The following is a 144,179-nucleotide window of genomic DNA, read 5'->3' on the forward strand; positions in this document are numbered from 1 at the left end:
TATTTATTGTGGGGATTTTGTAAAGTGTATTGTCTAATAAATCTCACACTGTCTTCTTCATGAAGATATCAAGGAGAAATTCCTCACAGAGTTTAGGGACGGGAAAAGCTATGTTCTCCAGAGAATTGATGCTATTTCTCCTTTATAGACACTGAATCTTGTGACTGGCAGATTTTCTGCCTGCCTGGCCCCAGTGAAGCAAGAAGTTGGATTTAAAGTTAGAATAAGACCTTCAGGTTGCACTTGTGTTTAATACTTTTGTTGATGGCTTAATTTTGCCATCCTATCCTTATTTCAATTTTAGCTTTATGTCTTTAATATGTATATCCTTTAATATGTAATTTATTTTGCAATGAGTACTATAGAAACAGGAAGTATTTTCTTTGTCTTTTTTTGGACAGAATCTCAGGATCTTATGTATTCCAAGCTAGCCTCAAAATCTATGAGTATCTGAGGATGACCTTGAACTCCTGATGCCTCTTATATTTTCTTTAAAGTAGTGAATTGTTATTTAGTCACACGATATGGTGGTTATAAAGGAAACTTTCTTTGATTTTAAAGAGATGCACATGAAAGCATAGATGGAAATATAATGGCATGGGGCTATGATCTGCTTTAAATATCTCCTGAATGACAAGCAAGTCAAGTATCGTTGGAAAGACGTATGGAACTACAGAATTTCAGTGGGTTTTATTTTACTGTTTCACTAATTCATACACGCACTTGAATTTTAATTAGTGAGTGTCTCCCTTCTTGAATTCCGCTTTTGAGGTAGGAGGATGTTTCTTAACCTGACGATTCAGTTCCCATCAGGAAATACTTTATTTGCTAGTTGCTAGTGTGTTCTTCTGAAAGTGGTTTGGCTGTTGGGTCTTTCTATCCTTGCCTTCTTAGTAGACATGTCTGGTCAGGAACTCTCGGACAGAATGAAAGCAGCAGCTTTGCAACTGGAAGGCTGGGCGAGGCCCACAAGCTGCAGGCAGAGGTACTCGCCGGCCCTCCAAAATACGGCCCTCCAAAACACCGCTGTCCACCTCCACCACCAGTCACTTCTGCGCCTCCGTGGCTCTCCGTGGGAGCTGGACGTGGGAATTCAGGACTGATCTCTTTAAACTTGCACACTTGTAGATGTGCATCATAGTTACACTCCTCATAGGCCACTGATCCTCCTGAGTTGGGTCACTCTCTCTGACTCCATGTGTTTCTAACGATTTGGCTCACTCTGTGTAAGACTTGCAATTTGAATTGAGGATTGGAATTTGAGTGCTTAAAAAAAAAAAGAACGAATCTTGGTAAAATTAGAGAGTTTGAAGAGTCTGTTGTGGGCACTAAGCTGTCTGCTATGAGAAACAGTTTTGGAGTATTGTCTGACAACTGGTGGAAACAGAGGTAATAAAATAACATCTGCGCTCTCCCCATCGCACACTGATAAAATGGCTGAATAAGTGCACTTTGCTTATGGCCATGAAGAGCACAGGGCATTTCATGTTTCCAAGTGATGTCATGAAATGCTTGATTCTTCTGGTCCTGGTATTTTACTTCTGCACACTCGCTGGATTGAGAAGTGTCTGCAAGGATTGTTTTTCAGAACTGTCTTTAAAAAATTCTGACTGTGAACCTTAACTGTGGTGTGAACCCTTAGGCTACTGAAAACGATCCTGTTGTTTTCAGTGTTATCCAAGACCTTATCCTTTCCATTTCCACAGTCCACATTCTGGGTGTAATGTTGAAGGACACTCGGAATGAACTGTTCTGACTGTGGCCCCGAAGGTAGTGTATCCCTTACAACTGGTGGTGTGGCTGGGAGTCACAGTGCATTGGCAGTACCAGCAGTTTACACACTACAGCTTTATCGGGTGTCGTGGTGCTGACACAGGTTTTGTTGTTGTTGTTGTTTTCTTTTTATATATAAATCACTTTGTTATAATAAATTCACCAGTAAAGCATCACACAGCTAATTTAACATAGCCATTCAAAGAAACATTTGCCCAGCATCAAACTACATCCCAGTCAATTTCTATGTGGTTAGAACAGCCATTCTGAGGCTGGGACGCTTCTCTTGGGAGTTTACCCTTTCGCTATCAATTGCGTTTTTCTATATTCACACCTCTCCATAAGTCATGAAAGAGTTGAAGCTGGAAAACCCTCTTTCTATTTCCTTTCATGACTCAAAAGTGCTTTCCCAACGTGGTGTCCTTCCTCACCTTGAGTTTTGGTCATTTGTTTTGGAGTTTATTTATTTCTCTCAGTATAATTTTGGCTATTTAGAGCCTTTGTGGTTTCATAGGACTTAGAGGATTTTTTTTCTTATTATGAAAGTAATTTTTGCTTACCTGTTTGTTTAAATGCACTATTATTTATGTGTGTATGTGCCATATGTGTGAAAACACACGTGCTCTTAACTGCAGAGCCATCACGCCAGAGCCAGGCATATTTATTTTGATGGGAATTGCATTGAATCTCCATACTTCTTTGAGTAGTGTGGTCATTTTTACAACACATTTAAAAGTTTTATTATTTTCATTTTATGTGTGTGTGTGGGCCTGAGTACATGCATACACACTATGTATGTGCCCAAGGAGGCCAGAAAAGGGTGGTAAGTCCTTTGAAACTGGTGGTTGTGAGCTGGCTGATGTGGGTACTGGGAACCCAGTCTGGGTCTTCTGCAGGAGCAGTAAGTACACAGCAGTGCTGGACCATCTTTCCAGCAGTATTCCACAATTTTGATTCTTCTGATCCACAAACATCTAACATCTTTCCATTTTTATGTCCTTCATAATTTCTTTCATCCATGTTCCATAATTTTCACTGTAGACAAATATTGCCTCGGCTATTGCTATTCTTGTAGCTATTGAGAGTGGGATTGCTTTCTTAACTTCTTTTTGAGTAATTTTACTATTAACGTAAAAATGTTACTATTTTGTGTGTGTTGTATTTTGCTCAAATTAACATCTTCCTTTTCAATTTAGAATCACTTTGTTTATTTTTTTTCTTTCCCTTAATTGTTTCTGCTAAGACTCCAGTACTATCTTAAACAAGAGCGGTGAAAATGGACATCCTTTCCTCATTTCTAATCTGGGGGGAAGCTGAAAACCTATACCTAGTCAGTAGGAGGCTGGCTTTTTTTGTTTGTTTGTTTAAATTCGACATCAATATTTTGAAATATGCTCCTTGTATGCTTCAGTTGTAGAGTACAGGGATTTTTTTCATCACAGGAAATCCAATCATCACGTGCTTTTCTCTATCTATTGAAATGATTATGTGGGGTATTGCTTAATTTTTTTGATGTCTCATGCTTTCTTTTGGTTTCTACTAAGCCGTCCTAAATCCCTGGTTAGTTCCTGTCAACTAGACACAAACCTAGACATACCTGGGAATCTCAAAGGAGAGAATCAGGCACGAGTTTTATCTCAGAGAATTGGATTTTGAACTAAAAAAAAAAAAAAAAGCTTAATAAACTTTAATCATAATAAATTTATATCATTGGATCTCGCCATCTTTTTACAACGTTCTTTGACCTTCTGGTCCTGTTCTCATTTGTCTATATTATCAGTCCTTTACATTAGGACAAACTCTTCATGTAAAAACACTCCTCATCCGAAAGCATTACCCTTTTCTTTAATCTTTATTCAAAATATACTGTAGATGTATTTATATCTCTTATCTTACTTGACAGTTCCTTTCTGCCTTATTTTTTTTAGAAAATGTTGTTTTCTATATAAAACAAATATATTTTAGATCAACCCCAAGACACTGCACCTGAAACACAGAAAAAAATGTATGTAATATTTTAAATATCAAACAGCTATCAATATTGGCAAAAACACGTTAATAGGGCCATATTTTCTTAACAAATTTAAGTTAACTATTTGCTCAAGATTTAAGACTTCTTCTAATAAACACTTGGGAATTGTATTTTTTTAAAAAACATTCTCATTTGGGTCCAGAAGTCAACCAAAGGCAGGCTACAAATCAGGCGTTGTAATTGTTTTGTTGTTCTTCGTTCATTTTACCTTTTGAATCACCTACTTACCTTCACGGTAGCATGCTAGTTGTTTAACAACTATTTGCCTGGATTATGCTACCTTTCTCTAAAGCTGTGAAAGCACAGAGATGAGTTGTTTCCCCAAATGCACTGTAAAAGATAAATTACGGCTAGGCTGAAATGAAACACACTAAGATCATCAGTAAACCTCAAGATGCCTTTGTGAGCCTTTAAACTGGTATAACAGAAGAGAACATTTTTTTTCCTTTTTAACTCCAAATTTTTAGGGTTGAATTTTGTCTCAGCTTGGTTAAAATAAGGAACTTGAAAAACTCGTTTTTCCAAAAGTGGCTGTAGTCATCAAAAATATCCTTAAAACCCTTATATTCACACACGTGTGCACAAATTCATATACAGATACACATTATACATTATACATATTCATATGCATACATCTTAAAGTTAGGCATAGTACTAAAGAACGTTTTCAAAGCTACATAAGTAAAGTGGTCACAGATTTTTGTTAGTTCTTTCTTAGAACACGAGACGACAAATAGAATATGATGGACATGGAAACAATTAGCACAAACAGACACAGAGCAGTTAGAATAGAGTGCATATGACAGAGAGAGAGAGGCAGAGACACAGACACACAGACAGAGGCAGAGAGACCAAGAAAGGAAAACAGAGAGAAAGGAAGGAAGAGAGAAAAGGAAAGGAAGGAAATACTGTATGATGTATCTTTGGACAGTTTGTAATGTAAAGTCAGCCTGATATGATAAAGCTGTTTCTGCTCACGTTTGATTTCCATTTGTGTGACTTTTTCCATCCTTTCAGCCCGTGCATCTTGAAGTTCTATCAAGTTGATGATGGAGATGCCATTATAATGAAGTTAGCTGTCACCCTAGTTTTCTGTGCTGGTTCCAACTGGTTTGAGGTGGTTTTGCAGTAATGTAATGTAGTGGTATTTGCAGTAATATAATGTAGTGGTATTTGCTCTGCCCATGAGGAGGCGGTGCTTCTTGCTGACCTCTTAAGAGGAAAGGGAGAAGGGTCAGGAGCCCCTTCTCCCTGCTGACTGCTTCCTGATCTGATCTCCTGATCTGATCGGACCTACAGGTGGATTCGCTCCCAGTTAGAACAGAGGACTTCAGCTGTTTACTCAGTTCTGTATTCGTGACTGTATTTTCTCAATTTATATCTTAATAAATCCCTATTACCCATTAAATAGACTCACGTGGGTTGATCTTAACAATATAGCTCTTTGGTTACACCAACCTCTAGCTGTTTGCATCTTGTTTTTCCTTTGCCTCTCTCACCTACATCAACTCTACAGAAAAATGAGACACAGCAGAGGTCAGAGTCAGAACCAGGCTGACCTCACATAGACACTCAGCTCTTTGCTTTAAATTACAGTGTCCTTGAAAGTTCGAGGCACTGACCTTTTGACCTGAGTTACACATTTCAACACCTCATTCCTTTTTTTTTAATGTCTAGTTTAGTGATATTAATTCAAAAAGGACCACCTGGGAAAAACTTTTTTTTTCTGTTTCATGTAGCTTCTTTGCAGACAAGCAGAAATGCTAATATTTAAGCAAAAATATTTTTATTGTGATGCTGCAATATTTTGGATGAGGAGCATAGTTGTGCTGTCTACTTTTGTTCCCAGAAGCAGAGTGCTCTGTGCTCATTAGGATCTTTACTAGAAAGCAATTTAAAATTTGCCTCAAATCAATACAAATGCCTTTCTTCGAGATAGCACAAAAAAAACAACCTTTTATAAGATTATATGGTTTCTAAAATATTTTAGATCAAGAAAGTCTCAGAAGCTAGGTTTGGTAGATGACACCTATAAATCCTATACCTGGGAGACTGAGACAGGAGGATTACTGAGAGTTTGAGGTCAATCTGGGTTTCAGAGGGAAACTCTGTGTCTAGTCAAACAAACAAAAAGTGCAATTGTAGCTGGTCAAGGTGGTCCACAGCTGTAGGGCCAGCAGCTAAGAAATGGACGGGGAGGGCCAGACGTTCAAGGCAGATACAGACATAGCAAGGTCCAGGCATTCTTGAACTCCATCAGACCCTGTCTCAACAGCAACACACCAAACTCCATAAAGCAAGAACAAACCAGAAAAGGCAAAGAAAGAAAATATTAACTCAGGAAGATTTTTGAAAGTAATACTAGAAAATGAATAAGATTGGCTTGACGAAATTGGGTAAGCCCTGTTACTGAACACCTGGATTTAATAAATCTTAAAACATTCAAGTGTGCAAAAAGGCATGAAGAGATGAAGTAAGACATGGGAATTTGAATTCTCATCCAATTAAAATTCTCTAGACAGAAGTCATGCGAACTATTCCTGGCTTCCAGGGTGGAAATGAACGCATCAGTGTGGCACACACTACTCACATGGATAACCATCTAAAGGGTGTGTTAGCAGTTAGAAGACAATGAGGAATGGCATTGTTCAAACTGGGGTCTGTGTACGTTAATGGACAGGCAGCCCTGTCCTGAAAGACCCAGAATGAATACCTTTAAGGTTTCTTACACCCATGATGTTTTGATTGTCAATTTGACAGGGTGTACAGTCATCAGGAGATAAACCTCTGGACATGTATGTGAGGAGCTTTCTAGATTCGGTTAATTAAAATGGGAAGACCAACCCTAACTGTGAGTGATAAGAAGGAAAAATAAGGACCAACATTCATCTCTCTCTGATGTTTGACTCTGGGTTCAGTATGACCAGATGCCTCCTCATATTCCTGATGCCATGCCTTCTCCACTGTGAAGGACCATACCTTTAAAAAAAAATTGATTTATTCTGTGTCTTTTACATCATGTATCTTGATCCCATTCATTTCCCAGTCCCTTTGCATCCACCTCCAGCCCCTATATACGCCCTCAAATAAAACAAAATTTAAGAGAAAAAAGAAAAGAAAATTTAAAAAGGGCAAAACTTAAAAATCTTGTCATGGAAGCTGCAGTGTGACACAGTGAGTCACATCACGAACCCCTTTGTCCATTCATCTTTACTTGCAAGTGTTCACTGCAGAGTCATTGACCTCTGGTTTCTACTACACTATCAATGTTGGGCCCTTGCTAGGGCTCCTCCTGGATATCCTGTTGTTGTCCTGTGTTATGGAGATCCTGCAGCTTTGGGTCTGCAGGCTAGGTCCCTTCATGTGCTCCAGCAGATCATAGATGGGGAGAATGATGAGGCAGGCCAAGTCATATCCCTGAGTCTGGGCATGGGCAGCTGTAGGGTTGGCCTACCAGACGTGAAATGGGGACAGCTCTCTTATGTTTACAATTTTGGAGATGGCTCACCCACACCTGCACTAATAGGGCTGCCTCTATTGTGCTGCCCTGGTGAGGTACAGGGCCTGCTCTACCAAATGTGGCAGCTGATGGAGGTTGGGGATGGGTCTCCCACACTTAAGACCACAGGGTCAGCTCACCTATCTCCTCAGGCATTGATGGGAAGCAGGGGTAGGGGGAGGCTCATTCCCCTACCCATGCTGCCACAAGACAGATGAGAAATGAGGAGAGCTTTCCCATGCTCACAGCCTCAGGGCTGGCTCACCCACACCTCCGCTGACAGGTTGGCTCTATTGTGCTGCTGTGGTAAGGTGCAGGGCCTGCTCTCCTGAGTGTTGCGGCTGGTGTGGGTCAGGGATAGCTCTCTTGCTCTTATGACCACAGGGTCTACCAGCTGCCCCAGATATTGGTTTGTGTTTGTCCATTCATGCATTTTACATTGCTGCACGATACTATTCCACCAAGCTCCACTCTCATTAATTCCCTTTTGTAAGCCCTTGCAATGGTTAAGGGCTGGGTGTCTGCTCTTCTCTGCTGTTACTCCACAACAAAACCCCACACTTTTCAAAATACATCTCCTTAGCTGTGAGTATCTGACAAAATGTACTCACGATGAAATCTAGGGTATAATATCCTAAAATTTAGAAATCATCCCTTTTAAATTAATATTAGTTTCTTTTCTCAGCTGTTTATATTTTAACACTGTCAAATGTGTAATCATAAACTTAATAATTTTCAAGCATGAAATGAAATTGCTAAGCAATCCATATGTGATGATCCTTAAGTGTCTGTCTGTAAAGCCATCTGCCATATCTTTTCAAGGCCTTTTAAGTCAAGCTTCAATATTGACACTGGCATTAAATGGGTCTTTGTTCATGGATGTCGGGGAGTAGTTCTTGAAATTTGCAGCTTATAAGTAGTTTTCAAACCAGATCAATTAAGGTACTTCTGTGAGAAAGATGACAGGTATAATGAACTGCTACTTAATTTGCAATCTCTCTCTCTCTGCATGTGTGTATATGTACACATGTGTGCACATGCATGCATTTGTGTGTGTGAATGAGAGCATGGAGTTGCTATAGAGCATACTATCACCTTCTACATTGTTTGAGACAAGGTCTCTTGTTTATTTGTACTTCATATACCCGCCGGGCTAACTAACCCACAAACTTCTAGGGGTCCTCTTTCTGTCTCCCATCTGTCCGTGAGAGTGCTGGGATTGCCGATACATGCTATAAAATCCAGCTTTAGGTAGGTTCTGGGTATTTAAATTTATGCTTGCGCAGCAAGCAGTTCACTCACTCAGCCATCTCGTAGCCCCTTTGTTGTTGGTGTTAAGACTGGATCTCACTATGTAGCCTTGACTGGCTCGGAACTTACTATGTGGACCAGGCTGGGCTTGAACTTGTGGCACACCCACAAGTTCTATTTTTACTGCCTTTACTTTCTGTCTCTACTTCTAAATGCAAGTTCCACAATGCCAAGAACTGAGAGTTTTCCTTTATTTTTGAACACACACACACACACACACACACACGCATGCACGCACGCACGCACGCACGCACACACACACTTGATTATAGTCATTTCTCACTTCCCTTTGATAGCCTTTTATAGCCTCCTTCCTTTCTTTCCCTCGGAACCCCGCTTCTTCCCATAGTCCTCCTGTGACTGCACCATCTACACCATTAGAGAATGTGGCAGCTCTCCTCCAGAAACCTGAACAGCTGTTAGCTCCTCAGGAAGAGATGGATCCTCATGGGTACTTCTTCCATCCATGGTGGAAAGTCGGGAGGACCAACTCGTGCAGGTGTCCCTAGCTGCTGTGTGTTTATGGTTGACATGGCAAGGTCTTATCCAGAGGGGAGCATCTCAGGACACTCCTCCCCATCCTCAGGTCCTAGTTCTTTCCATCCTCTCTTCTGTGGCATTCTCTGGGTCTTGATGGGTGGGGTGGGGTGGGAATGGAGTCCCAGTTGAGGCTGAGCGCTCATCAGTCATTTTTTTTTTTCTTAGCACTTTGACTGGATATGAGTTTCTATATTAACTGTCACCCTCTGAGAAGAGGAGCCTTTTCCCACCCCAGGCTGACAGCTGAGCTAGTAGTCTATGGGTATAAACACAACAACTTAAAGGCAGTTTGGCAATATGTTCATTTCATTTAAGGAAACAAGAGTAATGTGTCCCTCCCTTGGGTCCTTTCTCTCCCCAGCCATAGGCTTTTGACCAGGTTTATAATAACATCAGGTATGCATTTCTTCTCATGGAGTGAGCCTCAAATACAATCACAAAGTAGTTTATTATCCCCAGTAGACTCATGCCACTATTGTACCAGTGGGTATATGTCTGTTGGGTCAGCATTGTAGCACACATGGTCTACAGCTGGGAGAGACCACTGATAAATTTTCTCACTCACTAGCATATATGTCTATCAATTAAATAGACATTGAAAATGTGTCACATAAAATGGTGAGATTCTATTCCGTTAATAAAGAAAGAATGAAACGATGAAATTTTGGGGAAGGTGCAAAGCCTCCAGGCACTATGAATGCTAGTTAGAAAGCAGGGATTTTCCAGCTCAGTTCCATTCTTGACTTTTCTATGTCCTGTAACCAAAATGTGTGATGTCTCCAGCCAGAGAGTCTTATCATCTAGTTCTGGCGTGCAACCAAAGGCAATGGCGAAAGCCTGCATACTGTGGAGACTTCTGAGAACTTTCTGGCCAGCAACTCTTAGGGAGATATCTCCCCGGCACTGACTGGTTTCTTGTTTCAAAGCCCATGATTTGGAAGAGCAGCTTTCTCTGTTCATGAGTGGTACCTCCCTTTCAAACTCTCTTTTTTTAATTTTAAGCATAATTTTAAAAAATTACATATTTTGGTTTCTATATGGCTTTTTAAATACATCATCAATTTTTGTTAGTCATTTTCCTCCCCCTACCCTTCTGCATTTCCCCACCTCAACCCTGCCTAAGACTTCATTCATAGGATCCTTGCTACTCCAAGGACATCCTTTACTATCTCCAATTTATAAGGCTTCTTTATTGGTTCCTGGCTTCAACAGACCCTCCCTCAGTTTAAATACAGGAATCTAAAAATTCAAAGCTAGAATATATATATATATATATATATATATATATATATATATATATATGAGAACATATGAACATATGGTGTTTGTCTTTCTGGGTCTGAGTTGCCTCACTCAGTATAATACTTCCCAGTACCATCCATTTTCTTGAAGATCTCACATTCTCACTCTTTAACAATGAAGTAGAATTCTACACTACATATGGACCACATTTTCAATATTCATTCATCAGTTTGTGGACAAGATCTAGGCTGATTCCATTTCCTGCCTCTATTGTGTCTAGAGCTGTAATGTGCATGAATGTGCAGGTGTCACTGTTTCCCTGGAAATATATACATACAAGTAAAATTATATGATTGAGCGGGTTATATTTACATATTTAGAAATATATAAATATATATGTAATAGCAATTAAAAAAAAGAGATCATGAATTTGAAAGAGTATAAGGAGGGGTATGCATTGGAAGGTTTGGAGGGAGGAAAGGGGGAGGGGGAAATGATATATTATAATCTCAAAAGATTGAGAAAAATTCAAAGCTAAGAATAGGACTTCCATATGCTCTAGCTGTACCATTCTTAGACATATTCTCAAAGGACTCTAACCTATAACAGAGATCCTGTTCACAATGACCCATGAGCATTAACTGCAGGCATTGCATTGTAGATATAACAGTTGGAACTGAGCTCCACGACTCTGCATTTTTTCATTGGCTGTAGCTTTCTAGAATGGTCTCCATCTGTTTCAGAGAGAAGTATCCTCAATGAGGAGCGAAGATGGCACTTATCTGTGGGTATAAGGACAAATACTTAGAGTTAGTTAAGGATTCTTTTGGTTTAGTAAAGTGGTGGTTTTTTTTTTTTTTTTGGTTTTTCGAGACAGGGTTTCTCTGTGTAGCTTTGCGCCTTTCCTGGAACTCACTTGGTAGTCCAGGCTGGCCTCGAACTCACAGAGATCCACCTGGCTCTGCCTCCTGAGTGCTGTGTTTAAAGGCGTGCGCCACCACCGCCCAGCCAAAGTGGTGGTTTTAAATTGTCCTTCAAGGTCTATGACTTGACTAGCCTTGGGCGGTTGACTAGGTTTCCAATACCAGGCACGATTTTCCTTTGGTTGAATGTATCTTAACTCAAATCAGGGGGATGTTGATTACCACCGAGGTATACCTGCCACTACTTCACCCCTGAGGTTACTGTGCCAGGCTAGTGGTTGCTGGAGTTCATAGGCCTCCCAGCTACATGGGACTGTTGGTGCCTTCCTTCCTTTGGAAGCTTGCATGGTGCCTTCAGGTACCATGGAAGCTAGTCCTCAAGGAGGAAGTTTTCAGGACAGATCAAACTCAGGAGTCTCAGGGCCCTGATGAGCACACATGCACATCTATTGCAGCTCGGATTATTTTCCTCATTTCTTTCTCCATATGCTTGCCATTGGTTTACAGGAAGTCTATTGAGTTTTGAATGTTAATTTTGTATCCTGCCACTTGGTTGAAGGTTTTTATCAGCTGTGAGAGTTTTCAGGTAGAGTCTTTAGGGTTACTTACCTATAGAATCATATCATTGCAAATAAAGATATTTTTTCATCTTCCTTTCCTCTTTGCATCCCTTTTTATTTTATTTTCCTGTTTTGTTATTCTAGCTAAAACTTCAAGCAATATATTGAATAGGAGTGGAAGAGTGGACTTCCTTGTCCTATGTTTGATTTTAGTGGAGATGTTTCCCCGTTTATCATGGTGTTACCTACAGCCTTGTTATATACAGTCTTCATTATATTGAGACATGTTCCATCTGTCCTTGTCTCACTAAGGCTTTTATCATGAAAGGATATTAGATTTTTGTTGCAGCCCCCCCACCACCACTTTTTGCATCTGTTGAGATGATGATGTGATTTCTGTCCTTTAGTTCATTTATGTGGTGGATTACATTCATTGATTTGCATGTTTGAACCATCTTTGCATTTCTGGAATGAAGTCAACTTGGTTATGGTGGATGATCTTTTGGATGTGTTCTAGAATTTAGTTTGCTAATAGTCTATTGAGAACTTTGACGTTTGTGTTCATCAAGGAGATTGCTCTGTAGGGCTTTTTTGTTGTATTTTTAGTTGGCTTGGGCATTGGGATGATGGAAGCACTCCTTCCTCTTCTATTTCATGGACTAATTTGAGGAGTATCGGTTTTGGTTCTTCTTTAAAGGTCAGGTAGAACTCAACAGTGAATTCATCTGGACCTGGGCTTTTTTAGTCTGGAAGTTCTTGATGTTTGTTTTTGTGTGTTGTTGTTACTGTGACAATCTCATAGCTGTCTGTGGATCTATGTCTTTTTGGTTTAGCTTTGATAGGTCATAGGTATTTAGAAATCCATCCTTTAGTTTAGATTTTATTATTAAGGATATAGGTTTTTGAGGTATGACCTTATGATCCTCCGGATTTCATCACTCTTTTGCAACATCTTCCTTTTTGACAATAATCTCATTAATTTGGGAATTGAAAGTATGTATGGTTCACCACATGCATGTAGCTGCCTCAGGAGGTTAGAAGAGGGTGTGATATCCCTTGGAATTCGAGTTACAGGTAGTAGTGAGCTGTCTGATGTGGGTGATGGGAGCTGAACCGGAGTCCCTGGGAAACGAACCTGGTTCCTCTGGAAGAGTCACAAGTGCTCTTAAAAACCATCTCTCCAGCCCTTCTAAGAGACATGCAGGCTGCTGAAGAAAAGTCTGTGTGAAGAAAGGAGCCTGAGGGTCAGCACACAGCCTTTCAAAAGCTAGACTGCGTGAGGTGCAGAATCTCTCCAGGAACTCCACACCATGGGCCTCTGCTATGAGAAAATACTTCTCTGTTATTTTAACCACCAGGTATGTAGTAGTTATACTCATCACAGAAAACTGGTGCAGAAATTCTGAAGTGAATCTAATATGTTATGCCTACATTATTTTAATGTTCAGCTAGTCACTATCAAAAGGCTTTAAAATGTTTATATTACTACAAATAAATCAAATACATTAATAACTTTTTAGAAAATAATTACTCTGAAAATTATTTTTTAACTGAATAGTTTTATAGGTGGATAAATACAGGAAAGATAATCTTAATTTTATAATATTTTGAAGGCTATGAGATCCCTCTACAGATGTTTGATCAGATGTTCACAGCACAAATACGTTCACAGCCTAATATGCTGCTTTCTGTGGTGATACATGCAAACATCACACACACACACACACACACACACACACACACACATACACACACGTGCACACGTACACACACACACTCACTTATTCCAATATATCTATCCTATCTCTGCCATGTCCAACATTGTAGCCACTAAGTAAGTGTGAACAGCGAGCACTTGAAATATGGTTTATGTGGCTGAAGAACTAAATTTTAAATTGTATTTCATTTCAATATATTTAAATTTAGTTCCAGCACTCATGGTGTCCTGAGTTCAGTGCCTAGCACTGAAAAAAAAAAAAAAAAGATAACTCTAATGAAATGTGACTAGTGGCTACCATATTGGTAAGGGCAGCCTTAATCATTTTTTTTTCCAAGTTAGGTGGCATGTAACCTTTACATTTGGGGAGCTGAAAAAGAACACAATCTCCAATGGGTGGAGTAGACTGAGTCAGTCATGGTTGACCATATATCCTCATGGGGCAGAAAACACGTGGCATTCTCACATTGAGTTATTAGACCAAAGGAGTTGCAGTGATTGGATTGTTTGTAAATATGAACAGGACATAAAGAAACCATGATAATGGTGAACATCCAGTGGTGGTAGCAGAAAGTTGTTATCTGTGTGATAAGTCTTGGGCCTCCTTGAAGGACGCAGCAAACCGAATCAGACCGAATTGGGAAGCCCACGTTTAATGGGTAAAGCGCTCCCAGGCAATCCCCCGGCCTGCAGAGAGGAGACAGGGACAGAGACCAGAAGAACCACGTGTCTGTTTTTGGGGATGGCGCTTATATATCCCCTGTGGGAGTGGTCTTAAGCCTCTCTCAGGGAGGAGCTGTGTTTGGTGGGCTTTGAAGTAGCAGGTTTAGGGAAAGAGATGGGGAGGGGAGTTGAGGTGGATCTTCCACCAGACTCCTTCCAAACATTCCAAACTCTTCGGGTATAGGGATGCCAGGGTGCCAGGGGTTGAGGTGGAGCTTCCACCCAAACATTCCAGACTCTTTGGGTATAGGGACACGGGTTCAAGTCTGACTACTTCCTGTGGGCATGGGGTGATGTGAGGAAGAGGAGTCGGGAATTAGTGAGCTCACATTCAGCAAAAGGTGTGAGTGGAGGAGCATCCAGTTAATTGTCATCCTCAAGACCTCAGGCGTCTGTTTCTTGAGGAAGCAAAGAAGGCACGTTTCTAGGAAAAAATAGATCATTAACATCTGCCCTAGTTGTACTGTACAGAGCAGAAGAGCAAACAGGCCCTTTATTGGGACATCTTGGAAAACTGGAGGGTGGAGAGTCCCAGCTGCTGGACAGGCCGTGTATCCTGAATAGGTGCCCACTTGATCCTGGAGAGATGGTACTAGCATGGATGTCCCAGGAGTCTGGCAGCCAAGAGGGTGGGGAGGATCACAGTATGGACGGAGAAGGGACCTCAGAAGGGAGAGGTAGGGGAGGTACCTGGCCAGTGGAGGAGTTTGGGCTGGGAGGTGGTGATTGAGGATGAAGGGCCCTCTGTAAAGGAGCTCGAAAGGGCTCAAACCTGTAGGAGAGCATGGAGTGGTCTGGAGGCGGGTAAGCATTTTGAATATGAATATGAATCATTTGAATATGATTTTCTCTGCTCTTCTTTTGACCAGCCAGCCATGGGTACTGTCTGGGCAATTTTTGCTGCAGCTACTAAAGATAAATAACTTGGAACTGCTCAGGCTGGCTGAGTGATTCGCTGTGCTCCTGGGCAGATGAGACACATCCAAGGGAATTCAGTCTCTCCACACCCCCTTTCGCTGTATGTCTTATAGTCCAAAGCCAGCAAAGGTGTAATCTCACATTTTTCTGTTTCCTGGTGAGAAAAGTAAGGAAAACCATTCTGATAGATAAATGAGAGACTGATGAATTACACCTCGGCAGACAACCTAGATGTGTAAGCCTTAACAGTCATTCACTAGTTTCCCTTCCTGGAATAGTCCATTCAGCTTGCAAGACTTTCAGTAACTGTTTTTAAAATTTATTTGTATCCATGTGCATGCATGTGTGGCCACACATCTATACGAGCAGTATGTGCATGCAGTAACCTCAGAGGTTAGAAGAGGACACTGGAGTCCCTAGAACTGGAGTTACAGGTGGTGATGAGCCACTTGATGTAGGTGCTGGGAACTGAGCTTAGGTCCTCTGCAAGAACAGCAAGTGTTCTAACCACTGAGCAATCTCTCCAATTCAAGCTTTAAGGGATCTTTTTTATAACAAAGTAAATAAAATTAGCACTTTGTAAAAAAAAAAAAATCTCACATTTTTATAAATAGTCTTTGAACTTATCTCGTGAAATCAAGAAATGAATATGTAGGAATGGTGGAGTGTTCCAGTCAGGCAGCAAAAAATCCTTTCTCACCAGTGTGCAATGTGCAGGGGATGCGGTTGTTTGTTTCTAGAAAGACATCGCTGATTGACTGTGACTGGATGTAAATTGCACTTGAACTGTTGACAGCTGTCCTTGTTAATTGAGGTTTAAATATTTTATATGATGGTTATATTTCCTTAGAATGAGTGAGCAATAACCTAGCCCCAGAGATGGAAGAGCTGCTCTCTTGGGGAGTGCTAGCTCCTGAAGTCCTTATAAAATGACAGTGCCCCTTGACCTTATGTTTGACCTCCCAGGGTGAAGGTGCTTGTGAACACAGCTACCATGCATCATGATGCTTCCTTAGAATCCCTACAAGGAGAGAAAACCATCATGGACAGAACATGTTGTTCTAAGTGAACAACAACAACAACAACAAAAGCAATAGAAAAACGTTTAAGGTGTGTGATTCCCATTGATATGGGAATAAATTGTAAGGAAATACTCCTGAATGTTTATAGAGGGACTTGGTGTGATTGCTCCTCTCTGATGTCATCCTGACTGTACACACCACCGTGGACTTCACAGTGGACCACCACAGTTAACCAAGTGGGAATTCAATTAATTTTAACAAAATGTGTCTATAAGGTTACAAAATAGATACATTCTGTTTTTTTACATACTATTTTCTTATCATCGCTGCTTAAGCAATACAGTGTAAGGTCTCTCACCCAGCATTTACATTGTATTCAGCACTATAAGTCATCTAAAGAGGAGGCAAATACGGCAGCATGTACTTAGAAAATATGCAAGTATTATACCAACTTCCGTAAGGGACTTGAGGATGTGTTGATCAGAGGGAGGTCTTAGCCTCACAGACACCAAGGGACGACTACATTACTTCTATAATCTGGACCTTTCCTAAAAACCACATGTCAGCTTTCTTCTTCCCCTCAATTCTTGAAATAGACTATGAAAGAAATAACATTTTATACCTCAGTATGGTGGAAAATAATAACCTCAGTGTCACACAAAGGAGCACATGAACATAGTGAAAGTAACTTGGCAAGGTAATTCCTTTTTGGAAGAAGGGTGTGTGCAGAACCCAGATTGGGCTAGTGAACATACTCAGTTAAGACAGCATCTGTGTTTTATACTTGATATAGGCAGTGACTGTGTCTCACCCCATTGGCGGAAATGACTTTACAATCAGAAGTGGTTGGCTAATCGGGGCAAAGGGTAAGGGGGAGGTTCAGAGAATATGGGCCCTTGTTGGGCTAATTACCTTTGATAGAAAAAACAAAAACAAAAAACAAAACTATCCCTCACAAAAAAAATAAAGCACAAAAGATGCTTTTCAAAATATCTATCCCTTATCATCTTTTCTCTTTATTCTCTTTTTCTTCATCTCAATCAATGTCATGATGATACAGTAGATACTTTGTTTGGTGAGGAGTCCAGAACAAAGAATTTAATGAAGTTATGTAGATAGCAGCAAGCCAAGTCAGAGACTGTATTAAGAGAGTGCCCATTTCCAAGGGGGGAAGCCTGCTGACCAGACAGGCGAGCAGCTTCAAAGGGGCCATCTTAAACTGTCACCCATGGTCACTTTAGCGTTATGATGAGCCAAGGGCTACTCTAGGACACTGGAGTGACTACACGCACCGGTGGCTGGATTTTACAGAGACGTTTGAAAGTTCTTCATCAATTTTTTTTTCGTGTGTTAATTTAGTAAGGCTTGGCGCAAGGTCTTCTGGACCTTGCTTTCTATTTTCCTGCTTCAGAAATGTCTACCACTGATTGTAACAGCAGAAACACTGGAATCTTTTGCGTGTGTTCTTCACCAGGATCCTCAGTTCTAGCATTCAGCACTGACTGCTACCATGCGGCTCCCTTGCGCCCCTGCAAACCAACTCAGGAGCGGCCCTGCTGGGTTTGCTCTTCTCAAACTGTCTGTTGCTGCCGATGAGAAAGAGCTACCTGGGGGTCATCTTTACCGTCCCTGGTCTTTCTCAAGCAATTGTCCCCATTCTCCATCTTAACAGGAATTGCTCTGTTCCAGTGGCTGACAACAGCCTTCCTACACCCTTCACTTAGACAATGGCAACCCACTTCCTAATCTCTTCACTGGCCCTGGCTTAGGTCTTCACAACAGTCCTGTGGAGCATGCGGTCTTCTTGCTATCTCTTTAACAGTGACTTGCCCTCTCCCCGGATCTGAGCTCCTGCAGGGAGCTGAGATTTCACCACAGGAAGAGGACAGCCCCAAATCTCCTGTATAACTTCCTGCAACACAAGCCCTAGATGAGTAATGACAGCAATCACTTCTCCTTAGTTCTCACCACAGCCCTGGGGAAGAAGTAGGTTTGTCTCCATCTCTGGGTTTCTCTAGAAACCAAAACTCGAGAGTTGTTTTTTTTTTTTTTTTTTTTTTTGCCAGCTTCGTCTCCCCACTTTCATCAGATTAATCTCAGCACATCAGCCAATTATCTCCTTGAAAGGAAGAGAAAAAGGGAAGAAAGGAAGGAAGTTAGGAGGGAGGGAGGGAGAGAGGGAGGGAGGGAGGATGGAAGGAGAGAGGAAGGATGGAGGGAGGGAGGAAGGATGGAAGGAATGAGGGTGGGAGGGAGGGAGGATGGAAGGAAAGAGGGAGGGAGGGAGGTAGGATGGAAGGAAGGAGGGAGAGGATGGAGGGAGGAAGGATAGAAGGAAGGAGGGTGGGAGGGAGGGAGGATGGAAGGAGAGAGGAAGGATGGAGGGAGGGAGGAAGGATGGAAGGAATGAGGGTGGGAGGGAGAAAGGATGGAAGGAAGGAGGGTGGGAGGGAGGTAGGATGGAAGGAAGGAGGGAGAGGATGGAGGGAGGAAGGATGGAAGGAATGAGGGTGGGAGGGAGGGAGGATGGAAGGAGAGAGGAAGGATGGAGGGAGGGAGGGAGGATGGAAGGAAGGAGGGAGGGAGGGAGGATGGAAGGAAGGAGGGAGGGAGGGAGGGAGGAAGGATGGAAGGAGGGAGGAAGAAAAGGCAGGCAGGCCAATGTTTCTTTTTGCTCAAGGAACAAAAGTTGTTCAACTGGGCGCGCAGGGTCTCTCGATCGATGCCTGGTGGCTTTCCAGTGGGATCCATCCTCTCTCCTCCCTCAGCCTAGCCTCCTGGCACCACTCCCTCAGGCCCACAGGTCCCGCCTCTACTCGTTTAAGACCCAATGTCTCTTTTCACTCCTCACCCAACTGCCCTGTGTCCACTCCCTCACACGGGCAGGGACTTTCAGATTTTTCACTGGAGTCACCCATAGGCCAGCTGTACCCCAAAGGCTTCTCTGTCGTCACACAGACCCTGGAGAAATAAAAACCATTCAGTTCTTCTGAAGTGCCAAGAGTAAGCTTGAGAAAACCATCTTGTTACGTCTCCTGCAGTGATGTCCCATGGTGAACACTGTCAGCTCAACAACATATATAAAGTAATAAAATTTTAAAAAGGACGATTATTAGTGAGCAGAGTGGAGGCCGGGGGCAGGCTTCATGACATTTAGCTATTAACCCTAAGAGTGATGGCGAGGCTAGTCCCTGCACAGAGACCTCCTGTGCCCAGAAGACCTTTTACATTGCTTTGCTGCTAGAATCTAGCTTTAACTCCCACTCTGCCTATTCGTCTTCTGTGCCTCCTCCTCCTCCTCTTCCTCTTCTCCTTATTCTCAAACCCTCTCATCAAAGCAAGTCGTGCTGGGATGATCAGTGTGAACAACATATTTGAACCAGCTGCTCTGCTGGCAGTGGGGGGGTGGGGGTGGGGTCTCCTGTCCCCTGCTTGCTTCATTCCTGCTCTGTGCCTCAGAAATCTGAACAGACCAGTTTGAAGGTCCCAGTGGGTGGTGTGTGCACGTGTGGGCATGCATCCCTGTTTAGAGGTGGGATGGAGAAAAAGGTAATTTTATTGTTCTTCTTTTTTAATGAAACGTGCTCAAAGCTCCTCCCCACTTTCTCTCTAAACCTCTGACTTTGTGTTCTGGGCTTCCTAGAACTGGGGTTGAATTGTAAGCCAACAAACACTTGTGGTGCTTGCCAAGACGCTTTCCTGCTGGGAACTCACAGCAGCCGCTGTCCCAAGAAAGCTGCAACTGACTGACTGTTGTTGTCCGGAGAGGGACTGCGAACTTGCAGGTTTTCATCTGATGACTTGCCTGAACTTCAACACAAATACTTCACTTCCTGCTTGTCTCTTGGAGGAGGCTTGCTATTATCCCATTCTTATCCAAACTCCACACAGCCACACCTGAAAGCATGCCCTTTTGCAGCTGCATCTGGATAATGCTCTTTCTGCATTATACCTGGAAGCATGCCCTTTTGCAGCTGCACCTGGATGCATACCCTTTCTGCAGCTTCACTTTGAAGCATGCCCTTTTGCAGCTGCACTTGGATGCATGCCTTTTCTGCATTGTACCTGGAAGCTTGCCCTTTCTGCAGCTGCACCTGGATGTATGCCCTTTCCGCAGCTTCACTTTGAAGCATGCCCTTTTGCAGCTGCACTTGGATGCATGCCCTTTCTGCATTATACCTGGAAGCGTGTCCTTTCTGCAGCTGCACCTGGAAGCATGTCCTTTTGTAGCCGAGCTCTTTCTCTGTCCCACCAGCCAGCTCCCAAGTAATGACATGGAGACTTCTTTGGGCTGCCAACCAGTGCCCAAATAAAATTCCAACTACACTCTTTCTTCAGCTGCACCTGAATGAATGCCATTTCTGCAGCTTCACTTGGACGCATGCTCTTTCTGTATTATATCTGGAAGCACGCTCTTTTTGCATTATACCTGAAAGCATTCCTTTTCTGCATTGCACCTGGAAGCAAGCGCTTTCTGTAAATGCACCTGGATGCATGCCCTTTCTGCATTATACCTGGATTCTTGCCCTTTCTGCAGCTGCACCTGGATGCGGGCCCTTTCTGAGACAGCTTGAGTTTGTAACATCAACACAGAACTGTTTGGTAAAAGAGGAACAGTGGTACTCAGCAGAGACCACCAAGTGACAAGAGCTGTATAAACAGTTGTGGGTGGCGCAGAGCTCTATGAATTATTTGAAGCTCATCACTAAGGAAGGAAGCTGAGGCCCCTCCTGAAATGAGCACATGCTTGTTGTTATCCCAGATGCTTCTCCCATTGTGGCCTCCTCCATTAATGTGATCCCTAAAAGAAGTGTTTTATAGGAAGTAGCCTTTAATTGTAAGTCAACATCTACATGTAACGTTCAACCAAATTTAAAAAAAAAAAAAGTAGTCTATTCCAAAGATGGAAGAAGACACAGACCTTGATGGCTGTACTGAAATAAGAAACCACATATAGAAAATTGTATTTACCACAACTCCTGGTTAATGACTGTGATTTCTGAGGGTGATTTTGAGCTCATTGTATCTTCTTTAAAAACAAGTCCTGTGCAAATGGCTCTGTTGTGCTTGGCTTTGTCGTAGGGGACACAGAGGATGCAGGCAGCAGCTTGTTGCTCTGTTAGGAAAGCTTTGAACTGGCTCTGGGGGAGGGGGGATGCTTTCCTTCGATTTCAGACATGGGCTGGGCCAGCGGCAGCCCTCACAGGGAGCTTACACTGAATGTCCTCCAAGGTTCTTTCCAACTAAGCATTTTTTGAGTATATGAATATAAGTTCATTTGGAGGTCAGGGAGGGGAGAAACTAAGATTAGAAGGAGTTTTAGCAGGGACTTTCAGAATGGAGGAAGTTAGAAGGGCTTGCTTCAAAAGGAAGGGCTGCCAGGCTTTGGAGATTCAGGGAGACAGTGCATCATTCCAGGTGGAAATCTATCTGTCACAAGTGTGGAAGAGGCTGGGTGGGAGCAAGCATATGAAGGGGACAGTGAATGCTGATGGAAGAATAAGAAATAGAGTCGAAAAGCACTCCAGAAAGACGGAAATTGAACTGTGTTGGAGGCAAGGGTGAGCTGAGCAAAAGCCTGACAGGTATTCATGCATTATCTGATAAACCTGACAGTTGCCTAAGGACATGTGAACTTCAGAGCTCTCAGAAGCACAGGGAAGTGGCAGAGCTGTGCACCAAGTGCCAGTTTCTTCCCGCAGAGGGGCCGGGCTTTCCTAACTAAGTATAGGGGCGTGGCTGAGGATCTGAACTGTCTGTGGATGCAGGGCAGAGCTGTCTTCCTGTTTGAGCCCTCTCTCTTGTCTGTATGGAGATGAAAGGGCATCATGGAAAAATCTGTAAACATACTCTCCAGGCCAGGAACATGGGAGTCTCAGAACTTCCATCTCACCACAGAGCTTATGGGGGACTTTAAAAATATCAGAATGATCCTTTGTGAGTGGACAAGTTAGAATGGCTGGAAGACCATTAATAAGAAATTGTAACACCAGAATATGGCCAGATGTGGAGCTGTTTCCCAAGGACTGAAACTCATTATCTATTTTGTAACTCCACCTTATAATTACACAGTAACGTAAATTCTACTAATACACACTGTTATAGGAAGACCTGGAGAAGGTGCAGTGTGATGGTGTGCCTTCTGGATTGTGAAGGACTGAATCCTTATGTCACAGACCCCAGGTAAGCTGATCCTGGGGATGGAGCTGTGGACAGTAGAGCAGGAAGGAGGAATCAGTGTCCCTGAAAGCTGTATTCATTCTAGGTAGTTTTACCTTTTTATGTTACAGCATTATGGATTTAGAACTGTATACATTTGTATTTTCATTTCTAAAAAAACATGCCACCAAAAGAAAAAAAAAAACCAAAAATGCATGTGAAAAGCTGGTACTAGACTTTGGACCACAAGACATCAGATCCGTTTGACCCACAGACTGCCCTGTGTGGATGCCTGGTCAAGTTTCTACCTCATTTCCTACTGTGTAGTCGCCACCTCTCTGGAGAGCCTCCTGTCTTATAATTGACCTTGTCATACCCCCCTCCCCCATCCCTTTCTCTGTCTCTCTGGCTCTGAGCCAGGCCAGAACACATGGCTTCTTGTGGACTCAGGTTGAGTATGGTTAAGGAGGAATCTTTGAGCAGGACAATCTTATAGTGACATCACATGGGCACAAGCACGCACAAACACACAGTTTTTCTTTGTTCTTTTCTCCTTCTTCCTTTCCGTTCAGCACTTTCCTCAACTATTTCAAGGTACAAAACTGTCTATGCCCAGAAGACCTAGTCTCAGCCACTGCCGAGTCACACTGAGTCCAGAGTGACCAGCTCGCCTGATTGTCAGAGTTATTGCTTGCATCTGGACAGACTCCACAGAGCAGACTGGGAAGCCTCCTGGACCAGATGATGCTGTGGATGAGGATGACTTCACCTGAGACTTAAAAAGAATAAATTAAGTGCAGTCCACCCTAAAGGCCAAAGGCTGAAAGTCTGATTTCCATGGCAGGAGAGAGATTGCCCCATCCTCTGAAAATGGAAGGTGATGAGAATTTATTCTGGGTTGGGCGATCTATTGTCAAGTAACAAGGCTCCCAAAAGCCTCGTGTTATCCCAAAGCCATAGGTGACTGAGGCGCAGCTCCTAATGAAAGTCTTTGCCCAGGTCCTTGGAACATTCTGCCGGGTGGCTTTGTGCTGCGCATGAGAGTAAGCGCTTGGTCACCCTGTTCCCTTGAGCAGACACTTTGGCAGAGAAGCCATCCAGATAACGGAAGAGAGTGTATTCCTGGACACTTGCCATCTTGAGTCAGAGCTCACCTTCAGTCTTCTTTGATTGACCATTTCTATAATTATTTCAATAATTTCTATAAGCATCCCCTGTCTTAAGATTAAGAAACAAAAAACGAACAAACAAAAAGCAGCTTTTTAGAAAAAGCAGACTGGACCCAGCATTAGGTTTTTATGCCTGCGTTCTAAAGGGCTTTATTTACAAATAAAACCTTTGTACACACTTTTGTCTGACCAAATCATAGGTTACAAAAGTAAAAGGGTTTGAATTGATGAGATCGATAATTATTTGTGAAGGGAAACCATTTCAGATGTGTTCAAAGCCACCCCCCATCCATTCCTGTGATCTTTGCTTTCAAAGGTTTCTTCATTCAGGTGTTTAGCTTTTAGTGCATTTATCTCAGAATTGGGAAATGAAATATACAAACAGCATTATTTTAAAATAGTGTATTTTTATCTAGTGCAGTACTCTTAGTTATTATGTAGAACTATAATTTGAAATACCTCATATATCCTGTCTACATTTTCAAAAGTCACTGCTATATTATGTATTGTTACTAGCATTGCTTACACTACTATGCTTGTGTTCTGCTTCACATATTTAATTAAATGTTTTATATTTTTTACTTGTACACTGAGGCATTTTTTAATACGAAGGGGTGTAATTTTATAATGGAAAAAATACCCAACCTAACACATAAAATGTTGGGTTCGTTGCTGCATAGACATTTAAAAACCAGACCTTCTGCCTCAAAATGTTTCCAAACTAAGGAAAATAGATGCTTTTAAAATGTTAGGAATAAATTTAAACCATGTGTGGTGGCTCATGCTCGTAACCTGAGCATTTACTTGAAAGACTAGTGATTGCTATAGGCGCAAAGCTAGCTTGGACTACATAGTGAATTCCAGGCCAGCCTGGACTACATAGTGAATTCCAGGCCAGCCTGAACTACAGAGTGAATTCCAGGCCAGCCTGGACTACAGAGTGAGACTCCGTCTCAAAAACAAAGCCAAACAAACAACAAAAAAACCCCAAAAGAGCAAGTTAGTTTTTTTTTTTTTAATTTGCTTTATTTTGTTTTGTTTGATAGTTTCATCAGTCTGTTTTTCTGGATAATGAGGTCATTTTTGTTGACGTTACAGTATGAAGGTTTACGGCAGGATTATTTGTAGTCATTAAAACAGTGGAGGCAGGGCCAGTAACATGGCTCAGTGGGAAAAGGTGCTTACCACCAACTCTGATATCCTGAGTTCCATTCCTAGGATCCACAGATGGGAGAATAAAACCAACTCTTGAAAGTTGTCCTGTGAATTCCACATGCATACACACACACACACACACACACACACGTAAAAAAAAAAAAAAAAGGAACACTGGAGACAGTGTGTCTCAAAATAGGAAGCTAGAGAATCTATGCCATATGGCCTATAAAAAATATAAAAATTTTTTAATGATAAAGAAAATGTCTTCTGCTTTACATGAGAAAGTCATATTCAATATGACATACAAAGATACTAAGAACAATTATGTAGTCTGAATATTATGTAGTCTGAATAAATAACATGTAAATTTGTTTGAAAAATACTGAAAAGCTATTTATACCAGATTACTAGTGGTTTTCTTTACATCTGTTAATAGATTTCAAAGTACATCAATCATTAATTCTTAGATTTGAAGGACTTTTGAGATCACTTGATTCAGCTGCTCATTAATTCACCAGATAATGCATTCCGTTTATAGATTGATCCAAATATTTGGGAGTTCTTTCTTAAATGGAATTTTCCTGCCCCTTCTGGTTTTGAATAGTTTGCATTACTCCTGAGAGACAGGAGTAATACCTAATTCCTTTTTTCTATTAACATTTTTTTCTTTATTTTATATAACGATCACAGTCTCCCCCACCTCCTCCTGCTGTTTCCTCCCCCTGCCTCCCATCCACCCGCCTCCCCATCCACCCACTCCTCCTCCAACTCCATTGAGAAAGGGGCAGGCCTCCCATGGGCTTGAACAAGGCATGGCACATCAAGTTGAGGTAGGACCAAGCTCCTCATCTTTATAAAGGTTGGGCAGTGTACTAGCATGGGGAACAAGTTTCCAAAAGCCAGCTAAATGCCAGGGACAGGTCCTGATCTCACTGCTAGTGGCCTTACAAACACACCAAGCTACACAACTATCACACACATACAGATGGCCTAGGTGGGTCCCTAACTGTTGGTCCGGAGTCCATGTGTTCCCATGAGCTCAGGTCAGCTGTCTCTGTGGGTTCCTCCAGCATGACCTTGACTCCCTGGCTCATACAATCCCTCCTCCCTTTCTTCAGGAGGACACCCAGAGCTCGGCCCAGTGCTTGGCTGTGGATCTCTGCATCTGCTTCCATCAGTGACTGAATAAAGGCTCTGTGAAGACAGTTAGGGTAGTCAACAATCTGATTACAGTAGATGGCCAGTTCAGGCACCCTCTCCACTATTGCTACGGGTCTTAGCTGGGGTCATCCTTGTGGATTCCTGGGAGTTTCCCTGGCAGTAGGTTTCTTCCTAGCCCTCTGTCCCACCCCCAAACTGCCTCCTGCACCCAGCCTACCCAACCTGCTCTCTCAAGTTCCCATCTCCTCATCTCCTCCTCAACCCTGCACCCAGTTACAGCCAGCCCTTCATATCTTTGAGTTCTAAAGCCATAGATTCAAGCAAACTCAGATCAAAATCTTTTCCAAAAAATTATAACCACACTGAACATGTCCAGACCTTTGCCACAGTTCCTGAAACACTGCGGTGTGACACCATTTACATAGCATAGCATTTACATTGCATTGGCTGTTATAAGTAATCTAGAGATGAAGACAGACACAGCAGAGGGTGTGTAAGTCATGGGTAAATACTGTCATGCTGTGTAATGGATCTGAGCAAAAAGACATTGCTTCCACTGCTTAAAGAAAATGCCCAGTTCTTCCAAACGTTTTCTTTTCCTCTCTGTGACCCTCAGCTTCTTCAATCTCTCCACTCCTCCTGTAGTCTTGCCACACTTCCCAGAGGTTCTGGAGGAGTTTGTATCCTTGTAAACTGAGGCATGCACTGCAGAACATGCCCTAAAGCTGTGCTCAGGTTGGCCCAAATCCCAGGTGACCATTCGCTCCCTCAGTCTCTATACAGCGGAGGTTGAGCCTGAAATCGAGTGAAATTCCCCTAGAAACCTCACAGAGGAGCCGCTGCTTAGGACTGTCTGTGCCTATCTGAGTTTCTTCTATTAATTCTTAGGTCACAGCACAGGGTGTACAACAGTCTGTGATTGGGCATCTGGCCTTTCTATTACTAAGCCATATCATGTCATCTTACCTCACATCCCAGTCTGTCAAACTCATTTGGGACCACGACTCTATCCAGCAATACGCTGCATTTTCTGTTTTCTCTTCCCTGTACTGATTAAGGCTTCTCTAGACTTACTCACCTCAGAACACCATGTGAAGGTCAAGAGTTAGACATCGGTCTCCTGTCCCTGATGTCCCAAACTTGTCTTTTCATAGAAGACTTGATCACAAGGTGTTTCACTGGATCCCACCACTCATTCCCATCTCTGTGAGGTGACCGTGTAAGTGCTTTTGAGGAGAGACAAGAGGAAAGGAACTCAAGGAATCTCTGTGCCTGAGTTCTAGCCCGTATCCTAGTGAACGGTAGGAAGAAGGCCGAGGGGAGAAGACACACAGAAAAAGAGGAGGTGTCTCCAAGAAAAGAGGTCTGAGGGAAAAAGTCTCTGGCATCAGTCAGTGGCTCCACAGAACGGACAAGCTGGAAGTAAGCAGGGCGGCAAGCTGGGTTCCAACTTAGTGACCCCTGTAAATGTCACCCATGCATGACCCATTTCCTTGGAATGTGGCTTCCAGAAAATTCTGGGACGAGAGAGCCAAGTTCCTGTGGAAATTGGGCAGCTATGTGTTTTGGAGACCCTGCTTGTTGTTATTACAGAGTTTTCCACCTGGCCTCAGGTCCACACCTACAGCCTAAGGGGGTTTAACTGGTGACAGTAGCCATATCCTGACGTCAACAGTTGACATGAGAAGCTGATGCATTGCTTAGAGCTGTTTGCAATGCGTTTCACACCAAACCATGACACATAGAATCGATCATTTCAGAACCCCCGTCCTGCTCAATGCTTCCTTCATTGATGACAAATCATACTTACTTTGCCCACACTCCTCAGACACCCCTTTACCCATCCCACATTCTCTGAGCTTCTACATGCTCCATGCTATTATGGGAACATCGCTGCAGTCTAACATGATGGCACAATTCCTGTGGATTTCTATTCTGGAACTGTGTTCTGTGCTACTCACTTAAAATACAGTGGGAATCATGCTTCCTGAAGACACTCAGCTTGTAAAGTTGGGCTTGGAAAGTGGTGTCAGGCCTTGGAAGTAAAGACAGTCATCACCACAAAAGGCACCAGGTGTTATCCCATCATGCAGTGTCCCCTCCTGCTGCGCCTTTGAGCTCATCTCTTCCTGTGGGGCTGACTCTGTCCACGTATTCTTTTTCTTGAATTGGCAATGGTTCTTCTTCAGGTTGCTTAAGTATATTCATTCTTCTCCATCCAAATTAAAACAAACAAACAAACAAACAAACAAACAGAAAAAATGAAGTTGCAATTAAAAAAAAAAAATCAAATCTCCCCCAAACTCATTACTCTATCAAGCTATACCAGCTCTTGTAATCACAATCACTGACAGTGCACCTCCCCTTCCCAAGGGATGTTTCTCTGCGAATGAAGTTAAGTGCTGTTTGCCCGTCCATCTGACTTCTCCAATCACCACATCCTTCTCTTTGGAATGCTATTCTTCTCGTCTGTCATTTAGTTAGCGTACATTGTCCATGTACCTACTACACACTTGATGGGTGCTGAGAACACAAACATTAATAGCTTTCAGATCAGATCTTCATGAATGGTACAAAGATCAGCAGCAAAGAAACAAAAAGAAATGTTTTTTTAAAGGAGTTTGTCAAGGAAAGTATCAAAAGCATATGGACCAGCAGGGTGTGATTGGGGAGCACATGTGAACTGGTCTGTTCAGGAAAGGGGTGGTTGAGAGTCAGGAGAGTCTCAAGATGCCATGTTTAAGAAGGTAAGAGGTGGTCAATTAAGAGTTTTGACAGTATGATATCCTGGGAAGCCACTGAAAAATTCTGAGCCATTCAGTGGCATGATCAGGTTAATAGTTTAGGAAGAATATTCTGGTAGGACAGTGAAGAAGGAATAAATAGTGCCCAGAAGGTAGAGGACCAGAGGAAGCAACTAAATAATCCAAATAAAGATAAAGAGAGGTCTGAGTTATACACATGGTTGTGGGTACAAAGAAGGCCCAACAAATTTAAACAATATGTAGGAAATAAAAATGTATAAAAAAATATTGGGGGGCTGGAGAGATGGCTCAGCGGTTAAGAGCACTGGCTGCTCTTCCAAAGGTCCTGAGTTCAATTCCCAGCAACCACATGGTGGCTCACAGCCATCTATAATGAGATCTGGTGCCCTCTTCTGGCCTGTAGGCATACATGTAGGCAGAACACTGTATACATAATAAATAAATCTTTAAAAAAAAAATATTGGACTAGTTTTTTAAAAAAATGGTGAAATGGAGGGGAGGAGAAACTCAGTTGTGACAGATACAGCAGAAAGGCTGGTCACAAAGAGGACACAGAGCAACCTGCTTTCTCCTTCCCGGAGTGGCTGGTTCTCACTCTTGGACCCCCAGGGATGAAGCTGAGAAGACTTCTCTGTACTGTCCCTTCACGATGTCCTGGATCTCCTACATTCAACAGTCCCAGAAAGGTCACAATCTGCATAAATGGCCTGGATTTTGTCTCAAATTCCAGCACCAGTTTTCAGCGAGTGCCCAGCATCTCTTCTTGGAGGCCATCTACACACCTCTAAGTAGGAACCACAATCCTCTCAGGACACTTGTTTCTTCTTTGTTTCCAAATCTGTTGAAGAAAGAGCTATATCAGGTATCTGCTCTGCATACCTGCCATTCCAGCTGGGTGCCCTGCATGCCTGCCATTCCAGCTGGGTGCCCTGCATGCCTTGACCTTTGCGTCATCAGCAATCAGCTCACCCATTCACCAAATTACCAAATTATTGAGCACCTAAAATCTATCTTAAACTAGGGTCAGGATGGTGACCTAAACAAAGTGATTTTTCATACACAACTTCATTCAAGTGAGAAACTACTAGACATATTAAAGTGAACATAACAATTTAAAATAAAACATGATAAAGAGCATACATGTTCCAGAGTGCTTGCTTTCCATGTTCAGCTATGTACTAAATCCCTCTCTCTCTCTCTCTCTCTCTCTCTCTCTCTCTCTCTCTCTCTCTCTCTCTCTCTCTCTCTCTCAGACATAGCCTTACTGTGTAATCCAAGCTGGCCTCAAACTCTTTGTCATTCTACTATGTCATAGTCTCTTGAGTTATGGATACACAATGCACCAATAATCCTAGCTCCTTTCACTTTGTTTTTTTCATATACGGTGTGTGTTTGTGGTGTGTGTGTGTGTGTGTGTGTGTGTGTGTGTGTGTGTGTGTGGTGTGTGTGTGTAGTATGTATGTGAGAAAAAGAGTGTGTGTTCTCATGTGTGTGGATGCACAGTTGGGCCTGTAAATGTACATGCTTGTGTGTGGAGGCCTAAGATTAATATTGGGAATCTTTCTGCAGTTCTCTTTCACCTAATAAGGTGAAATACATTGAGTCTGGGTCTCTTAATCAAACCCATCTCTTAATCAAACCCAGAGCTCTCAGATATGGCTAGTCTCACCAGCAAACTTTCTCTAGGGAATCCCCTGTCTCTAAAGTTAAAATTACAGGCAGGCTTTATCTAAGCTTCCTGGGCCAAAGGCTAGGATAGGATGCCTGTAGTTTACATGGGTTCAGGAAATCCAAATTCTCATCCTCTACCTTGCCTAGAAAACACTTAATTGCTGAGAAATCTCTCCATTAATCACTTTTATATATTGGGAGATTTTTGTTCTTCTGGACATTTCATAGGTTGTGTTGACCTGTGTATCCTATTGTACTAACAACGTATCAGAAACAATCCTCCACTCTGTGTTTGGTACCCTTAATTGAACTTATTTCTTTCTCCTTTGCCCATCTGCCCCACCCTCTAGTGGAATTCATTCCATTCTTCTGAAAAGTTCTCATCTTACACTTCACTAGTGATTAAGAACATGTGGTGTTTGTCCTTTGAGTCTGGCTTTCTTCACTTAACATAATGACATCCAGTTCTATCCATGTCTCTGCATGTGACAGGACTTGGTTAATTTTTATGGCTGAATAAAATAGGCCATGCTTTCTTTGCAGTTTCATCTTCTGAAGGGCTTCTGGCCTGTGGCTAGCCCTGCAGTGAAAATGGGAGTGCATGAACCCTTTTGGTAAAATTATCTCATCTCCTTTGGATGTAAAGGAATGCTGGCTTGAACGATAGATCGGCCTTTAGTTTGGGGGTGGGGAGGGACCTCTATACTGATCTCCATAATGATTGCACTAATTTATATTTCCACCAGAAGTTGCATAAGTCTCCCCGTTTCTCTGTGTCTTCACCGATGGTTGTTATTTTTGTCTTTGGGAAGATAGCCATTCTAAATGAAAGTAAGATGACATCTCATTATAGTCTGGTTTACATTCCACTGATGTTTAACCAACTGAGCATGACGTGAAACTGAAGACCAGTTATTAAAGATATTGACTTTCCATACTGCCTCAGCCTCCCAAGCCTGTCCATGTTTATATTACAGTCATAAATCACCAAAGAAGAAGAAGAGGAGGAGGTGGAGGAAATCATCAAAAAATTAATTATTCAAGTTATTTTTTGAAGGAAAACTTACCTTCAGGACAAATGCATAGCCCTCTCAAGCCTCATATAGTTATAGGTTTGGGTAAAAAAATGGCTTCTCCATTGTATGGCCCAGTGGCAGGGTGAAAGCCCATATCATGCTCTGTGATGGAGGGCAGCAGCCAGCACTATCTTATGAGAGGCTCTATTGTTAAAAGAAGAGTTAACTTGGGGCCTGGGAATATGGAACAACCACAGGTCAGGGAGCTTAGGTGGCTTGCCATAGCCCCTGAGCAATGAGAGGCCTTGAAAGACAGTTGTAGTGAGCATGGAAAAAAAAAAAAAAAACAAACCAAAAACAAAACAGGCGAGGCCTAGGGGTTCAGAGCTAGAGGCTGGGCTCAGGCTGAGAAATGCAGACAAAGACAGCCCTGCCTTCCACAACTGGTAGCGAGGGACAGATATCATCCCCTGAGAATAGCCTGTAGTTTGATAACTCTGAGCCTAAGACCAGTGGATAGATAAAATTCTGTATCCATCTTTCAGTGTTATAGTGCCTGAGAACTCTGAAATTCCAAGGGTATACCTGATACCCAATGCAACATCCCTCCAGCAGGGTGATTCAATGGCAAAGGCCATCCTCTGAGTATATTGATCTCAGTGTCATTACTGCTTTCTAACCTCCTACTCACTTAGGAGACAGCCCTTTCTTCCAGCTAAAAAGGGCCCAGGATGTGATTTGGGAAGTCTCTGGAAGATGATGGGGTCTGAGCAGTCCACAGAATGTGGGGTACGTCCAATAGAGGCTCCTGAGGAAGACAGCACTGGTGGACATCAGATTCTTGTCCAATACAGATTCAACCATGGCAAAACCATAAGAGAGTTCGGTCCACAAGATCATCTAGCCTCTCCATCCGTTGATATAACTACCTCCCTATGCATCCATGTAATAAGCAGTCTCCAGTTCTGCAGGACCCAGGAAGAACAGCTCTAACACCTCAGCCTTTTCTTTTCTTTTTCTTCCCATGTGTTTACCTTCCTCCTATGTATTTAGCATGTTTTTAATATCATTGCATTAATTTTTGTGTGTTTGCATTTATTACTTTCCTCTAAATATTTATCTAATTCTGTTTATGCATTCTCTTTTGATTTGGGGCAATATTGTTTCCTTACTTTCTTTTTGTTTTTTTTTCTTTCTCCCCACCCCCAGCCCTTGTGTTTCCTTCTTTCCTCCTCTCTCTACATTTAGTAGCATTTGACTTCACCTAGCTTTAAAAAAAGAAACATTCTTTTTTCAATATTTTAAAGTACCCTTCTTAAATTTATCTAATTTTTTAATTTTAATTTTTTTATTTTAATTTTCTCATTATTGGGAAATAATTTTTCTTTTTCCCCCTGTTCCTTTTAATTGTTTTCTAATCTCTTGCTTTCTCCTCCATGATATTATTTTCCACTTCCCTTCTTTCTCCATTTGTTTAACCTTGTGTCTCTTTTATTTCTCCCCTTCCCTTGTCTCTTTCCTTTAGCTCACTCAGTTATTCTTTTAATACCTGCCTGAAGTTATTTCTGACTTTATAGCACGTTCTTCAGTAGTTCTGCCATTTCACTTTTATAATCATTGACAATATGTGGCCATAATTGATCTTGTGTATTCCTGGATCTTGTGTGGTTTGATGTTGTCACTCTTACAGGAGTTTGTTTCTTGCTTTCTGGAGCTGTAGATCAAGCCTTCAAGAGTAGACTGCTCAAGAACTACTACACTGCTAGAAACATCTCCCCTCAAAAAACTGAGAGGAGACTGTCTTAGTTGGGATTACTATTGCTGCGATGAAACACCATGACCAAAAGCAAGTTGGGAAGGGGTTTATTTGGCTTCCACATCATTGTTCATCACTGAAGGAAGTCAAGTCAGGAACTCTACCAGGGCAGACATGAGCCTGGAGGCAGGAGCTGATGAAGAGGCCATAGAGAAGTGTTGTTTATTGGCTTGTACCTATGGCTTGCTCAGCCTACTTTCTTATAGACTCCAGCACCAATAACCAGGGTAGCTCCCACTGACACTGGGCTGGGCCATCCCACATCAATCACTAACTAAGAAAATGTCCTACAGTCTTGCCTGTAACATGATCTTATGGAGGCATTTTCTCAATTGAGGCTCTTTGTTCTTCAATGACTCTAGTTTGTGTCAACTTGACATAAAACTAGCCAGCATCCAAACATAGATGTAGCAGGAATCTTAAAGAGTCTTATTAATAAAATCAAACCCAATGCCAGGTATTGGGGTGAAGCTGGAAGATCAGAGAGACAGAACAAGCCACAGCTAACCTCACCTGACCAACTTCTCAGCTGGTCTTGTTTCCTCAGACTGGAAGCTTCTGAGTCCTCATCCAAATGGGTCTCAGCTGAACTGCTGCTAGAAGCCTGAAAGCTTAACCAGCCAAATGCTTAACCAGGACAAATGCTTCTAGTTTCTGGTCCTCATGCCTTTCTGCTTTCTACCATCACTCCCTGGGATTAAAGGCTTGCTTTCTGGGATTAAAGGCATGAGTCACCATGGCTGTATCCTTGAACACATGGATTTCTGCCTCTGGAATGCTAGGATTAAAGGCATGTGCTACCACTGCTTATCCTCATGTTTAATATTGTGGCTGCTCTGTCTCTGACCCCAGATAAATTTATTAGCATGCACAATATTTGGGGGAATACAATACCACACATAGATGTGCAAATCACAGCATAGAAATGCAGAAGACATGAAAACTCAAGGCAACAATTTTCCAAAAATCAGTTTTTAAACTACTGAACTCAAAGATAATATGTAAGATGCCAGATGGACTCTAAAGCTTTTCTGATAAAAATGATCAATTACTTAAAAGAAGACACAAATGACCAGATGAATTCAATCTAGAATCCAGCAGGGAAAATCAGCAACATAGAGAACAAAATCAATAAAATAGATGATAATATCAAGAATATAAATACAAGGAAATTGAGATTTTTTTAGAAAAAAATTCTACTCAATAAGTAGAAACTCTAGAAATTAGTCAACATTTAACAATTAAATGACTCAAACAACACAATCCAGTGAAGAGCATTAAAATCAACCAAATGACCACGCAGAAGAAAGAATATCAGAATATTAGAGATGAACAAGGTTGACAAAACACTACATTAAGACAGCAGTGAGGGCCGGGTGGTGGTGGTGCACACCTTTTATCCCAGCATTTGGGAGACAGAGGCAGAGGCAAGCAGATCTCTGTAAGTTCAAGGCCAGCCTCGTCTACAGAGTGAGTCCCAGGACAGCCAGCACTGTTACACAGAGAAACTCTGTCTTGAAGGAAAAAAAAAGACAACAGTGAGGAAAAAGAAGTGTATATGACAACAATATCCAAGAACTCTAGTAAATAATCAAGAGACCAAACCTAAAGAATCCACAGGGTGGAAGAGGAGCTGAGATTACACATATAAGGAATTTATTTAATGAAATTATAGGAGAAAATTATCCAATCTAGCAAAAGAAATAGATATCTAAAAATGAGTCATTTAAAGCTCCAAGTACACATGATCAGAGAAGTTTTATTTAGATTTCAAAAGCATAAACCAAAGTAACAATATTAAAGTCTGAAAGGAAAAATGCCAATATATCTAAAAAGGCAGAAATATCAGAAGACCATCAGATCCCTTATCAGTAAAGAACAAAGAAAACAAGGAATTTCAAGTTCTGAAAGCAAATAATTGCCAACCAAGACTGGAAAATCATCTAAGATTGCTGATGAAATAAGGAAATGTCAAGACATGCACAGACTAAGACAGCTCATGGTCACCGAGCTAGCATTGCAGAAGGCACTTAGAGAAACAATATACGCAGACAATGGAGTAAAGGTCTCAACCATGAAACCATAGGAAAGAAAAATTGTATGGAGTAGTTGAATGAAGAAAGCAAGAAGGAATCCTTCATGCCCAATGCAGTAAATCATCAAACACCTGATATGAATTGGGGTAAGATTTATATGAACAGGGGAGAAATGAAAGAATAAGCATTAGTCCAATAAGGGAAAAAAATGAGAAAGTTACAGGAATGAGTAAATATCTCTCAATAGTAACATTAAATGCAAGTGGCCCCCATTCACCAATAAAGAATTACAGATTGGCTGACTTGATTAAAAAGCTAGATCTAATTGGCTATTTTTTCTAAGAAACATACCTCACTGGTAAAGAACCTTGCATACTGAGAGTAAAGGGGTGTAAGATCATTTATCAAGTGAACAGAAACCAAAACCAAGCTGGAACAGATAATCTGATATCTGATAAATAAGACTCAAACCAAAATTAGTCAGATGAGATAAAGAAAACCATTCTGTACTAAGCATGACAATTCAGTTAATTAAAAGACAAAACAATTGTAAATATATATGTACAAATGTTCAGGCTTCAAATTTCATAAAGCAGTCACTAGCGGACACAAAAAGTCTGATATGTCATGATATAAGAACAATAGTTGATTTCAATACCCCACTCTCATTTTTAAATGGGTTATAAAAAAAAGTTGGAGTGGTGCCTGTGCAAGAATGACATGAAAATTTGTAAAGCATTTGTATTTAAAAAAGATCAGAAAGATCTTAGGTAAATAACATAAAAGAGCACCTCAAGTTCTTATAAGAAACAAGACCATCAGGCTAGAGAGATGGTTCAATGGTTAAGAGCACAAGTAGCTCTTCCAGAGGTCCTGAGTTCAATTCCCAGCAACCACATGATGGTCCACTACCATCTATAATGAGATCTGATACCTTCTTCTGGTGTGCAGGGACACATGCAGGCAGAACACTGTATACATAATAAGTAAATAAATCTTTCCAAAAAAAAAAAAAAAAGACTATTCCAAACCCCAAAGCAGTAGACAGCAAGAAATGATAATTGAAGCAGAAATAAATGAAACAGAGACTAAAAGAACTGGACTCTATCAAAGATCAGTTTCTTCGAAGAGATAAAGGACTGATAATACTCAAGCCAAAAGAGAACAAGAACCATGATGAATAGAATTGGAAATGAAAACAGGAATGTTACTATAGATTCCAGTGAAATCCAGAGAATCATTAGGGGCTACTTTGAAAAATCACATTCCACACGACTAGAAAATAGAGAAGAAGTTGACAAAAGGCTGTGTCTTGGCCAGTTGTATGCCAACTTTGATATGTTAGAGTTATCTAGGAAGAGGAGCATCATCTGAGAAAATGTCTCCACCAGATTGCATGTAGTCAAGTTCTAGGGCATTTTCTTGATTAATGATTGATGTAGGAAGGCCCATCCCACTGGGAGTGCTGCCATCCCTGGGTAGGTGGTCCTGAGTTGTATAAGAATATCTGGCAAAGCCATGAGGATCAAGCCACTAAACAGCAATCCTCTGTGGCTTCTGCTTCAGTTTCTGCCTCCCACTTCCTGCCTTGAGTTCCTGCCGTTGACTTCATTCAATGATGAACTGTGATTTGGAAGTGTGAGCCAAATAGACTCTTTCCTCTCCAAGCTGCTCTTGACCATGGTCTTTAAAACAGCAATAGAAATGTAACTAACACATCCTGGAAACACATCGTCTACCAAAATTAATTCAGGGAGATGAACAACTGCAAAAATCTAGATCAGTAATACTGAAGCAGTACTAAGAAGTATTACAACAAAGAAAACCCAGGGCCGTATGGATTCACTCCCAAATTCTACCTAACATTTAGAGAACGACTAACATCAGTGTTCCAAAGGGAGGGATCATTACTAATCTCATTTTATGAAGTCAGCTTTATCCTGGTTTCAAACCAGGATAAGGACACAAGAAAAAACAAACAAACAAACAAACAAAAAACCAAAAACCAAAAACAAACAAAAAATGGAGACCAAGTTCCCTGATGAACATATGTGCAAGAATTGCTAATAAAATTCTTGCAAACCAAATTTAAGAACACCTTAGAAATATCATATACCACAACCAAATTCGTTTCATTCTAGTGATGAAAAGTTGGTTCAATATACACAAATGAATAAGTGTAATTCAGCAATAAGTAGACATATGTCCAGGAATCACAAACATCTCATTTGATGCAGAAAGGCTCTTGGAAGAATACAGTATCTTGCCGGGCGGTGGTGGCGCACGCCTTTAATCCCAGCACTCGGGAGGCAGAGCCAGGCGGATCTCTGTGAGTTCAAGGCCAGCCTGGGCTACCAAGTGAGTTCCAGGAAAGGCACAAAGCTACACAGAGAAACCCTGTCTTGAAAAACCAAAAAAAAAAAAAAAAAAAAAAAAAAAAAAAGAAAAGAATACAGTATCTTTTCATGATAAAAGCCCCATAGAAACCTGGAAGAAAAGCAACATACTTCAACATAGTAATGCCCGTATATGACAAATCTACAGCCAGCATTATACCAGTGGCAAAAAAAAAAAAAAAAAAAAAGAATTTTAGAGCATTATTTAGAATTGTCATTAGTTTTCTTTTTCGACTGTAGCTTTATCTGGTTTTGGCTTTAGGCTACAGCTGGCTTCTTTAAAAGAGTTTGAAGGACTTTCATTTTCATTTTTTTTCAGTATTGTAAAAATAATTGGAGCTAATTTTTATTAAAATGTTTTATAAAATTTAGCAGTAAAGCCATCAGATACTGAACTTCTATAAGATGAAAAATTTTAAATTATTGCTTCAATTTTATTACTCATTATTGGATTTTTTACATTTAAATTCTCTTCTTCTTTTCTATTAGGTTATATGTTTCCAGAAAACTATCCACTTCCAAGACGTATTTTTAGCTTATTGTTTATTCAGGTTAGTGTCTTTAAGATTTTGTATTTCTGTGTTATCAGGGGCAATGTGCCCTTTTTCATCTTTTATTTTACTTATTTGCATAGTTTTTCTTAGTCTAGCTAAAGGTTTGTTAATTTTTTTCTTTCAAAGTACTAATTCTTTGTTACTTTGTTATTTTGTGTTGCTTTCCTTTTTATTTTAATTTAATTTATTTATATTTTGATTTTTATTACATTTTCTTCTACATTGTATTTGGTTGGTTCTTGCTTTTTACATTTTTTGAAGTGCATGATTAGGCTGTCTATTTGAGATCTATTTTTATGTATATATCTATTAGTGTAAACTTCCTTGCTTGTACTACCTTTATCTGTATGCCATACATTTTTTTTTGTGTGTGTGCGGTATGTAGCCATTTGCTTCTAGAAAAAAAAAATTCCTTTTATAGTTTTTAATGATAGCCCGTTCATTTAGAAGCATGATATTCAATTTCCATGTGTTTTGTGCTTTCCATGTATTTTCTTTTTATTTGTAGTTTTACTAAGTTATGATCTGATAAAATATTTTATATAATTTCAGTTCTTTAAAATATATTGAGACTTGGTCTGTGGCCAAAGATATAACCTATCCTGGAATCATGTTCCATGTCCTGAAGAAATGAGTGTATTCTCTGCTACTTTGGATAGAATGTTCTACAGGTGTGTATTAGTTCCATTTGCAGTATAGTATGGTTCACCTGAGATGTGTATTTGATTTTTCTGCCTCGATGATTGGTCCATTAAGGAAAATTAGGGTCTTTATTATCTCACTACTATTGTGTCAGATATATATTATAGCTTATGTATCTAATATATTTTTAGGCCTAATAATGTTTGCTTTAAATACGTGAGTGGTCCCTTGTTGAATACACACATATTTACAACTGTTAAATCTTCTTGCTAGTTTATTTTTTTATCAATATGTAATTACTTTCTGCCTTTCAATAGTTTTGATTTAAAGTCTACTTTATCTGAGTATAGTTACTCCTCCTCACTTTGAATTTCTATTTTCATGATATGCTTTTCCCCCCAACTTTTCACACATACTTCAAATAAACTTTACTAGTGAGGTGTGTTTCTTGTTTGCAGCAAACAGTTGGGTCTTGTGTTTTGGTGTGTGTGTGCCGGGGGTGCTGTCTATGTCTTTTATTTGGTACATTTAATCTATAATTTCCATCCAATACTATTATTGATAAATAATATCAATAATTTGTTTTTGTTCATTGTGTTCTGCTTGTTTTGTGTATTTTTCTTTCTTTTCACCTCTTTTACTATACCTGTTATTTAATGGTTTTCGTTGTGCTAAAGTTTGTTCTTCTACTGAGTTTTGGGTAATTTATGTTCTGTGATAAGTTATCTTTTTGTTTCTAATGTAAGATTCTTTTAAGTATTCTTTTACAAAATATTTTATTATTGTGTGTGTATATAATATGTATATAGGGGCATGCATGCATCACAGTATACATGTGGATTCCAAAGGACAACTTTCAGAATTTGTTTTTTTTCCTTTTGCTTTAAGTTCTTTGAATAAAATTCATTCCATTAGTTTTGCATGCCTGCCTCGAGTATCTATTATAAAGCTGAATTGGTGGTAATTCCCTTAGTTTATCTTAATCTGAGAAAGACAATTTCACTTTCAGCTTTTAAGGATAATTTTGCTGGACATAGTATGCTTTTTTTTTTTTAATTTGTGGGAAAACACTGTGTGTTAGTGTGAACATATATGGAAGATAAAGTGGGGTATCAGAAATTACAAGCATTTTAGGGACATCTAACTTGTTACATGGTGCTGGAATCAAAATTATGGTCCTTGTGATGTATGTACCAAGTACCCTTAACCAATGAGGAATCTCTCTAGCCTTCATACAGTAAGCTTTTTTTTTTTTTCCTAGCAAGATCTGCTGTATGGCTAATGAGCCTTCTCTTAAGTGTGACTTGACACCCCTTGCTGTTTTTAGGGGCTTCTGCTAAAACTTTTGACATTTTGACTATAATGTGCTTTGCTGAAGGTTTGTTTGGGTCTAACTGGAGGCTTTTGAGATACTTAACTCTATTTACCTGTGTCTCTTAGAATTTCAGAAGTTTATGAAACACTTCAGATTTTCATTACCTATTGGAATTTCATAGTATAAATGAATATTTGCTGAATTATATTCCAAAGTTTTTATAAACTTTATTCATGTTTCTTATAAAATTTTGCTTTACTATTTTTCCTAGTCATTTTTGCCTTAATACATCTATTCAACTAGTTGTATTTCTTTAAGAAGAAAAAAATGTAATAGGGAACTTCCATAACAACTAAGGTTCAGAAATTATTTCTTCTGCTTTTGCTAGTTTTTTTTTATGGAAGTTCTCTATTATATTGTTCATCTTAAAGGTTGTATTATTCTTTCATTAATTTTGTGTATTCGAGTTTTGCCTGCATGTGCATGTGTGCTGTGTGTATGCAGTGCCTACAGAGACCAGAAGAAGGCATCAGATTCCTTTGGACCTGGAGTTTATAGATGGTTATAAGCTACCTTGTGGAAACTGGGAATTGAACTTGGACCTTCTGGAAGAACAAGTACTCATTTTTTTATATATATATATATTTTTTTGAACAAGTACTCTTAAATGGTAAATTATCTTTCCAAATTCCCTATTATGTGTTTCATTTAATTGATTGAAGTATTTTAGTTCCAAGACATCATATTGGATTTTTTTCTTGTAGTTTCTATTTATTTGGTGGGTTTTTCCATTATTTTAATTTCCTATTGTAATTATTCTGTGTTCTCTTGCATCTCACTGAAATTCCTTAGAATCACTAATTTTAAATTATTTTTCAGGCATTTCATAGGCTGCCTTCAATTTTATGTCTATTTTTGAAGAGTTGCTGTACTCCTGAAGTATGCCTTTAAGCTTCATGGGTTTGATCCCTGATGCCACTTGTTCTTTTGGAGGTATCTGCTACATCTTTATGGTGTGGGGTATGTAAAGGGCTGTCCTCAGAGCCCTTAGGGCAAGCACAGTTGGTGCCCAGGGTTTGGGCACCAGCAGACACAGTTCTGGCAGCACAGGATATGAAGAAGATCTTGTCCAGGTTGCTCAGGATGAATGTGGGCATCATGTCTGAGTATTTGCCGTCATCAGAAAGTCCTTGCATCACAAGATAGAATAAGGGCTTTTCTCAGATCCTGCCAGATAGGCACATTTGGTTCTGCAGTCTATGGCACTAGCAATATTGGATTTAAGGTGTTTAGACACAAAGGATACTTTCTTTAAGTTCCGTGGGAGGATTGAGATTGGTTCCAGGAGTTGTCTAGCTGTCAATTTTTTCCACTGAACTAGGAAATCCAGATGATTCCTTCTCCTGGTTTCAGGGAACAAATAAAAGAGGTTCTAGGGTATTGGGCACCAACAGCTGTGGTCTGAAATTCACAGGTCTCTGAGATATTCCCTAGGTTATTCATAGCATGGACAGGTAGGTAGTATTTTGAATAATAGAAGTAGCATCTATACTTCTTGTGATATAAAATATGGTGAAGACCTTCACTAGGTCTGTGGGCTGATCACAAAGAGTTCTGAAGCTTTTGGTTTTAGTATATGTGGTCTTGAGCCAGTGGGACATGGATAGGAATGTCCCATAAGTTAGGGTAGGGGAAGATCTGCCAACGATGAGTCTTATGGCATTGGTAGTCACAATCCAGGGTATGAATGATATAGATGAGCTCTTTCTTTAGTATCCAAGGAGAAGGTTGAGTGCTGTCAAGACTTTTGTACCAGCAGGCATAGTCCCTACGCCATTAATCAGTAAGGAGACCTTGCCTACGCTTCATGAGTTAAATGCGGGTGTTGATCGGTGTCGAAGCCACTGAAAAATCTTGGAAGGATGATTATAGTTTCAATGGCTTGGACTAGGAAGGAGACTTTCCCTAGATACTTCCAGGTGAGTGCAGATGTTGGTGAGGCTTGGAGCCAAACTGCATCCATGTTCCTGGTGTTGTGAAGCTAGGCAGAAGCTTTTCTGTCTTGGGATACACAAGTTCGGTGTACTTGACATCTTCCAACAAGTACCTCCAGTTCCAAGGCAATGAGCATTGCCTGGGAGGTCCAGAGAGAACTTCCTTGAGTTAGCAGTATTCAAAATGCTGAAAAGATGCATGTCTATGCTTATGTTTCTGGGGATAAGTGCCTGACAATACTGGAGGGCAGCCTTTTCTGGAAGCTTAGATGACTGGTAGAGGAATCTGAGGCTAAGAAGGTAGACACTGGGCATTCTATGAAGAGTTTCGGGGGCTGACCTGAGGAATTAATATTGACCTCATTAGATAATGGAAATGTATTGTTTTGTTAGATCTTTGGACATAACGGCATTTTCATTTGATTGTTTATAAACATCTGCAAGATTATTGCCTTTTATTGATATAGATCATTGGCAATTTGGTAAGAAGTTACTGTACAGGACACATGTTGGATCAATAGTCTGTGACAGAAAAGTGAGACAAACCTCTATGAATGATAGTATGGGAGCATTTGCTTCCACAATATTGTGCTTTTGAACACTGGAATATTTGGGACTTCCCTTTATTTAAAGTTAGACTAAAAACCGCAGCGAACAAATCTATCAGTATGTTTCTGTTAACTTAGATGAAAAAAAAAAGGAAAATATTCTTTGTCATTTATCAAAATTCAACAAATTAGAAGATTCTATAAGGCACAACAAATTCAAAGACACAATTTTATACACTATCTGTAGATAGTCTTAATGAATTTCTGAATGATAATACTACAAATATGGTGTCTCCCAAACACGTTACCTATTTCTAGAATGAGATGATAGAGCCTAAGGATGTGGTTGTTTATGCTTCTAAATAAAAAATATTGGATTATTGAATTTAAATTTTATATCAAGTTACAAAAGCAAATTCTCATTTGAAGAATTTTTAAAGGCAAATAAACCCATTGGTGTCACCAAATACAGAATTGTGTGTCTTGTTTTGATGATTTGTCTTAACAGTTAACATCCTGAATTAGCTTCTGTCCTTCTCTGTTAATGGACAATGTATTCCAACTACTGGACTGGCAATTCATGCTAACTTGAGGAAGTTAAGTAGATTTGAAACCCAGTAAGATTTCAAGTTTGGCCAACCTTACCAGGGGAAGTGAAGAAAGGTTGCAATGGTTTTGAAGAATCAATAGTGCCCTCTAAAGGAAATTCACATGATGTACATTCAATATCCAGAGTTAAATCAGCCACAATGCTGCTTAGTTGTAATTTCTGACATGGATTTAAAATTATGAAGGGAATTCAAGACAACTCTTATCATGGATATCAAGGAGCTGTCAATGCCAACCTTGGATCGCACAGTAGAGCCGTTTTAACTATACTCACTTCTGTCAGTGTGAACTATCCCATCTTTGTGGAAAGTTCCCGGAGATGGGGGAAAATGGCTTCTGAGTAGAAAATTAGACATCCCAATTGATGAACCATGAGAATCAGCAAGTCCCCACACATATCTTAGGAAAATGTGCTTCTTTGAAGGGTAAATGTGTAGAATCAAGTGCTGAGAAGGCCTTGTCAGCTTTTGCCAAGGGCAAACTGAACAGCCGTGTCCTGGGAAAATCGTCAAAAATGCTGAATTAGAAGGGGGCAGTACAGACCTGAGACTAAACGTGAAAACTGAAAGATAAAAGAGATGTGAAACATTCATGGACTTGTTCATCTGTCTAATGTTGTGGTTTATTCTTGTATTTCCCCATTCATCTGTCTATACAGAGGACTATTTAAAACTTGCTTGATAATGTTGTAAGAAATATTAGGTAAAACTTTCCAGGGAACATGCCTGGGAGTAGTAATGTCTTGGACACATAGGTCAATGAATGCAGCTGTTAGTGCTAGAAATAAATGGCTGGAGCAGTTAGTGTCACAGTGAGATGGAAAGGAATAAAAATCATTTTGTTTCTTCTGTATCAAATCCATACTTACAGAACATTATGAACATTCTTAAGATTTTTCCTTGAAGTTCAAGTCCAGGGTCTTGGAAGGTGGCTCAGAGGGAAAAGCATTTCTGCTTAAGTCCAAGAACCTGAGTTTAGATCCCCAGAGTTCGTGTAAAGCTGGGCACCCAAGCACACATCTCTAATCCAAACACTCTTGCATGAGATGGGAGATGGAGACACAGGGGAGTCCTTGGAAGCTCACAGCCCAGCTAGCCTAGCCTATGCAGCAATAAACAAGATAATCTGTCTCAAATAAGGGAGCAGATGAGCACCAATATACTATGACATGCATGTACCTGCATTCACTCATACAAACATGTACACACGTGTACACACATAGACATTTTTAAAAACATGCACATAGACATTTAAAAAAGTAATTGACACCCAGGCTTACTAGGCAATTGAAAGAAGTTAGATTGATACTTGGCGCACACACTTCTATTATGCTCAGCATCTTTCTCTGCACAGTTCCATGTGGGGTCGCCAGATCAACTTCTAACAGCAGAGAAAGAAAAAAAAAACTTCACTTGGAGCCCGAGTAGGATTATGTGGGAAGATTAATTTCCCAGTCATCATCTTCTTATCGACTGTAGGAATGTTAAATCACTCAGAGCTATATTAGGTTAAATATTAATGGAAACAAAAATCTTGTTCCCCAGATTTGGGGACAATCAAGGTTATAAGGCACATCTCAGCAGAAGCAGCTGCCGTGGGTAAAGCAAACTGGTCACTGCATCCCCTTAATTAGATGTATTAGACGTCGTTCTGAAGAAATCCAAGAGTTAAGGCAAAGGGGGTCATTTTCAACGGCCTCCTCAAAACAAGACCAAAGCTAAAAGGCATGTCAACAGAACAGCAGAGATGGGGGAGCTGCTAAGAGTGGAGGGCTCTGACACCCCACGAACTCACATCAATCACGAGCCTTCTAGGATGCATTTTGAAAACCACAAGCTAGAATTAAAGGGGACTTTAAATATTCATTTAGGTTTTCCTTCCATCTGTTCATCCAAAAGACAGATCCCAGACAGCACACAATTCTTAAATCTCCTGAGTGACATGTGACACTAAGCTCATCCTCCTATCATCTAGGCTTTTTAAGTAAGAGACTACTTGAAATAGATGCCAAAGATATGCTTCTGAGGAGTCCATCACGTCTGTAACCAGTCACGTAGCTACTTGGTCAGGGGTTGTAATATACCTTAGTTCTCCCCATGAGTAGTGGGACATACGCAGCTTTCCATTAGTAATAGAGTTATTGAGACTGTATTAAATGAACATAAATCTTTTTCTGAACCAAAGTCCTGCTCAGAAAAAAACAATAATGGGTCTTGATGGAATTTGCAGTACACAGAGCACTCTAGAGTTCACAAGCAAATAGCCTGGGCAATATAGGACCTCAGTATAACTGAGTGTCAGAGAAGGCATCTCAGGGTTTTGTCGTTTACAATATGTGCACCTTCACAGTGGCTCTGTGCTCCTGTGGATTCTCAGAAGGGGCACTACTGTCACAGTCCAGTTCTGCCTGTCCTATGAGGTATGCATACATGGCACTGTCTGTCATTTGTGTGAGAGCACACACATGGCAGTGTAGGTATCTCTATGGGGCTGGCTGGGAAGTTTCAGGAGCCTCACTTGGCTGGTAGGGAAGGGAAGGGAAAGGTAAACACTGGGCCAGAGGGCACTCCACTAGCTGAAGGTCCCAGTCTTTCTTTGCATCACTTATCCTTATGGTCCTTTAGTTCTTACGGCCCTTTGTCATGTATCAAGGGGAGAGTCTGATAAAATAATGCACCAGGCTGGCACTTGAAAGTGCTTCCTTTTTGGTATCTTTTTTCGAAAGGTCTTCCTGGAGATAATATCTTCAGGTGGCCACTGTCTTGGTAAAAGTTTTAGGCGAGCAAGGAAAGAATCATCTTGTGGCTTTTAGGGATGTCGTGAAGTAGTGGGTAAATGTGCACCTTTTGAAGCCTCTTCAGTCCATGGCTACATCATCCTGGATGTGTTGGGTCCTCCTACAGCTTATCCAGAAATATCCCCAGAGAATAATTTTGCCATGTGAGAAAACTGCCCAAGATTCTCTGCTCCCTGGTGAGGACAGAAGTAGAGGAATTGAGTCTTGGTTACTATATAAATCAGCTAAAGAAAAGTACTTATGGAAAACGCCCTGGTAGATCTTTCAATTATTCAGCTATGGAGTCATCTAGGTATCTCTTGTGAACAAAGGAGCAAGTAGTCTTACAAATTTTACTTCTAGATTTTGGGAATCAGAACAGGAGGAACCATGGAGAGGGTTGGAAGTACTGTGAGATAAGACAAATAGAAAAGAGTCAACAGTCTGGGAGATGGCTTTATCGGTAAAGGGACTGCCACATATGCCTGAGGAGCTGAGTTTGGATTCCCCAGCACCCAGATAAAACAGGGTAGGACAATGCTGGCTTATAATTCCAGCACTGCAGGGAAGGAGGGTCTTCAGAGCTCCATGGCCCTAATCTAGCCCAACAGTGAACTTTGGAATCGGTGAGACATCTTGTCTCAACAAAAAAGGTGGAAGCAAACAGAAGCTGGATGGGTGGGAAGGGGGGAAGGTAGGGAGGCTCTGGGAGGAGACGGAGGAACAGAAACTGTGATCAGACTATATTGTGTAAGTTTTCAATTAAAAATAGTAAAAATAAAGGTGGACTGTGTTAATACAAAGGAGAAGAGTAGTGGTTGGTCTGGAAAGGAAGCAGACACAGATTCCTTTTGTGGAAAGTGGGGTTTATTATAGTGGAAGTGTCCCAGGCCTCATCATAGGCCTGAGCTTGGGCATTAGACAGAAACAATACAATCTGTGGAGATGTGAACATGATGGAGCCTTAAAAGACAGGAGGGGCTTCCTTTAAAACCCGAGGAGAAGCTTAAGCGTGAGAAGGGGAAGGTGAGAGAGAAACAACTACCTGAGGATGGAAGAGGGAGGTCAGAGGGGCCTCTGCAGAGAGCGGCCTTCAGAGCATCTCTCTGAGCAAATCCCCCAAACAAAGGCCAGAACTGGCTTCGTACAACCTTTTAAGGGTGGCAGGAAGTTGCCCATCTGGTGATTTAGTTCAGAAGAGTGTATTTGATCAAGTCCATGGAGGAGCCAGGCATCACACATTGAGAGCTTTGGGTCACTGAATAGGCTGTTTCCTAGCTCTCTGCTGGGGGCGAGGAGTGATTCAGGCTGTGAGATCTGGCCTAAGAGTGCAGGCCAATGTTCTAACAGAGGATGATAAAGGACGACATCCAACATTGACCTCCAGCCCCTACGTACACATGGTGCACCAGTATGATGATGCACACACACAAACACACATATACACATACCCCCTCACACACACGGAGAATCAATAGAGTCAATAAGATTCTACTGAAATGAGCCTTTTTATTGAGCATCCATGGTTAAGGACAGTTTACCAGATCTTCTGATAACCAGAGAGAAACCAAATCCTGAGGATTATTTCTAGTCTCACCCATTTCAGCATCAGTCTCTGGGGGCCAAGAAACAACCCGAATGCAATGAGCTCACTCTTTGGTGGGTGCAAAGCTCACAGGCACAACTAGAAAATAACAGGGCAGGGAAAACTCCATTGCTTTCAGCAAGTAAAGAGACCGCAGGATATAATCCCAAAGCAGTGCACATGCCTGGGCAGAGAAGACAAGGGTCTGTTACAAGGCACAGTCACAGACATTCATGTAGGAAGTCCCATCACCACACACACATTCAGCCTCATTCTTCACCATGCTGTTTGAGGTCACACATTCCATGTTCAAAGAATTGGCAGCTTTGAATGTCTAGGGGGTATAGAATTTAATGTTTTAATGAACAAAGAACATTCTAGGTCACCTAAGAAGAGGGATTTGGGCTGGCCCCTTGTACAATTCTTTAGAGAGCCTTATTGAAAGAAAAAGAAAACTTCAGAACCTGCTGGCAGTCATTCGTAAAGGACAGCAGCTGAGGACTTGAGTGGCGGTTGATGCCACCTTGTCTCCAGCTGCTTCTGCTGGCTGTGAACTGTCACTACTACGCTTGTGGAAAGTGTCGAGGAAGGAAACGTGGATGATGACCCCTGCGAGAAGGTTTGAACATCCTGGATTCTGATGGATGACAAACTCTAGACCCCTGAGAGATGCTCAGAGGAGTCACCCCCACAAACTGCGTGTCCACCCAGGAGACCACGTGACATCCTGAGCACAGAAGGCTAGAAACCTGAGACTGATATTTGGACAGAGAATTCGTTTTGACCTAGGGATCTAGAGGACATCTTCCTTCCATTTGGGATTCTTTCATACTGAGGACCAAAATTGTAGAGAACCCCAAATACAGTTTCTGGCTAGCTGCTAGGTGGACAACTCCTGTGTTCCACATTTGGACTGGCAGTGACTTTCTAACTGGGCTTTGTGTTTCCTGCATTACAGCTGTGGTAATGTGTTCATGGAGTCAGGTGGCCTCCTGAGTTGGCAGCGTGGTGGGGGTGGGGGCCAGTGTGTGTGGAGGTTCAGCCCTCCAGTGTTCTGGGAACCATTTCTATAAGCCCACTCTACAGAGTCCTCCAGTTATGTCTTCACAAGCTCCAGGGTTCCTTTATCACATTCTTTCTGTGTAAAGCATCAAGAGTGGATTCCCTTTCACACACCAAACTCCATCTGAAACAGAGTACCAAGACAAATAAGAGGCCTGTCGTAAACAAATCCCATAGATGCTTTCATTTCCCTCACAAATGAAGTCTAGGCAAACAAACAAGTTACTTAAGGAGGGAAATGTGAGTGCAATCGTTCTCTGTAACACTAAATGACAAGAGAATTGGATTGGTTCAAGTTTGGGAAGTGATGCATGTTTCTAAGATCCATAATCCGTAATTACAAAATACAGACCCACAGACGCTTGCAATAAAGAAGTGTGTTTAGTGCTGTTTACCCTACAGTTTGCCAAATTGTTTCAGCATAGCAGTCAGTATTTGACAAATGTTAGTCTATTTAGTTTTGAGGAGGAAAGTATACTGTCTATATAACTTGCTAAGAAAATAATGAGACACTGAAGCAAACTATCAAAATCTTAAAAGAGAAGAAATATAGAATAAAATTCTATAAGCAATAAAACCAATACAGTTCAGCCTAAGTCTAGTTGTTAGTATAGTTATTAGACTCATGAATATTAAGCAAAAGTCTTGGAAGATAAAATACAGTAAACATTAATTTAAAATTCTGTAATATACTGGGCTGGGGGGAAGGCTTGGTAAAGTGCTTGGATTGCAAGCATGAGAACCTGATCCCCAGAACCCACGTAAAAATATCAGGCAAGGCAATGTGTACTTGAAGTCCTGGCACTGGGGATGTGGAGACAGGAGGAAGCCTAGAGTTTGCTGTCCAGCCTTGCCTCACTGGAGAGGTGAAGGAGGTGGACAGTACTTCTGAAGGTGCCGCCATAGCTTGCCTTCCAGCTCCAAATGCTTGACATACACATGGACATGCACACATACACATGGACATGCACACATACACATGGACATGGACTCTGCACACACTTGTACACACACACACAAATGAAAAAAGTATCAAATTAATAGTTTCCAAGTCATGAGCAAGAAGAAAACCCAAACAGCAATTACAATAAATTGAAAAACTAATGGCTATTGTTCAACAAAAGCCAGGAGTGAAAACTGTGAAAAACAAGAACACTTACACTGGATTATTTATTTGTTTGTTTGTTTGCTTGTCTGTCTGTCTATCTATTTACTGAGACAGAGTTTCTCAGAATAGGCTGACCTCAGCCGGGCGGTAGTGGCGCACACCTTTAATCCCAGCACTCGGGAGGCAGAGCCAGGCAGATCTCTGTGAGTACGAGGCCAGCCTGGGCTACAGAGTGAGATCCAGGACAGGCACCAAAGCTACATGAGAAACCCTGTCTCGAAAAACCAAAAAAAAAAAAAAAAAAAAAAAGAATAGGCTGGCCTCAAACTCAGAGATCTGCCCCCAAGTGCTGGGATTAAAGGCATGCACCACCATTACCCGGCCACTGGATTTTGAAAGAATACAAGCATATGCTCTTTATAGAAGTCTACCACAAATAAAAAAAATCTTACATAAAGTATAAATCAAGGGATGCACAAAAATAGAAGAGAAATGCAGACCAGCCAAGCGGGGACCTGTTGGCTAGCACTAAAGCAAATGGGAAGTTTTCATGTTGGTACAAAATTCGTCACGGCAAGGCAGACACCTCCACCGGAAGCTCCCAGCACAGCCTGCAGAACAGTTGTGTTTGCTTTCACGGCCATGCCTTTCCTCAAGATCAGTGAGCAGCCAAGCACTGTTGCACCGTCATGGACTGAACCCTTTGCCACACTCTTGGAGCAACCTACCAGAAAAGAACACAAGCTCTATGTGGAAGCACCGGCATTTCACCAAGTGCCTGTGGAATTAGTGCCTGGGTTTGAAGGAAGCCCTTGCTACCCACACAACTGGGTATTCTACCATGACTGGTAGAATAGCATGCGATGGCTCTGGCTCCAGCCTATCTTCTCTAGCACACGCTTCCCATCTTCTCTTCAGAAATCCAGGGGCCAGGGCATCTACCCATCCAGTTGTTCTATTCATGATGAGTTAATGTGGGTGAACAGTAGAAAGTCTGTCTTAACTAAAAATCCAGATGGTATCTTTTAATCAAGTTTTGCATGCAGTGACTCTGATATCTCATCCCAGTGTGATAGCTGAGTATCTTTCTCAAACAGTGTATGAGCTGAAAAGGAAAAAGTGTAAGTAACACTCTCCAGACTCCAAAATAGGAGACACTAACTTTAGTGAAAATACATCAAAGCAATATGTAAGAAGAAATTGACAAAAATCACATTATAAAAGAGAGACTTGCCAGAGGTGGTGGTGCATGTCTTTGATCACAGCACTCAGGAGGCAGAGGCAGTTGGATCTCTGTGAGTTTGAGGCAGCCTGGCTTATGTCAGCAGTTATCAACCTGTGGGTCAGAACCCCCTTGGAGGTTGAAGGACACTTTCACAGAAGTCGCCTAAGACCATTGGAAAACACAAATACTTACATTATGATTCGAAACAGTAACTAAATTGCAGTTATGAAGTAGCATATTCATGAAGTTATGAAAATAATTTTATGGTTGGGGTCACCACAACATGAGGAACTGTGTAAAAGGGTCTTAGCATTAGGAAGGTTGAGAACCACAGGTTTATGTAGTAAGTTTCGGCCAGAGCTACATACAAAGAAAAGAACTTAATATAGAGGATTTGAAGAAACAATAATTTAAATGACAATACATTGAAATTTGTGCTCTACAAATAAAACACATGTATTTATGGAAAACCTACAATATTTGAGGATATGTTAATGCTGTGGAACAATCTTTTTGTACAACTATAAATATGTATTACTCTTATTGGCTAATAAAAAGCTGATTGGCCGGTAGCTAGGCAGGAAGTGTAGGTGGAATAGCCAAATCAAGGATGCTGGGATGAAGAAGGGTGGAGTCAGAGGAGTCACTAGGAGATGCATAGAAGCAAGATGGGCATGCCGTACTGAGAAAAGATTCTCATGTGGCAAAGCATAGATTAAAAAAAATAGGTTAATTTAAGTGTAAGAGTTAACTAGGAACAAGCCTGAGCTATCTGCTGAGCATTTATAATTAATGTAAGCCTTAGTGTGTTTATTTGAGAGTGGCTGTGGAAAAGGAAAACTCCACCTACATGCTAAACCTTAAAATAGAATCTCTATAAATTCTTCAAAGTGACAATTCTGTCATATATAGGACAATAAAAATAAAATAGAAAATTAACAATGTACAATAGCAGTAAACTAAAAGTTAAAAACAATCAGAAATATCAAAAACTCTAACCCTCTAGTCAAAGAATTTCAGGGAGTTACACTGTATCTGATACTTCTTGTATACCATCTCACATCCCCTTCCTTTTACATGACCCCAGCCGCCTTCTCTGTGGCATGTCCTTCCCTGTAGACTACAGTCTGTTTCTTCAGGCAGCAGCTCGCCTGAGTGGTGAATTGTACTCTATGCTCACACATCCTCAACCTAGAAGAGTGAGAAAGCTAACTCCTTCAACCAATCAGGATGATAATCAGTGGAGAGAATACATCCCTTTGTCAATTCCAATAAACATTTAATACAGTCTTTAGAATATCCCCGTGACACCAAGAACCATTTAATCCCAACGAATATCAATTCACTAACACACGAATGTGTTGGAGCTCTTTTCTTCCATTTATTCTCCATGGTCTCTCATCCCTACTCGCTGGAAGCCCTTCCACGAGGTCTTGTGTCAGGCTCACTTTTCCTATGTCCCGGAAGCATAAATTAAGTCAATATAGCCCTAGAAAGCTGACCCTCTGCATTCTATCCAGAGCCTAATCCAGGAGTCAGACGGCAATGAGGACCCCAGTGTGGGGAAATGAACCTCCTCCAGCAACTGAGGGAGGAAAGTTGACGTAGCTGCAAGACAGCTTCTGAATGAGAAAATATTTACCAGAAGAGCAGCGCCAACACAGAACAAGGTGTCAGAAGAGAATGCAAATGTTTTTATGCCCTGATACCACAGACATTATAAACTGAAAAAAGTTGGGAAGAGAAGAAATTCACAGCCTTTTTTTTTTTTTTTTTTTTTGGTTTTTCGAGACAGGGTTTCTCTGTGTAGCTTTGCGCCTTTCCTGGAACTTACTTGGTAGTCCAGGCTGGCCTCGAACTCACAGAGATCCGCCTGGCTCTGCCTCCCAAGTGCTGGGATTAAAGGCGTGCGCCACCACCGCCGGGCGAAATTCACAGCCTTATCTATAATGTTTAAAGCTCAAAGACATCATTTAAAGTTGATGAGCCAAGTAGCAGAAACATAATAATATTTAATAATACAAAGAATAAGGTAGATAGTGTCAACCTAAATCTTTTGTTGGTGAAGAGCACACAGGGAAAAGAGTTGTGGTAATTGTTAACACCCTGGTTATAGAACTATACAGACACTACCCAAAAGAATAGAGGGAAAAGGGGATTAGACACCAAAAAAAAATCTTTCTTAATATCAAAAGGTACACATATAGACAAAGAAAATTCCACATAATGGAAATATTTTTAAACTGCTGATACAAAAGTACATAGAATAACAGTGTAAAACAAAAATCAAACTTATCTGAATAGCAATAAATGTCAGGTAATTTATACATTGAAAGTGGTTTTAAGGCTGAATCACCAAACAAGGCTAAAAATAAACAGATGCAAATATACTTCACAATAAAAACAGGATCAAGATCTTAATAGGAAAGGTGAAATTCAACCCTCAAAGCATAAATGTTCCATAAAAAAAAGATGTTCTTAAAGCTAATGGCCCAATTCACAGCAGGGATGTAATTATAAATCTTTTATGCATCAAATAACACTTCAGCATATTGTATAAAGTAAAAACTACAGTGGCTACAATAGAAATAGAAACATCTCTTATTAATACAATCCACCACATTAGGCCTGCATGAACAAGTACATAACTGTATTGTTAGCCACAAAAAGAAAAGCACTTGAAAAACAACTGGACAACTGCTCTTGATTAAAAGTCTTAAGTAAAATGAGAAAATATATGTATTTATTTAACACGAAGAAAACTAAATCTATCTCAGCCTCAAAGTTAGAGGCACGTTTAAAGAGAAAACAATGAATGCATCCCTAAACTATGCACGATTCAGTTATAGACAGCATTGTAGCAAGTGGCTGGAGGAAGAAGATAATGAGGTCACCAAGGAAAGTAAAAGTGATGCCATATGGGAAGGAGGAGTTAAAATGATCATTATCAAAATGTTTATACACCCCCAAACCTCAAAAATTAGTTTTTACATATATAAACAGTAGGCATGTAAAAGATACTATGAAAGAAAATGATGTATTTCAGTAGCAATGAAAAGAAAAATGGTCCTGGGAATATAGCTCAGCGGGAGAGCACTCAGTATTCAAAAGGCCCTGGGACCCATCCTCAGCAGCACTGAGAATAAACTTACCAAGAAATATGTAAGGACTATGAGAAAACAATCCAACAAAACCTTAAATCATTATTGAAGTTTATAGGGCTAAACAGAACACAGATCATGTTCTCAGATACATAAGGTAACATTACAGAAGTATCAATATTGTTTTAATAAAAATATCCCAGGGGCTGGAAAGATGGCTGAGCAGTTAAGAGCACTGGCTGCTCTTCCAGATGATCTGGGTTCCATTTGCAGCACCTACATGATGGCTCACAGTCCACGCAACTCCAGTCCCAGGGGATCTGACACCCTCTTCTGGCCTCCATGGACACTGCACTCATGTGGTGCACAGACATAATATGAAGATAAAACATCTCCCCACTCACACACAATTTTAACTAAAATTTAAAAATATTTCAAAGTTGTTTTTTAAGCTAAACATTTTTTTCTAAGCCTGGGATGTAACTTAGTTTGATTGTCTGCCTAGCACATACAAGGCCTAAGTTTGAGCCCTAGCTGATGGGGTGAAAAGCATAAATGCTTGCCAGGCATGGAGATGCATACCTGTAATAACAGCACTCGGGAGATGGAGGGATTGGGATTACAAGTTCTAGACCAGCCTGAGCTCCATGTAAAGACTGTTTCAAAAACCAAAACAAAACTTCTAAAGTCTGTAAAGCACAGAATGTTTGTGTAAACACTGAAAGATTCACTAAAATAAATTAATAAATTTCATGGTTTCCAATAAAAACAGGGTAATAATTGGCACATGAATAGGCATGTAAGGAGAACCAGAATCTGAAATAGGTCCTATTGTGTATAATAATTTAGTATTGTGTATAATAATTTAGTATGCTATAAAGATGGACTTTCAAAATGCAATGTATGAAATTCTCAAATAACTAATTCTCAAATATAACTAATATTATATTTAAGAAGTTAGAATTTCAAATCCAACTCCTAAATTTGATCTTGTTGTTGTTAAGGTAGGAATTGAACCTAGAGCCTACAGCAAGCCAAACCTTTAAATGGACTTTAAAGAATTAGTGTCAGAACAGTATGATAGCCATTTAGAAAAAAAAATCAGTTAAAGGTATATCATCTCAGTATATAATGTGAGTATAACTTCTGTAGAAAGTGAAACAGAATTCTTTTGATTCTAGAATGATTACAAATAAATTACAGATAAAACTTTTAAAAGTATACAATGTGGGGGAAAGGCAAAATCAAAAGATGAGACTAAATAGAGGGATTTACTTTGAATTTCATTTACATTGATTTATACATTGGGTTTTGTGTTTTTTATGTCATGAGTGTTTTCCCAGCATGCTTGTTTGTGCTCCTCCAGCCTGCAGTGCCTGCAGAGGCCAGAAGAAGGAATCGGATGCCGTGAACTGGTCACAGCTGGATGCATGCCCTCCAATGTGGGTGCTGGTTCTCTGTGATCACAGCACAGTTCTTACTTCTGAACCATCTTTCCAGCCTCAAATTGGAGGGTGGGGGTCCCCTAAGGCATATCACAAAGGAGAGATCAATAACCTGATCACAGAAAGGATTGGAACAGGCAGTTAGGAAACGAATGGTGCTTAAACATCATCTCAGTTGGTGTGAGGAAAATACAAGTTTCCTCCACAGTTCTGAAATGTTCGTTAGAAGGACAGCGTAGGCTGGTGATTGTGTAAACTCGATACAGTCCTGGAGCACAGTATTGTTGTTAATCAGTGATGTCCCTGGGCCCAACTATTCCACTCCTGGAATCTGACCCACAGACAGGTGTAGCCATGTGCAGCTGGTGCACATAACCAAGTACTGAAGCATTATCCATAATAGCAGCACAATGTCCCTAAGAGAGGACTGGCATTAGCTCTGGTGTATACATATACATGCAATGCCATGGTGTTCTTTTTTTTTTTTTTTTTTTAGATGAAGATGATATCTGTGTAATTATAGGAAAGGCTCGCCAGATTGGTTTCCTGGGGCTACCTCAGCAAACTGCTGTAACCGAGGTGGCTTTAGGACAACAGAAATGTATGTCCTTATAGTTGAGGAGATTAGAAGTTTTAATCAAGGGTTGGCATGGTCATGTGCTTTCCAGGGGCTGTGGAAAGGATCTGGTTGGGCTCCTATCTTGCTCGTGGTGGTCCTGGCAGTTTTCAGCATCCCTTGGCTTGTGGACATAAGAATAGTCTTTCTCTATCTTCACAGGGCATCCTCCATCACATCGGGGAAAAAGTGCTTAAGGGTGGGGCGTGGTCAGCAGAGAGCTTGAAAAGGAAGGAAGAGGGGATCAAAACGAATTATATGCATGGATGAAATTCTCAAACAATAATTTTTTAAAAGAGGAAATCAGCGTTTGGTTAAATAAATGAGTCAGTCAGTTAGGACATGAGCCAACCACCACAGTGAGGAAGAAACTGAAAATAAGCCTAGGTATATCATAATGTACAAAATGTGCTATCTTTTATTTACTAAAGACAAAAATCCGTAAGGCTTCCATTTGCATATGTTATGGGAGGCTTCTTAGGAAATCAACAGGAAGACTTTAGTTATGGATAGGGGCATTTGTGACTCAGATTGGGGACTCTGGAGAAGAACAAGACAGTACTGTATGTCTTTCCATGTCATCTTAACGTGGACCATAGGCTACACTACCTTGACAAATAAGATTTTTTAAGAGTGTGAAATAGTGCTGTCTATGGTGTTGACATGGGGAAAAGAGGATCATCGGAGCAAGTCACGAAGTCAGGAAATAAACAGACATGGACCCTCAGAACAGTTCTGCAAATGGGCTGGTAGAACTAAAAGTTGACGTCATCCTATTTGCCTATTTGCCAATGGCTGGCTTCTGCAGTAGCTACAGGGAAACCATGTCAGATGTCTTCAATCCCATTTGGAAAATTTAACAGAGGCAAGCAATTAGGGATCGAAGTCTTTTCAGAATAAAAGAATGCCTTTTCTTCCTAAAAATCTTCAAAAATCAAGCACCTCTCCTATTAATAAATGGGAAGATGAAGGGGGTGGGACTTAACTGCATAATTCAGATATTTTTGAAACTTCGAGTAAGAACGAGAAATTCTTTTTAAGGAAACCATTTTAAAGGCAGAAGCTAATGGACAGAATGATTCCAGTGTTATTACAATCCCGTTTCATGTGTTTTGCACACTAAATAACTTGGTGCAGATCCCCGACTATAAATGCCATCCGTGTGTAACAAAGCCCTAAATCAACATCTCTGCTGTAGACTTGCCTTCTGGCCGCTGCTCTCGTGTGTCTGTGTCTGTGTGCACATTTGAGGACTCAACACATTTAAGAAAGAGTCGGAAGCCAGGCAGAGCGGCGCACGCCTATAATCTCAGCACAAAAAGAGTCAGAGGAGGAGGGTCAAGAGCTCAAAGCCAGCTCCAGCCACATGAAAGATCTGGACTTAAACAAAATGGACAAAAAAGGTGAATTAAAGTGAAGCTACTTGTCACTTCCTCTCAAGTCTGTTCTTATAGTCCTCACAGCAGCTCCTGCCTCTGTCACCTCCTTAGTTACTGCAGGCTTCCTCCTCCCCATTCAATTGATCACTGAGAGCTGTCAATGCTGTCTCATAAATAACTCTACTGTTCATTTAAGCACTGGATTCCCACTGACTCTTTCATTACATCTTATCTGCAATTCCTGAGTTGTGCAATCCGTCTTTCTGCATTAGTATGGAACTGATGTTTCCAAAATGAAAATCGATGTCATAGTGACATTTAAAATTCTTCTTATGGTTTCTAGCAATTGCATTATATACAATAGAAACCCTGAAAGCACTTGTTAAATGAATAAACAAATTAATAAGTGCATCATAGACAGGGGGTAGACACAGATACTGACGTTTTCATATTTATTAGTCACAAAATAATTGTTAGAACACCACCCAAATAAAGCTATTTGCCAGTCCTTAACCTCAAAAAAACCACAACTGCCCATATGAAATCAATTATAATAGATGAATTTCTATTTTTCTTTTTAAGCTTCTTGATTTTATTTTACTAAATCAGCCAGGGACCATGATTGCAATTTGTATGAAATTTTGGAATCAAATACACCAGTAAATAATAACAATCATAATAACCACAGTGGGATTTCTGCAGAGCTACACTCACAATGGAGATGGAGTCTCCCAGTGGTGATTTACATTTAGAATTCTTTCAGCTTCAAATCTGTGGACACTGAGCTCTCCCTGAAATAGATGACTAATTCTGAGCCACTAAATTATTATTCCAAACACATTCTTTGTGTGCATACCTAAATACATTTCTGTGATGCTAAAAGCATTCAGAGTAGGGTAGCACTCATCTTGCTATAAATTTAAATGCAACCTGACCTGTATTTCTATGAATGATAAAAATGCTACTTGTGCAGTTAATCAAGAGGATTGTGTCTTTAAGAGTGTCCTAGCAACGTGCCTGCAGCTAAGGAACACCCACCCGACACCACTGCTCATGGATTTCATTATGCCGCTGGACTCCATGAAACTTTCCAGTTCATCAAAAGGATACTTAAAAACAGAAACAGAAATTAAGCTGCAGCTGAAATGAGAATGGCCGGGGAAGAGAAGGAGGAAGAGAGGAGGAGACCCGCAGAAGTCAACGAGGTCGCTAGAGCGCGTTTCGGAGCTGACAGCACAGTGAGAGAGGTGAACAAGGTTCTGAGTCCAGTGGAGGGACCGGAACCAATGCATTAGTTACGTAAGAGATTGCTAGTCCCCAGGCGTTAAACTGGGGTAATCACAGTTTAGAAGCATGTTCAAGCCCGGCGGTGGTGGCACACGTGCACCTTCAATCCCAGCACTCGGGAGGCAGAGGCAGGTGGATCTCTGTGAGTTCGAGGTCAGCCTGGTCTACAGAGTGAGTTCTAGGACAGGCTCCAAAGTTACACAGAGAAACCCTGTCTTGAAAAACACTGAAAACCAAAAAAAAAAAAAAAAAAAAAAAAAAAGAAAGAAAGAAATGTGTTCAAAACTTGTAACTGTATTACAGTGTCACTAGCCTGCTCACTATACATCTTCTGGAGCCTGTGCCTGGGAGAGACGATGTGGGACACATCAGGAATCACCAGGAATAGTCGTCTCCACCATCAGGAGTACCTCGTCTCCATTGTCAGTAGTTTCTTTGTTTGTTTGTTTTACATAGCTCCATATTTGGTACAATAACAAACCCCATGTAAACAAATTTCACAAAAACAGGTCTGTTGAAGATGAAATGGTTTGTTGGTTTGGCTTTGTAGTAAGCTAGGAAGCCAATGAAAGATGTGGAGATTTGCATTGCGAACAAGATCCTAACTCATAAAATCCTGATGGACGCTGGCCATAACTGACACACGTATCCCCAGGTGCTGAGGCACACACGAGTCAAGTACTTAGCTCTATTTTACACTTGCTTAAACCACCTCCTACACGCAGACTAGTCCTTCAGATCATTTTAGTATTTCTTAAGCCTCATTCACAAGTTTTTGGTTGGATCGTTAAAAACATACACACATACCCAAACACACACATGCACACACACATGAGCGCGCGCATGTGCGCGCACACACACACGTTTTCTAAACTTTCAAAAACTTAAAATTTTAAGAGACCAGTTGCTAAAGTAATTGTATGTTCACACAGAATGTCAAACTTAAGCCATTAATTAGTCCCTTTTTGAGGGAATACTATGCATTTTCAAGTTATTTCTTTTCTGGACATCTGGGGATCATAGGACATAACAGAAATGCCATATGAACTGCCCAGTTATTCTGATATTGGTTGTTTTAATATAATCTTTTTCTCTTTGATTTGTTTTTTTAACTAGTTCAAATTTTCTGACATACTTGCCAGAAAACTGACAGTAACAGACCACAGCTAATTTTAGCCATAAAAATATAATAATCTCTGGGCTGGAAAGGTGGCGCATCAGGTAAAAGCACTTGCTATACAAGTGATCTGAGTTTGGATCTCCAGAACCCACATCAAATCTGGATGCAGTAATGCGAGTGTCTGTAATCCCAGAGTCCTACATGGGGACAGAGACAGGAATCTCCAGAAGCTACCAGTCCAGCTAGCCTGGCTAACTACAGAAAAGATGCTATGTTTAAAGTAGAAAAGCCAGGGCCATCACCCTAAGTAGATTAGCATGTGTGTACCCTTATCTACACCCATGAACATCACCTTAAGACACACACACAGACACACACACACACACACACACACACACACACACACACGAGTGCACACACACACACACACACACACACGACTTCAAGATACTTTCTAGGGAACATGCAGTATGAGGTGCAGAATCCACATGTCCGTCTGTACACTGGGATTACAAGCCCCAAGCACTGGATTTGAGTTTACAAAACACTACGGTCGTTCCTGTACACTAAAGAACACTCCTTTCCCTTTTGCTTTTCCTGTAAAGTGGTTCTCAAATTCCAGTTGTATCAGGATGCCCTGGAGGGCTCACATAACACAGATGAGCTCTGATGCTGTCTCTACACAGAGGGTTTGTAACGTATCAACAGGCATCTTTACCTAGCTTCCAAGTGCGGCAGCAGTTCGGGGGAGGGCATCCTTTGAAAATTACTGCCTGAAGCATAAGGCAGATCTATTTAAATGCTGCTCAGTTTGTTCAAGAGGAGAACAGTGGTCCTGTCCAGAGGAATGATGTCCTGCCTAGGATGAGGTATGCACTGTACCTACAGTAAATGAGACTTGAGGCTCATGGACCTCACTGTTCTACACAATGCCCTGGTCAGAACACCACTGTTTTCTAGGTGGTTGCTTTTTGAGTCTATTGATTCTACATCTCTTTTGGAAATTATTTACTTTAACTGAAATGTGGGTTTGTACTCATTATTTGAAGGAGACTCCCTCCCCCTGTCCCAACTGCTTAGGAGAGTAAATATTACCCATACCACATAGATTAGAGGCTCATAATGAAGCTAATTAAGAGTTTTAGAAGAAATTCTAAAGAAGGAAAAACAAACAAAAGAATGTTTCTAGGCAAAGCAGCATCCATGACTGTCTGTGTATGAACTTCGATTCTCTGTATCAGGATAAAAATCAGACATTAACAATGTCTTGTTTATATTATATGAAAAGTGTACCTAGCCAGAATCAATTCCTACTGCACAAGAAGTATTGGTGAAGACACACAGTTCTCTTCAGCCCTGGAATTCAGGGGATCCCCAACACTGCTGTCTGGGTGGCTTTCTCTGGAAACTTTGTACTCTGAGGGCATAGAGTCTTGGCTCCTGGTTTCTCCATGAGTACAGCAGTGAAGTAAAGCTCTGTGCAAACTCGCTTCTTCCACAGCCACAGACTGCTTCTTTACAGAAACAGCATGCCTTCTATGAAGGACTGCAGCCTCTGCATGAGTCGAGAAAGAGTCATTTCAGTTGAAGATGGCCAAGAACGTGTCTAGCTCTTTAAATGTTATTGACAAATCCCTACTGTTTAAAAATTATCTGGATGGAGGTAAATGGTATTTTTTTGTGTGTATGTGTGTGTATGAGTGTAGTGTATACATACATTCATGTTTACTGTGCACCTACATGTGCAAACATGTGTGTGTGTGTGTGTGTGTGTGTGTGTGTAAGCCAGAGGTTGACATAAGGTGTCTTCCTTGACCATTCTCTGTTGTAACTACTGAAGCAAGATCTTTTGCCAACCCTGAGCTCATCCATTTGACTTGGTCCTAGCTAGCTTGCCCCAAGGTCCCTTCTCTCCACCTGAGCACAGAGGTGACAGGCAGACAACCTCTTTGCTGTATCCCTTTAGTCTCTCTACAGCCCAAGCATTCATCTCTTAAGTCCAGAGCTGACAGCACCACCCCTCTTATGGTACGCTTGATCCTACTATTTTCTTCTCCTAGAAATACACCACTTCAGTTGATTCTCACAAGCATGTAAAGATGTGATCAGTCCCATTTCACATGAGGAACTTAAAGAGAAATTATTTAATGAAAACTGCAATTTGTAAGTACTCAAGTCTAATCTATTTCCTGACCTCAAAGTCAAATGTTTTTCTATCCTGTTTTGACTTATTTCTAATTTTTATTTTGGGTTAGGAACAGGCTGACTATATTCACAAATGTAGAGGCACATGTCAGAAAGAAATTAAAATTTTTAAATAAAAAGGTTTATTTATTTATTTATTTATTCTTTGAGAATTTAATACACACCATGTATTTGGATCACATTCGCCTTTCCACCCCCTCAGGACTCCTCTCAGATCCATTTCCTCCCAACTTCATGTCTTTAAAAAACATCAGCTCCAGCCCACATACTCACGGGTGTTGGGTCGGGCCAACCACTGGATCAGAATCAACCTACCAGAGGCCACACTCTTAAAACAAAACAAAAAGCACCTCTCTCCCCGCAGCCAGTCTAAAATCCCTCCATCAGTGGAACCATGCCTTCTCCATTCCACAGAAACCCTGAACTTTTCTGACCAGAGTAAGAGCAGGGAGTCCACCCCTCCCTGCACAAGGCAACCAGCACAGAGGGTGGGCACATCACAGCATAACCTGGGCCAGTGACACGTCCGCCAGTTTGTAGGAATTTTAGGGAGACAGCGTCAGCTTGAGGGGATCGTGTAGGCTTGAAGCTACCAACTTAACATTCGTACCGAAAGATTAGCGGAAAACATGAGACAGTGAAAATCGTCTATTTTGTGTAAACTCTTTTTGTAGAGTACTGATGCACTGATGCACAACTGTTTTTGTTTGGGTTGGTTTGGTTTCTTACATTGTGAGTATTGAGTGTACTATTCTTCCTTTGAAATATGCTGTAACATGTGTTATAGTTGCCTCGATTCTAAAAACAAAGGACAATGATTGATAAAGTACCAGCTACTTAGGAAAAAGCTCTGTGAGGAATAAGTAAGCCAAAAAACACAAAAGCAGTAACTGCCATCTCTGATATTTAAAAAGTATGCCCTCCCCTTTTCTTAATTCCTTTTCCATAACAACAACAAAGTAGGGAAGATTTGAGTGCCTCTGACTGCACGGTTTTGGGTGTATCAACCCAGTGAACATATGCAAGTCCCACAAGGTAGACTCAACAGCACAGATTTGCAGAGACAAAGGAAATGCAGAGGTTTCCTAGCTTATCCAGACATACACTGTGCAGAAGTGGGGTGTGAATTATATCATGCAACCGTAGACTAGTGTGTTGCCCAATGTGTGTGTGTGTGTGTGTGTGTGTGTGTGTGTGTGTATGCCCATGTCCGTGAGCCCCTGAATCTTTGTTCCACTTTTTCAATTATTCCATGAAACTCATAATTAGCTTTGATAACAGCAGCTCTTTATCAAGTGCTTTTAATGTGCTGGGCATTGGCAGAGCATCAACCCCAGGATTTTACTTACTTATACTCACCATAAGGACCACAGAGGACCATTAGGAGCTGAGGAAGCCATAGTCCACAGACACAAGGAGCCACGCTCTCGACCCACCTAATCCAGGCAGGGTGCCCTCAATGAGAGAAGAGCACTTTCAATTGATTTTTTTTTTTTTTAAACAGACATTCATGTGAGAAGGGTATGTATTGTGAAGCTGAGAGAAAAGGTTTTACAGGTATTCTCTGTTGCCAAGTTACAGTGACTTACTTCTAAAGCATCCACATCATTATCAGGGTGTACATCTCCCTTCCCTGTGTTCCAAGCAGCCAGGGACACCAGCTCAGAATATGAAGTGAAGATGATCAGGAAACATGGTTCAGCCGGGAAACAGGCCCGTGTTTACAATTCAATTCAAGCCCCCCTGCCTGCACCCCCTCTTTATGACCATGTGAAATACGTGTCATTACAATAGCTATTAAGATAGAAAAGATTAATTGGAAGTATAATTATCTGATAAGACTGCCACAATGTCTATCCTGAGTTAGTACCAATTTCTGTGCTTCAACTAAAACTACTGAACAATACATAGGTGAATGATGAGGTAAAAATCTTCCAGATCCTGCTTCCACTGGACATCTCCTAAATATAAAGTATCATTCAAATAAAGAGTCATAGTGTGTTTAAAATTTTTATTAGTAAGAGGTCTGAGTACAAATAAATTTAACTTGACATTTAGAAAAAAACTGATTTGTTCTCTAAGTTCCGTACATTTTAATATCCAATTCTAATACTAAACATCATAATGCTTTTAAGCTTTTAACTTAATTTGTTTTAATTTTAATAATTCTTTGCTCATTGGGTTAAATAGACTTCCAGGTAGAAAAAAGGCATAAATCCAATTAAAGTAATGAATAAAAATTTTTCTGAAAAAGTTTGAAAACATTAAAATTAGAATACTTTGGTAGAAAACTTGCAGCCAGGAACAAAATTAACATTACATAATGTTTTTATCAAGAACTGTATCACAAATAACATGTTTACATATATTACAATGATTTGCAATATAGTAAATGCTTATCACAGAAGATCTAAAATCCTCTTTGAGAAAAGTTTTAAATATTATTTAGCACTTTAAGGAGTCTGTTCCCAATAAGTGACAAGAAGCCGATCCAGGAGGTGGCAGGCTGTGCAGCTGGGAATGAGAGACCTAACCAGGTAATGTCTTATCAGAATTTAGAGGAACCCCAGATACCACAGGAACTCCTGCCCCCAGTCAGTGTGAATGCCTAGCTAGCGTAAGACCCACACCATGAACAGATGGTCACATGCTCAGGTTATGCCACTGCATACAGTGTTACTCCTTGGCTGATATGTCCAGAGGACCAGTCCTATTTAGCAAATGCCTCTGCATCTGGCTTGAACTAAGTGGAAGGAAACTGTGCCATTCAACAGAAAACTATTGCGTCTACTCAGCACAGTAGGTGTCCCGATTCTAAACATTTCTAACCACGGTTGCTTCAACATCAGTCCTGTAAACCCAAGAGTATCACACTTCTGTCTCCTGGGTTTGGGCACAAGTTCAAATCTTAAAATTATGTATTAAAACTTCCAAAAATAGGGCTCTGGAAACATAATTGAGCTGAAAATCATTCTGTGTTGAGCTGACATTTCTTCTACTTCCTGTATTTGGTAGGGAATCTTCCACCAGTCACCAGAATACAGAGTGTACAAAAGGAGGGCATGACACTGTGCCCAAGCCTCCTGGAGCCACATAGAGGGGCACCGTAGAGGGAAAAAATGTCTCCCGTGACCCACCTAAGTGGCCAGCAGGGCAGCAGTGAGTAATTCCAGGACTGTAACTGAGAAGTACCGATTGCTCCTCAGGAGTAATACCTCATTACATACTGTGGTAAACACCCCAAACACCTGGGGGGGGGGATATTTCCAGAGGAAGAGGAAGTCCCAATATTGTTGCCACCAACACTCAGGAGTGGTTTGACTGTCACCTCAGACAAGGGCACAGCTCCTAAGTCCCACTACTCTCTGCTACCTGGGGTTTTCACCGGAGACCTTTAACTTCCATCTAACCATAAGTGGGAAGGCAATACTTAGGCTCAGTGAGATCTGACCAAAAATAAACAGAGGTAAAAGTAGGAAATAAAGACTCTAGTGAGGCTAAACTTCCCACAGGGACCAGCTCACTGAGTGAGACCAGCTGTAAAAACAGAAAAAAGGAAGCAACAACTCTCCTTTTGGGTCATTTCAAAACAAAAAAAAGCATTCTTAGCAACCTGGCTATGTGGTACAGCACTATCTGTTGAATTGTGCCACATTAAGCTGCTAAGAATTATTCCCTAATAAGACTATTTTACCATTAAAAGTTAAAATGTTTGTAATAAATACTGTATTAAAATTCTTTAATATTTACAATTTAAAATATATACACATATATATACTGCGGGCTCCAGGCAGTCATCGGAGTGTGACCTCTTCAATGTCCTCATCAACAGGGTCAGCAGCTTTGACTGCTGGCTTGTTGCTTGTGTGTTTCAGCCGCGGCCTGTTGGGATTAAAACTTCTTCCCTCGCTGTGGAAAAAGTCTTCATCTTCACCATCAGGCTCCCGAACTCGGCTGCTTTTATCCCCAGAGGGGAAATTAAGAGGGTCCAAGTCTCCTCTGCTGGCAGCCAGAATGTTTGGGTCACCACCGCTCTTGGAGGACACGGTGGTGGCGCCGGCCCCGGCACCGAACAGCTCCTCCATCAGGTTCGCCTTTTTCTCTTTCCTCAAAATGAAATTTACATTGTCTTTCCTCGGGCTTTCCAAACTGTTGTTTTGGAAATCTAAAAGGCTACTTTTTTGGCTCAGTGGATTGGACTTCCCTGACATTTTTGCAAACGAAGGCACATAGCTACCAAATGCAAACTCATCTGGAGGGCCTGGGCTTCGAACTGGTCCTGGGCTCCGGCCTTCTCCTCTGGGAGTTAAAAAACTCATGTCTGACAAATGATGTCCGTTAAATCTGTCTGAAGACTCGGAGAATGTGTATGATTTGGGGCTTCTGTCTGGAGAAAGCAGTTTTGATTCAAAGTTGGGGAGCAAGGGCAAAGGGGGCCGGTTGAGGTTCTGCGGATCCTGGAGTTCTTGGTTGATTTCGTCCAGTTTGGCAAGAAGCATTTCTGTCTTTAGTCTTTCTGCCTCGTCTTCGAGTTTATCAGCATTCTGAGTTTGAGACGTTTCCATCTGGAACCTTCCAGTGTCCAGTGCTGGCTTCTCTGCTCTTCCTAGCAAAGATGACTTACTCTTCACTTTATCAAGTTCTTCTCTTTCCCATTCTGTATAAAATGAAATTTAAAAAGAGGAATTTTATAGAGTAAGTATTTCTAAATAGGAAAACTCAGCAAAAAGTCTTTTACTCTATATTTGACATTAGAAGATAGGTAGAATGGACATCATATTTTGTTTCCACGTTTGACAGTCTGGATTAGAAAGTAATTAACATGGATTACATTTAAGAGCCACACCCACACTCTGATCTTCAGTGTAGCAGTAGGAAGGTTCTCCATGTAGTGCTGTACAATTCATGGTGTGCAGTGAGACAGAAAGAACAAGGGATTTAAACAAATTCTTGGCTGAGAAAGCATCCCTTACTCCGAACTCCAACAGCAAGTGCACTTACTCAAGTTAGGAGAGAATCTCAGTTACATCTCAAATGAAGAGCATCCTAATTTTTTAAAAAAGGTATGTACTTATCAAAAATAATAATTGCATAGACTAAAAAAAACATAAGCAAAAATACTCCACAGTAAAAATGACTCTAGAGGTGAGAATTAAACACAATTTGTGATCAAGTTCTGAGAGAAGAAAATGCTTCCAGTAACAATCCTGTGTTTACCAACAAAATCACAATATGGACAACAGACTAAGTGTGACAGAGTTAAAGCTCCAGAAGTGTGGGAACTGTGATGGAGAACTGTGAGAAAAGGTCTGTGCCTGGGGAAAGGGCACAGACATGATGTGCAGAATTCATTTGAAAGGCTTTGTTTTGTTTTGCCCATTCTTGGCAGTTTCCTCTAATTTTGAAATCATTTTTTTAAGTGAAAGAATTAAAAATATTGAAATATCATAAATATTTTATATTTAAAATAAAATATCAGTAAATGGTATACATTCTGATATCATTCTGATATCAGATCACCCCATAACAGGGGGTGAGGAGACAGCCTAAGAGACCAAGCCATGGTCTTCTGTTATTTTATTCCTTTTCTTGTTCCCTAAAATGAACTGACCATAACAATCTTCCATCCTGTGGCTTAACACATGAAAGCACCTTGCTCAGCCTCTGGCCAAAAGTGATATGAGTATCATTTCACACCCAATAAGCATGTTAACATTCCCATCCAATATGCATGCTAACAACTTCGATTGGATCACAAATTTCTGTTCCATGAATTTCAGCTTAAAACAAACAAACTCGAAAGATTTCTCTGTATACAACTACCACAGAACTAATGGGATACGAAAGTTAGTCCGGGACTCCCGGTGCCCACACCTCTAGCACATTCTATCCAGATGGAAACTATGCGAATGTTCTCTGAACTTATAAGCAATGCTATTAAAGATTTACAAATTAAAGTAAAACAATTCTAGGAATATTCAGGGCCTTGTAGATCACTGACTTTTTGTATTTCAGCTACTCCATGACCTAGAGAACAAGGCCAACACAAGAAAGGGCTCTCTTGGTTAATTCTTCATTTAGTTCCAGGAATAGTTTCCCTCTGTGATTAAACATTGCTCCATCTAAATTCTCTGGAGTTTATTCATTCATAATCCCCAAGCCCCAACGGCGACTTCAGTCTTCCTTGTCTTTCCTTTGTAACTCCATTCAATTGTTCTGACTCCAGGGTACCGCCCGCCGCTGCTGTCTCCGCCTCTTCCGGTTCCCTGCTCACTTACAGCTCACCAACTGCTTAGACAAACTCTTACCCCTCTCAGGCTTCCCAGAAGCCTCCTGCTTGCCAGAGCCTCCCTCCCGATCTTCACTGCGCGTTTCTTCGTTTTCCAAAGCTGGATGTAGAATCTCTGCTCCACGCTCCTTTTGCTCTTGGTATTCCAGGTACTATTATGCATTTCAAAAATGCAAATTCATATAGAAAGGGGGAAAACAGTCTTTCAACATGGTGGATCATCCATTAAGCATGACTACCAAGTTAGAAATTAAATCAAATCTTCACTTAATAAGTCCAGTTATCATGTTTTGAAAGATGCTTCAAAAGGGATTATTTCTTAATTGAGCTAAATTTTTAAAGAAAAATATTATAAGATATATCAGAACCAATCAATATAATGAAAATAAAACCAACAACCTATATAAAATTGTGATGAGGTAAGCTGTAAAAGTAGCTTTGGTTTGTGTACTTTTATAACAAAATCTGATTAATCCACCTAACCAGAAATGGCTATTATCCAGCTGTGGTAGCCAACTAAGATAGTGTTGAATTATAGAACACAGGCATTGAAAGCCACACTGAATCTTTCAGATCTACATTACGTCTAAATCTCTAATTAATAATTATATAGCATTTAAATCCTATAATGTTATAAACTTATTTGCTAGCCCCCAAGATGGGCAATCTTCACTGTCAGCTTAGAGTCAGTTGTCTAGGAGGAGATACACATCTAAGTGTGTCTCTGAGAACTGAGGAGGATGCTGCAGAGATAGCTCAGTGCTTAAGAGCACTGGCTGTTCTTCCAGAGGTCCTGAGCTCAATTCCCAGCAGCCACGTGGTGGCTCACCATCATCTATAAGTGGGGGTCTGATGCCCTCTTCTGGCATAAAGGTGTACATGCAGATAAAGTACTCATATACATAAAATAAATAAATAAATCTTAAAGGAAAAAAAAAACTGAGGAGGAGACCCCCGATGAATGTGTCTGGACATACCCTAAAGGCTGGGCATTGAAAGGGAAAAAGGAGAGAGCTGGCTGAGCATCCACATTCATCTCTGCTTCCTGACTAGGTAATGTGACCAGCTGTCTCACACTCCCCACCATAGTGGATGACATCCCCTTCAAACCAACAGCCAGAAAGAGCCGATTCTTTCTTGGGCTGCATCTTAGGAGATATTTGGTCACAGAAACAAGAAAGATAACTAGCACACTTCCCCAGAGGGCACAGACCAGTGAGAGGTGGGAAGTATGCATGGAACTTGTGACCACACTTGTGAAAACAGATTTCCTGGAGTTTGGCTCTAGGCATCGTTGGGAACTCACCGAAGAAAGATACTGTGTTTCATTCCATTTGTTTTCGTAACACAGAACTGTCTGTGGTGTAATGGGAAACTCTTCCAGCTCAAAGTCTTCAGTGGTCTGCACGCCCTTTGAGCACAGGTCTGTAAAGTCACTCTGGCATGATACTACCAAGAAAGTCAGAGACAAGTGTTCTAACCCCACTCAATAATGTTGACACATATTCAATTGGCAATATTCATCTAAATGAGAGCACACACTTTGTTCATGAAGGATTAACTAGCAATTATGTGATTTGAAGACAATTATACTACAAATGCTAATAATCTTTTGCAAAATTAACGCTTTAAAATTTCTCTAGTTCATAGGAGAATTATAGTTTTGTTTAAGAAAAGTAAAACTGCACAATAATACAAAGAGTAAGTGAAGTGAAATAATATCTGGGATTCGATTTAAAATACACTAGAAAATGGAAGGAATGGATAGAATAGCAGCAGTAAAGAAGCTAGCTAGGTGCTTAATACTCAGGAGTAATTATATATTTATGTTATCAAATTGCAATAAGAAGGTTTTTAACCTTTTATTAAAACTAAGTTTATTTAATGATAACAGAAAAGCTGTACATAACACAACATTGTGGGATGCTTCAACACAGGAACATATGGGCATTTTTAAAAGGCTGCATAAAACGTATTTTTTTTTTTAGTTTTGCAAATTCTATTTTTTTTTTTTAAATTTATGTGCATGGGTTGTCTCTGTGTCTGTGTGTCATGCACGTGTGTGTGATCAAGAAGCCCAGAAGAGGGCATCAGATCCCCTGGAGCTGGAGTAGCAAGCAGGTCACCATGAGCCACCTTGCACGAGTGCTCTGGAAGATCATAAAGTGCTCTTAACCACTCTACACACTCCCCAGCTATCTCTCCATCCCCCCAAAACATGATTTTAATGACTTCTCCTTAAGAAAGACAAAAGTAGAAAGACTGATTACTAGCAACGCTGATTTGCAAAAATCAAACCAAATCTATTCCAAGGGGCTCTTCTCCTTCACTTTCTTTACTTAGAATCCATTTATTACTAACAGCCCCAATTTCAGCAGTAATGCTACTGTACCGTGTTTTCTTGCAATAACTTCTTTTTCTTTCTTTGGAGAGGACTTTGGCAGACGATTAGCGTATATGTTTTTTATATCCAATTCTCTCTCCTTTTCCTGAAATCAAACCCAATACAAGAAAGGCAGATAATCAGTTTGAAATTAAACACTCTCAGTATGATAACCAATATCTTCTTTATTAAATTGGAATATTTCTAGGTCAGCTCTCCATTGTAACTATCAAACTAGAGGAAGAAAAATCTCCTAGGAAGGGAAAGAGAAGGAGGAGGAGGATGGGGAAGTGGGGGGGGGGGGAGAGGAGGAAGGGAAGGAGGGGGGCAGAGAGAAGGGGGAGGGAATGGGAGAAGGGGGAGGGAAGAAAATACCACAAGCTCCACTCCTCCCCCCACAGGGCTAGTAATGGCTCTCTGATCCAGGCTTAGCCACAGAGACAAAAGTAGAGTCTCTCTTAAGCATGTGTTTGGGCTATTAATGACTTAAAAATCAAGAGCATGTTTTTCAACCCAAGAGATCTTCACAATATGGGAATAATGCCTTTTTCTGAGAACTTGAACATCAAAGAGAAAACTATATAAGGTTATGCATAATTTTGTAGAATTCTGAACAAAATTCCAACCTATCAATGACCTCCATAAAATGAAAACATGCTTAATACAATTAACTAATGTGAATTGGTTTCCTCTAAACAAAATGAAGGGGGCTTCAACTTTAAAAGCAGGCAGTCCTGGGGTCATGTGAAGAAGAATACTGGATCACTGAGGAGTGTGAGGCACATGCTCATTCCCATGGTTCTCTTCCAGAATTTTGTAAAATTTATTTCATTTACATTGTTGCGATTGGCATATACGGTACTTTACTTTGTTACAGCAATTATGGTAACAATGCTTTTCTAAGAGACAGATACAGTACTAGAATTTTGTGAATTACATAGTAACAAATATGAACAGTTTTTCCGAGGTTTTCATGTAATTTATATGACAGGAGAAATAATGTGCTCTAAACGAACATGCTCACCTTTAACTTGTGATAGAGCCGCTGTAGCTCCTTTTGGAGAACTTTGTTCTCATCATAGGCCTCAAATGCCCTTTTCCGTTCAGCAAGCAACTGCCGCTGGAAACTGTTAGTGCTCAGCTCGAGGTTTTTTGATAGCTCCTTTGTGTAGCAACAACAAAACCAACAGTCAAACACAGGGCTTAGACATGCCAGGCGACATCTTGGTAGCACTGACAAGACTTAAAAACCAGGCTAAGTTTAGTGTTCACGAGCGTAACACAAGCCAGGAAACAGGCTCCCTATCCATTAGTAAGATGTCTAGTGTGTTGATCCTTCCTTGCTTTTCCTGATGATGGGTGATAAATCCTTACACATTTGCCTACAGCACACAGTCACTTGAGGGACCAAAAGGCAGAACTTGTAACAGAGGAGCTTCCAGAAATCAGTGCTGGGACGTAAATACCAAGGTAGCTAAGAGCAAACAGTACAGATGCAGTGTGTGCCCTGGAACACCCACTCGGGAAACTGGCGGCTGTTCCCATGGTCTCTGAACACGCATCATCGAGGTTATGAAGAAGTGAAATTAGAACACTCTTTTTCCCCAAATAAGTAGTTATTTGCCTACCTTCTAGACAAAAAAAGTCTTCTGAACAAAACATAAAATCCCATAGAAAACGGGGAAATATAAGGTAGCTATAATCGTACTTCTCAGGAATTATCATTGTCAACATCTCAGTGTACAACCTGACTTCCATGAGCCTTTCCTGCCTCACTATGATAAAAACCTAAAGCAAGAGACTTGGCACTAAATCCTTTAAAATGGAATCATTTCGTAGATTAGCATAATTTATTTAAGTAGATTCTGCTGTCCCAGTTTTTCTGTACTTCCAGCTTTTCCCAGAGTGAATATCCTAGAATAAATAACTTCAAACATAAATTGATTATTTCCCCAGGGCAATGTTAAGAAATGAAGTGTCTTGGATCTTACTGAAATTAAGAACTCCAGTCTTTGAAATAAACAAAGTGAATAAAAAGCCATTTTGAGGGAAATAACTTATCTGATTTATATCAATCACTATAACAACACACATACATGATATCTATATCTATCTATCTATCTATACACACACATATATATATATGTATATATATATATACATACACACACACACACACACACACACACACACACACACACACAAAATTCAAAGAAACCAAACAGCTCAGTAAAAAGTAGAGGAAATATTTGAACAGGCGATTCACCAAAGAAGGCAGAGACAAATAAGCACCAAGCATGAGGCTCCAGTATCATTTTCTATGAAGAAAATGCAACCTAAAGCCACAATGAAGTGATATTACCTGTCTGTTAGAATGCCTAAGACTAGGAAATCTAATTGACAATGGTTCAGGGGATGAATAGCTAGCAACACTCATGTACTCTGAGTGGGAACATACCATGTGCAATGTACCCACAGTTTTCAGGGCAAGCTACTGGCTTGGCTTGGCGACTTCCCTCAATATGTCAATTAAGGAGTTAAGGGTGAAAAGCAGAGAAAACCGATTTGTTCAGCATGACCACACTAGGAGGAACAGCTGGCCACACAGACATCACAAGCCCCCAGAATGATCTAAGAAGGAAATGTTTTCACCTACTCAATATTGTACCGACAGTGGCTAAACTTGGTTTAGTAACAATGACGCATCGGAGATCACTGTTAAATGCAACGTTATGGATACTCTAACCAGAACCTAGTAGTGGAGTCCTGTAATCTCAGATATGGGAAGGCGGAAGTAGTAGGAGCCTAGATAGAAGTCAGCCTGGGTTAAATGGTAAGATTCTCTCTCAAAAAAATCCAAACTATAACATAGTACTAGGTTAAAATGTTCTGTGTAAAAGGCTAGAGACCTACACAGGTCAGCAGCAGACTTCCTGCAGATTGGATCCTGTGTTTCAGGAGGAAACTACTATAAAAGACATTATGTCAACAGGGAAAAAACCCACTAGGGACAGTGGAATAAAAGAAATTACTGTATACATGTAAATCACAATACTGATATATTTAGGGTCAATGGGTATTATATATGTAACTTCCCCTCAGAAAGTTAATCTGTGTGTCTGCATGGGACAGAGAAAGAACATGGGATCCCATGACTGCATGTTAATATAAATATTAATAAAAATCAAGCATGTTAATATTTACAATAGGTGAGTTGGTAAACTATTTAGTTTAGTATTCATTGTAGCATTTTAGATTCACAACTCTACAGAAGCTTGAAATATTTCTACAAAACAGGTAGTAAGAAAACTGTTCCTCTAAGTATACTGAAGCCGATTAGTAAGTCATTAAACTACAGAGAAGAAATGCAGCACAGGTAAATGGGATGTAATGTGCTCAAGTTCCAAATGAAAGCACTGTCCAGAAAGAACCTAAATGAGAGCCAAGAAAAGGAACACTGCAGAGTCAAGACAAAAGATTTTCAGGAAAGATGAAAAGGTTTGCAACTCAGAAGTCTTACTAAGAGAAAATATACTTCAGTAGGAAAGAATGTGAACCCCGAGAGAAAGAGCCAATACTGAGCAATGGTAACAAGCATAGAACAATGGTAAACCTAGAAAATGTCAGGAGTCACCTTAGAATGGGACCCATTGTCTGAAATTGTATACTTGGGAGTCTGGAGCCCTTGCCCACCTCAATTTCTGTGACCCTACAGACATTTGCTGCCCTGGATCAATGAACCTTTCAGCCAAGGAAAGCAGAAGAAACTGTGTCTGAAAAAAAAAGCAAGTAAACAAACAAACAATAAAAAAAACCCCAAACCAACCAAACAAAAAGGCCTCCACATTCTACCTCCCAAAGGAACAGGTTGTAACCTCACCTCACATATGTATAGGAGATACTTAAGTGGAAAACACAAGCCCCAGTGAAGAGGGAAGCTGCAGCCAGACTATGGGGCAAACAGAGACCAGCCGTGCTGAAGAGGAGCAGGGCTTCCAGGCCAGACTACTGAGGGCTGGCCACACGGGATCACCAGAGCCTGTGCCCCTTGCCTGATGATCAGGAATTTCTTTTCTGATAATCAGGATGTAGACTCCACTGGCCACAATGTTTCCAAGCTGTAGGACATGATCAAGGAACCAAACCTGAGAATCCACAGGCAGAAGGGGCTGGAATACAAACTATAGGCACTGAAAACATAGTCACTGAAATTATAGTGGAAAAAAAAAAGTGGTCTCCAAATCAAGGGGGAATAACAGACATTTAAGTATAAGAGGCATTTAGAATTCTAAACAGACATGACCATAAAAACATGCATCCAAGGCACATTATACGAAAAATGCCAACAAAGAACAACACAGAAAGCCACAAAAGAAAACTTCAAGTAACGTACAAGGCAGACTCATCCACGCAACATCAGACCTCTCTGCAGAAAGCCCAAACGCCAGGAAAACACAGAGAAGAGTGAACAACTGCTTGTTAAGATTACCATACAGACCAAAGTTATCCTTTAAGATAAAGGAGATGTTTTCAAGATGAGCACAAACTAAAGCAATTCATGACTACTAAACTAGCATTACAGAAGATATTTTATAACAGGGAAGAATAAGCAAAGAATCAAGCATATTTAACTCAGTATTTGGCAAATCCCTAAAATAAATAAGAAAGAGAGAAAAGAACAAAAAGTGTACAAATAAACCAAGAAAAAAATCCAAGAAAATTACAGTAGCAAATAACTGTCATTATTGACCCTGAACCTAAGTAAGAGGTTGTTAGCTCTCCAACTAAAAACTGCAGACTAGCGTATGAGATGACAAACGAAATCCAACCTCACTGGCAAAGACACACACTGAAATGGAAAGGCTGGAAAGGGATTTCCCCAGCGTGAAGAAGCTGTGAACAAGCAGGAACAGGTGGATTGGTGGGTGATTAAAACAGACTTCAAGCCAGAATTAGAGGGATAAAGAAGAGCCGTCCACAACCAAATAACAATCCAGCAAGAGGATACAAGTGTTGTAAATATATATGTTCCACACATCGTTACATCCAATTTCCTAAACCACATGCTCCAGGTCCAGATAAAACAACGGTGATCTCGATACACACCAACTCTCACCAGTAAACAAGTTATCAAGACAGAGAAGCTTCAAAGTTAAGCTGGAACACAGGGAACAGACTTAACAGACATCTGTAGAGCACGCAGCTGTGAAGATACTTTCTTCTCAACAGTTCATGGCACTATCTCCAAAATAGATCAATTTTAAGCCATAAAAGAAACCTTACAAATATTTAAAAACTGAAATTTTTTTTATATCTTCTATCATAATGGACTAAAATTAGAAATCAATAGAAAACCACAAAAAGAAAAAAAAAGAAAATATTGAAACATAAGCTGAAGGATTTGGAGGAATGGGGTGGGAAGTCGATATGATCAAGATGCATTGTATACATGCATGAAATTTTCAAAGAATAAATTGAAAACACATCTAAACAGGTAAAAAGAAAAATATGCAAACACTTGGAGATTGACCAATAAACTATTAAATGATCATTGAGTCACTGAAGAAAACAGGGGAAATTGCTTAGAATCAAATGAAAGTAAAAACACAACCTACCAGGTAGTTCTGGGGGCAGGGATGTTTACTGCGATCGTACCTACATTAAAAGAACCACAGACATCTCAAATAAGTAACCTACTGATATATATCAAGGTCTTAGAAAAGCAAAAGCAATCCAAACCCAAAATGAGTAGATGGAAAGAAATAATGAAGATCAGGAGAAAAAAAATTAATGAGTCACTAAAGCAACATTATACTGAAGAAATCAGTAAAACAAAGTTAGCTGTCTAAAAAGATAAACATTCTCAAGAATACAGAGAAACTCTTAGCCAAGGTGCATAGGAAGGGAGCAGAGAGGAGGAGAAAGAGGTAGAGGAGGAAAAGAAGAGCAAGAGAGAACATGATAACCCAAATTAATAAAATTAGACATGAAAAGGGACACAATAACCGACACCAGTGAAATCCAAAGGACCTTCAGTTGATAGTTTGAAAACTTCTGTTCTGGGAAGTTGGAAGCTTGAAGAAACAGTTCAATGTCTAGACTCCTAAGATCTGCTGTAACTGAATGAAGGTGATACACACAACAGATCCAGAAGAAGCAGTGAGACAGGATACGGAGAAACCAGCGTTAATGTAGTCACTGTTACATCCTCGTGACAACAGGCCTGAGAAAGACAACAGAGGGAGGGTGTAACTCACAGTTCAAGGGGGAAGCCAGGAATCATGACGGGCACATAACAGCCGGTCACATGCACCCATGACAGAGACAGCAAAGCTGCTGTGCCATTATTTCTCCTGTTTTTTTCAGTCTGGGACTCCAGACCATAGAAAGGATCTTCCCTGAGATGGGAAGTTAAAATCAGTTAACTTGATCTAGAAACTAGATACTCCCAGAGCTTCATTTCGTAAGTGACAGCCAATCCTGTCAAGCTGACAATCAGTATTAATATGACAAAATATAAATTAGTCCAGCCACTATGGGAAATGGAAGGTCCTAAAGAAACTAAAAATAGAACTACCATGTGATCCAGCTATTGCTGACTTTGAGTGTATATCCTAAAGAAATGAAGTCAGCACACCAAACAGATACCTGCTGCCCATGTGTACAATGGCACTATTCCTAACAGTAGGAATCAGCCTAGGTGCTCAACAGATAAAAATATAAAGGAAACAACACACATACTCACATACCATATACACACATACACACACACCATATATATATACATACATGTATACCATATACACACACCACACCATATACACACATACACCACACCATATACACACATACACACATACCATATACACACATACACCACACCATATACACACAAACACACCATATACACACATACACCACACCATATACACACATACACACATACCATATACACACATACACCACACCATATACACACATATACACATACCATATACACACATACACACATACCATAAATACACATATACCACACCATATACACACATACACACATACCATATACACACATACACCACACCATATACACACAAACACGCCATATACACACATACACCATACCATATACACATATATACATACCATATATACACATACACACATACCATAAATACACATATACCACACCATATACACACATACACACACACACATACCATATATACACATACACATATACCATACACACACATACACACATACCATATACACACATACACACATACATGTATACCATATACATACATACCACATACATATATACATGCATACCATATACATACACACACCATATACACATGTATATGCATATAATATATGTACATACACATACTATATACACATGAACACATACCTGCAGCAGTAAGTTTCTCTGGTCCCACCTGGCCCACAGTCCCACAGCCGCTTATAAAATAATTACTCAGAGGCTTAATATTAATTGCAAATTATATAGCCTATGGCTTAGGCTTCTTGCTAGCTAGCTCTTATAACTTCAACTCATCCCATAACTATTAATCTATGTATTGCTATGTGTTCCATGGCTTTACCTGCGTCCCATTACATGTTGCTACTTGGATGGCAATTTGGTGTCTCCCCCCACTCTCCTTTCCCTCTTACTCTCTCTCTTGGATTTTCCCACCTGGCTCCATCCTGTCCTGCCATAGGCCAATGCAGGTTTATTTATCAACCAATCAGAGCAACATATATTCACAGCATACAGAAAGATATCCCACAGCAATACCATATACATACATACATGCATACCATATACATACATACACACATACCACAGAATATTATTTAGCTGAGAAGAATGAGGTCTTGTCATTTTCAGAAAATTCAATGGAATTGGAAGTCATCATAGTGAGCATAATAAGTCGGACACAGGAAGACAAGCATCACACACTCTTTCCCATAAGTAAAAACAGAATAGTGATGACCAGGGCCTGGGAAGGCTATGGATGCCGGAGAGAGCGGAAGAAGGGTAGATGGCTATAGCATCCATGTTATGTGCCCATATGGGAACACCACAGTGAATCCCATTAACATGTACACTTACGGGTACTAATAAAAATAGATATTTACTTCATGATGAAAATATAAAACTTGAGATGAAATAAACAAATAGAAATGACTTCAGGGCACTAAAGCTGGAACACAAGCCAGGAGTCTGTAAGAATTAAGAAAATGCATAATCAGGAAAAACAAAAGACCAATACAAACTTAGAAATAAGCATGCAATCCAGAGGCTTGAGAGGTGAAATGTAAACAGTAAAAGGAGAGAATACCTTTCACATCATTCTAGAAGAGAATTTTATAATCTTGAGTTTTATAAGCTGCACGAGGGCCACTTAGAATAAAATAAAATTCTGTGTGAACATTGATGTAAACCCCCCAGTATTAGCATAAAGAACCAAGCAATACATAAAACTGCATCAAGCAAAGTAGCATTAACCCCTAATGTATCTAAATAAGTCTAAGTGCATCACACTAATGAAACAAGAATGCATTAATCTGTCCCATAGATACAGCAAAGGCAGGCATCCGAGCATCTGATGAGATTCAGTTCATTACTGAAAGCAAAGCTCAGCAACATGTTTCCTATTATGCACGATTTTCCCTCACAGAGAAAGATCCAGAAGGGTGCTAAAAGCTGTGATCTCTGGGTGGTAAGAATATTTAGTTTTCATTGTTTTTTCCTCTTTTTAAAAATGAACAAGGAAAAAAAGCATTAAAAATTTAAAAGGCCAACTCTAAAGATGTGTTTGAAAAGAACGTGTCTGGGAAGAAGACGCTCCTAATGGCTTCGGCACAGCTAGTCCTGAGGAGGCAGCCACGGGGCCTTTATTAACAATGTCTTCTTTTTCAGAATCAGACCAAAGGCAAAGTAGAAATCAAGTAAGAGCATGAATGTTTTTAGATAGTCTCATATGTTGTACATTATTACATAAGGAAAACCTGTCTTCAAAAATTGACGAAATTAAATGGAAAAACAACTTAGGAATAGTATCTTTGCCGTGGTAGGACTAGGGAGACTTTCCTCACTACTTAAATAATTTTTGAAATGTCTTTAAAGAAGCATTTTAATGAAACAGAAACGCTTAACTTTTCCCGAAGTGAAGTATGTCAGAATGCTAACAAAGGGCGGCCACAGCTTAACAGCTGTGCAAACACACCCAATACGGCTGGTGTCTTTCCACTTATTTCTTCTTCCTAGCAAAGAGGACTCTCGGTAAACACCAACTGGGTTTGTTTAAATGGCTCCGTTCACGGTATCTTAACCACCATTCAGTGTCACTGCAGCTCTGTTCTCAAGACCTGGGCCTTGTGATGCTCACCTCGCCAGCCCACCTTAAAGTCGTGCCAGTTTGGGGGTTCCTGGCAGATGAACTCAGCCTCTAGTCAAATCCTTCCAGGGACAGAAAGCTCAGCAATCACAAGGTACTGAGTCCATGGCAGGCCATTCAGTGATTAGGAAGTTCTTTACAAGTGAGTAGAAACCAGTTTCTATGTAATGTATGGCTCCAAGAACACCAAAAAATGGTATTTTTCCCCTTCCATGCCACAGCCCTTTGAATAATGAAGTGACATTTTTCCCTCAGTCTGATCCACGCCTCCATATTTATTCCATTTATTTTAAAAACATTTCATTACACTGTCTGTGTACACGTGCGTGTGTGTGTGTATACATGCACTTGTGCCACAGAGCACATGTGGAGGTCAGAGGACAACTTGAGGGAGTCAGTGCTCTCTTTCCACTAAGTGGGTCCCTGGGATTGAACTCAGGTCCTCAGACTTGGTTGCAAGCACCTTTACCTGCTGAGCCATCTCAGCAGGTAAAGTTTGCTGTGACTTCCTAGCTATCCTGTTTGCTCTCTTCATGTCAGCTTGTGACTACTTCGTTCATGTTATTATATGTAATCCCAGCAGTAAAATTAGAGTTAGCAATAGATCCTACCCCATGGTGTTACCTTCTCTGAATAACTCTTTCCCCACGGTGGCACTTAAGCAGCAATACAGACTTAACAATTAAAAATACGTTCTTTTTTAGAACACGGACTATTCAGCCAGAGGTTCCACAATAGATACGTACAAAGTCAACTTAAAAAAGAAAAGTTAAGCTCAATCAAATTTTATGAGCTTGTTTGGAGGCAAATTCTGAGCCTAGGGGGATTGATTCCATTTTGATCTTGTCATCATCAAACCAGCCATCCCCCACATTTGTGGGCCCGTCACAAATGCCTCATGAACCCATCATTCACTCATTCTTTCAAGAAACAAATTCTGGTCCAGACATCGTATCAGTACTGAGAGCACAAAACCAAATTAGGCTGGTTCCTGACCTTTAGGAACCCGGTCAGTTGAAAGTTAAAGGGGATGAGGCTTACCATGACATCCAAATCACCACCTGGAAACGTCTCCATGTTCACGGCAGCTTGTCTGCATCCAGCTTGGGTGCAGTCACAGATCCACTTGTAAAGTGTTCTAACATGATTTCCACTTAGTTCAAGTTTCTTCAATGAAACAACAAATGTGATGGGGTGGGGAAATGGCTCACTCTGTACAGTGCTTGCTGCATAAGCACAAGGACCCGAGTTTGAATCCCCAGCACCCAAAATACACTTTTCAGTGAAAAAGTAATGTACTAAACAATTTCTATGGTGCACTCCTGTCTGTGGGAAGAGGGTATAGAATGACCCTGATGACAAGAATTCAATTTCTGGGGTTCCCGTGGAAGGAGAAGAGAACTCAAACCCACAAGTTGTTCTCTGATTTCCACTAGCATGCCATGAACATGCAAATCACTGCACAGATAAAAACATAGACAGAGACAAGTATGTATGCATGCACACATGCACACTTGTGTGCATACATATACATATATATATATATATATATATATATATATATATAGAGAGAGAGAGAGAGAGAGACAGACAGACAGACAGACAGACAGATAGATAAGGTGATAATAAAAATTTTAAGTGTGACTTAGACCCATCAGATTTCAGAGGTTAAAGGCACCTCTGGAGTTCAGGGTTTTAATTCCTCGGACGTGCCAGCTGAAGCTGAGGGATTAACACAGTGTCACAAAGCATGAGGACAAGAACAGAGATCTGTTGATCTGACGTCCATTATCGTCTCAATTTGCCTCTTGTGTTAGAAATAGCAGAGAAGGAGCTGAGGCAATGACACAGCTTCTGGACTTGGGTTCAGAAGACAGAAAAGCTCTGAGAGCAGAGTCTAGCCATCAGAGGAAGGTGCGGCGGGGAGAGAAATGGGCCTATCCAGCCAGGGAGAAAAGGGAGACTATGCTCAATTAACGCTTGCTTCTAATGACTGCTTACTTGAGACACACTGCTATTTTAACAAGAAGAAGCATGCCCCTGCTTGAGGGCAGTCCGGAAGTACAGGAAACTGAGTAATGGTCTCTTACAGGAAAATCTACCAAAAGAAAAATATCCAGACTTTCTTCTACAGCGATATATACTTAGCTCCACAATAGCAAACTGCTTCCTGAATTTTCATCAACTGCTAATAAAGAGTCTCAATAGTTTCATCGTGTTTTCTTGACAAAGTAACATATTCTGTGCCAATATGATGTCACAAGAAGGTGGATTTTCATACACTAAATGCACACCTACAGATTGCTGTAGTTCTTTAAAAAGACAACTTATGTACCTGTACAGTAATTACATTTTTATCTTTTCATAAAGGCTGCAAGGCAATTTTTTGTTTGATGACTGTGAACTCCTATTATGGTCACAATCCCTGACATTTGCTTCAGGACACACTGCTATGATTAACCTGCTACTGCATCCTTGGTCAGGAAGGCACCCAACGTCTGGAGAACACAATGTAAGCTTTAGAATAATATGAAAGAATATCTACTTGCTTAATGTGCTATTTAAATATGCCTCTGTTTTCTAATTACTGTAAACATCTGTGTGAGGTTGAATTGTCTGCAGATTTATCAATCACAACAACATACTGCAACAGATTGAGTGCAGAAGTAGATATGAGGACCCAGCTGTCCTTTACTGAGTCAGACATTAAAGATATTTACAAATATCTAAAACAAACCGCTTTCATCCTGATTGGCTTCAAGTTCAGAAAAAATATTATTAAGACTTTTAAAAAAAATATTTATTTTTATTTTATGTGTCTAAGTGCTTGCCTGCACATATGCATTGTGCCTCATACATGTTCCTGGTCCCTGTAGAGGCCAGAATAAGACACTGAAACTGGAGTTACAGATGGTTGTGAGCTGTCACATGGGTTCTGAGAACTGAAACCCAGTCAGTCCTCTGCAAGAGCAGTGCTCTGAACCACTCAGCTATCATTTGTACTGAAATATTTTATAATGCAATGTAACCAGCTATTTACCACTGTTTAAATGAGTTAAGGAATATTTTTAAATGTTCTCAACTTTTTAAATTCCTAATGTGGCGAACATCAGTAGACAATCACCAACAAAAGTTTTGTTGGGGAAGGGCTGTTGATAATTTTTAGAAGTTTGAAAGTCTTTGCAGCCTATAACTAAAGGATGCTTCTCTCTACTTTCAAAATCAGGTTTTAAGTACTAAAATTTGTATTAATCTATTAAAGAACATATATTAAAATAGGACTGCTATTTTGAGAAGACTATTCAATAAATTGCTAACATGTGCTGTTATACAGTACAGTGACTAAAAAAGCCGACAAAGAGCTGTCATGCAGAAAGGTGGTCACAGACAACAGTGTGCTAGTCCTCTGAAGGGTGGTCACAGACAACAGTGTGCTAGTCCTCTGAAGGTTGGTCACAGACAACAGTGTGCTAGTCCTCTGAAGGGTGGTCACAGACAACAGTGTGCTAGTCCTCTGAAGGGTGGTCACAGACAACAGTGTGCTAGTCCTCTGAAGGGTGGTCACAGACAACAGTGTGCTAGTCCTCTGAAGGGTGGTCACAGACAACAGTGTGCTAGTCCTCTGAAGGGTGGTCACAGACAACAGTGTGCTAGTCCTCTGAAGGGTGGTCACAGACAACAGTGTGCTAGTCCTCTGAAGGTTGGTCACAGACAACAGTGTGCTAGTCCTCTGAAGGGTGGTCACAGACAACTGTGTGCTAGTCCTCTGAAGGGTGGTCACAGACACCTGTGTGCTAAGCATCTGAAGGGTGGTCACAGACAACAGTGTGCTTGTCCTCTGAAGGGTGGTCACAGACAGACAACAGTGTGCTTATCCTCTGAAGGGTGGTCACAGACAGACAACTGTGTGCTTATCCTCTGAAGGGTGGTCACAGACAACAGTGTGCTAAGCATCTGAAAAATTTTTTGTAAGTTTCCTATAAGAAAGAATTTTGAAAGTTTCCATGAAATATATACACATACCAGAACCCAAAATAAAAGTGTACAGTAATTCTAAATGAAGGTTAAACATGTGGTCTGATTTAGGTGCCGGCCCTTTGCACAGTGTTTAGCAAGACTAACTCCATCAAGCAGTTCACCCTGGTACACCCTGGGACTGGAGCAGGCACTACTAAAGGGAGAGGGCATCTGTCAGGGCAGTTGACTCCACGGAAATCTTTCACTATTTACCTCTTTAACCACATATCCATTTTTAAACTACCGATTGCACTCCTAAACTACTGGGCTCCCATGCACCCTGAAACTCACATCAAATAACAAAACAAACCAGCAGCCAAATTATAGGCTGATGTACATGGGAAACGGCTGTTGATATTCAACTAATTAAACTTAATGTTGTAGGCCGGGCGGTGGTGGCACACGCCTTTAATCCCAGCACTCGGGTGGTAGGGCCAGGCAGATCTCTGTGAGTTCAAGGCCAGCCTGGTCTACAGAGTGAGTTCCAGGACAGACTCCAAAACTACAGAGAGAAACCCTGTCTCGAAAAAACAAAAAGCAAACCTTAACATTGTAAGAACGCCCCCCCCCACTCCTCTCAGTAAGCGCATGTGAGGAGAGAAGTAAGGCTGTGACCTAACAGCCTAATAAACATAAAGCTGCTTTCTCCAAGTTCCAGCCTCAAAACTGAATGCTAAAATTGAAAACAATCTACACCAAAATAAAAGAAAACTAAAACACCACACAAATGAAAATAATACCCTGAAGTTCATACAGAACCACAGAAGACCCGGAAAGTCAAAGCAATCCTGAGAAAAAGTTCAATGCTGGAGGTCCAAACTATGTTACAGAGCTACAGTGCTAAAAATGGCATAGCACTGGCACAAACACAGACATGGGGATCAATGGAACAAAACAGGAGACCCAGTATGAGTACATGTAACTACAGCCATCTCTTATTTGACGCTAAAAACACACACTGGATAAAGATACTGTCTTCAACAATCTGATGTCCATATGTAGAAGAATGAAACTAGACCCATATAATCCTGCATAAAAATTAACTCCAAATAGATCAAAGACCTCAATGTGAAACTTTATAGCATCTAGGTCTAAGAAAAGACTTTCTGAATAGAACTCCATTTGCTCAGGAATAAGGCCAACTATTGCCAAGTGGGATCTATAAAATTAAAAGGCTTCTATACAGGAAAGGAATCAATCAACCTAGTGAAAGGGAAGCCCACAGAGTGGGAGAGAATCTTTGTCATCTAAATATCTGATAGGGAATTAGTATTTAGAATATTTAAAGAAACAAAAAACAAAATCAAGAAAACAAAAGACCCAATTTAAAAATGGACTAAGGATCCAAACACAGAGTTCCCAAAAGAAGAAATAAAACTATCATAATTATTCCTGGAAATCAGAGAAATGCAAACTAAATCAACTTTGAGATTCCAACCCAGCCCAGTCAGAATGTCTAAGATCAACAAAACAGATGACAGCCAGTGCTGGAGAGAATGTGGGGAAAGGGACCCCTCACTCATTGCTGTTGCTTTTGCAAACTGGTCCAGTCATTCTGGAAATCAGTGTGAAAACCTAAAACAGCTAAAACTAAATCTACCATGTGGCCCGGCTATCCCACCCCTCAGCATATGCCCAAAGGGCCTGACATCCTTCTCCACAGATACTTGCTCAGCCATGTTCGTTGCTACTCTATTCCCAATAGCTAGGAAACGGAGACAACCTAAGCATCCTTCACCTGAAGAACGGATAATGAAAGTGTGGCGCATACACACTATGGAATATTATTCAGCTGTAAAGAAAATAAAAATCATGCAATTTGCAGGCAAATGAATGGAAATAGAAGGTATTACACTAAGCAGGGAACCCGGATGAAGAAAGACAAATGGCACATGTTCTTATTTGTGGATCCTGGCTCTGAATCTTTAGATGTGAATCTACAATCTGGAGTCCGTGCAGAAACCAGGGATGGAGTAAGGAACTGGGGGTCAGAGCAGGGAGGAATTCTAAAAAGGAGGTAGTAAGACATGGGTGCTATGGAGGGGGAAACAGGAAGGACAGTGAGGGGGGACTTTATCTGGGGAGAAAGAAAGCAGGGTAATATTGAGGAGTAGGTGGGCAGAGGGATAAAGAACACCAAGGATGACTGAAAAAGTCACAGGGAAAGACATGTTATATTTACTTAAAAGATACATATAATACATATTAAATAACAAACAAAATTATGCCACTCAGGTGATAATCCCCACCCCTCAAAGAAGCCATAGGTTGACAAAAACTCCAGTACCAAGAGAGTTGCTGTTGCCCCGATTATCTTCTAGAACTTGAAGGTAAGATCCTACTAATGAAGACAACACACTTGTGAGAAATCAAGCTGGAACTGATCTGGAAGCCTCCTTGAGGACTAGCTCTCATAGTCTCTCAAAGTGTTATACAAGTTACTAAGAAAAACAATTAATAGTCCTACCCACTGTACAGCCTACACTTCCCAACAAAGACCAGCATGGCAAAACAACCCAAGAATCTAACAGTAACACTTATATCTTGGACTTAAAGTCTGATCAACAGGGAATTCACGTCTAGAACTGCAAACCTAGCCAAGTGACTGGTGAGGTCATGGACCCTAGAGAAACTACTACTGTCACGTTAAATCAGTATAACTCTAACTACTCAGCCTTCTACACATGGTGAGGTGCAGCTCTCACCCCTCATCAAAGAGCCTTCTTTTTTGAGCAGATGGAGACAATTACAGAAACCCACACCTGGTCAAAAATTCAGGAAGCAACTGCAGGTACCAAACCTCAACAGATCCATCTACAACACAAGCCCTATAATTAAGGCTCAGGGAACACCGTGGAGGAGGAGGCAGACAGACTGTAAAAGCCAAAGAATCATGCCATCAGCTGCAGGATTCTGTATTCTATATGACAGGGAGTTGCAACCATGAAATATTAAACAATATGGTCTCCTAAACAAGACCTGAAGAATGGATGGGGGAAGTCTCATAGGGCCCCATCCCTTGATGAAGAGCTACAGGCAATTGGTTCCTCTGAGAGAAGAAGATTCAGCCTCCCCCAGGGATGAGGCCCTGATGGATTATCCAATTCCAAATGGTCATCCCTAAACATATGTGCAGATGAGCAACACTCAATGGACTCAGCAGGTTGTAGTTACCTAACAGTCATAGTTACAGATGCCATACAGTTGAGAGGGAGTGGAAGGGGGCACACAGGAAGAGTCCGAGGGAAGAGAGTATGGGGAATAAATGATATAAATACAGCACTCATGTGTGCAAGTCTCAAAAATTAATAAAATGAATATAAAAACATTCTCAAAAATGTCAAAGGTGTGATCTACAATATGAAAACCAAGTTAATTAGCAAGACATGCTCAAGATTTTAATTAAATGAGTACATTTTGACTGCTCATACCACAGGGAAGAAATATATGCAACCGTTTGAGATGATGGATATTTTGTTTTATAATAGCAACCAATTTAGTATATGTATCATGTTCTCTATGTTAAATATGCACAATAAAATGCATTTAAAAGTAAAATTTAAGAAAGTCAAGTAATACAAGCTGAAAGATATAAAATCTTTGTTTTGAAAGTACAAATTTGGATCAAGCACAGATAGCATATATTTAAAAAAAAAAAAAAACAGCCAAACAAACAACGAAATGTCCTCTGCACCACACAGCCAGTCAGCCTTAGGGGAAAGTGCGCGACGACTGCTAGATCACTTCTGGGATGCAGCTAAGATTACCAGGTGCAGCCAGGCCACCCTTGGGCTTTAGTGAGTGTGCAAAATGCAACATCACAATTGAGTTCCTCACCGACTCTTAAGCAATTACAGGCCTTAACCATCACCAACTGATCTAGAGGGGGAAATGAATTTAGAATGAATGAGGCAAAATTTAAGACACTGAGTGAGGCATAAAAACAAAAGCTTCATTTCCTAACCAAATGAAAAACTCAATAGCAACTATTTTAAGTTCTGGATTGATTAGTGAGATTAGGAAGGAAATAATTATATACTGAGTCAGATGCCAAAAGTGTCAGGAAGATAAGGAATAAGCTAAAAGGTAAAGACTAATTCTCCCGAGGGAGCTTCAGAAGCAACGCCACTCAGAAGAGAGCTAGTAAGGTGTGGCAGCAGATGTGACATTACCACTTAGCACAGGAAGGTCCCTGACTGCATATGAAACACTGACCCCACCCCAACACAACTCTAATTACACAGAAGCAGCTCGGGTCAGGTCTGGGGCCTGGAGACACAGAGCTTGTATACACATCAGCAATCCTAAACCTGGGTCATTTCTACAACTGCATCGTTTTTTTTGTGTGCATAAAACATTCGACTGAAAATCTATTGTTTACAATAGAAATAAGCTTTGAAATTCAAAAAATAACTTTAGAAGTGATCTGAGAAAAAATTGAGACTATTTAGAAAACAAAGATGAGTCAAATAAATGGAGACACCCTGCACTTAGAGCCAGGAAATTCAGCAGTTAAGGTGGCAGTCACTACAAATTGATCTGGGCATAAAGCAGTTCCTATCCAAGCTCCAGGATGTGTTTGCAGACACACACAAGCTCATTTTAATACCACATGGAGGGGCTGGAGTGACGGCTCAGCAGCTAAGAGGGCTTGCTGCTCTTCCAAAAGACCTGAGGTGGGTTGCTAGCATCCAAATCAGGTAGCTCAAAACCGCCTGCGTGTGCACGCGCGCACATACACACAATACATCTTTTAAAACAGGCAGAAGATCTAATTAAAGAGAACTTCAGAAGCCTGTAAGAAGTCGCTGTCTGTGTAAGAAGTCACTCTCCCTCTGTATTAAGGATGAAGAGTGTGTGGTAACAAGAGAGAGATACTTGGGTCATCAGGACAGATTAGAAATCTAGAAAGAAGCCCTCAAAAATATGTCCAGCTGATTTTTTTAGGAGATGCCCAAGCAACTTGATGTGATGGAAGAAGAGCTGCTCTTTCTCATGGCATGTCAGCAACCGAGACCTGATACTTGGCCTAACAGCAACCTCTTACAAAAAATAATAAACTCAAAATGCACCATGGGCTTAAATGTAAAACATAAAACATAAGTGTTTATAAAACATTGAGCTGTAGACCTTAAATATGTATTTTTGTCACATATTCCTCAATAACGATTAGAAAAGAAAATAATTTTGGTCACAGCACAGGAGGTAATCTTTATGCTATAAGCAAAGGGCAATAGAGGTGAATCATTCTTAGACTTGACACCAAAGCACAAGAAATCAAAGAAAAATCTGGTAAAGTGGACCACAATGAAATTAAAATCTTTCCCTCTTGAAATATCTTTCCATCTGTGAAGATGGTAAGAAAAGTTACAGAGTGTGAGAAAAGATTTGCAAACCATAAATCTTAAAAAAGGTCTGTATGAAGGAAAATAAAGAACTGTCAAAAATCAACAGAAAACACACACACACACACACACACACACACACACACACACACACACACACACGGGGGGGGGGGGGTATCGCTGATCTGTATGTTGACCTGAGCCATGGTCGTGAAAACCATGCATGTAATTACACTATATATCACAATACACATGAGCACAAATAAAGCCAGGGGAAAACCGAGGAGATTGCTGGATCATTTCACTGTATTAGAACCAACTCCCTGACTCTAATAGTGTGTGACGATTATAAAATAGTGGGAAAAGCATGCAAAGGGAACAGAAGATCTTTCTACATAGTTTTCTTATTAATGCATGTCCATCTACAATGATCTCCAAATAGAAAGCATCCAGTACCCTTATTTTTAAGGGACAGAGTCTTGCTATATGGTCAAGGCTGGTTTTGAATTCAGTCCTTCCTCAGCTTCCCAAATGCCCAGATTACATGCACATGCCACCACACCAGGTCTATCTCTGCCTCATCCCACCTTCACATAGGTTTCTTATACAGGGGACCCCACACAGTTTCACTAAAACTTTTCATACCTATGGTCCATCATATTCCTTCTCATTTCTTTCCCTCCTCCACTGACCCCCCCCCATGTCCTTTAACCCATGTGATCCCCTTCTTTACCCCCAGACAGTTCCTTTTTTATCGTGATATTCCATGACCTTCTCTCTGCCCCTTTATGATCTTTCTCCTCTCTCACGAATTTCTAGCTTCATGGAAAGGGACGTTTTGTACAGGGTGGTTATTATATATCAAAAACAATCAGTCAAACATAATGTTTCCAGAAGTTACTAAGACTCAAACTCATCCATGAGCATGTGATTTACTAATAATATACAATCTTCAACATCAAGCTCTTAAATAAATAATCTTCTGTGTAAGTGAAGGTATGTATACATGTATGTGCATGTGTGGAGGCCAGAGATAAACCATGGTTGCGTTCCTAGCAGCTGTCCACCTTGGTCTTTCACTGGTAACTGGAGTTCACCAAGTAGACCAGGTTAGCTGCTCAATGAGCCCCATGGATTTGCCTGTCTATATCTCCCCTCTCCAGCACTAAAACTACATGTGCTCACCACCACCTACCACTCCCAGGCATTTTTATGTAAGAGCTGGGGGTAGAACTCAGGTCCTTGTGTTTGTGGAGCAAGTCCTTTACAGACTAAGTTCTCTCCCCATCCCCTAAGTATACGTTCTTAATTGTCCTTAATTTCTTTTGTGGTTTTGTTGTTGTTTGAGTCAGAGTATCACTATGTAGCACTGGCTGGCCTAGAAAGTAGACCAGGCTGGTCTCAACTCACCAAGATCCCTGGCCTCTGACTCCTGAGTTTTAGGACTAAAAGCCTGCACCATCTGCCTGGCTCTGTCCTTGACTTCTATCCCTGGAAAATAATATTAAAATCCACTTTCGGGTCTAAGCAAGGGCCAAACTGCAAGGGACTGCTTAATCAGAGCCGTCAAAATGCCCAGTGAGCACCAGCCATAGAGCACGGTGAAGGCATACAATTTTACCTTAATTTTCCTCTCAGTGTCATCTAATTTTAACTCTGCCGTGACCAGTTTCTTGGCCAAATCATCTCGTTCTGGGAGGTGTCTAGCCTCAGAGATCTTTTTCAGTTTCTGCAAGGAAAACTTCGTCCTAAATAGTTCACCTTCTGTATCCTTCACCCTTTTCTCGGTCGCCCGCTCTTTCTCCTGAGATTTTTTTAAGCGTTCTTTGAGTGCAGTGATCTCATTGTTATGACGCAGTATAAGTTGCGAGATTTCACTCTCTGCGTCTTCAAACTTATTCAGCGCTTTCTCCTGACGAAATTGAAGACTTTTCAAAGCCTTGTTTTCTTTGAGCAGCTGGGCTAACTTGACCTGCAGTTCAGACACTTCGTTCTGCAGCTCGTTGATTTTCAGAAGCCTTGCCGAAAGAACTCGCTTTGTGACGATGTCAGGATCTTTCCGAAGCGGCTCTCTGTTGAGGCTTTGGGACCGAAATCCGACTCGGGCTCCCTTTTTGCTGGGTACAGCCTTAGGGCTAACTTTCCTAAGGACTAAAAAAGAAAAGGTAATAATGTGAGTGAAGCCCATACCCCTGTTATTATTTATCCATCCAGAACTAGGGGATCTACATAGTTTTTAGTTTAAATTCTTAAAAAATGTTTTTATAAGCTAGGCATGGTGGTGCATGCCTTTAATACCAGCATTTGGGAGGCAGAGGCAGGTGGATATCTGAGTTCAAGGCCAGCCTAGTACATACATTTAAGTTCCAGGGATATGTAAAGATTAAATATCAGGAATTTTTTTTAACAGTCCTGATACGTTTCTCCTTAAAGAGGTTTTGGGGTAAGCAATGGCTCAATTTGCAGAGTATTTGCCCCAAAAGCACAAGGATCGAAATTTGCTCTCCACAACCCACATAAAAAATGTAGCCATGGTAAAGCAAGGCATGGTAGTGTGCGCTTGTAATCCCAGAACTGTGAAGGTGAGGCCAGAAAGACCCTGCGGCTCACTGGCCAGTCAGTCTAGCCTACTTGGGCAAGCTACAAACCCATGAAGAGTTATTGTCACAAAAAAACAAGGTAGATACTCCAGAGAAATGACACCCAAGGTTGCCCTCCACATATGATACACACACACACACACACACACACACACACACACACACACACACACGAGAGAGAGAGAGAGAGAGAGAGAGAGAGAGAGAGAGAGAGAGAGAGAGAGAAGCATATGCAAAGACATACACGCATATAAATAAAATAAATGTCATTTTAAAGCACATAAAATTCTTGAGGTACACAAACTAAATTATAACATTTCTCAAAAATTTGAAAGTATTTTTATTAACATTTATTGAGCTTAAGCCTCAGGATATATACATATCTACTCTTTAAGAGAGGTATCTAAAAGCCTATCAAAAGGTTAAAATACAGAAACAAACAAACAACCAACCTCCAAGTCAAAAGCCCACATCAGGCCATCTTATTCTCTGCCGGCTGTCTGTGGATCAGTTAACTTCTCCAGCACCATACCTGCCTGGGTTCCACCACACCCCCCATCATGATGATAAGAGACTAACCCTCTGAAACTGTAAGCAAGTTCCCAGTTAAAAGCTTTCTTTTATAAGAGTTGTCTTGGTCATGCTGTCTCCTCACAGTAAAAGAATGGTAACCATGACCATGACAGAAGTTGGTCCCCAGAGTGGGAGCGTGGTGGTTTGAATGAGAATGGTCCCATAGCCTCATATGTTAGAAAGCTTGGTCCCCAGTTAGTGGAACTGTTTGGGAAGGACTGGGAGATGTGGCCTTGTTGGAGGAGATATGTCACCAGGCCCAGTCTCTCTCTCTGCCTGTCTGCCACCATTCTCCCTGATCACAGACTAGCCCTCTGAAACTGTAAGCAAGTTCCCAGTTAAAAGCTTTCTTTTATAAGAGTTGTCTTGGTCATGCTGTCTCCTCACAGTAAAAGAATGGTAACCATGACCATGACAGAAGTTGGTCCCCAGAGTGGGAGCGTGGTGGTTTGAATGAGAATGGTCCCATAGCCTCATATGTTAGAAAGCTTGGTCCCCAGTTAGTGGAACTGTTTGGGAAGGACTGGGAGATGTGGCCTTGTTGGAGGAGATATGTCACCAGGCCCAGTCTCTCTCTCTGCCTATCTGCCACCATTCTCCCTGATCACAGACTAGCCCTCTAAAACTGTAAGCAAGTCCTCAATTAAACGCTTTCTTTTATAAGACTGTCATGGTCATGGTGTCTCTACAGCAACAGAACAGTAACTAAGATAAGAAATTCGTTCCGTTTGGTCTTATTGCTTGGTCTAAAGCAGACAAATGACTTCAGATTTTTAACTGAAGACATCACAGAGCAGAAAGCCATACAAGACAGAGGGGAGATAACAACTGAAATTTTCTGACTGCTGCTGGAATTGTCTTTCACTGGTCTGATTCTTCTCAACAATCTTCTCAAATAAAGTAAGGTTTACAGACTTCTGACTCCTTATTTGGGGCACTTCCGGGAGAGGAAGAGAACAACGAATGTGCTTCTTCCCAACAGTTCCCTAGATATGTAAATTATCCTTAGGAATACCAGACATTTTTTTGTTTGTTTGTTTGTTTTTTCAAGACAGGATTTCTCTGTGTAGCTTTGCGCCTTTCCTGGTACTCGCTTTGGAGACCAGGCTGGCCTCAAACTCACAGAGATCCACCTGCCTCTGCCTCCCTAGTGCTGGGATTAAAGGCATGCACCACCACCGCCCGGCCTTACCAGACATTTTTTAAGGTTCAACTTGACAAGAGATGTGTGTTATGTAGAAGCTTGAGATCATGCCCCCAGCTAATTCTAAGAACCAGATTCAGAAGAAGGTTAAAAATTGAAGACCCTGACATTAATCTGCACATCTATGAACACCTGATTTTTGACAAAGAAGCCAAAACTGTACAATGGAAAAAAGAAAGCATCTTCAACAAATGGTGCTGGCATAATTGGATGTCAAAATGTAGAAAATTGCAAATAGATCCATATTTATCATCATGCATAAAACCCAAGTCCAAGTGGATCAAAGACCTCAACATAAATCCAGTTACACTGAACCTGATAGAAGAGAAAGTAGGAAGTAGTCTTGAATTCATTGGCACAGGAGACCACTTCCTAAATATAACACCAGTAGCACAGACACTGAGAGCAACAATTAATAAATGGGACCTCCTGAAACTGAGAAGCTTTTGTAGGGCAAAGGACACGGTCAATAAGACAAAATGACAGCCTACAGAATAGAAAAGATCTTCACCAACCCCACATCTGACAAGAGGGCTGATCTCCAAAATATACAAAGAATTCAAGAAACTAGACATCAAAATACAAAACTATCCAATAAAAAATAGGCTACAGAGCTAAACAGAATTCTCAACAGAAGAAGCTTAAATGGCCGAAAGACATTTAAGGAATTGCTCAATATCTTTAGTAATCAGGGAAAAGCAAATCAAAATGACTCTGAGATACCATCTTACGCCTGTCAGAATGGCTATGATCAAAAACACTGATAACAGCTTATGTTGGAGAGAATGTGGAGCAAGGGGAACATTCCTCCACTACTGGTGGGAGTGTGAACTTGTACAGCCACTTTGGAAATCAGTATGGTGGTTTCTCAGAAAATTGGTAATCAATCTACCTCAAGACCCAACTATACCATTCTTGGGAATATACCCAAGGAATGCTCAACCATACCACAAGGACACACACTCAACTATGTTCATAGCAGCATTATTCTAATAGCCAGAACCTGGAAACAACCTAGATGCCCTTCAACTGAAGAATGGATAAAGAAAATGTGGCACATATATACAATGGAGTACTACTCAGCAGTAAAAAACAACGGCATCATGAAATTTGCAGGCAAATGGATGAAACTAGAAAATATAATCCTGAGCGAGGTAACCCAGACTCAGAAGGACAAACATGGTATGTACTCACTCATAAGTGGATACTAGATGTAAAGCAAAGGATAATCAGACTACAACCCACAGCTCCAGAGAAGCTAGCTAACAAGGAGAACCCTAAGAGGGACACATGGATCACACTGGGAAGGGGAAACAGATGAGATCTCCATGAGCGAACTGGAGTCAATGGAGGGTAGGGAATGGGGGATGAGAACATAAGGGAATGGGACAGTCAAACTGGAATAGGGAAGAGTGGGAGAGTAAGGAAAGAGATACCATGATAGAGGGAGATAGCATGGGAATAGGGAGGAACAGGTTGCTAGGGAAGTTCCCAGGAATCAACAAGGATGACTCTGCCTTAGACTACTAGCAATAGTGGAAACGGTGCCTGAACTGCCCTACACTGGTAATCAGATTGGTGAATACCCAACTGTCATCATAGAGCCTACATCCAGTAACTGATGGAAACAGATGCAGAGATCCACAACCAAGCACTAGGCCGAGCTCTAGGAGTCCAGTCAAAGAGAGAAAAGAGGGATTCTATGAGCAAAGGGCATCAAGATAATGATGGGAAAATATACAGAGACAACCAAACCAAACTAGTGGGAACTCATGAACTGTGGACCAACAGCTGTGGAGCCTCCATGGGACTGGACTAGGCCCTTTGCATAGGTGAGACAGTTCTTTAGCCTGACCTGCTTAAGGGGCCCCTGACAGTGGGATCAGGATCCGTTCCTGGTGTATGAGTGGGCTTTTTGGAGCCCAGTGCCTGTGGTAGGACGACTTACACAGCCTTAATGAAGGGGGAGGGGCTTGGACTTGCCTCAGCTGAATGTACCAGGCTCTACTGATTCCCTATGGGAGGCCTTGCCTTGGAGGAGGTGGGCATGGAGGGTGGGTTGGGGGGAAAGGATGGGGGGGGTGGGAGGAGAGAGAAGAGGGGGATCTGTGGTTGGTATGTAAAATGAATAGAAAATTTCTGAATAAGAAAAAACTATGGACCACATATTGATATACATACAAAACCACTGATTTTGTATTAATATATGTAAATATATAGTTATTAATATAAAAAAAATGATGCTTAGAAGAAAAAAAAAAGCCAAAAAGGAATGGCAATCAAACAAGAGATGCACTCAGATGTCAGCAGATGGGCATCCTGAGGCACTAGACTGGGGTCCAAGAACAGGTTGCTCTCATTCAGATACATATTCTTTGCAATTTTCTTCTTCTTCATTATTGTTATTATTATTACTATTATTGTAGGAGTGTGTGTGCACATGTATAGATCAAAGGGCAGAGCTGGAGTTTGTGGAGTTGGGTTTCTCCTTCCTCCGTGGTTCCTGAGTCAAACTCACATCATCAGGCGTGAAGAACAAATACCTTTTACCTGCTGCTGAGCCACCTTGCTGGTCCTTTGTAGTTTTTAATGTGTAAACATTACTTTTCAAGGTAATAATTTTTAATGCAAATTTAATTACACCCTTTCTTAAATCAGTCCAGCAGCTGTCACCCACAAAAATAATGAATATAGTCTGTTACCATCGGATGTGGGTATTTCATTATGTGGCTTCTGTTTTCTTCTCAGCCCCCAACTTCCCGCTGCTCCCTAGCTGGCATCAGGAAGTCTCAACACTCTGCCCTGTTGTCATAACTGTGTGCCATGCATCAATGTATCATAGTTACCTCACTTGCCATCACTTATTGTTCTACGCCATTCTTACAGACTACAGACTTGGTGCATTCTGTTGCTCCATGAAATGGGATTTTCAACCCAGAGATTTATTAGAATGAAGAGATTTATTTAATAGTACACAGTTATGCATGCTCCAGAATAGTAACATTCTAATAACAAAAATTACGATTAATAACAATCTAGTCTCTTTTAAGTCAGTGAATGGCAAACAAATTGGAGGATAATCCAGAGTCCTAAACCCATCCCTAGGTTAAGTTGCATGTTTTCAGTGAGCATCAGCTCTGTCAATGAAAATGCCTCATAACTAGTTTATATTACTGCTTTTAGTTACTTTTAAAAAACAACAATAAAATACAACTGCCCTGTAGGTTTTGCCCTTACAGTTAAGGGCCTCTTCAATCACAAGAAAGACATTTCCTTAGGAAGCAAGAAAATGAGCAGTCTTCTGGTGCTCTCTTTGGTATGACTCTGAATATAAAAATAGTAACATATATACATATAAGCGACACATCATTTATGAAGACAAAGCCCATCTGAAATGAAAATCAGCCCACTCCGTGTACACAGCAACATACACACTAGGGAGAGGCTTCATTCACACGGGTTTTTGCCGCGCTGCCCCGGAGGGCCCGGGTGCCTGGCATCTTTTACAGTAGACACTTACCTTGGTGGTGTACCTGGTTCTCTGACAACTGTCTTTTGGGATTCTTCTCCTTCGTAGTTGGACACGAAAGCAAATTGATGGGTGACGAATGGTCAGAAGACTGTGGTGAGGACCCAAAGTCGGACGAGTAGTGGGAGTAGTGCTGCTTGGCTGCCTTTCTCTCCTGATCCGTGTCCGGACTTCCGGCTCTTTCCCCCATCCTTTGGAAACACGGCCTCTAGTCACATAGTTTACAGGTTCATGAAAATACTGAAGAGTATCTTTGGAGTCTTGGTATCCTGGTAATATTTATTTATGTGCAGTTGGTTTTCTTCACAATGTGTCTGTAGTCCACATCAGTCAACACAAGATACACTTTCTTCTCTACAGTGAGGAAAGAAAACGCAGTCATCGAAGGGTCATGAAATAATTTCTCTAATCAAAATGAGAGTGACTAAAGGCGAAATAATTCACAGCGTCCCAGGATAAGGAAGCGGCTATCACTGTGTTTTTATATATTAACTTACATACTGAAATAAGACACATTCTGTCATGGCCTAGAAATAATATTCCTTCTGAATAATGTCAACTAATTTTGATTTTACTTTAATCCTGAGAATTATAAATACAATCCTGAAAATTTACAAGACAATAATGATCAAATTGCCAGTATTTTCCTATGTGGGGGTGTGGTAATAAAAAAAATAAAAAGACCTAGGAAGAAAAATGCCTAACCAGGCAGTGGTGGTGCATTCCTTTAATCCCAGCACTTGAGAGGCAGAGGCAGGTGGATCTCTGAGTTTGAGGCCAGCCTGGTCTACAGAATGAGTTCCAGGACAGCTAGGGATACAAAGAGAAACTCTATCTCAAAAAATAAAAACAACAAAAAAAAGAAAAATATATCTAAGATTGACTATAAAAATGTAAAACAAAAGTATGTTTTTAAAGTTTAAAACCTATTTGGTGAAAAAAATCATCCTTAGCACATAAGGATAGCATCCCATACAAAATAAGGTAAAAAATGAAATGAGAAAAATAGATGATAATACTCCCAAAAAGGCAATATACATTTTTACGCTATTCTATTACCAAAGATGATTCAAAATAGTAACAATGTGGCCAGAGCTATCATCAGGAGATTCTGAGAGAAGAAATTTGGCAATATATATTTTTTTATTTATGGTTTCTAAAAATTAATTAACTTTGGATTTTTGAGAAATGTTTGTAACCAAGGATGGCCTTGAACTCATGGCAAGTCTCCTGCCTCCACCTCTTAACTGCTGAGATTACAGACAAAAGACACCATGCCCATCTTATCTATGATTTTGACATTTAATTCAGTAACTCTATTTCTGGGTCCCCTCCCCCAATCTAAATATGAGGAAAAGTAAAAATGTTTCATGTAATATTATATGATGGTCATCAAATCTTTCAAAGACCTACAAAATATGGCATTTAAAATGTTTTGTTAACATAGGGCTTTTTGTGAAAATGAGACACATCTGCTCCTGGCAGCACCAATTTACTTCAGAGATAATGGGCATTGAAGAAACTCCTTATGGAGTTTGCTTTCAGTGTGGCAAGGTTAGCCATTTGGGCAAGAAGCTGCTCTTTCCTGGACTGACTGACAGTATGTGGTATACTGGACATACAGGACCCACAGGGAAGTGACCACTGAACTTTGCCAAAACAAGGTTGGTGTTGTCCTTTAGGGTTTCTGCTTCACAGAAGAAACTGCCAGACATTCTGCAGGACACAGAGGAAAGTGACTGATGAACTTTGCCAATATAGGTGGGATAGTTTTTCAAATTTCTTGCTTCATTGAAAAGTCTGCCAGATACTATGGGCCTGTAGGCTGAAGATGGATGCCCCAACACTGCAGAAGAACGTTGGGTGACTGTCCAGGCAGTCAGATGTCTTTGTCATTTCTAGAGTTTTTGGAAGTTGTTTGCAATGCACTTTTTGCTTACTTTAATAATATTATATCCTCTGGGGCCTTTGATGGAGTTGAAGACTAGATAGTTATAGTTACAGTTTTCCTTAGTTACGATAGAGAGTAAATTAGGTATAAAATTTTGGATTTACTAAGGTAGATTATCGAGTATTTTCTTTAAATGTACCAGACATAAATTAATTGGAATTCAGTACATTGTGAATGTAATCATTACTTAATAATTGTTCTTACTGTATAGAGTCTTACTATGTTAAAGTTAAAGCCTTTCATTTTTGTTTAGAAAAAAAAGAGGAGGAAATGTTGGGGAATATTATTTTAAGGTGTGTTACTTTTGTTTATGTTGCATTTGTTTAACTCTGTGCAGCTGTATTGTGTTACTTTGCCTGTCTAAAACACCTGATGGTCTAATAAAGAACCGAACAGCCAATAGCAAGGCAGAAGAAAGGATAGCCAAGGCTGGCAGGCAGAGAGAATAAATAGAAGGAGAAATCTGGGAGAAAAAAGTAGAAGGAAGTAGCCAGAGAAGGAGGAGGATATCAGGGGCCAGACACCCAACTACACAGCAAGCTATGGAGTAAGGAATATGAAAGGTACACAGAAATAGAGAAAGATAAAAGCCCAGAGGCCAAAGGCAGACAGGCTAATTTTAGTTAAGGAAAGCTGGCTAGAAATAAGCCAAGATAAGGCCAGGAATTTATAATTAAGTATAAACCTCCATGTGTGATTTATTTGAGAGCCGGGTGGTGGGCCCCATCTCACTGTAACCTTGGCTAGCCAGGATGTTCTCTAAGAGATCCCTCTGCCTCTGCCTTCCAGTGCTCCCAAGTGCTGGATTAAAGGTGTGTGGCACCATGTCCAGTTATAATGCAACTTTTTAAACTGGAAACAACCTAAATAAACAAATGTTTAATTTATCACAGATTAAGAAAAGGCCTGGAAAATCAATACCATACACATCCTTGGGAACATACAAAAATTTTGTGTTCAAAGAAATGTTTACACTTATTATGGTAAAGAAACCTCTAACAAGTGTATACCACGTATCTAAAATGCACATATACACTGAAAGGATGTGGAAATAGTGAGGATTCTTCCCATCCAAACTCAAGAACTGGAAACAATCTGAAAAGCAAGGGATGAATCAGCACACAGAGCCTGTTGGAGCAAACGCATTGCAGATGACTCACATTCTCTCCTCTCCCCAATATATTTGTGTTGCTAATGCAATGGAAAAGGACTACTTTTATATAAGAACAATTCCTCTCTTCATATTTGGGAGACGGGGCCTTATTGATAGTTACTACTAATAGTAGAGTGCTTCTTAATACATGAAAAGATGTATGCACAACGTAGTACTACTACTCAGCACACCATGATTAACTACAATGACCAGAATGTCATCAGGAAAGAGCTGGCCTTTTAACAGACTGTAAGCTATTGAAAATGATCTTGACTCTATATTTGCTCTATAGTCTGGGAAAACCTCCAGGATAGGCTAAGAAAAGGACAGAACTGAGGGCATCGTTCAGAAGCACACCACTGGCCTAGTGTGAGCAGCACGTGTAATCCGTGGGGTGAGGAGGAGAGCACCAGGAGACAACAGCACCCAGAGCACAGCAAGTGTGCAGTGAGGGACGATACAGTGTGGAAGCTGCGTCCCCAGAAGGGCTATGCTCAGGTGGATGGGATCTTTAAGAGACCAGATTTATACAAAGTAATTAGGTCATGGGAGTATTACCCTTGGAAGGAATTAACCCTGGTCTCCCACAGAGAGTTCTTGAGATGCTGTGTTGTTTCTACAAAACCAGGCCTAGACCAAGCATGATTCCATACAACTGTAATCCCAGCTACAAGAAAGAATGAGGCAGGAGGATCATGAGTTCAGAGCAGCCTGGGCAACTGGGCAAGGCTCATTCTCAAAGCAAAATAAAGGGGTGGAATACAGCTCAGCAGTCAAGAGCTTCTGTAACATAGAAAACAGACCTTATATTCAGGGGTGCCCATGGATCAGGTCTGACCCCCAAACCCTTATGACTTCTTGTCTCACCATGATCACCATCACGGAGGGCTTCCATCATCTGTAAGACCAAAGAACTGCAGCTGCCCAATCTTGGGCTTCCAATCTCTATACTATGAGCTAAATAAACCTTTCTTCTTTGTAAGTACTCAGCTTCAGCTATTTTGTGACATGACAGGAAAAATATATAACCTTTTACTTAAAAAAAAATACAGGGATAAATAAAACATTTAAAGGAATGCGTTCTCTGAGGGTAGGGCTGTGCAGTAGAACTCTCAACCACGCCAGCAAAGTTCTACAGTCTATTCTATGAGGTCAATGACTATTTCTGAAGTAGAACTTAAAATGTCACTCAGGTGACTGAAGAGCAAATGCTTATTTAGTTCTAATGAATTTAAATTTTAAAAGCAACATGTGCTGGTGGTTTTCTTACTGAAAAATAGCTAATAGGAAAGGGAAAAGAACTCAGGTCAGTAGTGGACGCTAACCTCTACTGCACCTAACTGTTTACAGACCTGACATCAGAAACTGTGATTTGGGGGGAATGAATTTTTTAAAGCAAGTCCTATACATCAGGAGAAATTAAACAAATGAGGTAAATAATATTCAGTTGGTGACAAAAACATAAAGTAGCCAGCTCAAATAACTTTAAAACACAACTTGTAGGGTGGAAGGCAAGGACTCACCCCCAAGGTTGTCCTCTGAGCCACACACACACACGCACACAATACAGTAAATACACACACACACACACACACACGTGCACGCACACGTGCACCACAGTAAATACACGCACGCACTCGCACGCGCACACACACACACACACATGCACACACGCACGCACGCACACAACACAGTAAATACACACACACGTGCATGCACACACGCGCACCACAGTAAATACACACACACACACACACACACACACACACACACACACACACACACCCCACAGTAAACACACAGTAAAATGTTTCAAATATGACAAAAGCAAATAACAAAATTGTTAAAGGCTGGTCTAGGTGGTCTTCGTTGGTACTCTCACTCTCGGACTAATACGTGTGTACCAGGGACAGAGCAAGTGGGCAGCTGTTGCACTACTTAGGCACTGGAATTTTCAATATGGAAAAAACAAATATCTTCTTAGATGAGCTCCAATGTTCTTTTTTTTTTTTTTTCAAGACAGAGTTTCTCTGTGTAGCCCTGGCTGTCCTGGAACTCCCTCTGCCTCTGAGTACTGGTATTAAAGGTGTGTGCCAGCCACCATTGCCCAGCTGAGCCCTAACATTCTTAAGCCCCAAATCTGAGTCAGAAGCATCAATATAAATGTATGGTGGCTTTTATCTCTTAATTTTTTTCAAAGAGAAAAAGAACATTTTTATATCTATGTCCACTGCGAGATCCTAGAAACAAGAAACAAACGAGGCACACCCACACATCGAATCTAAATATCACTTCCTCGTAAAATGTCTGACACCATGTCTGAAGGTGGAGATGTGTAAGATTAACTGAAGAACCCAGAGGTTTGGTTATTTCAGAAAGCAAGGAAGCAATGAGATGATGCTGAGAGACTCTGAAAAGGGCTTATGTGCCAACTCGAAGAAGCTCTTAGTGTCAAAGACTGAACACTTTCATCATTTATAGGGATTGCATAAGCACGGGATTAAAACGGGAAATATACTTAAGTCCACAAATTAATGAGATGCTAAATGAATCTCCAACTAATGACTTTTGCAAGATACTCCAGGGGGACCGTGTACCTGGCCTGTGCTGCCAAGGCTGTATCTCAAAATAACAAGAGACAAAACACTTCTTTATAGAATTATTTTCAGCAAATAGTGGAAAAGAAAACATTAAAATGCAAGATTAGAAGTCTGTCCATTTACAACCACTAATAAAGCAAGGGAACAAAGCCATGGTCATTAATGGTGGGACTACCATAGGAACAGGCACCTCCTGTGAGGACACGACTCTGCAGTAGTGTGTCCTCCTGCCCCAGGATTAAATCTGAACCTGGTCAAGCCTCCAAATAGAATGCAATCTACAGGAAATGCAGCTTCTTCCTGAACAAACTGCAAGAACAAGCTGTGCTCAAGAGGTTGTCTGTGTATTGAGTCTAAAGAAACATCCTGTGCATGCCATTGCTATGGTACCCAAACAACTCTTAGAAGAGAAGAGAAGACAATTGAGCCAACTTAAACACAGACTGAGCATTACATGTTAAGGAATTACTGTGGCTTTGGGTGAAATGCAATTGTGCAGTTTGTATTTGTTATGAATCTTTGCCTTTTAAAGATATTTGTTCAAATACTTCAAAATAAAAATTAAGTGATCTCTGAGGTTTGCTTCAAAATATCCCAGAGAAGGATGCAGATGAAATATCACCAAGAGCTGGCAACTGTATGGATGAGGTGATGAAGAACATCTTCATTATCCTGCTACCACTGCTTCTCTGAATGGATAGGGAGACAGAGAGAGAGGAAGAGAGAACCTTGGGGTCCAATGCAGGGCCTTGCACATGCTAAGTACATACTCTACCACTGAGCTATATCTCCACTGAAAACTTAATTAATACATCTTAGCCTGATGTATTAGTGTCTGCCTATCTCAGACTGTTAAGAATTCACTAATGGATCTGAAATCAATAGTTCTAATGGCTATTGATATAAAGTACTAATATACAGAAAAACAAAATGCTAATCAAGTCTGGAGCGAGGACTCAGTCAGAAAGAGGACCTGCGATCCAAGTATGACGATCTGAGTTTGGATCCTGGCACATTTAAAAAGCTGGTTTCAGTGGCACATATCAGTTATCCCAGTGTTTGCCTCTCTAATTGGCTAACATGAGGCAAACTAAAGTTTTATTCAATAGCCAGCTTTATTCAGAGCATCAGACAATTTATACCCTGAGGGAATAAGAGTCACATAAGTGTACAATCACAAGAACAAGCTGCATGTGGCAAAAACATTTTTCCATAGAGGCATATAAACAAATAACAACAGCAAATTGTAATGAATAATCTGAAGTAAACTCACTGTCTGCTATACCTGGGAGGAGCATGAAAACACGTTCCAAGAACAATTCTGTGTTTTGAAGAAACTGAGATACAAGAAAGTCTCTTGTCTTGTTTTCTTGGAGTTTTATCATAAGCACTTAGAATTCTCCTCCAATGGCTCCATTCTTGGACCATTCTGACATCCCAACAGGGGAGCTGAGGAGACAGGATGATCCCTGAGGCTTACTGGGCAGACAGCATAGCCAAACTGATGAGCTCCAGGTTCTCACACAGTAAGGTAACAAGCAACTGAGGAAGACACCGTGTCAACCTCTGGTCCCTACATGTACATATACACGTATACACACCAAAAATAAATAAATACCAGACTGGTTTGTCCCCTCTGCCATCCATACAGTGGTACTATTAATAGCAAGTACTAGAGAAATGATTTGAGGATAAATGGGATAATTCAGCAACTATCACGCAATTAATTACATTCCATTTGAATGTTAATAATGTTATCGTTGATTATGTAAGATAAGATGTATTGTTTTCATTTGCATACCGGAAGTAGCTCTCTGACCTCATCCATCTAGACATCAAGCTGTTGCTGGCTTGGCAAGGGGAGGAATACACAAAACAGCACTCTCCTCTCCTCCCAAGAACTTACAGTTAAAGCACATGGAATTCCTACACCCGATTATCCAGCTCCCACTCCCCACAACAAGTATTTTAAAGGTTTAAACTTTTATGATTAGTCTCCCTTCATCTATGGACAATAGGGTCCATAAGTATTAAATGGAAGATTCCAGAAATAAACAACACACAACTTCTAAATTGCACACTGTTCATAGCATCACAATAATGTCTCACGGCATTCCACTGTCCAGCGTGGGATGTGAATTATCTATCCACCCAGAGTACGCACACTGCATATTCTACCTGACCATTACTCATGTAATAGTCAGCCTGGTTAACAGGTCAGCTCCACTGAATCACAATGCTTATGTTTAGGCAACCTGTTGCCTGCAAGATGTAGGACACTCAGCTATTCCTCCAGCACCATGTCTGCCTGCACGCCACCACCACGCTCCCTGCCATGATGATAATGGACTGAACCTCTGAACTGTAAGCTGCTACCACAATTGAATGTTTCCTATATAAGAGCTGCTGTTGTTATGGAGTCTCTTCACAGCAATAACAACCCTAAGCCTTCAAGAAGCATTCTCTTTTCTACCTGACACCCAAATGTGTAAACACCCAACGTACCAGCCACATTGGCTTCCTTCCCTTTATCTTTACTGTCCCCTTGGGTCATCTCTAAGTCTGACTTTCAGAGTCCAATATCCCCTCTTCCTATTGGACAGGTCATTTCAAATTCACATACCTTCATCCCACCTGACTCCTATTTTTCCTGACCTCATTAGGGGGACTCCTCTCTATTAAATGACCCAAGTTACAAATCTAAGATTATTCTGGATCCTTCTCTCTTCACATCCCTAAGTCATCTACAAAACCTGACAGTTTAACCTCCAAATACTGTACTGTAGCTCTCCCGGCTTCTCACCATCTGTACTGCTCCTGCCCAAGTCTGAGTCGCCATCTTCTCGCAGCTGGACCGCTGCACTCACTGCTGATAACCTGTTTTCATCCCACAGCTAATTCTTCACGTGGCAGCCAGAAACAGCAACCGAGAGCAGAGATTAGACAGCAGGGCTTCCTGGCTCAGTCCACCTCAATGACTTCCTAAAGCCATCAGACTCCTGAAGTTCAAACCTACCCACGACTTAGCACGCTGCTTCCTGCCCCAGCCTTCGCATGCCCCTGCTCTCTTCTCTTTCCCACGCTAAAGGCTCCTGTGCTCCCCACCTGCCAAACCTGGTACTCACTCCATTCTCCACCTAGAACTTCCCAACAGTGGCTCCCTCACCCTGGGCTCAGCACAAAGGCCACCTTCTCAAAAACACTTCGGACTGAATTTGATTACAGCGAGCCCAGTCGCTTTACTCTGTTCATCTGTTTTACTGTCTGTATAGGCCTTTTAGCACTGGAAATACTCTTCTATTTACTGTCAGAAATTCTCATGGGCTTATTTTAAATAACTGAGAGATCTAGTGAGACTTTAGGCAAAGTAAAGTTCATCTGCATTTATATCTATAATTTGTACTTTACTAATATTGTTGGTTTAGAGACAGGGTCTCAGGTAGCCCGGGCTGGTCAGCAAGTCACCATGCAGCTGAAGATGGCCTTGGTCCCTACTGCTGCCTCCCAAGCAATGGGATTACAAGTGTGAGACACCACAGCTGGCTTAGAAATATTGTAAAATGAATTGAATTACCTCTCTTTTAAAAAAAAATGTGTAACTTAAAGAAACATAGCAACAAAATGACTCCTAATGCCATTCTGACAGACTCATAGAACAGGGTCTCAGTCAGGCATCATCAGAGAAGCTTCTTCCTGCAGGAGATGGGAACAAATACAGAGACCCACAGCCACCAGACAATATACAGAGAGAGAGAGAGAGAGAGAGAGAGAGAGAGAGAGAGAGAGAGAGAGAGAGAGAGAGAGAGTTAGTTCTCGGAACGTTCTTTTCTAAATGAGATGTCTCTATCAGACGCCCCCTACCCCTCCCCACCCCACCTCCTTCCCCACCCACAGCTCAGGGAACACTGTGGAAGAGGAAGCAGAAAGATTTGAAGAGCTAGAGGGATGGAGAACAACAATGAAACAAGGCCTTCTAAACACAGCAGGACCACATATGAACTCGCAGAGACGGTGGCAACATGCACAGGCTGGAATAGTTCTGGGCCTGATGGGGTCCCCACTGAGAGGGTAAGTGAACACAGCCCCCATCCCTAATTCAGAAACTGTCTCCAACTGGTAACTGCTCTCGCAAGGAAAAATTAGTTCTCCCACAGAGTTTCACTGGGTATACAAACCACTCTTGAGGGCAGTTCCCATGCCCAGCAGTAAACGACCAACAGAAAAGAAACTCGGTGGCATCTCTGGAGGTCCTCTGTCTCATAATGCTTTGCTGGGGCTTTTGGTTTCTGTTTGTTTACCTTACGGGTCTTTTGTGTATATCTTATGTTTTTCTCCAGTTTTGTGTTTTAAGGGCTTTCTGTGTGTGTGTGTGTGTGTGTGTGTGTGTGTGTGTGTGTGTGTGTCTCCGCATCTGTACGTCTTTCTTGTGCTTTTCCTATGGCTCTTTTTCTCTGCTTGTTTTGTCTATTCTCGTTTGATTTTGTTTACTTTATTATTATTATTAGATGCCTATTTGTTTTCTAATAAGTGAGAGAGAGAGAAAGGGTGTGGGTTTGGATGGAAAGGGAGAAGGAGAGGATAGAAAAGGGTTGGAGGAGGGGAAAACATAATCAGAATATATTGTATGAAGAAAATCTATTTTCCATTAAAGAAAAAAAAAGATGTGTAACTTACAGAATCCTGGAGATTAATGTTCCATGTGTAGGTTTCCTACTCATTTAAACTAGTCGTTGTGACCAGGAGTGAATCAGTTATCAGTTTCTCCTGAGGGGTGGAATGCTTTATGTATTTCATCAGATAAAAAGTTAACTATTTAAAAGCAGTGTGTGTGAGTGTTGCTAATTAAATCTCTAAGAATAGTTATTTTCCTTAAAATGGCCAAGAACACTACTACAGCAATGTCAGGAAACTATCAATTCCAAAACATTTCACTTTTTATCCAAAAGTAAATTTCTTTAACAAGAATCCCCAAGAATACAGGTGATACCTAACTGGTCAGGACTCCTCCAGGGCTGGAAATCCTTCTTTATCCCCAGGTTCTCATAGATGGTAAAGTGAGCTGAGATCCACAGAGATCACTGTGTACACACAGCGATCACACGGCTCAGATGAGTCTAGGAACAAAGTGTATAAAACCAAAGCCTTGTTAATTCCCCAACAAAACCCTGTGCTGGGTTTCTGTGTATGAAACATCGCTTCCTGGTTACCTCTGCTGCTGGCAGGCAACAGGACAAGAAAACTAAGAGAAACTAAGAGCAAGAACTGAAATTAAGGAGCTCTGTTTCCTCAAGAAGGAAAAAAAGTATGGAATGATAAGATGAAGGTAAAGAACCACAGTGCTGCTTTCAAGCAACAGCTGCAAATTCTATAGAGACCATTAAAAGATTAAAAAAAAGAAAATTCATATTTCCTCACTCTATTTACATGCTTCTGCATATTTCTACAAAAAAACTTATTTTATTTGCATAATATCTTCTCTCCCTTAAATATCAAAATATATTTGTTTAAAACTTTGAAATACTAAAAATTTTTAAACTATGTTGTATTTTAAAGTATGGTTTTAGTATGATCAGTCAGACCACAGCAAATGCTAACCTTCACATCTCTGGCACAATCAGCTTCTTTAAAGAAAATGAAAATAGCCAAATGAAAGCAGAACTGTAGTATGTATCCCCAAAGCTTAGTCAATCAAATGAAAATACCACAGAATGTTCTTTCATCCATCCATAAGACACTTGTTCAGCACCCACCAAATGTCAGACATTGAAGGTTGAATAAGTTACAAATAAGAAATGAGTAAGATAACTCATTTCCTCACATGAACAAACTCTGCGCCAAGAAGAGGAGAAATAATACAACCGAATACAGCTGCTGGCGGTAAAGGAAGGAGAGGTAGTGAAATGAGAGGCAGGATTAGTGCCAGAAGGGAGCCAGGAGGAGTCCAGAGGAGGCAACGCTCGCTTTCTGTTCTCGGGCATTACTAGAGGTTAAGCACAGCATAATCTGGGGGAGGGGGGGACTGGATGGGCAGTGGTAAATTCGGTTATTAAAAGCATACAGTTGGTGAAGAAGGGCTTCTTCCAATACAAGCAGCAGCACCTGTCAAAATAAACGGTTTAGCAAGGGCTGGGCATGGTGGCCATGCCTTTAAACCCAGAACCCAGAATGCAGCCTGGTCCCTATATCAAGTCAGCTAGGCCTAATAACAAAAACATGCAAATAGTTACTTCAGATTGCAAGTAATTACTAAGCGTGTGAAATGTAGCTCAGTGAAACTGAGATATGTGGTCATCAGAATATGTACGTGGGACGTCTGTTTACTGCTGCACCTCTCACAACAGCAATGATGGGGATCAGCCTAGAAGTCCACCAGCAGGTGACGTTATAAAGAAACTAAGGTAGATGTACACAATGGAAATGTATTCACCTGTAAAAATGATAGTGCAGGAAAATGGATGGAACTGAAGATTGTTCAGTGTCATTTAAATATGTCAGACTCGGAAAGACAAATACCTCATGTTATCTCATGTGTGGAATCTAGGTATAAATTTATATATGAGAATGGAGGAACAGGTCTAAAGGAAGTAAGGAGGAAAAAAGACAGGGTAATGAAAGTCATTTTCACTGTATAGTAACCAATAACTTTTACACACATAATACATGAGCTTTGGAAAATTTAATACACACACGAAAAGCCAAAAAAACTAATAATCTTTTCAATATTGGTTATATGTTGAAATGATATTTTGGATTATTCAGTAACCATATATTAAAATTAACGTTATCTGCTTATATTTTTGTATGCTTATTGCAAAATAAATATGCTTCACATTATACTAATATTGGACAATTTGGTTTGAAATGAATACACTGGCTGTGAGCATCAGTAAGTAATGAGTGAGGCTGGATTGGGTGGAAGCTACAATCACAGGAAGAATTCTTATGGAAACAAAGGATTCTCAGGAATGTTAAAGCACTCAGACATGACCTTTACAAAGGTCCATCTCAACCCAAGAAATGAAGGTTTGATCTACAGGAGCATAATTAGAGATACGGGGCTTCAAACTGATGTCAGAGATACTGACCAAGTCAAATAAACTAGAGTTGATGATGGATTAAATGTGGTCTATGAGAAGAACCCGAATTTCAAAGTTTTTGACTTGTAAAACTGGATGCAAATGATACCATCCAGCTGCATGGGGTTTGTCAGTTACCAGACATACTGAGTTTGGGGTGCCCATGGGCAGGTTAATCTGAGTGGAAATATCTAAGGTTGCCTACATAGGAGTTGGAGAGATGCAAAACTGGGGGTGTGCTAATAAGTTATAGATGGTAGGAGCCAACAGGAAGGATGGAGTTGGCCAAGAAGGATGGAGTGAAAAGAAATAATTGAAGATTAATTTGTGGTGGGCAGAATAAGGTGTCCGGACTCCAGGGTTGACAACAGAAAGGAGGACCAGGAGGGGACTGCTTGAGTCTTCTAGCAAGTCTTAAGGAATTAGTTCTGTGACCTTAAAGAGATACAGCTGTGGGAATATCTCTTCTCCAAGGGCCTCAACTGATTTTTGACATCTGAGTGACAGTTTATCAACTTAAAGACTGCAAGCAAACTAGCCTTTCCTGTCATACATTTGAATAAACACATTAATCAATGTGCAACAATTCACAGGGCAAAATATTGTAAATGATAATATAAAACTGGAGTGCAGAATGAGAATAGAAAGAATACAAATTAATGAGCATGGGCAAAACAAAACCTCCATTTACCTTTTTCCTCGATGCCTGTTATTTATTTAGTTAGTTAGTTTTATTTATTTATTTATAATATGTGTATGGGTGTTTTATCTATTTTTTTTATTTATCAATATGTGTATGGGTGTTTTGCCTGAACCTATGTCTGTACACCGTGTGCATTCCCGATGCCCAAGGAGGCCAGAAGAGAGCGTTGGATTCCCTGGGACTGGAGTTACAAACAGTTGTGAGCAGTCACGTAGCTGCTGGGAATCAAACCTGTGTCCTCTGGAAGCGTAGTCAGTGTTCTCAACTGCTGAACTAAATGATGACTTCTGATCCCAAAGACATCTAATCCTGAACGCACAGGTTGGGCATAAACATGTATGTACTCTGCTTGGGCGATGAGCTTAGACCCTCAAATTTCGGGGTGGAGATGAGCAGACAGGGGCTGGTCCATGACAGAAAAGACACAAAATCAATCCTAAAAGAAAATCTACTTCCATAAAACTTCCCTCCACACTACCCAAACATAGGTACAAAAATACCTCCATAAAATGAATCCTCACAACGAATCTGCTATTCACTGCACTCCCTCACCGGGAAAAAAAAAAAAAAAAAAAAATCCTGCCGCTAGATAGATGCCATTACTTTTCAAGCCCACGAAGTGAGTAAGAGTTTACATTCAGGTGAACTGGACCGGCCCTTCAAACCGAGAAACACTGTCCCCTTGTTCACCCCGCGCGAAGCAAAGCGTCTGTACCCACCCCAACGCAGCCATGTCAACAGGTAGGTTTGGCTAACTACTTTTATTCGTCACATTCCATCCCTCAAGGATATATTAAAAGGAATTCATAGCCTGGGCCAAAGTGCCTTTCCCGTTTAATGACAGTGTCATAATAATACCCTGTCCCAGGGCCTGTGAAAGGCTCCACGCCCACCCATCCGGATCGCCACCAGCCTCCAGAGGTGTCTTTCTGGTTAACTTCGCCCTTCTCTGGATCTGCCTGTACCGCACTTTCCTCCTGCTTTGGGGGCTGACAAACCCCACGCTCCTAACTTTCTCCCGCTCCGCCCCAGGGCCGCATCAGCCGCCCCGCCCCGCATCACCCCCATCGCGTCCATGCCCCGGCCGCAGACCTCCTCTCTCGGCCGCGGCCCGCCCCTTACCCTCCAAGTTGACGCCTCCCGCTCCTGCCTAGATCACCGGCCCGATCCCCGAGCCCGACCGACAGCTACGGCCTGAGGCGAGGAGTACCGGGACGCTGCCGGCGGCGGCTTCGGGGACTTTGAAATCCCTCACTCTAAGGGACCGCGGCAGTGGGCGGCGGCTCGGCGGCCTCGGCTCCCGGGCAACGGAGCGGAGGCCCAGCTTCCACCGCGGGAGGACCGGTCTCCGCCTCCCCGAGTTCCCATTGGCTGCTGGCTCCACACGGCCATCCCTATTGGCTAGTGTGACACCGGAAGACGGGATGGCCAGGCGAGAGGCATCAGCCATTGGTCGGCCGCTGAGGCGGGGCTGCGACCCGCGAGGACAGTTGGTGCGCCAAGCCCGGTGCCCAAGGCGGACCGAAAGGATGCCAACCTTCCCGAGGAGGGACCCCGTCTCTGGACAGGGTCGGTGAAACTAGCTGCTGGACAGAATCCTTGGAAGCTGCCTGATTTCTTTCTGGATATGTTGGGTTTCATTATGAAGAAATCATAATGTACTTTCCGGGCTCCGCTGAAATTGACCTGTAGGAGGGCGTGAACTTGACACGTGAATGATGCTCCTGCCTCGGGGTCTGGGCCTTCATGGGCACATCTTGAATATAGTTTGAGCGTGATTTTTGGGTTCTGGAGCGAATTTGGGGATAAAGAGGAATCGGAACACATTTGCACATGATTTATTTTTTAAAAGGAATATTCCGAAGTGCATGCCAATGGGCTAAGGGCGGCTGGATGGCTAATATTCTTTTAAAAGTTGACAGTGCACATTAAACAGCATTAATTGCAGTAGGCAAAGAAGCTAAAAAGAAAACAATCTTTTTCACTAGGGCTTTGAAGCTCTCTGACCTTGTCATCCAGATGGTTTAAGACTACCCAGTTCCTGATTTAAGACTGTTAGTGCCTAGATCTCTGGATTTCAGCCTCCGTGTGCAGAGAATCGAATTCTTGGACACAAATATGTTCTGATCCATTGCCCATTAGAGATTATCATTCTCATTTCTCGCCTCACTTCGTTTTTCCACTTGTGCACTGTTTCAAAACTTTTGCTGACATATTTTCCTTCAAGTAACAGATGAACCTGCCTAAATATTGTAAATGGAATTTTCTGTAGTTACAGTGTATCATAGGCGATAGCAGTTGTCCTTTAGTGAAAATGAGGAGTCCCTCAAACTGCATTGAAATACTTCATATCACTTAGTTAAATCTGGTACTCCTCAGTCAAAATAGCTCACCCTTATTATTGACAGAGTTAATAGAAAGTAGTTTAACAGGCATGGGTGGACTACTTTCAAAGAAGGATGCTGGGGGAAAGTTGAGAAATACGCCATTTCCCTGGCCACCTGCCTTCCACCATCTCCAGAGGAGGACTGTGGCACTCAGGGACAGCTAACACTGTGACTAACTGAGCACTCAGAATGTCCTAGGCTGTAACATCCTGTTCTGTTTCAACGCTTGACTTAGATATTGTTAGCCATCATTTATACTCCAGAAGAGATATTCAGGGAGTAGTAAGTGGTGAGGTAAGGATAGAATCACAATACCATTAAATTCCAAATTTAGCATCTTTGGAGTGTTTCTCTAACAAGGTAATTGAGCAGTATCTAAAAATTCAGAAATCCCCCAAACAAAAAGATCTAATTGTGTGTAACATTTTCAGTACCCTTATTACAGCATGCAGTGTTCATCGTTGTGGTCCTCAGAACTGTTGATTATTACACTGTATAAAGGATGAATTGTTGAAGACTCCATGACGTTTTTGAGTGATGTACTGTGTTACTGGAAAAAAGAAACTGAGCCACTTAGATATTCACTAGTAACTTTCTTTCAAATTGGAGGGTGAATTATTGATAGCATCTGAATTTTGTAGAATTTATTTCAATGAGGGGGTGGACTTTGCATCTGTGTTCAGTTTTTTTTAAAAAAGCCTACATCAAAAGTTGAATTTCACTCATATATTTTTATAGACCAATCTGGTGGGCTTCTTTTTAAATTTAAGAAAAGCACATAATCCTAAATTCTCCAGTCTGAAAAACCAGAAAATTCAACTAATTTTTTTTCATCCTTTGATACATCTCAATTCAGAATAACCACCTGTCTTAAGTATTCACAGTTCATGCCGGTCATAGTACCTCACGGGTCAGCACATGCTCAGACTGTTTACGCAGAGGTGTAAAGGGAAGCAAGGATGGGTAGCCGGCTTCTGAAAAGGAAAATGATGCTGGACCAGAAGCCTACATCCTCAATCCCAAATCTGACTTTGCCTCTTATTAGCTGTGTGGCAGTTACAAAGTTCTCTTTAAAGCTTAGTATCTTTTTGTTTGTTTGTCTGTTTTTCGGTTTTGTTCTGGTTTTTTGTTTGCTTGTTTTGTTTTTAGGAAAGCAAATCACAGCATCACTTGCCACCGCTCTCTTCTGAAATGAAAGCCGTGTATTTGAAACTCAGGAAGCAGATTTCCACAAGGAACTGCTTTCTATGAAAGGGCGTGATGCAGCGCATGGCAGGGAGGGCTGGGTACGCGTGGACTGGACTTCTATACACTTGTTTCCCTCTCCTCTCCCCTCCTCTTCCCCTCCCCTCCCTCACCCTCCCCTCCTCTCCCCCTCCCTTCCCCTCCTCCCCTCCTCTTCCCCTCCCCTCCCTCACCCTCCCCTCCTCTCCCCCTCCCTTCCCCTCCTCCCCTCCTCTTCCCCTCCCCTCCCTCACCCTCCCCTCCTCTCCCCCTCCCTTCCCTCCTCCCCTCCTCTCCCCCTCCCCTCTTCTCCCCTCCCCCTCTCCTCCCCTCCCCTCCTCTTCTCCCCCCTCCCCTCCCCTCCCTCTTCCCCCCTCCCCTCCCCTTTCCCTGCCCCCTCTCACCTTCTAAGGGGGTTCTAATGAAATTGCTTAGCTTATCTGAAAATCCTCGGGGGAAAAAAAACATATCTAAGGTCCTTCTCATTTTAAACAGATCTGTGGTTACATGGATACAACCTCATTTGTCTCTTTGAGCCAGGATTGGTATTTAATCAAGAATGAGAAAGTACTGTAAGTTCAGTACTCTCCATAGACTGGTACATTGGTGTTTTTGATCCACGTTTATAGTTTCATAGCATCGTCAGATTTTTACAAATGAAAATGAACAGATAAATTCAGCCATTCAAATGGTTTCTAATGTTGTCTTTCCGGCGGTACTAGGCCTTTGTCTTCAAACAATATCTTGTACAGAATTCTAAATCTGAAATCAGGACTGCCCTGCTTGGTCTGGGAATCAATCTCATTCTCTCTGTGTGTCTGTCTCTCTGTCTGTCTCTCTCTGCCTCTCTCCCTACCCCACCGTGTGTGTGTGTGTGTGTGTGTGTGTGTGTGTGTGTGTGTGTGTGTGTTTACTTTTGCCAGTTTGGTTTGTATTTTGAGACAGAATCTCACTAGGAAGTCCAGGCTGGCCTCTAACTGGCGGTGATCTCCCTTTTTGGCCTCCTGAGTGCTGGAATTCCAGGCCTTCCTTGTAAAAGCAGGCCTTCCTTATAAAAGCAGGCCTTCCTTGCCCTACAAAACTGAAATGGGAAAAGGTGGAGCCCCTAGCAATTCAGCATCTCCCCAAAATGGTGGCCCTCAAGAATTCTCTCAATTACTTGGCAAACCAAGGTGCAACAATTAAATGCAAAGGCAGCTCCAACCCAACCATCGTCACCTCAGTGACGTGGTCCAATCCACCGGCAGCGCGTGCGAGAACCAGAATGGGCTCAGCACCCAGCAGGGAACGTGGTACTGGCTCCCCAAGGCGCATTGCTGCCCTGGCAGTAACTGACCTCACACTGGTCCCAGATCAGACACGGTGACGATATTCGCGCCACAAAAACCAGAAAATTGCCACAAATCGGAGTTTTTCCCAGAGCCTAGTTAGCCCTTATCAGCACACCTCTTAATCCAGGGATCCCAGAGTCCGCTCCTTCTACTCCCGCAGCAACCTGAGGAAGGACGCGCTGCATTTTGATAGAAAACAAAATTTTAAGTTAATAAATAAATAAATAAATAAATAAATAAATAAATAAATAAATAAATAAATAAACCCCAGTGGAGCTGTGCTGCTCATGAATTAGAACTTACTCTCCTCTCCCCCCAAAAGCAGTTTTTTCCAGGGGTATATGCCATTTCCTAGTGTCCAGTGGGTGATCGATCCCTGATACATGTCATTTCTTAAAGCAGAGTGTTATTTTGAGGATTAATTTTTAACAACATGCAATCCACTCAAGGAAAAGCTCTAGGAATTAATTTTTAAATATTTGAGATCACACACGTTTCAAGTAATTCAAAGCTAAAGCCCGAGCATTAAATTAAGGAGTGATTGTCGAAAGTGCCGCCTGCGGAGCAAGCGGTCCGATCTACCTTCTCTCGGTCTCCCCCGGGTTCTATTTGTGGTTCAGAAGGTGACTGAAAGGACGGTGAACACAATGCCGAGGTCGCCACGGCCGCGAGTCTCCCCGGATTTAAGCCTCCCACCTGAACCTCTGGGTCGTCTGAGCCGTGACGGTGACTCTGCCTCCTCCTCCTCCTCCCTCCATCGCTGCGGCTCTTTGTGTCGCAGCGTCTCGCTGGGCTCAGGGCCTGGCCATGCCTGTGATGCCGGATAATCAGCCGCCCTGCCCATCCGTGGGGATGGAAGAGAAACTAGCAGCCTTGCAGTCATATGGACTTGAACCCATTAAAATGATGCATGATTTATTTCCCAGGTGATTTCCAACCAAGGCTTTCAGATGAGTGAAATCTGGGAATAACCTAAAATTTTCCTCCTTTCCTTCTGTTTAACTGTGGGCCTTTTTCAGCACCTGAAATTTTTATCTTGCTAATTAAAACAGTAGGAAAGCAATTTTGGAAATAAGATTCCATAGGAAAACAAACTGTAAAAGACACTTTCAGTTCTCTCATACCTAAGTAACTGTTGATCAGTGACCTACATCATAGAATGAAAAAATGTGCCCAGACTGTAAGGATGCTTGTGGAGAAGTGTTGCCCCAAACACTGGCCCTTTAACAACAGTAGTTCTTGAAGTGTTGTTGTTGTTGTTGTTGTTGTTGTTTACTGGTCTGCAAATGCAGTGTTTAATAACTGGCTTCTGATCTTTCTCTGTCCAAAGGGAAAACTTCAGCCTAGGTCCTCCTCAGTCCGCTGTTAACACTTTTTAGTATTGTTTCGTGTTTGTTAGGTTTGGTTATTGGTGATGGTGGTGGTGGTGGTGGTGGTGGTGTGTGTGGAGTGTGTGTACTTGAGGCATTCTCTACTTCAGGCTAACCTTGAATTCCCTGGTAGCTGACAATGACCTTGAACTTCTGGTCTTCGCGCCTTTACTAATCATGTGCTGAGATTATAGGCCTGTGCCACCACCCTAATGATGCAAGGCTAGGCATGGAACCCAGGGCCTCAGGCATGCTAGGCGAGAACTTTGTCCACTGAGCCACATCCCAGACATTTGCTAATACAGTGTTACTGGAAAACATCAAAGAGTGGGCAGGCTTTTTGTACAAAACTTTGCAAGCAGTGGTCTTAAGTAAAGCATTTCCATTCTGTCAGCATCCACTTATTAGTGACTGACTACCCAGGAATCAAAGAAGTGGGTTGTGATATCTCTCCCAGGAAAAAAATTTCTACGTGCCTTGTCCCAACCTGGAATACCACAATTAGTAACTGGGACAAAGACGAGGTAGATCACAACACTGTGACATTAATCCAACATAGTTAGGGAAACTAAATTTTTTACCCCTATAATACCAATTAAACAATACAAACAGTGGGGAAAATTATCCATCTTCAAAGTAGCTCAGGCTTCCCCTTCCCACCTGCTGAGGAGAATGTTGGCTGGGATGTTCTCACCTTGCTTCCTTGAAATTGTAACTATTACCCTCAAATAAACCATAGATAATTAGGACTCACCACCTTCCGCGGACTACCAACAGGTAACAAGTCCCACCCTGGAAAATGCCTCTCCTCAGTTTCAGCAGAAGAGGCCCGAGTTTCAGAAAGTAGGAAAGAAACTCAAGTTGCCTTTGGTCACAGGGTATTATTATTATTATTATTATTATTATTATTATTATTGCTTTTCTGGAGCCCACTGGGTGGGAATGAGAGGTAGAAATCCAAACAAACATAGAAATCTATAGTATCTAAAAGAAGGGGATGTTAAGACCTCATGGCTACTAAATTAAAGCCTCTTCAGCGTTTTGGTGTTGTCCTTGAGATAGAGTTTTGTGGTTTTGTTTTGTGGGGTGTCTTTTTGTTTGTTTGTTTGTTTGTTTTATGGGGTTGTGTGTGTGTGTGTGTGTGTGTGTGTGTGTGTGTGTGTGTGTGTGGTATTTTGTTTGTTTTTTGAGACGGAGTTTCCCTGTATAGCCTTGGCTATCTTGGAAATTCCTCTGTAGACCAGGCTGGCCTCATACTCACAGAGAGCCACCTGCTTCAGCCTCCCAAGCACTGGGATTAAAGGCATTGTTGAGAGAGTTTCACATTGGTGGGAGGAGAATTCTTTGATGCTAATGTATAGTTCCAGTCTAGCAATATCTGAAACTGGAACTGAAATGACCCTGGCTAGTAAGGCTTTATGACCCAGCAGGCTCAGATGAAAATGAGGACCTGGATTTAACTAAACTGGTTTAGTTCTCCATGGAAAAAGATATGGAAAATGCCACTGAGGCTTCTTGATTGCGTAGGAAGGAAGGAGATGCGTAGGAAGGAAGGAGATGCGTGGAAAGGGTGGTCAGAGATACAGTTAGGAGGGTGAATGCAGGTAGCCTCGAGGGGATGTCTTCCTCTTTCTCAAAGACAGAGGGGACCTGGTAAAGCTGAGCATTGGCCCAGGCAACCACACTTTGACTCTTTGGAGACATTGAGGCCTCTGGAGCATGGTCTCAGCTCAATATGCTGAACTTTAGCAAGACAGCCGACATCCTCCTGCCCCTAACGGTGCCCACTTGGGTAAAAAGCTGATGCCCTCTCTGCCCTCACCACATCTGTAGTACACCCTCTCCCCTGCTCCTCAACTTAGTCATCTTTGTGGTCTAGATTCTGGTGTGTGGGGAAAGAGAAGATATGAAGCAAGAGTGTTTTAAACTAGTCTATGTTTCAAGTACTGCATAATCAGAACGTTATGGGATCTGTCCAAGATGTTAGAGTGGTGGGAATGTTTGCCTTTAATCCCAGTACCCTGGTGGCAGAGGCAGGAGGATCTCTGTGAATTTGAGGCCAGCCTGGTCTACAGATCAAGTTCCAGGACAGCCAGGGCTATACAGAGAAACTCTGTCTCAAAAACCTCAAAACAAAACAAACAAACAGACATAAAACTGTCTCTGATACTTTTCTGTTACTATGAAGAGGCACTATGACCAAAGCAACTTAAAGAAGAAAGTTCATCTGGGGCTTACCATTTCAGAGAGTGAGTCCATGGTCATCAAGGTGTGGAGCATGGCAGCAAGCAGGCAGGCATGGCTCTGGAGTAGTAGCTGAGAACTTAATTCCTGATCCCCAACACAAGGCAGAGAGAGAGAGAGAGAGAGATCACTGGGAATGACCTGGGCTTTTGAAGCCTCCAAGCCCAACTCGAATGACAGTGATGTACTTCCTCCAACAAAGGCATACCTACTAATCCTTCCCAAACAGTTCAACCAACTGGGGACCAGCACTCAAATATATGAGCCTATGGGGGCCATTCATATTCACATCATCACAATACCCCACTGAGACTTCAAAGGAATTATACAGCCATCTTATCATCAGCATAAAAATATTTATAAAAATATTTAGTTTTACATTTTCACTTTATAGCTACGCCCATTTTTAAAATATTGTTATATCATAGGACATTGGTATCGTTTTTTAAAAAAGTGTTTTTACAATGGTAGGAATGAAACCCAGGGATCTGCATATATATAAATCCTCTATAGCTGAGCTACAAGTCAGCCCTGATTTTAAGTGTTAGCATTTGAATTATTAGTGTTTGTTTGTTCCTGTAAATATTATTATTGTTGTTGTTATTAGATATCCACTGTCCTTGGATGCAGACTCTGAACACTTAGTCATAAGAAGATGGTTTGGAGTGATGCTGAGCCAGCTGATGTTTGGATGCTGTCTCCTCCTAACCCGGCAGCATTCCATTTTACCATCCCAGTGCTTTTCAGCCTGTACTGTGCTAGCAGCTGCGGTTCAATAGGAAAGAAAAGGTCCCCATCTTAGGATGTAAGCATGACCAGGACAGCAGGTCCGCTCTGCATCACTCCAGATCGGAATGCCCAACATGTAGAAAACCCAGAAAATTCCTGCCATATGGAGGCGCTAAGTAAATATTCTCATAAACATGAATAAATGGATGTAATCTGAAGTAGTAGTGGGGCCCAGCTTCAATTCCCTTTTCATTTATGAAGCACATTTTACAGGAACCATGTAAATAGATGGTCAGAGCAAGTTGGTTCTAATATTGAGACTGTAGAGGGAGGTTTTCCTGTGTCCTGCCTGGTCCAGCAGCTGCTCGGTCCCAAGTAAACACACAGAGGCTGCAGTTGGAAGTTTCTCCAGTCCCACTGGGCCCTGTGATCCCTCAGCCACTTATAAAATAATCACTCAGAGGCTTATGTTAATTACAAACTGTATGGCCTATGGCTTCAGCTTCTTGCTAGCTAGCTTTCATCTTAAATTAACTCATTCCTATTAATCTGCATGTTGCCACGTGGCCATGGTGTTACCAGTCTGCTCACATCTCTCCCAACTCCACCCTTTGTCTCTCCTTATCTCGACTTGGATCTCCTGCCTGGTTGTAAGCTTTCTTGCCACATGCCCAAACAGCTTTATTTATTAACCAATGGGAGTGACACATATTCATAGCATACAGAAAGACATCCCATAGCAGAGACTGGCCCAATAGCAAAAGACAGATGCAAGGGAAGAGGGACCTCAGGCCCCTGTCACCCAGACAAAGACTAATCTGATCTTCATTCTTCAAATGATCTGAATTAATTAGTCTAACTGATAAGAATCAAGCTTATCACAAAATGCCCCAAACCAAGCAATGGCCATGTGGAAGAACTTATTCAGGGTGTTAATACATGATGTTCTGACCTGTACATCTAGACTTTTGCCTCCCACAATTTCAGGAACGTTTTAAGAAGCTGTCAATTAATTAAATGTTTAAAAGACTGAAGGATGTTAATGGTGAGAGGCATGGAATGAGTTTGAGAAAATTCTGGAAAAAATAGAAATAAATTAGAAGCACACTAGGACTAAATGAAGTAAAAGTGACAGCCCCAAACTTCAGAGGTGACAGGAATCCTTTCCAAAGGACACATGGGGAAATTCCAAGTTCAAAGGCAATGTCTTTAAAAGTTATTCAAGAAGGGGCTAATATCAGCAAAATTAAAGTGCTAGGCTGTCCATCTGCATCCTCCTCAGCCTCCTTCCCATCTTCCCTGTAGTTTACATTTCCATATGAAGTCCATAAACTCAGCGCCAAAGAGGTATTTATAGCCAGGAAACAAACATCAGCGTTACACATTTTAATAATTAAAGAAATCACCAAACCCAGGAAAGGAGAAACATAGGCAGTGTCTATATAACTAAGACATCCTCGTTTTTCAGAAGACTGGGTGAATGTGGTCCAAAATTAGTAAGTCAAGAACTGGACAGAAATATGTTGTTACAGATTAAGAATAACCACCAAGCTGGCGGTGGTGGTGCATGTCTTTAATCCTAACACTACAGAATCAGAGGCAGGCAGATCTCTGTGAGTTCCAGGCCAGCCTGGTCTGCAAAGCAAGTTCCAGGACAGCCAGGGCTACACAGAGAAACCCTGTCTCAAAAAATCAAAAAGAAAATGAAACCAAAAGAGTAACCACCAACACAAACAAGGACGCTTTAAGACCACTCAGTCAGGTGATGGTGCACTTCAACCCTGCACTCAGGAGGCAGAGGCAGGCAGATCTCTGATTTCCTGGCAAGTCCAGTTTACAGAGCAAGTTCCAGGACAGCCAGGGCTACACAGAGAAACCTTGTCTTGAAAAACCAAAGGTAAAAATATAAAAAAATTCACTAGGCATGGTAATGGTGATTGTGTCTGGTTAGGAGGTGGGAAATGGAGATAGACGTGTCATATAGACACATGTGTATGGTTTAAAACATTTTCTGTTTTCATATTTCTTTTACAAAAACAAATAGACTTTTAAATGGCTAGCGAAAGAAAACGTAAGGAAATGCACTAACATGTCAATAGTATTTTTTTTTTTTTTAATTAGGATTATGAAAGCAGAAGAGCTTTGGTTGTTTTCTAAAATTCCACATTTTCTGAGTTCCTTATCTCCATTATGGATGTCGGGGAGAAGACATTATTCAGAAGATGTCACAAGTGTGAGTTTGCTGTCAAGCATCATACATTTAAATGAAGGATTTAAAGCAATATTTCGTTGAGCTGAATGGAAGATAAATGGATAAAAGGCAAGGCACAGGCTGCTAACAAAATTACCAAAGAGATGTGGACGCGGGAGGCCAGAGAGGGGCATCGGATCCTCTAACACTGGAGCTAGATGGTGCCGAACTGCCATGTGGGGGCTGGGAACTGAACCGAGGTCCTCTGGAAGAGCAGCCAGTGCTCTTAGCCACTGAACCATCTCTCAGACCCCGCCTTGTCTTTTGTAATGGGGTCTCTCCCTGAACCTGGAGACTCACTTATTTGTCGAGAGTGGCTGGCCAGCATACCTCAGGGACCCTTCCATCTGCGCCTCTCAGCGTCAGTCTGGCAGGTCCATGCTATCTTGCCTGACTTCTTCCGTGGCCAATGGGCATCGGAACTCCATTCTTCAGCAAGCACTTCGCTAACGGGGCCGTCTCCCCAGCCCCAGAAGTGCTGGGTTTTCAAGAACATTATTTTTTTCATTAGATCTTTAAAGGCTGTTTTTAATTGCTCTCCTTGACTTTTTCCAATGCTGGCTATAAATAAAAAAAAAAAAAAAAACATTTTAAAGAATATCCAAAGCCTCATCATTAATGTGCAGAATGGAACAAGAGAAACATTCAGGGAGCCAAGCAGGCGTGTGCACCGGCCCATATAAAAGCCAGCTGGAAGCAGAGCGAGAGAGCTCATGCCTATAATCCTAGCACTGAGGGGCAGAGACAAGAGGATGGGCACGGTTGTGTAGTAAGATGCTGTCTCATAAAAAGAAAGCCCATAAATAAGAGAGAAGAAAAGTCTCCTGAGGTCTTTTCAACTGAGGTTTAACCTCTCAGAGCAGGATCCACAAAGGAGCATCATTCATATAACAGCTGATGCTCAGGCCCCAATCCAGACCTATAAAATTAGAGTCCCCATTTCAGTCAACCCATACGCTCAGAGAACTTTGAAAAGCATTGATTTAAGAGGATCTGCACTTGCCTAGGGAAAATTCTCAGCAGTTAAAACAGGATCCCTGGGGCCAGCGAGATGGTTCAACTGATGAAGAGTGTGTAGCACAGTCTGCAACCTGAGTTCTGCCCCGGAAGCACATGAAGCTGGAAGGGGACAACTGACTCCACAAAGTCCTTTGTCCTCTGACCATCTCTCCAGCCCTGGGACCTTTTTATTATAAGAAATCTGAGGGATAGGAAAACAAGACTTTTAAGTCACAAAGTTTGTGTTCAAGGACATAATGTATTCAAAAATATTAATAGACCCCTTCTGATTTTCTCGTGACAAATAGTACTGACAGTCGCTTGAAAGTTCCTTTTTCTGAAGTAGTCTTTAAAATTCAATAGAAGCTTTATTGAGAAGGCTGCAAGATGAAATAAAGAATGCTGATTTAAAATTTGTAATTCAAATGTATTTTTCTCAAAATCCTAAAGTTCAGTCAGTTGGAATATAAGTTAAGATATAAGATTCAATAGCTTTTTATATTTCAGAGTGGTGTAGTTAAGAGATTTGAAGTTAAAAGTCAGAAAGAGCTGCCTGTCACTCAGAAGTTGCAGATTGGTACTAGTCAGTTATTTAAATTCCCCTCAATCACCTTTATGTGTGTGAGCCTAGCATTCAACGGATAAGCCATCTCTCCAACCATAGTCCCTTGTCTGTGAAATGGAAAAGATAATATCCCCTTCATTGGATATTTTGAACATTAAATTAGGCACTTTCTCAGTACACTCATATTTCCATGCACTTGACCATAGCTAAAGAATGTGAACCAGAGGTTATTGTAAGGTAAACATTGCTATTTCAGGAACTTTTTTACAGTTAGCAGCATTTGTGTAGATGGACATAAAAAGAAAGACATCTATGTACAGTAGCCACATTCTGTGACCTACATAAGCAAAAGGCTAAAAAATGTTTCATGTGCTTAGAAAGGAAAATTGAATAAAGAGGTCAGATAACTTCAAATTGATTTATAGGATATTATTAATATCACAAAAACCACTGCTTTAAATAATTTCAAAATTATCATAAAACATAATTTAATCACATTGCTATTTATTGGGTTTCATTTCCTTTTATAAACAACTTCATGAGAATTTTATGTTTTAATATTATATTCTTAAAAAAAAGAATAAGCTGGTCGGTGGTGGCACATACCTGTAATCCCAGCACTTGAGAGGCAGAGGCAAACATCTCTGTGAGTTCAAGGTCAGTCTGGTCTAAAGAGTTCCAGGACAGCCAGGACTGCACAGAGAAACCCTGCCTCAAAAACAAAAACAAATAAATAACCAAATATCTTTGAGGACAAAAATTATAAAAATGGAATGGCTTTAATGCAGGACACAATGGTTTTAAGACTTTTTGATAGACTAGAAACAAAAAAATTAAGCTGATTTCTACTCTACAAGAGTATGAGAATGGCTGTTCCTTTACCAACATTCAGTATTTTCACTCTTGAAATATGAACTGGAGTAACAAAAAAGGACTTGCTTGCATCTCATACTTTATTCTGATAAGCTTTTAAAAGCATCTAATGATGTTAGATTCATTAATAATGTGCCAATTTCTGTGTAAGCAATTATCTTCCAATTTTATTAAGGTAGTTAGTATGGCACTACAATATTAATCTACTTATGCTTTAAGGTAATATTTCATAGTATTCAGTGTGTCTGTTTTCCTCCATTTGATGTTTGTCTTTTGAATATGACTGTAGTTTTGGAATAACAGAAACTGTAATTCTCTTTGGTCCTGGGGATTGAAGTCAAGTGTCGTGCATGTTAGGCATGTCTATTTTCTAGGACAGAAATTGCAATTCAAGGATCAAATTTATCAAGTCTTTTGTGTAAGTGAACTGTTTTACTGCTTCAATTAGAATATTTTTATCTTGCCAAAATTTTCTATTACTTTAAATTTGTGCTTCTTTTTTATGTTTGGAGTTTTTCTCCTTAGATTTTAGGTTCATGTGACATGATGACATGATGGGAGGTACAGGATGTAAATACAGACTGCTGTAGCCACAGGGGGCACTTTCTGGGATCACAGGGTGAGTAATATTTTCTCTTTATTGTGTATTTTTTGTAAGTAATATTTTTTAAATTTCTTCATACTATATGCTAATGTTTGGGCATGTTATATCTTTCCTCATAATTACTTTCATTTTAAAAAGACAGTTTTTCTGTTTATTCACCTAGTTTGGGGAAAATGTAAAGGACATAAGTGTATAATGATATAGCAAATTAAATATAACATTGTTTGCAAAAAGAAATTTGAACATAAAAAGAGTAGAAAACATGCAAAAACATTTACTCTGTGTTTGGATGAAAGAACAATTTTTTTTTCATTTTTTCTTTTGTGGTACATGTCCTGATTCATAAACATGTTTTATGACTAGAAAAAAGAGCAACTTTGAAAGTGTAAAAAGAAATGTGTACTGACTTCTACAAGGATTCTGCTTTTCGGCCCATGTGAGGGATGTAGAGGAACCATGATGTCATTTTATGGTTCTTCCCTGACCACCTGCACAGAATAAGACTCCTAGATGTAGAGCCGAATAGCATTATATACCCATCAACAAATCCTAACGAAAACACATAAAGGTTTGGGGGTTTTAATCAGCATGTTTAAAAACGTATCTGCAACTTGTATTCTTGTAGCATTTCATAGATCATTTCAAAACTAATTGATGATAAATGATAGGACTGGGGAAAGAAACCAAATCATCATTGTGAACCACATTTAAGTTTATTAAAATCAAGAGCTATTTCTAATGTTTGTCTTTTTAATTCATTATTATTTAGGTCACTCATGAGAAGAAAATTATCCATACTGTCCTGAAATGGAAAAACTTTGAACTCCTACAGAACAACAAAAAGCATGCAGTCATGGGTAGTCAAAGAACAACTGTAGAGTGGAAACAGAAATGTCAGGAGCTTTAACAGAGAAACGAGCGGACTGGAGCTCTTCCCCCGGGAGTGCTCCTGGACCATAGCAACCATTACCAAGCGATAGCCTTCCAGGGGTAATTATGTCAGAATATTTACATTTGTACTGAATGAGCACCAGCAGAAAGAGCATTGCCCTCAGTACCGGGGAAGCTTGCTAGGACACAACCGTGGTTCAGCCAGGAAACATTACATGTCCAAAGAATGCCTTTCTTCCTAAGTCAATTTTAATATTTTATGAGATAATTGCTCCTTTATATGTCTCATTTGGCAGATAGAACTTTTTCCATCATGCCATTCTGGGAGAAAAGTTATACTAATTGCAGGAAGTTTGGAATTCATCATGCTGGAAGAGACAAGCTATTATGCATATTACAGTTTATTATTTTGAACCTCACTGATTTAAGGACTTGAGATTGTTCAGATCCAACTGGGCTATTGCTTTCCTTAGAGCCATCATGAAAGGAAATGTTTACTATGCAAATTAATATCATAAATGAGACTCTCCTGAGAGAGAAAAGTAATTTGAACATTTCAGCTACGGGAGTCAAATGAATTTCTCATGACTAAGTGATGTAAGAGAGGAGGGAATATTGCCACAGGGGGAAGAGCCAAAGTGAGACTATGTACATAAGCTCCTGCTGGGAGTATTGCAGTGTGGGTTACAGAAATGCGTGAACAGCGAAGATCACAGCTATGGACCAGACTGTCTCTACACAGAAGGGCCATCCACTATAAGATGAGGAGGCATTTGCTTAGGATGCTGCCTAGGACGGATAATGGAAGATCCTGGCCTCAAGCCCAGCTCTGCATGGTTGCATAAATACACCATACACATGATGTCACTTTCACCATACTTTTGAAAAGGGTAGATCTTATTTGAGTGAATTTAACCAGAGTTACATTAATTAATCTAATCATATTTTACTTAGAAAAAACACATATTCTATATAAGTCCATTGTAAAAAAAGAATCGTGCACCATCAGAGTACCCTAAGTGGCCAGCAGACCAGCAGTGAAGCAGCTGTTGTTCAACAGGAGATTCTAAGGACAAAGGGAGGGGAATTTATAGAACTTGGCCCTGTGGGTATTTTCAAATTTAACTGTTATTCATGAAACTACTCAAGCATATGCACCATGAAATATCATAATAAATCTCTACGTTATCACCAAGTGAAAACAATCCTGACTATGCTGGTGGCACAGTCTTCATTTACAGTGACACTACAGGATGTGACTGTTTCTTCTATCATAGTTCTGACACAAACCTAATAAACAGATGGATGAACGACAGGATCCACAAATTCAAAACCAAGAGGGAAAGAAATAGTTCACAGTACTCTAAGAGGGGAGAAAGGGGATGAAGCTGTTAGGGAACTAGTATTCTAGATCTAAATAACAGAGCAACTGCTACGTGAACCTGGAAATTAGAACACATCATATGCTTACTCTACACTCACAAAAAATATCAGAAAGGAGAAAAAATAGTCAGTCTTCATGGGCTCAAAATTAAAGAAAAAAGGAAACAAACAATATGTAGTAACTTCCCAAAGAGTAAGAGAGAACCCCATTGGTTCTGTAAATGAGTGAATCAGAAACAAGAGGAAGAAGTGGAGGAGATGGGGGAGGAGTGGGCGGGGTGAATGTGTCACAAAAGACAAGGAAGCTAGGCTGAAGGGAGGCCCCACTTGTCAGACATGGGACAATTTAAGCACTAAAATAGTTAAGTATAGTAATGAAAATAAATCATATTTATAGGAACCCATGAGATTGTATCAATAACACACATACACCCATCCATAACACACATAGACCCAAAGAACAGACACTTTAATACAGTAAAAGGCTGAGTGCTGACTGCTGAGTATAGGGGGTGCACTGGAGATGCAAAGTTATTATTTTGAAGTCATGATTAAGGGCTAAAACAGGCAAGCAATCAATGTATTCCAACTCTGTGAGGAGCAAAATATTTGTATGGTTTAAAGTGTCTCCACACAGATTCCTTTATAGCTGCCAAAATAAAAACTACTAACTATGTAGTAGGGAAAAAAGACAGCACCTTGAATAGATAATAAAAATTACTACCACTGACATCAGCAACAATGGACACAGACAGAGCAAGTCTTACCAGCTAGACAGGTAGGGCTTTCCTGGGGCATTAGCCCCCGCTGAAGAAGACACTCGTGACTCAGAGGAGCCCAGCTGCTGATTCCTGAACAATGGGAGCAATAAACTGTTATTAGTTGGCAGATGGAGTTTGGTTATTTCCCACTGGTCCTGGGTACAGGTTCACAATACGTTTTCCCTCTTATATACAAACATCCTGGCCTTGAGGGCTGTGGACTAGCTACCTGGACTTGACCCAGAAACTGGTGAGTTCTTCCTGCTCTTGGCATCAACATCGTGCATAATCACTCTGGCCTTGGGCTTGGTGTGGACCTGAGATGACAGTAATGGGGGGCTTTCAGTGCTTGAGCTGCTGAGAAGGCACAAGTATGGGGGTCACAAAAGCCATATCAGCTCCAGGGGAGCAATAGAACAAGCTAAACCTGCGCTATGGTTTGGGACAAAACAGTTTTTAGATGCTCAACACATCTACAGGTGAGGAATTTGAGCCAATGCTTAGGGCATTAAAGGAGTGTGGTGGTTTGAAAGAAAATGGCCCCCAAAAGGGAGTGGCACTATTAGGAGGTGTGGCCTTGTTGGAGTAGGTGTGGCCTTGTTGGAGGAAGTGTGTCACTGTGACGGGAGGGCTTTTGAGGTCTCTGTCACTCAAGCTACACTCAGTGAGACAGACCACTTCCTGTTGCCTGGGATTCAAGATGTAGGATTCTCAGCTCCTTCTCCAACATCCTGTCTGCCTGCATGCCATCATGTCGTACCATGATGACTTTGGACTAAATCTCTGAACTGTAAGCCACCCCAGTTAAATGTTTTTTCTTTATAAGAGTTGCCATGGTCATGGTGTCTCTTCACAGCAATAAAAACCTTAACTAAGACAGAGACAGGCCTAATAAGTGCCACTGTTTGATGACTGTCCAATTAGCTTGTTCATAGTAGATGTTCAATAACTATTGACTCATTAGTTTTATCATCTGTTTTGTATAGTCACTTCCTAGAATCTGGAACTTTACGGCCATATCATTAGGACTTATTAGCTTTTAACTATTCAGAACAAATGCTCTTCTAATTTTAAACATCATAGCATATATATATATATATATATATATATATATATATGTATAGGAGAATACCACTGTTTTAGTCTGGATGGCTTATTAAGAAGTGAGGTTTATGTTGGCTCATGGATCTGGAGGCTAGGACATCTGGAGTCATGGTGCTAGGATCTCCTCAGCTTTGGTAAGGGTCTTGTGTTGCATCTTAACATGGTAGGCACATGGGAAGGACAAAAAAGCAGAAGGCCACTCTAACAACCTACTTCCTCAATAATCAGTCCAACACAGAGAGAACTAAAAAATCAACTAAGAATTAACCCAATCCCATGAGAAAAGCATTAACCATTTTAACTACCCAATCATTTAGTAAAGATCCCAATCTCTACAACAATAGAAATTCAAGTTTGTTATGAGTTTTAGTGAGGACAAATCATACTCCAACCACAGAAACCCTTCAGAAGTAAACATGAAGACATTTAGATAGAAGAATGTAGTGAATGCAGCTTTAGATGGTTTGATGGTTGTAACTTGGGAGTTTCTCTGTCCTGCCCCATCCTGCAGCCAATTCCAAATAATCACTCAGAGGCTTAAATTAATTATAAATGCTTGGCAGATGGCTTAGTCTTATTACTAACTATCTCTTACATTTAAATTAATCCATTCTTATTAATCTATGCATTGCCAAGTGATGTGTGGCTTACCAGTCCTTTGGCATCTTGCTCCTTGGTTAGCTGGCTTGCCTCTCCCTGACTTTGCCCTTCTTCTTCTCCTCCTTAGTTTGGTTTTTCTGCTTAACCTTATCCTGACTTGCCATAGGCCAAAACAGCTTTATTATCAACCAATGAGAACAACACATATTCACAGAGTAGAGAAGGACCATCCTACAGCAGATAGTCAAATTTGCTTCTATTGCATGATAAACACTATGACCAAAAACAACTTTGGGAGGGAAGGGATTATTTCAGTTCACAAATCCCAGGTAACAGTCCATCATCACTGAGGGAAGTCAGGGCAGGAACTCAAGGCAGGAACCTGGAGGCAGAAGGAAGCAGAGGCCATAGAGGAATGCTGCTTACTGGCTTGCTCAGCCTGCTTCCTTATACAATTCAGGACCACCTATTCAGGGTGGCACCACTTACAATGTGCTGGGTGCTCCCATATCAATCAATCATCAAGAAAAGGCCCCCCCCAGACTTGCCAATCTGATGAAGGAATATTCTTAACATATCCTCTTCCCAAATGACTTTAACTTGTGTTGAGTTGAAAAACAAAAACACATTCAGAGGAAAAACAAAAGACTTTTACAGAGATACATAGCATAAAAATGGTAAAACAAATGGGCTAAAATACAAGCAACAGTTAAATCTGAGCAATGGTATATGCTATGTATTTTTCTTTTTCTTGCTATTTTTCTGGGTTTGAAATTGATTCCAAATAGAAGGTAAGGGGAGCTGGGGTCAAGGTATGTTTTAGAGGAACCAGTGGGGAAAAGAAAGTATTGTCTTGGGAAACAGAGAGAACTACAAACTCAAGAAGTAATGTCCTAATAGGAACTAGACGAACACATAAACTCTGGAGCAAGGCAGTTTAGACATTGACATGAGTGAAAGTTGGACTGATTGTGAGGCTGGGAAGGTTAAGTAACCTGTTAGTGTACAAATGACTAGACTTGTAATAATATCAGAGTAAATAGAGATGACTGGATGCACCCTCTCTGATGATGACCAAATAAGGCATTCATCTATGAGTATAGCAGAATATCATGAGGGGTCATTTTACTTTTTGTTTGTTTTTTTTAGACCAGTAGGATTTGGTTTTACCCTAGATCTCTGGGGTATCTAGTCTCTAGTTCTTGGTCACTTAAGCAGTGGCTGGTATGGGTTCCATCTCTTGGAGTGGGCCTTAAGTCAAATCAGACATTGGTTGGTTACTCCCACAAGCTTTGTGCCACCATTGCCCTAGCATATTTTGCAGGCAGTTTAGATTGTAGATCAAAGGTTCTCTTAGAAAGATGGGAATTGTTCTACTTCAAAATCCAGTCTTGGGCGTTAACCTAAAGGATGTTTCATCCTTGTTAGGATCCTGTACGTGCGCAGCTTGGGGTATTGCGTCTTACATCATTAGGGGACACTGGTGACTATGTGGTCATGAAATCTGTGCCTTAAAAAGCCGGACACAGACTCCCACCCTTTCTCTCTGCTCTCTCTCTGTTCCCTCTCTGCTCTGCTCCTGCCATCTCTCCCTCCCCCCAGACCTGGCTCTCCTCCCTCCTATCTCCTCCTTCCTTCTAAGAAAGCCCTCTGTAACTCTAGTCATCGTGGCCATGATTTGTGATTTTTCCACCGGTAACCAGTGCCACCAACCAGTGCCATTTATCTTTCAATCCTACCACAAGGACAGTTGCTCAACCATGTTCTTTGCTGCTCTATTCATAATAGCCAGAAACTGGAAACAACCTAGATGTCTCTCAATAAAAGAATGGATAAAGAAATGTGGTACATTTATTTATGTACCACATATTTATTATTCAGATGTTAAAAAATGACATCATAAAATGTCCAGGCATTTTGATGGACTAGAATGGAACTAGAAAAAAAATCCTAAGTGAGGTAACCTAGACCCAGAAAGATAAGTATATGTATTCACTTATATATGGACATTAGCCATTCAATAAATGATAACTGATAATCCAGAGAGATTATGTTTAGAGGAAGGGACTGGGGGGGGGCACATGAAATCTAATTGATTTTATGAGTGGAATGAGGAAGGGGGTGGGAACTAAAGGAACAGATAGGGAGGGAGATTGGATATATAGTTGAGGGAGGGAATTCAGAGAAAGACAACTAGAATTGAGTGGAATTTGAGGGGTAGTATGGAAACCTAGTGCAGGGAAAACTCCCTAAAATATATGAAGGTGATCTAAATGAAGTCTCCAAATGGGGAAGATGGAGTTCTAATTGGCCATCTCTAGTCACCAAACAAAGCTTCCAATACTGGGACTGGGTTACATCCAACTGAATTGTTGGCCAAAGAAAATCCCCAAATAACCCAGGCTGTTTGCACGACAATAGGTTGCTCTCCACCAACTGATAGCTAAAGACAACATCCACACAACTCATTGGAGATGGAGAGGTTCAGCTGGTGCCTACATAGGACCCTTCACCCTCGTGTTCTAGTGTCTTTAGTACAGGAAGGGAAGGTGCTCTGCAGAATACCAAAAGAGAAATGTAAACATCAACCAAGGCATAGCAATTCTAATTGCTGAGTATGGTAGCACATATCTACAATCTCATCCCTGGAGTCTGAGGCAGAGGAATTGAAATTTTGAAGCCAGCTTGGCTTATAAATCAAGATCCCGTCACAAAAACAAAAATTAAAAAAAGGAGAAACAAAAGAGTTTGACTGATGAAGCTTGTGATATTTAGACTAGAATATTTTAAGTTTTAGTTCAGATGTATAATTAGTAGTTTTTAATTCTAAGGAATAGAAAATACAACTCAAATTGTCTAAAGTAGCACATCCAACACTTACTGAATATAAATTATATGTGTAATTAAAACTTTGTCCTAGCTGTGTTGGGGGGACAGTGAATGAAATTGAATTTTAATCATAAATTTTATTTATCCAACTATATCCAAAGTACATTTTGCAGTGTCAACATATAGATGGGGAGCATATGGTGGGAGAAGGCTGGAAGAAGTATCTCTTCTGTGCATCTGGTAGAGTTGGAGACATAGAGAACAATCACAATCATTTGGATATTTGGTGTGCGCATGATGTATGTATATGTGTGTGGTTTTTTTGCATGTGTGTGAATGTGAGCATGTGTGTAGCATGGTGTGTGTGTGGAGGATGACAACATCAGGTGTTGGAACTTCCCTTCCTGGCTGTTTAAGATAGGATATCTTTCATTTTCTCTTCTTTTCTTTTCTTTTTTTTTTCTCACTACCCCACAACATAGGAGAGGCTAGCTGTCCCACATGTTTCCAGGAATCCTCTAGTCTCTGCCTTCCATCTCCCTGCAGGATTGTTGAAATTACAGATGCTCACACTACATGTCTGGTTTTACATGCTTCTAGGGATTTCCTTATGCTTACATGGCAAGTGGGTTTGCCCTGATCTATCTTCCCAGCTCCTTATCCCCACCCCCACTGTGTGTGTGTGTGTGTGTGTGTGTGTGTGTGTGTGTGTGTGTGTGTGTGTGTGTGTGTTATGGTTTGAATGTTTTATGTTTCCTCAGCAATTCATGTGTTAGAAGTTTGGTCCTCAGTCTGGCACTGAGAAAGGTGGTAGACTCTTTCTCATGTGGACTTATGTATCAGTGGGACTCAGCCTTTTTAATCACTGAGACAATGAGAGTTATTAGAAAAGCACTTTCAACTCTTGGCATGCTTTATGGCTCTTTTTTTCCAAATGTCAATCTCTTCCCCTCCCACATGCCTTGGGATGTTGTCTATGAGTTCCTTGCTGAGTTTCTCCCTAGAACAGAGCTAACAGACCACCCCCTGAACCTCTAGAACTGTAAGCTACATAGATTTCTTTGCTTTATAAAGTTAATGAGCCTCAGATGTTTCATTATCATTATGCAAAATGAACTAATATATTATCACAAGTATTTAAATTATAAAACAGGGTATGAGCATATTAACCCATTAAAAAGCAGTACTATTAAGGAAAAAATTCAAACAACATCTTGGGACTGCTTTAATCTGTTGTTATTCTCCACTCTACACTCTTGAAAGCAAACATGCATACCAATAAACCACCATAAGGGTTTTACCACGTTTGACTTGATTGAAAAAAATAATTTCAGATTTGTGCCATTGTTATTGCAAAGATGACCACTGGCTTCTCTCTTACATTCTGCCATTAAATTGTCCTTCACATACAAGATCAATAGAAGGAATTGGCCTGTGTTTGTGTATGCAGTTTCCAAACTCTTCTTCTAGTCATTCAAAACACTCGTGGACACGACATCAATTGAACTAGCATGATTCTGCCTGTCTAGGGAATTTAAGCTAAAAATAAGAGGTGGCTTAGTGCAGAGTACTGAAGGTTTGAGTAGGTGCCAGCGTCAGCCAGTAACCTACATAAAGACATGAAAATGGGAGGCACAGGGAAGGAGAACTTAAGAGGACTGCAGAAAAGGAGCTGAGATCAAGGGGAAGCTGGCCAACAATGCTCTTATTTCTATAAGGTCTAGTTATTTCCTGCAATTTATTTCTGTAGTATTATTCCCTATTTGTACAATGCTCCTTTTATTAGAGTTATTGTTTATTAATATGTTTCTATAAGTTATCATAGGTACAGAGCAAGACAATTGTGTGGTTTGTTTTGTTAGAAATACTCGCCATTACCCCCAACCCCACCCCCAGTTTGCTCATGTAGATCTCATCCATTTCTCTGTCATTGGGCGATCCCTGTGTCTTTCTTAGGGTCCTTCCTTTCTTAGGTAGCCTTCCTAGAGTTGTGAGTTGTAGTCTGATTATCCTTTGCTTTACATCTAGTATCCACTTATGAGTGAGTATATACCATGTTTGTCTTTCTGAGTCTGGGTTACCTCACTCAGGATGATTTTTTCTAGTTCCATCCATTTGCCTGCAAACCTCACGATGTCATTGTTTTTCTCTGTTGAGTAGTACTCCACTATGTATATGTACCACATTTTATTTATCCATTCTTCAGTTGAAGAGCATCTAGGTTGTTTCCAGGTTCTGGCTATTACAAATAATGCTGCTATGAACATAGTTGAGCATGTGTCCTTGTGATATGATTGAGCATTCCTTGGGTATATGCCCAAGAGTGGTATAGCTGGGTCTTGAGGGAGGTTGATTTCCAATTTTCTAAGAAAGTGCCATACTGATTTCCAAAGTGGCTGTACAAGTTTGCACTCCCACCAGTAGTGGAGGAGTGTTTCCCTTGCTCCACATCCTCTCCAACATAAGTTGTCTTCAGTGTTTGTGATCTTAGCCATTCCGACAGGTGTAAGATGGTATTGCAGAGTCATTTTGATTTGCTTTTCCTTGATGACTAAAGATGTTGACCAATTCCTTAAATGTCTTTAAGCCATTTGAGCTTCTTCTGTTGAAAATTCTCTGTTTAGCTCTATAGTCCATTTTTTAATTGGACTGTTGAGTATTTTGATGTCTAATTTCTTGAGTTCTTTACATGTTCTAGATATCAGCCCTCTGTCATATGTGGGGTTGGTGAAGACCTTTTCCCATTCTGTAGGCTGTCATTTTATCTTGTTGACCGTGTCCTTTGCCCTACAAAAGCTTCTCAGTTTCAAGAGGTCCCATTTATTATTGTTTCTCTCAGTGTCTGTGCTACTAGTGTTATATTTAGGAAGTGATCTCCGGTGCCAATGCATTCAAGACTACTTCCTACTTTCTCTTCTATAAGGTTCAGAGTAACTGGATTTATTTTGAGGTCTTTGATCCACTTGGACTTAAGTTTTGTGCACAGTGACAGATCTGGATCTATTTGCAGTCTTCTACATGTTGACATCCAGTTATGCCAGCACCATTTGTTGAAGATGCTTTCTTTTTTCCATTGTATAGTTTTGGCTTCTTTGTCGAAAATCATGTTCATAGGTGTGTGGATTAATGTCAGGGTCTTCAGTTCGGTTCCGTTGGCTTATCTTCATGGCTTGCTCAGCCTGCTTTCTTATACAGCCCAGGATCACTACGGTCCTGATGTCTGTTTTCATAGTGCCTGGATTCAGATCCTAGATCTGTCACTTACTAAGTGTATGACTTTGGAAAACTTATTCAGTTCTCTAAACTTGCTTTATTTATGAAATGGAGACAATGATAAGTCTTGCCTTGAAAGATTATTACACAATGAAATATTTCAAAGTTGTAAACAGAAGAATAAAATATTAATATCTAAAATTAATATCACTTCAGGTTCCTTTAAATAATTTTCTGAGTGTAGTTGGAGTTTTTTATTCTTTTGGGGGGACTGCCACCCAGCTCTCAAATAAATCACACACAGAAGCTGTCTTAATTACAAATGCCCAGCCTTAGCTTGGCTTGTTTCTTGCCAGGTTTCATTAACTTAAATCACTCCCATCTACCTTTTGTCTCTGGGGTTTTCCCATTCTCCTACTTCTGTAAATCTTACTCTTACTCCATGGCTTGCTGCATAGCTGGGTGGCTGGCCCCTGGAGTCCTCCCTCCTTTTCTGGCTGTTTCCTCTTTCTTTTTCCTCCCAGATTTCTCCCTCTATATATTCTCTCTGCCTGGCAGCCCTGCCTATCCTTTCTCCTGCCTCACTATTGGCCGTTCAGTTCTTTATCAGACCATCGGGTGTTTTACACAGGCACAGTAACACAGCTTCACAGCGTTAACACAGAGTTAAACAAGTGCAACAGAAACAAAAGTAACACACCTTAAAATAATATTCTACTACATCTAAACATTAAACAGCTTAGCACATATTTGACCCAATAGTTCACATATCTAGAAAATTCTAAGTAGAGGTATGTTCTTCAGCTACTTTGACCTAAAAAGACAAATCAGTCAGAGGCCTGGAAATGTGCCAGCATGATAGTCAGCTATGGTGTGTAGATGAATTTCTAAACAGTCTTATTAAATAAGAAACACTGAGCCAAATACAGACGTGCAAGCCGTAGAGATCAGAGCAAAAGCCACCAAGTAACCTTAGCTCACCACATCGCTGTAGCTTCCCAAGAGAAGCCTCTTCCTGTCTAACCTGCTCCTTTATTGCCTTCCTGTTCTGCCTTCTCATTGGCTCTAAGCCCAGACACATCACTTCCTCATCACTGCCTGTCTATACAAACCTCCAGGTCTCTATGGTTGGTACTGGGATTAAAGTGTGTTTATAGCTGACTATGACCTCTGATCTTCAGGCAAACTTTATTTATTAACATACAAATAAAATATCACATTTCAGCACGAATAAAATATCACCACAATGGTGGCCCTCCATATGACCCCCAGCTGACCTCCTATGGTCAGCTAATGTGATGCCCTCCATAGTCTCAGGCATTTGAATGTTCAATCCCCACCTGATGATGCTGTTTGAAGAGGATTAGGAAACATGTACTGACTGGAGGAGGTGAGTCTCTAGAAGTAAGCTTTGAGTTTTCAAAGCCACATACCATTCCCAGTTCATTCTTTGCTTCCTGCTCTCAGAGATGTGAGCTCTCAGCTGTTCCTGCTGCCATGATTCTCTGCCATGTTTGACTCTTCTCCCTCTGGAACTGTAAGCCTAAATAAACTCTTTCCTCTCTAAATTGCCTTGGTGTTTGATCACAGCAAAAGAAAAGTAACTGGTCTGCCAGCTCAATGTTGATTTTCTAGTATTGGCTAAGAGATCATCATTATTAAACCTTATCTCCTTTTCCAGTATGCACACATACCCTGACCCACATACCTACTCATTCACTCACACTTCGGAACTCACGAGTTCAAGAAGAAAGAACGGTAGAGGCCTTTTTTTATGCAGTCTAGACTTCGTCCCCGGCATAATGAGAACAGGTCAGCTTTGCCTAGAAACTGTCTCCAGTTTACTTCAGAAGAAAAATAAACTTTATTTCCTGACTGCTATGGGATGAGTTGACTCTGCCACCTGCTGCACCTGCCACGCTGTTCTGCCCCACCATCGACCTGCCTAGAAACAACAATGCATGGAAACATCTGAAGCCATGAACCAGAACAAATATTTCCTCCCTAAAAAAAGGAAAATAATGGCACAAGGATCTTAAGTGATGTCGTCATAGGAGAACCGGCCATGAAGGTGACACTTAGTTTAACAAAGAGAACAGCCCTGTCACACTGGCAGTGAGACTGTTGTTCTCTGAAATGCTTCCTGGGAAAAGCATCATTAGTCAAACCTGTCAGATCATAGTCACAGTTTTCCCTGAATGAGGATGACCTGGGTGTTCCTGCATCCAAGCACATTCTATTTAACATGGTTGCCCTTTATGGACATCAGAAGTTTCAATTTCCCTTTCATGAGCAAATGTGTCAATGGATTATTTCAAACAATGGCTGTGTGATGATCCACAAAGGTAACTCAGCTCATTCTGAGTACTTCAAGAGGGAGAGTATGACTGCTTGCTTACAGTAGCTAATCTTTAATTTCCGGCTTAGAATGTTCTTTAAGAGTGCTTACTCCTCACTTGACCATAAACAGGACATTTATATCATACCCCTCTCCCCAATAGTTCAGGGTTAATTGTGGAGAGGGGACAAAAAGATTGCAAGAACCAGAGGTCTGGAGTGAAACAGTGTCTTCTGGACACAAGACTACTACACTCACAAACTCAGAAATTGTGGTTGTTTGCACAAGACCTGTACATGATCAATCAAGTCAGCATTCAGCCTGGAGTGGGGGGGAAGGCTCACTAATTCCCACCTCTACCTAAGAAGGCATTGACAACTGATGGATTCTATGGGAGAGAGTCAGGTTTCTTAAAGGGTGTGGTCCCTGGTAGGTCAAACACACTCCAGTTCATGGTTCTACACACATGAGTGTATGGGCCATACAAATTGTATTAGCGGATTATTAAGAAAAAAAGAGGACACAAAGTTGAAAGTGTATGAGGGCAGAGGATTCTGGGAAGAGGTGGGGGAGGAATGGAGGTTAATATGACCAAAATACATGGTTTGCAGGCTTGAAATTGTTAAAGAATTAATAAGAATATTATATAGCATTCTTTATATTTTTAAAAATATCCATATGTAGCTAATGGATACCAATTCAGTCAGTGAGAACTTCATTTAGTCCTCTTATTTTACATTAGTAAGTGGAGACTCAGGAATATTGTCTACAGTTTTGAAGAGGCAAAATAAAGAATAAAATTCAGACCTTGTGATTACTAAAAACAATACCGTTTGTACTATGTCATGTGATATTACTGTATATACAGATATAAGGAGAATAAACTACATTTTTAAATGGATAGCTTATTATATGCTCCTGAGAGAAACATTATTTTCTAGTTCACAGACATTTTCCTGGTGGCTCAAAAAGTAATGGTACATATTATGTGATTATGAAATAATGTTGAAAAAAAGACTGCGTGGGAAAAGGCTACAAAGTGTTAAAAAAAATCAACTAGTGAGTATTTAAACTAAGCTGTAACCTAGAAGAAGTCAGGAACAAACACCTGTGGGTATGCACACATTATTTTTTTAAGTAAGCTTATAAAATAACATGTTTCCCTATGGCTTTTTCAATTTTCTAATCCATTTTTTCATGTTATTGTCCTTCTTACACTTAAATAATGTAAGAGCTTATGTTTTTCAGCTTCCTCATTATTGAGAAACTCTGTTTGCTTGTCCATTTTCATTATTATTATTATTATTATTATTATTTTGCTTTTTCTCTCATCCTCCATAAAATTCTTCCTCTTTCATTTTCAGTTATTTAATCTTACGTCTCTTTTGTTTTCCCCTTTTTCTGCCTCCTTCCTTCATCTAATTCCTTTGTTAGTTCCACATTTATCCTAAATAATTTTTAATTTCATAGCACATTTCACATTAGCTTTGCCATTGTCTGTTTATTCTCATTGATGATGGGTGGGTGGCTTTTACTTGATTGTAAGCTCAAGTCTTGTATAGGTTGATGCTGCTGCTGTTAGAACAGTTTGTTTTGCCTCACCAAGTGGTAAGAAATTCACCATACTCAACACCCTCTAAGTAGGTAGCTCAATAAGAATCCCAAGAAAAACTAGATGAGAAAGTCAAAGCAACAGAGAAGCAGATTGAATTACAGAGATATAGAAATGTAAAAAAAAGAACATGATTCTTCAAAAAGAAAAGTATAACTTTTCAATCACTGAGTTAAAAAGTACTAAAGTAGGTAAAATGCAAGATGACGATTTCCAAAGTTCACTAATAAGAATGAGCAATGACCTTTAAGAAGATATACAGAAGTAGATGAATCTAATCCAAACATCGGAAATGAAAGTCAACAGAGAGGAGAGAATCTGCAAAATGGATGAGAATGCCAGCAACATGGAACAAAAAAATCAGCAAAGAATAATATTTTGTAAAGAAAACAAATAAAAACGTAGGAAATGATAAAACTTAATGAACCAAAAAACAAACAAATGACCAAAACAAAACAACAGTGGAAAACATTATCACTTAACTTGACCAAGCAGTTGAAAGACTAGCAGGGAGTGAGGACAAAGTAAAAGAAATACTACACTTAAATAGCAATAAGGGGGGAAAAAGGGACCACAACATCCTGAAACTCCAGAATAACAGTCAAGAGGCCACATGGGAGGAACTGAGATTTAAGAAAGCAAAAGCAAACAAACAAATGAACAAACAAACCAAAGGCTTAATAATCTATTCAAGATGCCAAAAACACAAAGCAAAGAAAGAATATTAAAGGTTGTTAGGAAAAAATACCACCTCATCTACACAGGCAAGCACATCGGAATGGAACAAGAGCTTTTCCTGCCAACTGTAACATCCAGAAAAGCATGGAATGGCATATTGCAAGCACTGGAAGAAAGCAATTGTCAACCATAATTGCTATGTCCAACAACACATTCTTCTAAGGGCTGATAACACAAGCAGAGACTCAGTCCATGACAACCAAACCAGTACTGCAAAAGACAGTGGAAGCAATGTACTAACAACAGAGTAGGAAAGAGTCTCCATCATGAAAGCATAGAAAGGATGAATTTCAAGAGAGGAACATGTGAACAAAAGAGAGGTAGGAAGAAGGACATCATGTCAAACACAATAAACCAGAAAAACCTTCAAACTAATAGGGGAGAACCAAGAACAAGTCAACCAGCCAGAAAAGCAATGAATAAAAATCACAGACATTAATAAACTTCTCTTTACAGAAATTGTGATGGTTTGAATGAGAATATGCCTCCCTGCCATGGGCTCATATGTTTCTAGTTGGCAGAAATGTTTCGGAAAGAGTAGGAGGTACGGCCTTGTTGGAGGAGGTGTGTCACTGGGGATGGGCTTTGAGGTTTTAAAAGCCCATGCCATTTCTTGTTAGTTCCCTGTGTCTCTGTCTCTGTTTCTGTCTCTGCCTCTCTCTGTGTCTCTGTCTCTGTCTCTCTCTGACTTGTGCTTGTGTATCAGACATAAGATTTCAACTATTGCTCTAGTAACATGCCATTCTGCCTGCTGCCAAGCTCCCTGCCACGATGGGCATGGACTCTAACCCTCTGGAACTATGAGCCCCAAATTAAATGCTTTCTTTTATAATTTGCCTTGGCCATGGTGTTTTGTTATTGCAATAGAAAAGCAATTACAGCTATAACCTTAAATATAAATGATGCCAAATAGCCAACAAATAGATGTATACAGTCTGACTCAAGTAAAGAGTTAGAGCCGACTATTTGTGGTCTCTAAGAAAAACGTGATGTTGACAAAGACACCTATAGTCTGAGAGTCAAAGGACAGAGGCCAATCTATCAAGCAAATGAAGTCCAAAACAAGCTGGGATAGCTATTTTCATGTCTAATAAAGTAGTCTTCAATCCATAGTTAGAGGAGATAAAGAAAGCTACATCTACTAATAAAGAGATTAATTAAAGGATATAACTATTGTAAATATATATGCACAGAAAGTTAGGGCTCCTGATTTCATAAAACAAACACTAATGTATATAAAAGATCAGATAGGTCCTGATATAACAATAGTGGGTAATCTCAATATCCCACTCTCACTTTTAAGTTGGCTATTTAAACAAGCAAACAAAAATCAAGGAGAGAACCTCAGATTTTAACTACACCATGGCTCAAATAAACTAAAGAGACACTTCCAGAATATACCACCCACCAGACACCTCTAGACATCCCATACAACAGATATAAAATATACATTCTTCTCAGCAGTTCATGGACCCATCTCTAAAATAAACACATTCTAAGTCACAAGCAAACCTTAAAAGTACAAAATAATTTAACTTATTTCTTATATTTTATCAAATAATAGAGTAATATTAGAAAATGATAGCAAGGAAAAATATAGAAACAATCAAACAATGGAGACCTAACAATACACTCTTCAGTGACCATGGAGTTACTGGAGAAATCAATAAGGACACTGAGTAAACTCTAGAATGAAATGGAAGTGAAAGCGCACATGACCAGAATCTGTCTAGACATCCCTATAGCACAAGGGCTAGCCCCAAGAACTGACAAATGGGGTCACATGAAATTTAAAGCTTCTGTACTGGAAAAGAAACGATCCACAGAATGGACAGCTTACACAATGGAGGAAAGTCTTTGACAGCTCTATGTTAGACAAAGGGGTCACATCTAGATTATATAAATAACTGTAAAAATTATACACCAAACCCCCTAAAGTGACGAGTCAATTAATGGGCCAGTGAACTGAACAGACAATTCTCAAAACAAATAGTTAATAAAATTGCAAAGTGTTTAACATCCTGAGCCACCAGGGGAAAAAAATGAAAATTAAAACTGCATTGAGATTCCATATAACACAAGTCATCAAGAAAACAGTCTTATTTCTGCCATCTCTCCCTGCCATTGCCACGGTGTGAATGAACGCCCTGGCTAAACTCTCCAGAGCATCAACAAGGCTGAGAAGTAAAGCAAATGTCAGCCCTCATCAGGTCATGCTCCAAAGTCATTGTCCAGTTCCTAACTGTGATGATGAAGCATGGTCACATTGGGGAACTGGGAATCACTGATGGTCACACCCCTGGGGAGAGAATGGTGAATCCCACAGGCAGGTTGAACAATGGTAGAAAGATCAGCCCTAAATTGGATACGCAGCTCAAAGACTTAGAAAAATGGAAGAATAATCTACACCCAACCCGTCGGTTTGGCTTCACTATACTGACATCTTCAGCTGGCATTACAGACCATGAAGAACTAAGAGGAGAACATGCAGGAAGGAAAATCCTGGGACTCTTTGTCTAGTGAGACGTATGTATAAATACATGTGTGTCAGGGGTGGAAACAAATATTAACAAAGGCCAAAGAGAATGTGGGGCAAGGAGAAAGCTTATTCACTGTCGATGGGAGTACAAACTGGTGCATACCCTGGAAATCAGTGTACAATCTTCTCAAAAACTGAAAGCAATTCTACTATATTATGACCCATCTATTACAGAGTTTGAGACCACCGGGAAAAGGCCACCAGATTCAATACTTATTATAAGTAGTCAAATTTATTAAAACTGCTAGAAGGATCACAGTCTCCAAGTCAAACCAGAGACATGCCACACCAAAGCAGGTGGAGGAAAGGCTTTTAAAGGCAAAACCCACACTTACTCCACTTCTGGGGAATTTACAGCTGTGTGGGACTGTCTCGCTCCCCCTGCACACAGTGAAAAGTGAGTTTACAGAAGCCAGAGCAAGGGGCTAATCATTTCACAACAGTTACGCAGTTCTGGGGAAGAGGGAGAGGGTCAGGGTTTTCAGGAACTCAGGTCATAGGCCAACAGCTACTACTAAAGCGGGTGCCTGGTACAAAATGGAGTTTCTTTAGCCATCACACCAGAGATACCACTCTTGGGCTTATA

The 144,179-nt window shown here is 40.8% G+C and overlaps 1 protein-coding gene across 3 annotated transcripts; it reads right to left on the reverse strand.

The window, feature by feature from the left end:
* Positions 1-64,175: 64,175 nt before the first annotated feature.
* Positions 64,176-116,663, reverse strand: Lca5 (lebercilin LCA5). Of its 3 annotated transcripts, XM_059268301.1 has the most exons (9): positions 116,533-116,663; positions 116,066-116,129; positions 97,517-97,879; positions 91,241-91,770; positions 71,875-72,012; positions 70,860-70,956; positions 69,774-69,916; positions 68,487-68,619; positions 64,176-66,835 (listed from the first exon to the last, which is right to left on the reverse strand). In XM_059268301.1, the coding sequence occupies exons 3-9, from the start codon at positions 97,713-97,715 to the stop codon at positions 65,973-65,975; spliced, it is 2,103 nt and encodes a 700-aa protein (XP_059124284.1). In that variant the 5' UTR covers positions 97,716-97,879; positions 116,066-116,129; positions 116,533-116,663; the 3' UTR covers positions 64,176-65,972. The 3 variants fall into 3 exon arrangements, with proteins under 3 accessions (XP_059124284.1, XP_059124282.1, XP_059124283.1); XM_059268299.1 differs by lacking the exons at positions 116,066-116,129; positions 116,533-116,663 and adding an exon at positions 112,131-112,333; XM_059268300.1 differs by lacking the exons at positions 116,066-116,129; positions 116,533-116,663 and adding an exon at positions 101,497-101,737.
* Between the last annotated feature and the right edge of the window lie 27,516 nt (positions 116,664-144,179).

Source organism: Peromyscus eremicus, chromosome 7, assembly GCF_949786415.1.
Source record: "Peromyscus eremicus chromosome 7, PerEre_H2_v1, whole genome shotgun sequence".
NCBI lineage: Eukaryota > Metazoa > Chordata > Mammalia > Rodentia > Cricetidae > Peromyscus > Peromyscus eremicus.

Coding starts and splice junctions, on each gene's coding strand:
- Lca5 (XM_059268301.1), bottom strand. CDS start 97,715: ATGGGGGAAAGAGCCGGAAGTCCGGACACGGATCAGGAGAGAAAGGCA. Junction 91,771..97,516: donor GAACCAGGTACACCACCAAG/GTAAGTGTCTAC, acceptor TTTCTTTTTTAG/TCCTTAGGAAAGTTAGCCCT. Junction 70,957..71,874: donor GGCTCTATCACAAGTTAAAG/GTGAGCATGTTC, acceptor GTTTGATTTCAG/GAAAAGGAGAGAGAATTGGA.